Source organism: Archocentrus centrarchus, chromosome 22, assembly GCF_007364275.1.
Source record: "Archocentrus centrarchus isolate MPI-CPG fArcCen1 chromosome 22, fArcCen1, whole genome shotgun sequence".
In the NCBI taxonomy this organism is placed as follows: Eukaryota; Metazoa; Chordata; class Actinopteri; order Cichliformes; family Cichlidae; genus Archocentrus; species Archocentrus centrarchus.
The window spans coordinates 13,461,236-13,583,131 of NC_044367.1; the positions used below are offsets into that span (position 1 = coordinate 13,461,236).

General features: G+C 39.3%; 4 protein-coding genes across 6 annotated transcripts; 1 reads left to right on the top strand and 3 right to left on the bottom strand.

Annotated features, from left to right (window-relative positions):
- Positions 1-15,656: 15,656 nt before the first annotated feature.
- dcdc2c (doublecortin domain containing 2C) lies at positions 15,657-30,033 on the bottom strand. Of its 2 annotated transcripts, none has more exons than XM_030718612.1 (11): positions 29,661-30,033; positions 29,227-29,275; positions 28,911-28,987; positions 28,629-28,760; positions 28,095-28,250; positions 27,924-27,972; positions 24,168-24,291; positions 22,494-22,594; positions 21,793-21,921; positions 16,846-16,903; positions 15,657-15,783 (listed from the first exon to the last, which is right to left on the bottom strand). In XM_030718612.1, the coding sequence occupies exons 1-10, from the start codon at positions 29,960-29,962 to the stop codon at positions 16,892-16,894; spliced, it is 1,131 nt and encodes a 376-aa protein (XP_030574472.1). In that variant the 5' UTR covers positions 29,963-30,033; the 3' UTR covers positions 15,657-15,783; positions 16,846-16,891. The 2 variants fall into 2 exon arrangements, with proteins under 2 accessions (XP_030574472.1, XP_030574473.1); XM_030718613.1 differs by lacking the exon at positions 29,661-30,033 and adding an exon at positions 29,569-29,639.
- Positions 30,034-32,398: 2,365 nt separating this feature from the next.
- Positions 32,399-35,221, bottom strand: colec11 (collectin sub-family member 11). 2 transcript variants are annotated; one of them, XM_030718623.1, is made up of 7 exons: positions 35,105-35,221; positions 34,626-34,791; positions 34,443-34,514; positions 33,861-33,932; positions 33,704-33,757; positions 33,503-33,598; positions 32,399-33,304 (listed from the first exon to the last, which is right to left on the bottom strand). In XM_030718623.1, exons 2-7 carry the CDS (start codon positions 34,759-34,761, stop codon positions 32,913-32,915), a joined length of 822 nt encoding a protein of 273 aa, XP_030574483.1. In that variant the 5' UTR covers positions 34,762-34,791; positions 35,105-35,221; the 3' UTR covers positions 32,399-32,912. The 2 variants fall into 2 exon arrangements, with proteins under 2 accessions (XP_030574483.1, XP_030574482.1); XM_030718622.1 differs by having other exon boundaries at positions 32,399-33,322.
- A 1,602-nt stretch (positions 35,222-36,823) lies between these two features.
- Positions 36,824-77,446, top strand: myo6b (myosin VIb). The gene is made up of 34 exons (XM_030718589.1): positions 36,824-36,981; positions 40,502-40,650; positions 42,464-42,533; positions 42,615-42,688; positions 43,123-43,252; positions 43,477-43,582; positions 44,282-44,337; positions 44,424-44,521; positions 44,624-44,788; positions 45,405-45,485; positions 47,752-47,760; positions 48,632-48,812; positions 51,149-51,293; positions 52,601-52,758; positions 53,050-53,141; positions 53,656-53,728; positions 55,259-55,386; positions 56,159-56,254; positions 57,987-58,157; positions 59,228-59,266; positions 59,497-59,590; positions 60,610-60,740; positions 60,995-61,072; positions 61,274-61,403; positions 62,412-62,502; positions 63,172-63,322; positions 64,614-64,822; positions 65,364-65,442; positions 67,664-67,824; positions 67,953-68,003; positions 70,649-70,752; positions 71,796-71,930; positions 72,972-73,190; positions 76,001-77,446. Exons 2-34 carry the CDS (start codon positions 40,534-40,536, stop codon positions 76,198-76,200), a joined length of 3,822 nt encoding a protein of 1,273 aa, XP_030574449.1. The 5' UTR covers positions 36,824-36,981; positions 40,502-40,533; the 3' UTR covers positions 76,201-77,446.
- A 1,673-nt stretch (positions 77,447-79,119) lies between these two features.
- impg1b (interphotoreceptor matrix proteoglycan 1b) lies at positions 79,120-107,253 on the bottom strand. The gene is made up of 18 exons (XM_030718575.1): positions 106,834-107,253; positions 102,464-102,679; positions 98,611-98,777; positions 98,468-98,490; positions 98,112-98,146; positions 97,834-97,880; positions 97,579-97,725; positions 95,765-95,823; positions 95,380-95,579; positions 94,867-95,292; positions 91,278-91,924; positions 90,547-90,636; positions 84,597-84,816; positions 83,537-83,747; positions 81,451-81,636; positions 81,141-81,324; positions 80,340-80,423; positions 79,120-79,836 (listed from the first exon to the last, which is right to left on the bottom strand). The coding sequence occupies exons 1-18, from the start codon at positions 106,898-106,900 to the stop codon at positions 79,753-79,755; spliced, it is 3,093 nt and encodes a 1,030-aa protein (XP_030574435.1). The 5' UTR covers positions 106,901-107,253; the 3' UTR covers positions 79,120-79,752.
- Positions 107,254-121,896: the final 14,643 nt, after the last annotated feature.

The window sequence follows — 121,896 nt, forward strand, 5'->3', positions numbered from 1 at the left end:
TCATTTTCTCTAAACACTGTTATACTACTTTCATTTTCTATCAGGTGCAGGGGCTCATTCGGTGGAATGGTAAAAGAAGTAAGCATTCTGCAGTGACAAGAGAAGCAAACTTTAAAACATTCTTCAAGAGACACTTGTTTTTTTTTCTGTGCACATAAAAAGTCACCAACTGTGGCAGTTAGGTTGTCTGCATTTATCTATCCATTTTCCTCTCATTATCTTTCCGTTTTCCCCTATTTTACAGTCTGTTAAAAGCAGCTGTGTGACGTGAGATCTGAGTTACAAGCGGTTTTGATCGGCCCATTTTCTAAATATACCCCCAAAGGAATGCTTCAAATGTGTGATTTCAGGTCCTGGGGGAAATAACAGCAGTTGTGAACCACATATTGACAATGTTCCTTGCCCAGGTGTTTTCACTGTCAGATCCAGATCTGCTGGAAAGTACAAGAAAAAACTGATGCTGGAAGGTCACAGAAGAAAAGATCACAGAAGCTGTGAAGGTAAAATAGCTTTATGGTTGTAAAAACCCAGAGTGCTCTGAAAAAGGCAAGTCCATGTGCAGCTTAACTGACTAGATATGATGAATTTATTTTTCATTTTATGCACACTGAAGTAGTGCGGATTGTGGACTGTATACAGTTATGGGGAATTTATTCAGATGTATTTATACTGCCAATATTACATACTGTATGTACTATTGACTCTTTTTGAATGTCTTACCCTAATTCAATCCACTCCTGCCTTTGAGACTTCATTAAGCTGCAGTTGCATCCATCCCGTCCTGCGACTTGATTGGCTTGCATATTTGACTGTTCATTAACTGAACCCTTTTCCAGAGAATATTCAGTAGTAATGTGAGTCAGGTCAGGCAGGACTGCAAAGCCAGGAATTGGGATTCTAATCATGTCGAGGAGGACAACGTGCACCCATACACATTTAATTGGCCTATATACTGATGTTGAGCAGGTGCTGATAACATCCCACATACACTGTTTTCCACAAGTGGGTGGGTCCTCCATCTTTGCCTTCCCTGTGCCCGAGAGAAGTGAAGAGGGTAAGTAAATGGATATTCTGCTTTACATTTTCTTTGAGTAATTTCTCCCTGTATGTTTGAAGCTTTTCAGGGACCCTGTTTAAAGAGCCCTTCCTCCCATCCCTACTCTATGCCTGCACACTATTATATAAAAAACATTATTAATATTCACCAGAATTTACTAAGGAGAGCAAGAGAGGAGTGCTGCAATATCCAGATGGATGCCCCTTAAATCTGTGTTCAATTACTCTCCACTAACTTACATCTTCCAGTTGAATCCTGATTAGCTGATCTGGCAATTTACTCAGCCTCGCTGGAGAGCACTTGGTTCCCCTCCTGAGTGCAACCTCGCTGCTTTTGAGTATTGTGAACCTTTGATCAGTGCCCCCTTATTACCTATAAAAGCCAATACCATTAAATTTACCACTGCCTCATCTCCTTGTACATAGAGCTTTCTTCTCTTCTTCCAAAGATCACAGGCTCATGCAAAAAAAGAAAAAAAAATCCTAGTGTGATCCATAAATGTAAGGCTGAAGATAATATCTTTTAGTTAATATATTTCAAATCTTTCCAGTGTGAATATGAACCTGTGGCCTGTCTTCCTTCTCTGTAACTAGCTGCTACCCTCTTGTGGCCGACCAGGACACAAAGATGCGCTTACTGAGGTCAAGGTGTTCATTTTCCCCCTACTTGCATTTTTTAAAGCAGCATAAAGATAAGAAATGTGTACAATGCAACAACACTCTACAGATATTCATCTTTAGTGCTGGTTGCATGCTCCTCTCCTCACTCCCTCTGCCTCCTCTTGTCTTGTACCTCTGTACAAAGCTAATATAGGGGGAGGTGAAACCTAGCCATTAACATATAGAGTTTTTATTTAAATCCCATTCACTTTACCATCCATTTAGAAGAATGATGCCAGGAGGTTATAGCGATGGCATTGCATGAGGAGCTGATTGAGCTTCCATTTTAACATTTTATTTGATTGTGAGGCAAACAGTAACATGACGGATAAGATCTCATTACAACAGGAATGTGAGAGTTTAATTTCCTGTACATGTTCCATCTTTATTAATGTCACAGGCAGCGGGTCTCCAATTGCCACGCAGGCCGCGGTGCTCTGGCTCAAGCTTGACATAAATGAGGCAGAGGGATTACATTTGGCACCATCCACTTGAGCCAGTTTTAATTTGGCTTTGGTATTAACGCTGCATCTCTTAGAGTGAAATTAAGTTTGTGTAAAAAAGGAATTTAGTGCCATTTTAATCAAACCATGTTGTTGTTATGAGTCCCCTCTTGATGTCTTCGCTGGTTTGGAAACAGTAGCCTTGTTGCATGGCATGAATGAAGCTGCAGAAGACAGTGATTCTCACACCCTGACTTATCTGGTTCGGGGGGGACAAACTTCTATAATAAACCTGTCAACACTCCAATTTGAATACCCAGGAGTCACAACTATCTCAACTCTCCTCCACTGGCAATCATCATGATCACGGACCCTCTTGAGAGACAGCATCTCATCTATCAGTCAGTCTCTCTCTCTCTCACACACTCACACTCACACACACACACACACACACACACACACACACACACACACACACACACACACACACACACACACACACACACACAGCTCCTCATCACACCATCTCTGTTTGTCCCATTATATCCTTAACACAGTGTAAAATACCTCTGCTTCTCCAATAAGGGAATGGTTGAGAGTTAAGGGCCGTTAAAGTCTGTGTGTGCTTGTGCTTATGTGTGTGGCATCAGAGGCTTCATTGTGAGCCACTGCGCCTGCTGCTAAGGTTCTGAGACAGCCCTGTTTTTCTTTCCCCCTCACTGTAATCCTCAGCTGAGGTTTGCCGTGCAGCGCAGAGCCTTAGCTGTGTTACCCACAGGCCTCTGGGAGATAGAGCACCACAGCGTATACTAGGAAAAGAGAAAAAGATGGATACATGAGACCTACACCCACTGCACCTGATCATTACCATGCCAAATTTATATTGATTGCTATAGCTTGAGAGCTAAACTGTGACTTATTCCCATGATGCAGTCCCTGTGTAGAGTCTGTGCTGATGGGCTGTTGGTAATCCAGAGAAACCATGACACATGCGCCATGTTTGGCCACAGATATGGCAGTACACATTATGCTATTGCAGGGAACATTTATGGGAAGCTGGCCATGCCTCGCAGCAGTGATTTTTATTGATGCTTTATTTATGATTGCACAGTTCTTGGATTTTATCCACATCCATATCAACTACATCCAATCCTGGATGCACAGACTCCCAGTGGGGCAGTGTGGGTCCTAAAGGGAGTGAGTCGGGAGTGGACAGGTAGTTGGTACATTTAACACATTTTCTCTGCCCTTGCTCTGCTGAATAAACTTGTGTATTTGTGGTGTCTCTCTTCCCATAGGCACCTTTCATCACACATATGCATATGTGCTTGCCCTTGACATTATCATCAGCAGATTTGTGCAAGGGGCCCCGAGGTAAGGTTGAAATACTGCTGAGGCTTCTGAGTAGAGTGGCCTGCTTTAGAGAGACTGTCCGTGGGCTAAATACGCACCCAGAGACGGAGGCAGAGGAAGGGAAAAAGCTCAGTAACTGAACCTAGCAGAGCGCCCCTCAGGGGACAGCAGTAATTAAACAGTGATTAAATTAAGGGGCAATGCGGGCAAAATGCTGGCTGATTGACACTCTGCTGGTTCCTCTCGCTCTCTGTCTCTCTAAGTCGCTCTCTCACTTGCTCTCTCTGCGGGTTCAGCTCTGTCGTGGGGCATTGCTTTCTATTGACCTCCAATTACTCACCCACTCTGAATTCTTCAAGGTCCAATTTTCGAAAACTATTTTCTTAACTGTGTTAAGAGCATGGATCACTGCACATTTGTTTCTGAGAAGGCTGAGCGGCAGGACTGAAACACAGAAGTCGAGGGGGAAAAAAGATACTTGAATGTATAGTCTCTTTGTGCTTCCAGTGCTATTAATGTTTGCACTCACAAACTGCAGTCGCTCTACCATTGCACCCACTATCAGCTTTTACTGCAGATAGATTCACAAAAAGTACAATCACAAGAACCTGATAGTGATTTAGAAACTGTATGCATGCAGAATCCAAAGTGAGTTTCCTTTTCTTAAGCCTGTAGTCGGGCAGCTTTAGGAGTGCCTCATCAAATACTCTCCTAAGGGGGGAAATACTATAAATTACCTTTGGCGACTCCTTAAAACCCAAAGCAAATAGAGAGACAGAAGAGCCGAGCCACAGCAATAAAACCAGCTTTAACAAAACAATCAGAAAAAAGCAAGACACTGAAATTGCCTTCCTCCAAATCTGAAATTCTCCACACGTTCACGGCTTACCCTTCTTGCCACACTGCCCCAAGTCTCCAGGCCCTTGTATAGATTTTTATAAACCAGGCCTTGTGCTTATGAAAATAGTACTGAGGGTCCTTAAACAATCTGTTAAGTCTTCTGATAGTGAAGAAGGTCCTTAGGTCTCTAATACAAATTCAAATAGCAGTATGGAAATGGATTAAGGGGGAGACAAAGAACAGGAGCCCACTTTAGAGGATGAGATCAAGATGACAGGTATTGATTAAGTGCTCAATGAGAGCACGCCTATGAAAGGCCAGCCACCACAGCTCATGAAAGAATCATATAGCTCATACACAAGGTGCTCAGCAAACATGGAGGAGTGGCATGTAGGTGTGTGTGCACATTGCGGCTTGTCATATCAAGAGCCAAATAGTGGACAACCTGCTCGGGTTTCTGTGATTAAAAATTCATTAAAATTTTATATGAAACTTTTCCCATGTAGATGAAATCCTATTAGTGTCTATTTGTTAACTATTCAAATAAAGACACAGCAGGCAGATAAGAATACTGTTGTGGTTGTGGTTTTGCCCAGAAAAACATAAAAAAAAAATTCCTCATGCCAGAATCCATTAGTGCAGTTCAACACCACACATTCCTTTACTGTTATTAGAAGGAGAAGAGGAAGGATGTTCTCAAAGATTGCATGTGAATTTAATTTCTTGGTGAGACAGAGGAATTGGAGGACTTAGCTCTTTTCAGAGTTTGTGATGACACCATACGAAGACAGCCGTAATCACAACAGCACTGCCAGCCTGACCCACCTCATCATCCTTGACATTTAGCACAGCGCTGTTTCTCTCGCTCTTCCCTTCTTCACTGTAAACAAGTGGTTTAACCCTGATTTGTGTAAGTGTAACCGGAGGACATGCAGTGACACCAAGTGTGGAAACCTTCTGAGAGTAGAGGGAGTAGAAAATAGAAGGAGAAGGCAGGGAAGTGAGTGCAGGGAAAGGAGAACGAAGCAGAACAGACACTAAAGCCTAACGCAAAAAGAGAAAGAGAAAGACAGAGAGAGAGAGAGAGAGCCACCAGGCTGAGCAACTTCACCAAGACTGCCATCACCTAAGAGGGGGGTATCTGAGATTAATCTCTATGGAAAGCTGTTGGGTCTCTGCAGACAATGTTCTGATGGAAACGAGGTAATAAATGCCTCTTAAAGCCATCATAAATGCAGCTTCCTGCTTAACAGTCACTACTCAGACCCGGGTCCAACCTCATTATCCTTCGACTGTGCTGGCTGGTTTGCATGCCAAGTCACAGGCAGGATAACTAAAGCCCTTTCGCTTAAGCCTCGGTGGGATATGTGGCTTATTTACAGGACTTGAAAACAAACTCATCAAATCAAAAGTTGTTTTTTCATAATTTGTGTGTGTGTGTGTGTGTGGGGGGGTCTATGCTTGACTTGCGAGGTGTGCTTAAATTTTGATTGTACATTATGTATGAACCTACATGTGACTCAAAGACAAATCAACATCTCCAGTTAAATAATATATTTCAGAAAGAATTCACAGAAATGTTACCCACATACTTGCTATATGCAGTTTGAAATCCATGACTAGCACTGACAAATGACACATTTGACTTGATTACCTCTTGACATTTACCTCCATGAATGAAGGCAGCAGTAGATAAGGCAATCATGGCACCTACATAGTGTAAATATAAAAATATGCTCATTTGTCTGGTCTCTAGATAAAGACATAAGGTCACATAAACGCATGAATGGGCGACTCTCAGCACACAGCACCTCCCAGCCTGCACGCTTCCCCTGCCTGTCTGTCTGTAGTGGCTGACGGTACAGCAGCGTGCCCTTCATTATCACTGGGTAATGCTCATCACAACGGCCGTGGCTTTTCTCCATAAAAACCCCCAAGTCTCACTCACAATGAGAAATAGGGGAGATAAGGTGCAGGAGACCATTTCTTTTGACATTCACGATGGCAAACTCATCAGTCATGCTGTCAAAGGCACTGGTCTTGGCTAGTTTGGGATTTATGAGAAATAATGATGGTTTGAAAATAGCTGGTAAGGGCTTTGCTTCTACCTTTTGGTTTGGGAGTGTTGTGTATTGAGGCACGCTCTGCATAAAACCCAATTTCTTTTGTCAGTGACCCTTGCACAGATTTCACATCCAATCTCACCATGTTCGGGAGGTTTGGCTGGTCCTGTTTGAGCTGGCACTGACATTTCCGACTCACAAGATAAAAGAGGGAGGCAGCAATAGGTTTTCCTAAAAGAGAGCGCATCGCCACAGGAGCAATGTGGGCACCACTCCCTCTGATTCACTGTGCATTGTTCAAGTATTCAAGGCCTCTGCGCTGTTAATCACACTTAAATTCGTCTTCAGAAAGCTAAACAGCTCTGACTAAAGAATATTCACAGGCAACTCTCTCCTTATGTCCATATCTGAAAACGGGACAATAACAAACAGTAATAGCATGTGTCAAACACTTTGATTTTCCCTTCAAACAAGTGACAGGCAGTGACAGATGCTCCCATTGCAATTCTCTGTAAACATTCTGGGACACAATATATCATTCCGTTGCTGTGACGTATCTCAAGGTCTATTAAACTTAATATAAATTATTCATTTCAAAGTCATTTGAAAGTGGATTTGAACATTGTCGAAAGGGCAACATTGTCGAATTCTATAGAACAACTACACAACTATAGATTATAGTCATAGGACTTTTAATGGACTCCCTATGGGAACACACGGCAGGGATGTCCTCAAGCACCAAATTATTAGTCAATTTCAGATTATCAAGTTTATTAATTACTATTCTTAATATATCTTATGAGAGTGCCAGGAGATATAGCCTAACTACCTAAAGGCTTCAAATGAAATGTTTGACATAAATTTATATTAAATATATTAATGACTAATGACACTAGATTGGCTGGGTGTTTAGCTCGCCTTTTACTTGACGGTTCAGGGACCTGCTGAAATTGTTCAAAATGCAACATTGCTTATAACCTAAGTGTTGTGAAATTGCAGGACAAGAGAGTTTGGGCCAATTTTGTTTCAAGTGTGTCAATGAGACCTCTTAAAGCTCAAGGGTACTTGGATCTGTGTGTGGAAATTAAGCTGTGAGATTGTAGCTAAGGGGACGGTGGATTGACAGCGACATTAGTCCCCTCGGCACCTCTGCCGTTGCACGCTACAGCCGCGTAGAATAGATGGGCAGGAATAGCAAATTAAATCTTCTTAATAGTAGCAAGGGATGTACAGTCAGGTTAGACTGAACTGCAGGACTGTACAAGTGCAGGAGATGAAGGGTGGTCTTTTTAGTGGGATAAAATGAAGTGGCTTTGAAGTGTTTTGGTTAATAAGCCTACTCCAACCAACTTCATACAGAAGGCCCTGTCATCTTTATATCAATTTGAAATTAGCTCCTTCACAATGTTTCATGCCCCTTTCTTGAAACATGTTCATGGGCCATTTCATTCTTTGCCATTAATTTGAGTATATTTATTAAATTCATTACACTGCGGCCTAAAGAGTTACTCAGTAACAACAGAGTGAGCAAACACTCATAGCAGCGGCTCTCAGAGCCCCGAGCAGCTGGCGGTGGCTTTGTTGATGCTTTTCTCAAGAGTTGTTTTTCCTTTCCAGGTTCAGTGACACCACATCGCTTTGCCACAAAGACCAACCTTAATGTAGACAAAGCCAAGTCGGCAAATCTTTGCACAGCATGCACGCACACACTTCTAAAAGCAGGACGTACACAGAGGGAGCAAAGCGTTTTTCAATGCATTTAGATGAGACCTTTGACAAAGGTCCCTAATGCAGATATCAATGAACCAAGGGACTGTGCTATCGGAGCGAAATTGGCTGACGGAGGGATGTCACCCCTGTGCATGAAAAATGATGGATCCCATTTGTAAACTTCTCTCCTCTCTTCTCTCCTGCCCCTCCTCTCTCCATCTACTCTCGAACATGGACGCATGCACACATACACCCCCCCCCCCCCCCCCTCCCCCCAATCATCCCCATTCTCCAACACTGGATATTGAACAAGGAAGCAAACCTATGACTTTACTGTGGTCTGGTAAAATTGGCACTTTACCGACCATTTCATCCTACTGTCAGGGAGCCCAAAAAAGGACCTGTGAGATTTCAGTGATGACAGGATAGATTAACATCACAGACTTTGTTTTCATCTTCCTTTCATTTCCTATACTATTCTCCAAGGAGATCAGCAAAATGAAACCAATATCTATGAAACCGCAAACAAATAACCAGAGCTTTCCAAATATTAAATTTTGTTTGTTGGATTGGACAATCAACTGTTTCTTTTCACTCACTTCATGGTTGGTCTTGACTTGAGAGAGAAAGAAACACCCTAATCCACCTAATAAACAGGAAATGAACAGCTAGGCATACATGACATCATACACTTCTGTGTAGCCTGAAATAAAACAGATCCAGATTTCACATATAAAATTTCATAAATTTTTAAAGTGTAGGGCCTGGGTTTGAAAGCAAACATCAAACCAAATGATACAACACATGCACGCACAATACCCGATAATTTACAGAGCTTGCAAAAAATCATGCTAGGCATATAAAGTGTGATAAGCAACATATTATGCATACTGAGCATTTCTAAGGAAACAATGATATATTGCTAGTTATCCTAGAATGAATTACTGCATTTTTAAGCAGCATGTTGAGTCAAAGGTGGCGAGGTTAATACAGGCAAACAGGCATCTCTGCTGGAAAATGAAAACTTCCCTGTGGAATGTGATGGCCAGCCTAAATGCTGACATTGTGGTTTCAGTGATGGAGTGACTTTGAGAGGGTTTGCGGTCTGGCAGTGTTCAAAGCTGTGCCTTGAGGGTAAGGGGTAAATTTGCTAAGTTAATCACATAATGAGGCCAATTAAACATCGGAGAACCCAGGTGAAATGGGAGCTGCCACTGAGCCTCCAGCAAATGAGGCTCTGCGGCCCAGCCGATTCCCTCTTTGGACCGATGCTGGACAACCCAGTTTCAATAATCTTCTACAAAATTCAGCAACATTGATACACAGGCATATACAGCTTCCGAATAACTGCTACTTGTAAACACAAAGCTAATTTCCAAACTGTAGAGTCATAATCCACACTAGCAACACTACAAATGGCAAGTAGTGTAGACCAAGAACAGTTTTCATAGTAATTTACATTATCACAGTATTTGTCACACAATCTGGTTAAAAAATAAATAAATAAATAAAAACTAAAAACTTTTGCTAAGGCTATTCATAGATGCTTAATATTATTGAGAACAACTTTAAAACCTTGGCTTAAAAGTAAAACACAAAACAAATAATTTTTAAAAAGTGATCTTGAATGGGCTAAGTTTAAATTGTTCAGTTGTTTTTGCACAAGTCTAAATGCACCCTAAAGTTCAGTAAGAGTTTCATGCAGTTGGTCACTCGAACTTTGAACAACACCAAACCCGATTCACCCAAATTAATGCTAGAATGTACCAAATATCTCCTGACATTACACCTCTGTATCACATGAAAGCATAGACAATAGTACCATAGACCATAGTACCCCTTAATTATAATTGCTGGGGTGCGTTGTTGACCAGAGCATCTGAGTATTCGAGAGCCCTTGGAGGGTCTAGAGGAGGATAAATCACTCCAGCAGCACTTAGGCTTTCCTGAGTGCTTGCACCATACCTGTATTTCCACAAGAGCAGCAGGCTTAGGGTCAGAGAATGTAAAGGCTGCAGCTTGAACAAGATGAATAGCGGTAAAACAGTACATTCTTGTGGTATCCTCCAGTACATAAGACTATCTAGAGCTCAATAATCTGGGCATATAGACCCCTTTCAAACCAATTCCATTTCACATATGATTTAAAAGGCTGGAGCATTATAACACTTAGGCTCATGATACAGAAATTCCTGCTTTACCTGTGCTCATCAAATGAGAACTAAGGTCTGTGGGCGTGTTGGTTAATTTTGAATGCAGAACCGAACCAGCCAAGGATGAAATATCTTGCTTGCAAGCTGTAGGGCTCATATAAATGAAAAGCTGTATCACTGTCATGGACACAACACAAGGCAATAAGAAACTGCAGAGAGAGCAGTTCATTAAAACGTGACCACATGGAGACATATATGGACACTGATGAAAGAATATTTCATCACCATCAGGGGTTTATAAAAAGGCCCACCACTCTGCCCACCACGATCCAATAATCTGGATGTAGAGGATTTGCACAGAGTAAGATGGACAAGGGAAATTAAGGCAGGAACATTTTACCAGATCATATTGCAATGATTTGTTAATAAAATGCAAAGCGACAGGCTAGATGTGAGACAGCGACTAAAGCATGGCGGTGATTTAGACTTAATCCGTCATTATCCCGCCTTTGAAGTGACCTCGCTGTGCATGTTCCCACTGTGACCCAGAAGCACACTCACAGCTTCTTCATTAGCTGGGATGAAACAGAACCAGTGCATACACGACTTTGATGTCCTGCTCTCCTCACGCAGACCAGTAGACATGCTGACACACACACATAAATGACACCTACATGCAAACACTCACATCACAGATATTCTTATCACTGACTACACTGAGGCATAAAAAAAACAGGGTTTTTAATCAATTATGGCTCTCACCTTTGGGGCAGCAGATTCATTACATATGATAGGAGCAGCTAAGGGACAATATTCCAATTGTGTGCTGAGATTGAAATGAAAGAAATTGTATGGTTAGAGGGTAGACAAAGACTGCAATTTCACTCAACCGAACATCCTCGGCTGGATTTACATATGTGCACACAAAAGGCCTGCACTGAATGTGATCTCACTGATATCATTTATGTGTACCCAGCAATTTATCATCCTTAGATCACAGTGTGGATATCAAGCAGATAACTTAGAGGTCCACACATGTTGCCTGTAAATGATGGCGATCCATAAAGTTTTCACACAAATAAATCAATCAATAAGACAGTTTACCATTATCTAAACTGGTGCCCAGTACAAAGAGGTAAAGAATTAAGGTGTGGCACTCGCCCAGTCAAAGTCCAGACCTCAACGTGATTGAAATGTGGGCGGCAGCTCAAGAGAGCTGTGCATAAATGCATACCCGCAAACCTCAACTGAAGCAACATTGTAAAGAAGAGTAAGCCAAAATTCCCCCACAACCACATGAGAGACTGATAAAGGTATACAAAAAAGTGGTTCTATAAGCTACTAATCAAATATTAAACCATATACAGTGCAGAAATACATCTTTCCATCAAGCCAGCTCCTTTATGTTGCATTCTTAAGTTTTTATATAAGAACAAATGTGATCTATGAAGAATAAATCTATGTGTGTATCTGGTGCACAGCCTGCGAGGGTCTACCAAAAACAAAAAAAAAGGTGTGAGCACCCATGCAGTTAGCTGCACAACACACGTTTTCTGCACAGTGTATTGGTAGAGTTCTTTCCCCAGGCAATGGCCCGTCAGGCCAGACAAGGAGGCCGGGTGTTAAAGCGTGAGCCGGGTACACAGAGTAACAACAAAGCCATCTGCCCTGGGAATGCACACATCCATCTTACTAAAGACAGCCAGTCAAGGAAAAGACAAAGGGAAAAGAGAAAAGAGAGGGAGAAGAAACGAAAAAGAAGCAGCAGGGAAACTAAAAAAAAAAAAAATAGAAATGGAAAAACAAATTTGTAAACATATGTATGCACACTCTGTCTGTGGTTGCGGGGAGCTGCAAAAAGGTGAATGAGCAGACTACTGGTGTGAAGGAGTCCCGGGAACTATACGCTTGTGTTGCCCTCTCTGCACAGTTCTTTTGGTTTTTCAGCTTGCCTGATTGCACAGCTGCTCAAAGCTGCTTCCCTCATTCACTATGGCCAGTAAGAGCCAGTGGCATATGATTGGCCGTAAACTAAACCCTGCCCTGAATGAATATGCCTGCAACGAAGTAACAGATGAGAGCATATGGTATGGGAGTAGTCTGGAAGTGGGATGTGCCAGAGCTGATGGAGGGACCAAGTTAGTGAGTGAAAGGATGAGAAAAATTAAGCCAACTTCAGACCAGAAATAAAAACATTTACAACCTGATACAAAAAATTATGGATAATTTCCCCTCTCATAAGAGCTGAACAGGGTGGAGAATTCCTATAAATCTCACCTGTTCTGATTGTATTGAGACTTAAAGTTATGCTTTTTCAGGGTCCATAGAAAAGGCTCTAGGCAAACTGTCTAAGTGTGCTAGGAAGTTACTTCAAGTCAACAGGCTTGTAATTTATGGTGTTGCTGCCTGTTGGAGCATTTTTAATGCAATTATCTAACAAATGACAGGGCTTGCATTGAAGACTGTCCAAGAAGTCTCTGCTGCTTTTTTAAATGAAATTTGTTTTTTCAGATTTATATGTTCGCACTAGTCTGCAGGTATATGTGTCTGTAAGATGCACCCAGTCTATGAATGCACCTAGCCGTAAACACAGAACGTCGTGAGAATAAAATCATAGGGATTTTTTTTTAATTAAGATACATAATTCATTAATCTGTTTGCAAAGCATAATGTCATCCTCATTTATTTCATTAAGCGTGACATCAGATGAAAGGACAGCAGTAAGTCTCTCCCCACTGTCGTCCCTGCTTCACAGCCATCTGGATAAGACTCAAAACACTGCCGTCAGCAATCTGGGCTTGGTGATGTCATCTAGCATTTTCCATTTGTTTTGTTTTTTTTATTTTTAGAGCATTTCCTCATCCCTCTATAGTCCAAATATATGGTCCCACTGATACAGCACTCTTAAAATCTCTCTGACTCCATATTATCTTATCAGACTGAGAGCTTTTAGCTGTGTTACCAGCCATTAGCTTCAGACGTTGGGCAAGTAAAGAACAGCATGAGGGAAAAGTGGCTTCCTGATGGCTCTGGGTGATGTCAGCTGTGAAAAGGCCTTTTTATAACACCACCTGTCTGTCATGTCTGCTAGAAGGCTCAATACAGGTCTCAAGGCACATGGAGCCTCTGTATAAAATGACCTTCAGCTATTTTCACATATATTTCAGATACAAATGCTACTAGATACAAATAAAAATGCTGGACAACATCTAATCAAACTCACTATGTGCCCCTGAGTGAGGCACTCAACTTATTAATTGCACAAAGCTTATTGCACAAGACTGTTGTACTAGTAGGACAACTACCATATCCTATATTTACAGTATGTTTCCAAATAAGTTAATTTAGCAGGGTTTAGCAGGCTTTAAAGCAACATATACAGTACTGTGTAAAAGTCTTGAGCCACACCTCACTTCTTTATATTTTGCTTCCAAGAAGAAAACACACAATGGAACACTATCAGTCATGGATTGGCCTCCCCAGAGCCCAGACCTCAACATTATTGAAGCTATGTGGGATCATCTTGACAGAGAACAGAACAAAAGGCAGAAACATCCAAAGAAGAGCTTTGAATGTCCTTCAAGAAGCCTAGAGAACTATTCCTGAAGACTACTTTAAGAAACTACTGTATAAGAAAGCTGCCTAAGAGAGTTCAGACTATGTTTAAGAATAAAGGCGGTCATACCAATTACTGATTTTCAAGCTTGTTAGAATTCTACAAGCAGTTGTTTTTCCCCCCAATATACTGAATTTCCTTGTATGTTTGCATGTTTCAATAAATTGCTGCACGCATTTCCCATTTCCTAGCAAAACATAAAGAAATGTGGGGTGGCTCAAGAATTTTGCACAGTACTGTATTAAGTGTGTAGATACATCATCTGTTACTCTGAATTCTATTAGATTTAATGCAAACACAAACCTATAATTTATAATCACTGCAATTATACGTATCACAGCTAGAAAACAGAACTGGTAAATGCCCATTACTTCCAGACAATCCCGTGGACCTCTGACTGAAACAAACCTGAAACACTTCAAAGCAAGCGTCAAGCATCCGTTAAAAGCAGAATGTGTGATTTACAGTAACATCACACTGAGAACAATTGTTCAGCTCTTTGAGCCAGTCAGAGTGCCCGCCGCGCACGATGACTGACGTGTTATTGGCAGATGGCTAGACTCCTGCCCTCCATGGGAGGCTTCCAAACAAACAGCTCCTGGTTACACTTAGGTGATTTTCACATCAATATCAATCAATTATTCACATATTTGTGCCGTCTCGAGAAAAGCAGCTGGACCGCCTTTCATATGTGCTAGACCAATATTCATTTTGTAGGAGGTAAAAGGAAGGAGCAGAGCCATTTCCTTGCATTTCATCCTACATTTATGGTGAACTAAATTTTGCACTGTCACAGCGTGATATAGAACTGTGATTAAGTGGGTCAGTGATTCTTACTGTCTGCATTACAGCCATTAGCTTTTATAGAAGGATATATCAAGTGCAACAGTTCTATATTTGAGGTAACGTGCAGAGAAGTCTGTTTTACCCATTTTTGAAATGTCTTTTGACATAAAACTGAGGTCAGCCCTTTAACTTTTCTCAATGCAAAATGCATTTGAAGGAGATGCATAACACTTGAGCAATATTGTGTGGGTGTCTAAGCTACAGTACATGCTGGAGAGGAAGACGTGGCTGTTGCAAAGTACTGTAGTTATACAAGCAGCTGTGCCTTGTGGATTTGGCAGTACTTGAGGGTGATCTAGTTTATTATTCCTTGTTTAGTCAGCCTCTCTGGACTTTTTCCTTGAAGTGCTTTATATGAAGTATAAAGTAAAGCACTATGACACTATTTAAAATGAGGTTTGCTTTAGTACATACCATCACACACTTTCCCTCCCTCATGTTACAGAGAAATATTAAAGCTGCGCCCCAAGGTCAACAGCAATAGCCCTCATTCTACCCATCACTGTGCCCTTGTGTTATTCATGGCCAGCACTATGAGAGGCAATGATTCTTTTTTCTTTTTTTTTTTGGCCACTCCAATATCATTAAGTTATTAGTTGATTTCAGTGGATTTAATCAGCATAGTAATTCCTCTCCATGGGAAGATAAGTCCCTCTCAAGAGCAGTTATGCCGTCCACTACGCCTGCTGATTAGACACAAGCCCCCAAAATAATTCATCAGAAAACTGCAAAAAATAATTTATCAAAAGTGCTTCTCACAAAACCCGCTCAGGACCTTTGCTTCTTAATAATTAAACTCTGCAATTAGGCGTCTTACCATGCACCCAGTGTGAGGCTCCATGTAATATTCATAACCATACATAATTATGCAATATATTCACTGAAATAAGAGGCCATATATTCACGCCGGGGCTGTCAAGAGAAAAGACATTTTTATTTGGTTTATAACACTGTTTCATCTTATACATGAGCAGCTGGCTTCTTGAGACAGAAGAGAATGAGGACGTCTGGTCCTTAGCAGTCTGACACTGTGTTCTATGATTCTGAGAAAGAGAGAGGGTTACAAGCAGAGGACAAGAGAGAGAAAAGGCACTGAGTGTTCATGCTCAAATCCCACAAATATCAAAGTCTGTTAACTGGACACAACAAAGACATACCTGAGTGGTATCATGACTGACCACAGTCGATGCAAGATGCAGAAACAAAGAAGAAGCTTTAAATTAAAATGAAGTGGAGACAGGGTGCTGTCTCAGGATGCTCTGCATGATAAATTATACATAATGCAGTATGGTAAAGAACTGTAAAAAAAAAAAAAAAAAAAAAAGTCCAAAAGCCCTTGATCATGCCTGAAGCAAATAAGCAACAGCAGCGGTCTACAGTGGACATACTGTGGACAAGGTTGGCTTTCATCTTGAGACACAGTTCAAAGCTATGGGCTGCGCACAGAACAAACTAGCAATCAAAGCTCATGTGTAACTGGGCAGTGGTGCACTTCACAGAGCCTGTCGTCTCAAGTGCTGCGAAGATCACACGCAGATGCCTCTTTCACATCACAATGGCTGATTTTTTTTTTTAACACAAAGCCTTTGGTACTTCTTATTTTTCACCATGGCAAATTAAAGAAAAAACATATTGCTACTGAGAAGCGCAGCTGCTCGAAGGCCACTCATGACATGTATATGCTGAATAAGAAGAAAAGCATATGTGTAAGTCCAACTTGAAAGAAAGGGCCCTTTATGTCCTTGGTAGTGGATACAGTTTGCTATTGGCTTTAATAAAAACTAAAAGCTAATAAAAAGCAAATGAAGGCTACACTATGTGTTCTGTATTAAGCAGCGTATAAATATGCATTCTAGTGGATTAATATCCATAGAACATAAGATTATTTACTGCCAAAACTCATCAAACTCTTTGTAGAAGAATTTCATAATCACTTCACACCAGGCATTCGTAATGCTCACAAATTGTTATAATTTGTACATGCTGTATGATTAATGAACACTGCTGTGCTCTGTATGGAGCTCGACTACACTGCATTATGTTTTATGCATTTGAGATAAAAGTTCAATCAATGAGATAATTAATGGTATTTCTGTAGTGCATACCTTTGGAATGAATCTCATGCAGATCAAAACAACTAATGTTAAAGTTTCAGTTTTCTTCCTGTAAAAAGAGATTAAAAAAAAAAGTAAACACTCAAGATCTGTACCATCATCTCAAGTTTTACTTCACTTGCTAATAAACAAAGTGTGTGTGTGTGTGTGTGTGTGTGTGTGTGTGTGTGTGTGTGTGTGTGTGTGTGTGTGTGTGTGTGTGTGTGTGCGTGCGTGCACTCCCAATTCTATTCTGTTCCGCAAAACAATGACCTTTTCAAATATGACACAATTTTACTGTGGGCATAATACAGATGTGATTAACATAAATAAGAGTTAAAGTCAAATAGGCGTAAAGGTCGTCACTCAGGACTAGTCTCGGGTCCACGAGGTGATTTACAACAACTTAATTTGACTGTGTGGAGTAATTTATCTGTGACAGAGCAAGCCGCGCAACTCTGCATGCTGCGCGCACATACAGGCAACAATATGCCATGACTGCACACATCTTATATCTACCCAATCAGTCAAGATGCTTTACAACTTCTGCCAGAGGTCCTAACAGTTCTCATAAATTATAAAGCCATTGTACATGGTGCCAATAACTTTTGAAGGAGAATCTCGACCAAACTGAACCCAGTGTCTCTTGCTTTTATACGCAGACATCAAGATGCAATACTCCTGGTAAAGAACATGGAAAAAGCAGGGCAAATACTTCGCTGGTAGATTTGCTCTTAGAAAACAGCCTCCTGCTTTTACTCAACTGCCAAAAAAAAAAAAAAACCCTTCCAGGATAAAAACTCATCCATATATTGACATTTTGATGCAAAGCAGGTGGCAGGCAGGTATGATTCTGTTAGAGATAACTTGCATTTCCTATCACATCCCTCTTCCCTCCACTGAGTCTCCAGTTATGCTGTGCATCTGTGTCATCTGCAGATCCACTGTGACAGCTGGAGAATATGAGGTATGAATGATGCAGAACCATTCATAAACAGCAACAACAACGCAATGTGATAGGGACAGAAAAATGTGGATGTGGGTCTCAAGTCGGCAAGCAATAATATGCTGTGATTTATTTCGAATGCCCCCTGTAGTGCCTGCTGATATTCTGCAGGGAAATCACTCACTGGAGCGCTCGAGGCTGCCTTGCATCCTCTGCTACTATCAATATGAAGATAATTGAAAGAGAATACATGTATATACACAAAAATCAGGTGCAGCTGTATAAGAGAAACATTTAATCTAAACTCCTGTCTGCATATGTGAGTGTACATGTACATGGATGGCAGATGAGTGAGGTAGAAGGCCCGCTGTTAGCACTGGATGCACTGATTTCCTGGACACCAACAGAGCGAACCTCAAACTGAAGGGCAGACAGAGATAACCACCTGAAGGGATTCGCATCCTGCTTCATTTAGTCACCTTCGGAATTTCCTCGAGGGACAGAGAAACCAGTGAATGGTCCTAAAAAAATCAAAGCCAATGTTCTGTAGGCAATTATAATGAAATTGCCTGAACCAACTGCAAGGCACATTCCCCAAGAAAGGAGAATGTCAAGTTTACATCATTGTTTTGGTTAGGGATTAGCTGTTATTGTTCCCCCATAAAAAAAAAAGAAAAAAAAAGAAAAAAAAGGTTATAACACATTTTTTTCATATTTTTTTCCAGATATGTTCTTCTCTAGATTAATCATATAAAAGCCAGCACATGCAAATCCACTTAAAATGCCAAGCAATTATGAAAAACAAAACAAGTATTTCCTAATGGTAACATAAGTACATTTGCCTCTTATTCAGTCTGAGTGGTTCAAAATTGCAAAAAACATGAGAAACCTAAAGAATGGTCCCAGCCCTCAGCGTGGCACACCTCGATGTGCAGGTGCCTTTAATACCAGAATAAGTCATGTGAGATTGGCGAGTAAAGAAACCGCTCAACCACATGGTCTCCATAAAGCATACCGTAAAGCTCTCCCAGATGTTGAGAGGTGGTTGCGGATCCACTGACACGCAATGCGAGGGAGGGACTGGTAATGCAGAGTGTATTAGTGGTCTCTTTATGGGTGCATTAGGTGCTGTGGAGAGGAACATGGGGGGCTGCCACTGATCTACCAGGCTTTATGCTTTGATGAACGTACCCTTGAAAAACAGGGACATCCGCGACCGTATTCTAACGAGCTCGGAAGACGCCTCCCTCTCTTTAGCCTCCTGGAAAACATAAATCAGCTTCTCATATCATCATCTAGTCATATTCAATGCATATGAAGCTCTAATCAGTTAATCTGTCAGCTTTCTCTCCTTTCGGTGATATATCAGATTTGTAATACTCCCTCACATATGCTGTAAATCTCTGACAAAGCCCATGTTTTTGAAATTCAAAGACGGGAAGTGAAGAAGTTCACTTGAGAACAGATACCAGAGAGCGGAGCACTGAAAGCTCCAGTGCACTCCAATGTGTCATCTCTCTCCTTACCACTAAACAGTGGCCTAGACAGGAAGCCAGAATAAATTTCCCTAGTTCATTGTCCCTGCTGAGGACTAGCAGAACATCTCAGTCTGATTAATGGCTGTACACTGTCTAATGAACAGTAATTGAATGGTATAATACAGCAGGTCCTTAAAAGCCCAGAGGAGTCATCTTCCTCCGCCTAGCTCTCTGGGAAAGCAAGGCGGTGACATTGTCTAGAGTTGATTATAGTTGACCTTGCATGTGGAGACTAAGGTCTCTGAAATAGCTAACCTTAGCTTCATGGAACAGGAGCAGGAAAACACACGAAAGACAAATGGAACAGACTCGTACTGGAAAAGAAGAGGAATGGATCAATGCCGTGGTCAATATTGATTTGATTTTTTTATCACAAAATTCTTAAGGAGAGGAAGACAATTGATCAAACATACCTAGCTTAATTGGCATTTCTAACAATATTAATTAAGAAAAAATACTTAGCCGACTGGTTGATAAATCAGCCGATATTGTTAAATCAAAACAAATGATAATTGTGAACACGATAGTACACCGGCGAGTACAAATCTACCCTTGTCCGCATTTCCTCAAAGTGTATGACATCTACAATACAGACAGAGTACGCCGTCATGAAATCAATCAGATCCTTAACAGAGTGCACTCTAAAGGAAAAGCCAACCTTCAGAGAGCCCAACAAAAGTCAGTCGAGTGAGTGTAAGAACAGCTTTGATAAATGTGCATCAAGTTCCAGCCCGCCATCCTTTGCTTTCTAACACCAAGATAGCCTGTGTTCACTCTCAGCGGACATCTCCACTTGGCAGAGATGCTGAATCTCGTTATTCTTTCCTTGGCCTGGACCACACAGGTCAATATCACATGCACACCACCGCCTCACCGCTGTACTGTCTGCAAATGTATTCACTATTTAAATGCAATGCAATAAATCATTTTAAAGCTTCAATTGAAAATGTAATCATGTAATTGAATTTGCTCATCAATATCTACTACATACATGCACGTATACAGAGTACATGGGGCATTTCACCAGCATATATGAGCACAGGAGTGGGAGGAAATCTGCCTGGACTCAGCTGAAAGTATGAGTCATAGCAGTGCAGTTATCCCTCATTATTATTCACAGCCCTCTAAATGATGAGGTTGCTGACAACGAGACAGCGACAGCTTGTTTGGCCTCAGTGGGAAAAAACAAGAGTATGCATGAAAGATGATTAGACTTTAAGTAAGGCGAGTCTCACCTGCAGAACTATTATGTGACAAAGGCATTGGTAAGGCACAAGGTGTGATTAAAAGTGCCGAGACACTTTGTATAATTTTACTGCAAACTACATTTATTTTTGCTTAGGGTCTGCTCTAGAGGGAGGCTGCTTTCGACAACAACAACAAAAAGAACATCTTACGTCATTCTCCATTAGCTGACAAATCAAAAGCTTCTTGGCAAGATGATTATTGCAAACGTAGCTGAGTCCATACAGGATTATTATTATTTTCCATTATCTAATGGTCACTCCATCGAATCCGTAGTAAATCTGAATCAGCAAAATTCATGTATGACTAAAAGTGATAAGTAATGAATTAAGCTATTGATGAGGTCTTTAGCCAGGGTCATAACCGACCCCCAGAAGTCAATAATTATCCCACAAAGAATATCTTTATTGCAAAAGTGCATACCACAGCAAAATCATCACCACACCAAAACATTCCCCTACGGTGTAATTGCCACTGCTTAAAATTATAGTTTTCATTAAAACGAAATGTTCTAGGTTATTGATTGCTTAAATAAGACTCAATATCTTCTCATTTCAAAGCCGAATGAAATTGCGTGGAATAGTAATATCACCCAACTATTGTGTGCATTTATCACAGTTACACAGCTTCATATCGCTGTCCCTCGAGGATTATTAGAGCAAAATAAGTTTATTTAAATGAGCGTAATTTCGGGGAACCACAGATCCATGCAACAACATCTGTATACACAGCTCAGTCCCACTTCATCAATGTTAATGTGCACAATAACCAGAGTAAAGGACAGACATCAAATACAACTGCATATTATTATGGGCCTCTACTTCAACCATGAAACTTGTATGATTCGTGGCTCACAGCACATACTAAAATAAGTTGTAACTGAGGCACAGGTGATGTAAATCCTCTGTCTGTAGTACCAGTATTTTGTTCCATATACTGATCCTCTATGCCCCTTAGAAAGGCTGTGGTAGTAAATACCCAATACACAAAGATAACCATGGAGACAGAAAAAAAGGTTACACGCACATTAAATAAAAGTATGGTTGCTGAAAACAGGTCTACGTGACCCTCTTACAATTATGGAAATTATGATGACCATAATTGCTGGTTAGACTATTTTTTTATGTGACCTAATCCAAAAGCAAATGAGAAAATTATACATAATAATAAAGTAAAAATGAACTGAATGTGAAATACTAACTACATTAAACTAGTAATAAGGGTACTTACATCTTTCCTGGAATCTGTACTGGAAGACCTTTGCATACTGGAGTCATGTGAATCATAGAGGGAGGCCTTGCAGGGACTAGCAGAACAATTCCCATCTTCATACTCCTCTTCGACTATCTTGGCCTCAACCTGCAGGGAGGGAAAAAAAAAAAAACAAGATCCCCCTTGGCTTACACTGTACTGTAGTGCTGTATTGATTTTACAATATTTATATATTTATGTAGCTTGTTCTGCTGAGCATTCATGAGCCCTTATTCAGAGCAGAAAATGGTATTATACTGTTACAGAAGTATATTCTCAATTCTGTTTGATGTTGGGAAACATACAGAAAGGTAAAGCTTAATAGAAAGAACGGGGGGGTACTAAAGCTGCAGGCACGTCTTTCATCTAACCCTTTCATTTTACATCAAATGCAAACAGCTTGTTGTGATGATCAACTTGTATACTTTAGTGTGTCTCCAACGATGAGCTGTAAAAATTATAATAACTGACATATAAAGTGTAATGAAATCAGCATGGAGCCAAGGAGTCTTACATGCTTCTCCGTGTTCGTGTGGGTTATGTTTTTCTCTGGCAACGCTGCGTTTTTACACTCAAATCAGTTCTTATTTCCTGTCTGATATAAGGCCAAGCCGTTAAATAACTGCGTGCTTTAAGACCTCGTCAGCGCTGCGGCGCTACAGTATGGGATTATGTTTTACCTGATCAACTGGCAGATCCACCTTCAACTGGCCGTCTTCCTGCACCTCTGCTGCTCCTGCCATCTCACTTCTTTTGTTTTGTGCATTGAACACGCTGCCCTCTGAGAAAAGTGATTAATCACAATTACCTCATCTGCTGGCAGTCACCATCTCATTCTTCTGCACACTCTCTCTCTCTCTCTCTACTCCTGTTCAACTTCACAAGAGATCAATGTTGCTGTCAAGCCATTTATTTATTTATAGTGGTCCCCCTGACGTAAGGGCCACAGAAAGCCACAGCTGCCCTGCCACAAATATGGCCAGCCAGCGTGAACTTCGGGTCCAGGGTTAGATCCTGACAGTGACAGGCTGCTCTTGATGCATGTGGGGATGTGGCTCATATGGCAACATCACCCTGGTCTTTCCTTGTAAACAAATTCCTTTTTGTCTGCGGCTGCTGGATTTGATATGGGGTGGAAGGTGAATAATGAAACACACTCTTGAACTTAAATCTACTTCAACTGCCCTAAGTAATTTAATTTAAATAAAAAATAACCACACACACAAGATCCATCACTGATAATGCTAAAGGACGATGTATAAAAAAATAAGCTCAAAGAGGCTACAAAAAAGCCTAGCATTACTTTTACATCCATTTCTAGACACACTTCTGTTACAAAAAGGCAAAAGAAAGGAAAGTGTAAATCTCTGATCTTATACCAGATTATGCTTGTGAAAGCTACTCAGAGCTATTGCCCATATGAAGGGTACTAAGACATAAAACATAGCCTTTTAACTCTGCTAATGTGGTTTTTGGGAAGAAACAACACCATAGATATAATCAAAAATGTGTCCTGAGAACTGAGTATCTCAGTCGCAACATATGAAAGCATGACGGGATTCAAACAGTGGCAATTAGCCTGCGAATGCTACCATACCAGGATGTGTTTTTCAAGTCAAGCAACTTTACTACTGTGCACAGATGGCACAGCGGCAACAACTGCGTAACTAGATACAGACACTGTTATTATTAATGACATACTGAGGATCACATTTAAACCACACAAGGAATATTTGTCATTTTATTTACTTTTGTCAGCGCTGCTTAAGATTAATAACCCATTATGATTTTGATTCCCACATCAAGAGAAAATTAGAGCATTTTTGTTTCCCCCTAGATAGTTAACCAGGCTTTCAGGATTCAACAAAATGGCCTGATTGAATTCATCTATGATTTAAGCCCCCTGATAGTGTTTGAAGTCTTGTTCTGTTTAATATTCACAGGAAAGAGCGGCGTTACTTTGAAACAGCACATAGCTCTCTTCTGTTTGGACTTTAAAAAAATAATTTAAAAACAAAAAAAAACAGCCTGAGATTCCAAAGAAATCTCCTTCACCTGCCAAATGGCAGATTTTCTGTATTACCAGCACAGACTACACTTACATCTCTTTACTGACACACACGCAGAGAAACGTCTGCCCAAATGAAGACTTGCGCATGTACATAAACATACTTTACCCAAATGTAAGCATATAGATGGTCTTCAAAAGCCAACAGGTTTCTTTCTATCATCATAGTGAAGAAGAAGGTGTTGAAGAACAAAAAAAAAAAAAGTCTTTGAGGACAGAGCAGCTACAGAGAGAGAGAGAGAGAGAGACAGTAAAGACAATGTTTCTATAGAAGTGCTCTGCTTACCCCCTGTGGGGAAGAGAACTGGGCTCTTGGACACCTGCCCTTGTTGTTTGGTTCTCTCTGCTTTGGCTGCGTGTTCCTTTATCGGGCCCCTGGCTGCGTGCTCAAGGTCTTCTCCAGAGCTTGTCTGAGCAAACCACATGGAGATACGAAAGAGAGGAGAGCAGAGCAGAGAGGCCCAGATTAAGGCATATTTCCTCACATTTTGTCTGTGATTCATCACTGACTTATTGCTTGTTTTGTAAAGAGGAAGAAGCAAAACAACAAAACAAGACAGGGAAGCTTGTTTCTCTCTTTTCACCATTTTTTTTTTACATTTTCTATTGACCTCAATTTTTCATGAGCTGATATGTTTTGTAACTCCCCCCTGACTCCTACTGTATTGAATCCATCTGGTTCCAATACATTGCATGCAGAACCTATCAATCACTGGGGAGTGTGGCAAACTAATCATTTATTGATGAAATAGGGCAGCCATGAATTTCTAACTGCATTTGTCTTATTTATCAAGCCAGATCAAACAATGAAAATCCAAACAAGCTTAAAGGGAAAGGGAGGGAGTCGTAGGGAATAACTTATTCTTCAGCAGTAGACAGCAGAAGGTTATTGATGGAGAGGGGAGGGAAAAAAAAAAAGAGGTCTGGGACTCAGTTGCATGGTGGGAGAGCGAAGGAGTGAGAGAGGAAGAGAAGAAAGAGGGAGAGAGAAAGTGAGAGAGCGAGCAGTGGGGAGAGTTCAGTGATGTTCAGACAGCAGGGTACACATCTGAATTAATGCTTCCACAAAAGGCAATTTTCTCCTCGCAGGCTCCTCATCCCCTCCGTAGGTAGCAAGGTGAGGTATGTCTCCCTCACAGAGAATGAGAGACACAGACACAGAGATCGGGAGAGAGAGCAGACTCAATGTGTCTTTTCAGCTACAGTGCTCTTTACTGTAGGATCCCTGGGCTGGCTCAGGGGATAGTGTAGTGATCTCAGGCTTCCACCAGAATACACTTCTGGCAGTGGTGTTTGCAAGCTCACTAACATGGAGTCCGGGGAATAGCAGCATTGTTTCTGCACTTGTTTGCTTACTTTTAATGCAGAGGCAAAGTCTGTTGATATTCTTTTGAATTTATACAGCCGTTAGTGGGCTGAGGGAGAAAAATAAAAGAACAAAAGAAGAGTGAAGTTTGCCTGCTATATTCAGAGAAGGAGAGTTGAAACAGAGTTCACGTTCTAGCGCGGCGGTGTCCGCGGCCACATGAGATCAAAGACAAAAAAGAGCAGTGGCACCAGCGCAGTGGTAAGCTGTTAATTCAGCTTCGTAACCTCAGTTCATCTGCGAGTGATGTGAAACAACTTCACGGTAAAGTTGAAAATCAAACTCCATCTGGCCAATCAAAAATTGAACAGCTTGTTTTCCATGTTGACACCCTGGTGGTGAGATGTAAATAGATGATATTTAAATAAACAAAGCTGAATCGAGGCTGTCTCGCTCAGGGAGAGTGGCAAGCCGGGAGCAGGAGAGGAGAAAGCAGAGGACGAGGGGTGCTGGGGAGCCGGGAGAGTACAAATACAAGTAGCAGCAGAAGTAGAAACACGGCAGTGGAAAAGCTGAGGTCATACAGTATAGCCTCTCGGTCTGCATTACATATCTACAGTACCAGGTCCTTTGGGAGCAGACAACTGTGTATATCAGGAGGCCCCAGAGAGAGAGAGACAAAGAGAGTGCTAGAGCTAGTGTGAAGGGGACTCAGGGGGGCTGGACAGCAAGTAATCTGTGGCCCTCTCATGTGGCCAAAAACAGGAGTCAACAAGAGGACACTGTGATATGATAGCCAGGGGAAAAAGGGGGTCCTAAACAATTGGACTGACCAGCCTCCAGCCATACTGACTGTGGTATCAGTGGGAGCCACTCCCGGAGCCGAGTACTCAGTGAGGAGACACACTGGCAGCAGCAAGGGGTAAGTTTTCCTCAAGGCACTGATATTTCCCCTAACCAGTGAGCTCATACATGGAAAGCAGGGGAAATGGAGAGCAGCAGCAAATCATCAATGATGTCAGAAAGTGCAGATATTAATGGTTTAGTCAGCCTTTCTGGGCTTTTTACACAGGATTCTTTATGTGAAGCACATATAAAGCACAGCTTAACTACTCATAATGACTACTATAATAACCAAGTGCACTGCGTGATGCACACCGTTGTTCTCTTTTTCACTACGTCTCTTTGTATTCCTCTCTCCCCTATTAATCTTCTCTTTATGCTATGTCTACCTCAAAAGTTTCTACCTCATCATGTCTGTAAAACACTTAACTCAGCATAATGCAGCATGCTTGCTTCCAATGGGAACATGGTGTACTGGAGAGTTTCATTATTACACTCTGCAGAGCTGTCAGTTTAGTCAGTGGTTGCTCCACACCAGATGTCCCATTCAGCAGTGCAGAAACGGTCCACCGCCAGTGCAGACAGGACAGGACAGACACGGCTCCCGTGCAGCACAAGGTTACATTTTACACAGCCTCAGTGGGCATGTTTAAAGGGTCTTTTTTTTACAGGCATTTCAATCCAGACTGCTGTTGTTTTGTGAGGTCAAACTGAAATTAATGATGGACACGACCCTATAAATGTATGTGTAATCAGTAAGCTAAACAGCTGACGGATCAAGACAGATTGGGTAATTTTTGTCACATGCATCTCTCCCCTCTGAAAGGCCCACATTAGCTGGTCAGATCGTGTTTACAAATTCATGAGGGATCAGACACAGAGGCGAGGAAAAGTAAAATGCGGCAGCATCATGTCTGGGGAATGACTAATACTACACTGAGCCGAAGGATGCAAAACACAGCAATAGCTCTGTCTCTGGCTCCACCTCATGGTACCAAGTGAAATGGCAAAAGCTGTGGTTTTTGTGCCTTATTAGCTAATGCATCAGTTAAGCAATGTTGCATAACAATGTCATTTTCATCTATTGCTTTATGCCCGGATGGCTGTTAATATAATGAAGAGATCTTAGAAATGAACCAGCACTGAAATTCATTTTTGTATTTAACTAATAAATATTCATATTATTTCTGAATTCAAAGGTAGCCCAATGCAGATAAAGCTAGAGATACAGCAAGGGCCATTTTTCTATATCTAACAAAAATTGGCATCTGCCACCGCACTGTCATCTTTCATGGTTAGAAAAATCACATGTCAGGCACATTCGTCACAGTGGGGCCCATCTCTACCTAGTCCTGCTGAGTGAGCATGTTCTCGTCTTCATCGTGTGATTTGGTGTTCATCTCAGGCCCACAGCAGCGCAATCCCCGTATGGATTCACAGCATTTCACTGTCAACTTAATCACAATACAAATAGTCCCAGCTCTTGTTTGAATAAGAGATGTTTTTTTTTTTTAGTGAACAAAGTCCCCCTTGTGCATATGATCTGTCTATGAGGCTCACTGCACTTGATCAAGTGGGCCAGCCTGTCTCTGTGGGAATTACCCATCAAACTGGAAAGCAACGGTAACTCAATGCCTCCTGCAGACAGTGATTGATGATAGTGGTGTTTCATAACGAATTGCGCCCCCACAACAAGTCTCACACGTGGGAAATGTTAATTGAAATGCTGTGTGTGCAAAGATACGCTTTTCAACTGTGATTCTAACAAAGTGCTACAACAATGAACCAGAGGGAGTTCAGGAGGGAAAAAAAAAAGGTATCAATTTAGCATGTTATGAGAAAGTGAACAACCAGATGGCAAAGTGCATCAAACTCTGAAGCAACAGCACTCACCGCATTCTTTGCACGTCTTTCCTTTTTGGTAGCAGGCAGAATGTCTTGGCTTCAGGGAAGAAAAGGAAAACCAATATTGACAAACACATTTTTTGCTTTCCTTATCGCAACAGAATAAAACCCAGTATTTATTCTAGACATATAGAAAAAGCCAAAGATCACATCTCATACCGTTCAGTCATGTTATTTTCCCTAACGAAATCCCTCCCGGGGACACACTGGTTATACGGGAGAGCCTTAAACTTTTCTGAACCGACTGCAACATAGTACTGGTTGTTCTCGAGTTCAGTGGGACCGCAGACAGGGCGTCCATTTAACGTGCAAAGCCTGAAAACTCAAATAAAGAAATACAGTACAACAAACGCAGTAATGTTTTTTGCTAGTCTCAACTGTGCTTAATTTAGGTATTTTGGTCAAATGTTAATGAATAATATTTAGCATCTTTTTTAAAATCCATCAAAGCAATCTTTGCCTACGAGTACTTCTGAGTAAATTCTACTGAATACATCACAACCACACACATCCTGATCAGTAATTAATTACAAAGTCCCTCTACTCTCCTTCCCAAGTACCATTTTTCTGCATTTAAATCGACTGTAAAGTGTTCACTAATCATATTACCCTCTAAATAAGAAGGGAAGAGGAAAACTGATGCTGCGCTTAACTAGTTTAAAAATGATGCATGACTAAATGTACTGGCATTACCTGAAAACAGCACCCGTGCGAAGACGCACTTTCTCTGTCACCATGGCTAAAACATTTTCCCAGCTTCTAAGGGTATACTTTGGGATCCGTATTCGAGCCGGAGGAACCAGCAATGCTCCATTGGTGAAGACACTATGAAACAAAACACGACACGCAAAGATCCATGAATAAATAAATGAAATTGTTTCTTTCATTGCACAACCTGGCAGCAAACATTATTCTTTTAACACCATGGTAAAAATAAATAAATAAATATGTATGCAGTTTAAAATCAATACTCACTTTATTGTGCAAGACTCATCAGCAGTTCTCTTCCAGCGAGCAGAAACTACTATCCTGCTGTGAACAACAGGTTGGATCTGAAAATTTCATAAAGGAGGAACTGAGTGGGTTTTTTTTTTTTTTTTTCTTTTTTCAGCATGTCACTCAAAATCCAATGTTATGTGTCTCAGCAGGACTTTTATGAGCAACTTAGGCCTTAAGGACCCCAATCAGTGTTCAGGCATCAGACACAATGGTCAAACGTAATGGCATGACTCATGATGAAAACAATTTAGTTTCACTATAACCGACCACAAACACCAAACAGCAGTCTTACCTGTTCTTTTTTCTTATTCTGTGGCTTCTTGGTTGCTATCTCACAATAACTGGAAGGCATTAAAAATCATGTATGACTCAAATTAGGTTTTAGGTCCATGGAAACTAATACAGCCACTGGAAGTATGTAAGGCTGTGGCATCTTTAGATCTGATAAAACTAAAATAAAATAATTATATATATGTAAAAGCAGCTCAAGGTCAGTATTACGCTGACTAGACTAAAATAAGACTGCATATTAAAGACAGATTAGACTTTACTTCAGATATTTATCTGTAAATGTAGGTTAGTAAGTACTAGGGTTAATGAAGCTGACATATTTTAATGAATATTAAGTACCAACCTAGTCAAATCCCCCATCCAACAAATGAAGCTAAAGAAAATGTCCAGTATATGCATGGAAAGTCAGACAAGACACGCCTTAAACATACTTACTCCAGCTTCTTGAACGCCTCATTTCCGGCTGCAACATACACACTCCCGTGTTTTAGGTCATCCAAATGGTGAACTTTGTGGCCTTGCGTGGGAGTGTAGAGCCTCCTCACTGCGCCAAAAGGTGCTTCAATTCCTTTGGTCAGATATGTCAAGAAGTTGTCAAAGTCTGACATGTACCGCGGATTCACTACTACTTTTCTACCGGGAAAGAAGGCATCTCCGTTCCTGTACACAATGATTGTTTTTGTCGGTGGCAGGTCACCTCTCCCTAATATGCCGGGCATACCTAGGTTAGCTAACATGAACGGTTTTTAAAACAGCAAATAGTGGTGTGGCGTTTGGTGTCAGAAGTTAATGTGTCGCTTGAGGCTCTGGAGACGTAACTGGAGATACCCTCTCAGTTCTTCCACATGAGAGGTGTAGTATTAGGAAACGTATCCACCGTCTCTGGTGTGCCTTCTATTGTGTGGCTGAGGTTAATTTAGTGCTTTATTCCTAACCTCCAGTACCTCCGGCAACCAGTGGGGTGACGACACCCCCAATTTGTTTACATATGTGGCTAGTCCGGATATAGGCCTGAATAGGAGCAACAAAATAAGTGTTTACTTTTAGACTTTAAACTCTTCTCAGTGTTTATTTGGCTCATAATATATGTAAATGTTGATGAGAATTAAATTCACAGATATTCTGACTAACAAAGCCAACTGAAGGTCACCACAGGGCTACTGTACACCTTTCCTCAATCTCTTTGTCCATGCCATACAGTTTATGGTCCATGCCCTGCTCTAGACTCTGTTCTAAGTGTATTTAGAGTATATTATCAGTGCTGTTGAATTCAATAGGAAGCCAAAGAGGTTTATCCGTATATTTTTTATAGATTTTTTCTTGAAAACTTGTATCCCAGCCTTCCAGATTTTTGACAACATTGTCCTAGATTACGCCTACAACAGAGTCGCCGCAGCCCGTTCACTTTTAAAGAGAGCTGTCCTGTTTACCACAAAGGTAACCAGAGATTGCTCCAACAATGGCACCTAATTGGTTTATGCCAGACAACTCCTGGTCAATTAAATACATAATTCATCTCAGCATTAATTATTCATTTCTTAAGGGACTGGTGTTCTGCTTTATTAGGAGAAATGCATCATGCATATTCAAATTCCTCTTAGAGGGATGCAATAGGATATCATCTCAGCTGGGACGCCCATCCTAAAACAATAGCTGCCAGGGCTGCAAGACAACTTCGATTAATCACACAACTAAACCACGGGAGGGTTTCAAAGATGAAAATGTCAAACTAATCTAAGGTATGTAATGTCTTGTTTTTGTCATTCAGCAAACATTATGCTGTCATATTATTGCCAAGTGTAATCTGTTATTTTTATTTTAAACACTCTTGTGTTTAACTCAACTCAATTTTATTTATAAAGCACTTTAAAATCAATGCCATTGGCCAAAGTGCTGTAAACAAGTAAGAGCAAACAGGTTTAAAATACATGTATAAAAACTAAAACCACAATTAAAACAATAAACAATAAGATCCAACATCTCAGAGTGAGTTAAAAGCCAAAGAGAAGAAATGTGTTTTAAGAGAGCATTTAAAAGCAGAGAGTGAGTCAGCCTGCATGATATGCAGAGGGATATCATTCCACAGTTTTGGGGCAGCGACTGAAAAAGCACAGTCACCTCTCATCTTCCTCTTTGGGATAACCAACAGTGACAGATCAGCTGACCTGAGGGAGTGTGCAGGGACGTATAGGTGGAGAAGGTCAGACAGATATGGTGGGGCAAGGCCGTGAAGACATTTAAAAACAAATAAAAGAATTTTAAAATTAATCCTAAAATGAACTGGGAGCCAGTGAAGTGAGGCTAAAATCGGTGTAATGTGTTCACATTTTTTTGACACCAACTAAAAGTCGAGCAGCAGCATTTTGTACCATCTGTAGTCGGGTGAGTAGTGTCTGGTTCAGCCCAACATAAAGTGCATTGCAATAGTCTAAACGGGTAGTGATAGAAACACGGATTAAAATCTCAAAGTGGTGCCGTGAAAGAAATCGCTTCACCTTGGCCAGTTGTCTTAATTGATAAAAGCTGGACTTGACTACTGACTTAATTTGAGCATCAAGTTTAAGATTACTGTCCAGTTTAAAATAAAAAGGCTATTTTTGACAGTATTAATTTAATACTGTATAAATCAAATATAGGTCAGTGTGTTTAGGTTTTAGTCACTGTATTAAATGGTTTTCAAAAATTTGATGCAAAGTCATAATGATATAGCAAATTCTCCAGTTGGAAAATTAACTATGACACAAATTGCAGTTAGGCAAAGTGTGATATCTTGTGTCAAGAATCAAGGAGAAGCAGCGGGTGAGTTTCCTTTGGCACTCTTGAAGATTAGTGCCATCCACTTTAAAACTCCCATTTATTAGAGCAGGGAATTTTATAACGATGTAAGGTGGCTTGGATGTAATTGCACTGCACGCTGTATAATACATGAGAAACTGGCTTTGATCACTCATAAGGATCTTTGCATACTTCACAGAGACATTGCCGCAATTCTTTGACTGTCATATACAGTAATTCACATGTAACACATTTAGCAGATGCGAAGCATTTACGTAGTGCTACAAAACAGCTTCAAAACTGAACTTTTTTTTTTTTTTTTGCTGCAGTAAATAAGCGCAACCGACTCTAGAGCAAAAAATAATGTCCAAACATTCTTTTTTTCAAACCATCTGTAAATGTTTATTGTACAGCGACCAGCACACTATTTATTATATGAATATAAATGTGGAAGGCTTGCTGTATTCTGTTCCTCTGATTAAATGCACTCAACTGGAACCAGAATCTGTCTTTTAATTGTATATTTTTCTACACAATCCACAGCTCTCTCTATTTGCTTATTTGCGCTGTTTGTCAATGGTGCGTCTACAAATATTGCTTAGTGGATGTCTGAATAACATAAAAACTCACTACACTTCCTGGTGTGCCTTTGGAAACACTAATCAATCTCAGAGTATGAGAAAAGGATGTAAAAAAAAGTCCTACAAAAATCAGGATGTTTTGTATGTTCAGAAAATAAATAGCTTATGAGCTCATAAGCAAAAAAGAAAGTAGAAAGTATACTAGTTTGCACAATTTGTATATCCTTTTGTCATCATATTTACAGCTAGAAGATACAGCTCAAACAATACAAGTACAATTTTTGCTCCATTATATTTGTCCATTCTGCAGTCTGTTTAACATAGACTGGACTCAGATACTGTCCTTGTCAAATTCACAAACAAAATACATGGTGGGATGGCACGCCACATCAGTCCACTCCCCAGAGGCCACCATCTCAGCGCAGTCCTCATCATCATAGGCGTTGTTGGGCTCTCCTTTTCTCCATTTGCTGAAAGTGGTCATGGGAGAGCGATCCACGTAGGTGAAAACGCCTTCTCCGTCGAGGTCATGAATGCCAATGTAAACTCTGCTCAGGCCAGCTTCGGTTATGTACGCCGCAATGGCCGCGTTGGCTCCCTCGTCCTTCGGCATGGCCAGGTGCCCTCCCCTCGTCTGACAGTAGACCTCAGCCTCGGTGTAGCGCTTCTCCTCCTTCACCAACAGATAGACCTTACTATCGGTCTCTTTTATGCCAGCAACAGCTGCAGGGGAGGGCAGTGCTGAAAAATGACCACTTGTATTTCTATAAATTTCACATTGACATGCCCACCATTCGCAATCCTATATTACAAGAAATAGCGAAAGCATGCATGACCAAAACTGATGATAAAAGTTGAATGTAAAAAATGTTTTCAAAATACAAAAGCATTTTTTTTTTTTAAAGACTGCTAATATTTTACCATTTTTAATGAATTTCAGTTCTGAGGAGAGCTGAGTCACAAGAATGTCCATTTCACCAATCATCTTCCTCATTGGTGTACACTCACAGGGAACACCTGATAAGGCAAAAATTGTCACACAGTGGACTTCCTTCATTTAGAAATGTGTCTGTCCAATCCTGCAATAACCTATCTGACAAAACAGATGGTTAAATAATTCACCTGGCTCTCCGTTAGGGCCCCTTGGACCGGGGTCACCTGGATCTCCCTTGGACCCTGCGACAGAAAAGGAAATCATACCATATCAACCATAAAAACATACTAATGAATGCATTCCCAAACAAGTGTGCATACAGTACATCTCTGCTAGTTGTAGCACCTTTCATTCCACTTGGGCCAACTTTCCCATAACGTCCCATAATGCCTTTGTGTCCTTTAACCCCAGGTGGGCCTGAAAAGAGTGCAATGTGAGTAAACTGTTCATACACGTACAGATAAAACTTTTTGCAATTTAAAGGACCACAAATTAAAGCAAAACAAAATATAAAACAACAAATCTCTGCTTCCACTGAAGGTGCATTAATTAAAATGATGAATATGCTTCAGAGAACACCCTTCACTCCTCATTAAGGTCTTCCATAAACACTTGTCCACAGCGCTGGATTCCACAAACCATTTCTCCTCTGACCTCTCACCCAAATGTAAACACTTGACCATCTCTGCGTGGCCTGGTAGTGATGTAACAACACATTATCAGCCCAAGAAATGTGATCTTTACCCCACTTCTTCTTGTAGTAGTGGCAGTGATGAGAAAATGAGGAGATATGTAAATGCAGGCTTGTGGAAATTGTACTCTCAGTATATTAGTAATAAAGACTTACATTTTATGACTATGATTTTTGCTCACAAAATAAACAAACAAAATAAAAACAACATAAATTGAAAGTGTATAAAAAAATACCGATCTCCCCCGGAGGGCCAACTCTTCCCGGTCTCCCAGGTGCTCCTTTTTGCCCTTTATCTCCTGGTTCTCCTTTTGCAGCAGAAAAAAAAAAAATTATCAGACAGATTCTGTTTTTGGTTGTTTTCTTTTTAGTGTGTTTGGTATGCATTTGTTTGCAAGAAAGCACATAGAGCTACATGCCTTTGAGTCCAGGGACAAGGATCTGAACAGTGCAAGACTCCTCTGGCAAGTGTTGTCCATATGATGTCTGCATTGGTAATAAACTCATCATTGCAGACATTAGTATCATTGGTAGTAACAGTTTCTCACCTGTCATTCTTCTACATGGGATGATTAGGAGACTATGCTGGAGAAACAGGGCAATTTAAGGAAAATCTAATGATTAAGAATCATTCATTTAAAAAAAAAACAAACAAGGCTTATCTTAATAAACATCTCTCTATTTCAGAACTTAAATAGTGGAATTAGGAGTGAGAAGTTATTTCTACAAAACAGTAATGCAAAACTAACTCACACATGCACTTAGATGAAAAAGAGACACAAAAGCCACAACTAGATTTGCATTTGCATAAAGCAAGCATAGGCACGGCTTTTAAGTAACTCTAACAAAGCATCTTTAGTTGAAAACTGTACAGTAGTTCAGGATCAGAATTGCCTACCTGCAGACGTATTTCCCAGAGAGAAATGAAAAAGTATTGCCAGTGCGCAAAGGTTTGCGGGCGCTTTGAGCACTGGTGGTCCTACAGAAGCATTTCATGTTCCTCCACACAGGCACCACAGAATGTGTGTGATAGGACATTTATAAACAGTTCACAGATAAAGGCCAAAGCAGTTGAGGCCCCACAGATAATTAGCTGGGAAAGCAGTCGAGTGATTGACAGCAGAGGGGCCTGATAAATATACTGACTTAACTTTATAATGCTATCAGATAATTGGAAGAGTTAAATATACAAAGCCTTTCACAGAGCTAGAATTCACATTCATTTATAGTAACAAGGTAACACTTATTATTGTAGTAAATCACTATAGAGTTAGTTCACCTAAGTTTCACTTTGTTTTGAGTTACAAGGATTACAAGGAAAGGTGCTTTTTGAGTTATTTGTACCTGTTATTTCTATCATATCATGTTATTTATTTATTTAACATTAAAGATTCATATAACTTAAATAAATAAAAAAAATATGAGTTCATAAAGAAGAAATACATCAATATAAAAATAAAAATAATAGCACTGATTTTTATTCAGAAAATGTTGTGTCCTAAACTTCTAATAAACCTGCTTGTGACTTCATGGGGGATATTTCACTTTATGCCATGCTTTCTTCCTGTTCACCATTCACCACACATTCACTATAAGTATATGCGTTTGAAATGATGAGTGTAGGTTTTGCTTAATTCTGTGCTCATTTGTACAGTATTTGTGCACTTTGCGTTTCCATATGCCACATGGCCACATGATGGAGACATTGTCCTTACAAGCAAAGCAGTGGCATCCACAGATCCAGACCATTTTATTGCCAGCCATCAGTCAGTATAACATTAACTCACATTACACATGAAAGTGGTCAATGTCTGACATGGTCGAGTGGTGTTGGGGGTGGGGGGTTAGAGTGTGTTTGTAGCCATTACTAATTTGGACTTTTGAAGAAAAAAAAAAAAAAGTCACGTTATTGCTTGCTGTCATCTACTGTCAGTAATCAGATACGGTCCAGTACAGGAGTATCAGCTGTCCTAATTAGATTTACAAACCCAGTGGCAGCCTGTGTTTCAATTGTGGATTGGATATCTCCTTCAAAAATCCCCCCAAAAGTTTCAGATTACCTGCCTCTCAAATATTCATGAATCGCAAGGCAACATTTGCAGTCTTTTTTTCGCAGCCGTGTGCTCTCTGCTTATCCTCTGTCATTTTTAAAAGGATGACAGACAAATACCAGTTAGTGAAATAAGATAGCCCACATTCAAACACTGCATATTTAAATTTCTCAAACCCCCATGTGGTGACATGGTTGAAACCTGTAACTCTAACTTTTTTCATCTCAGTCACACGTTTCAACACATTGATGGCAAAACTTTAAAAATATAAGCGTATTAAGTAATCTAACTGAAATAGCTTATATTTTGATATGTTCTCCATATTTTGATTTGTTCTTTTCCAATGTTGGGGATTAGAATAAAACATACCCCCCCCCCCCCCCACACACACACACACACACACACACACACACACACACACACATACACACACATACACACACAAAACAAAACAAAAAAAAAAAAACCTGCTGGACACAGGATGATACGAGCGACACTTTAACGCACCTTCAGTGGTTCACAGCGAGAGTGACGTCAGCGGTGTTCACCGGAGCGCGAGGGTAGCCTGTCACCCAGACAGCCTGCTGCTACCTCATCCGTCCTGTCCCGCTGCAGGAAGAAACACTGAGAAGAAACAGTGTTACAGACGTACACCCGTGTGAGGAGCATAAAACTTATTACTGTCGCCGTGAACGTAATTCTGACTGCCTGAAAGACTTCAGTTGTAAGTGGCTGTTTTGTCTACCTGTTACATTTTTTTCCCCAATGTCACAATTATCTTGAAGTACTTCGTCTAATTTTAACAGTAACTGTGTTTTCTGTGGCCTTCTCTCTACACCTATACTTTTGACTTACTTGCATGGGTGTAGTGTTTGGTGTTTTGTGCAGTAGTCGTGGCTTATTGTAAAGTGCTTAGTTCCAAGAACTTATTTGGGTTCATCTTAATTATGAAAACCTTATTATAAGTTTGTGTCGACTAATCATGACATCTGACACTTTAGCACACTGCCTCTTTTCTGCTAGACTGATATCAGGAAATTTTGCCCTATAAGTTTCTCCTGGACATGATGAGTGTCCTCACAGGATTCTTTCTTTTCATTTATTAATTTTTACAGTTTCTTTCTCTAACATGCCATTTTTTTCAGCGAAATTTAGACACACCAATTAACCTAAATTGCTTTTCTTGTAACCTCTGTTAGTGTGTGCATCTTTCATCCTGTTGCTCGGTAATCATCGTCCAATGCTTTTTCCATACCTCCCTTCCCTGAGAGAAAACCGGAAACAGGAGGCAGGAAACACGAGGAGTGTTTCAGTGCTTGCTGCTTTAGCTCTCAAACAGTGGCCATTTGTGTGGGAGTGTAAATATGTGTATGTGTGGGTTCATATTTCCTCCTCTCTGCACTGTATGGATCTCTGTGTTTAACTGGACATGCGACACCCTTCTGATTTCTGATTTGCGTTGTCTCAAACCTGTTCGCTGACTTTTATTTGTGAGGTTTAGATCTCACTTCAAGCGTCTCACCTCTCTGTCTGGATTAGGGTCAGATACTAAGAGGATTTAAGGCTGCAGAGTCAAAGTTACTCGTGAGGAACTGGTCTCAGTTTTGTTGAGAGCAGCCAAGGATGCAGACAGTTTGGAGGGTTATTTTGAAAATAGCACAAGAACTTTAGTACACTATGCAGTGCTGGATGTTAAGAAGTCAGATGTCTAGTGAATGGAACTTGATTTGTAGCTAGCATAGATGGCTGGGACAAACAACAGTTCGTTTTATTGTGATTTTGCAGTATCCAAATTATTTCCATTATAGCCTAATGTGTGTAATTGTTTAAGCTTTTGGTGGTCATGTAGCATTCAACTGAGTTTATTTCCTGTGCGAACAAACTGGAATTCAGCTTGAAGTGAAGTAGGGCAGTGTGGGATAGTTATGTGGTTATCAGTCATCTAACAAAAACAGTCTTGAGGATCACTCCATAGCCTTGATCTCACACTTGAAGGTTAGAGATAATAGACTGGGAATGTCATGGCATCATCCTTTCTTCTGCTGCATTTTTCCCCTGCTTATGTTAGAATGTGATTGATAAGAGGAATTGATAAGCAGGCAGTTGTTGCTGCAAATTAGTATGTGGTAGTGAGTGCTACAGTATAGATACTGCCTAAGTTTCTGAAAGTCAGGGCCTTCTCACTTGTTGCACCCAGCAAGCTCAGTGTTTTGAGGTTTTTGCATTTGTATATACTGTACCTCCAGTGACTTTCTTTCAAATAATGTGCTGTACCAATAGCTCCTGAGAGAGTGCATCTATCTATCTATCTATCTATCTATCTATCTATCTATCTATCTATCTATCTATCTATCTATCTATCTATCTATCTATCTCGTTTGTAAACCTTCCTCTATGCACCCCTGTGCTGTTATGAATCCAGACGATTACATTTAGGAGTAGCCATGAAGTTTGCCTCAGTGGGTTGTTTGAGTTCTTTTTGCTCCAGTTTTGGCCTTGATGACATGTTTCTCCTTTGATATGTAGACTCTTTCCCTTGCTTGTCTGATGGCCTACTTGGGGCACAGACAGCTATTGTAGCTAGTCGAGTATTGCTCTATAAATAGATCGGCCACATAACAGTAAATTCAGATAAAAACATACATTTGTCTTCACTGGCTTTCACTTTCTTTGGCAGCAAATTATTAAAAAAAAATATATAGAGAAATATACACTCTATTAGACATAGCCAGACAGTGAGTTTCTGTGTATTTTAGTATCATTTGAACCATGTATTACAAAACGTACCTTCCCCACCACTGCAGCTGTGTTTAGAAGTTGATGTCATCCACCTCCCAGATGTAGGTGTACTGACCTGATGGGACGCTTGGTAATAAAGGAGTAAATGTAAATGATTATAGCAATGAAAGAGCAAATACTTTCATTGCTATAATCATTTAAGAAGGAGTAACTAAACAGACACAAAGACATCACTAGTTTCAGTAACTGTTATCTGGGACATGGAAGTAATGGAAGTGTCAGAAATGTTCACATTATCACATGAAAAGGGTTTAATAATGCAAGAATATTGCTGATGATTTCTTTCTATAGGTCTAAACAAGACAGAAAAGAAAAAGCGATTGATACTTAGGTTGGATCGATCTTAATGCTGAGTTTATTTACCTGCTGAACTTTGAGTCGTTGACGGCTGTATCAGCAGTTTCATTAAGCTATCGTCTTTGACATTTGACCACACACCCTGAAGCTTATTGGATGCTCAAGCGTAATGTCGGCACTTTTGCTTTGAGGAACTCTGGTTGTAGGATTAACTCAGGTGAACGATGGATTATTTTCATTTGAGTGAAGATGCATTAATTGTGTCAACAGATTCAGACAGAAGTTATCCACTTGGTGATAGTCTGAATCTGCCAGGGTCTAAGTGCTGTTATTTATTACAGGATAACCTTACTCAGCTTCATGCATAAAGCAATTTTGGCAAATCTAATGGTTCTTAAAATAACCAGTCAGCAGAACATTCAAATTGTTGTTGAAAAATAAAGTACTGCACTTTACACCCCACAAGCTATTAACCAGTGGCTATAGTGGCTATTTAGCTTCTTAACTGGGACACCACTGAACCCTAGCACACTTCCAAACTGGGTCATTTCCCCTGATGGACACGTGGGGTCACATAGGGTAGTGTTGTCTTCACTAATGATTGCAGGAGACAACTCCTTAGAAATCCTCTCTCACAAGATCAGGTGGAGGAATAACAGGGTAATGAAGAGAGGAGCAGGCACCAGCAAATGGTCAGGTCCCTGTCACATAATACAAGTGGCTGAAGAATGCCACTAGATCAGTTTGATCATGAATTCATGCTTGGAAATTTTTTTATTTTTTCATACAGTTGGTATGCCTAGCTGCTCTCTACCTTATACAGTCTTCATGTCAAGTAAAAGCTAGTGTTTATAATAAAATGGCGATGCTGGCAAATTCCATGCAAATAAAGCTTCGACGGTAAACAAAAATGTCACGGCAATACTGAGAACCTACCCACACAGGTGAGTTAAGTTCTGTCATAATATTAGCGATAGGGATATCAACTTCTGTTTTACAGTTGTGTGGACTATGTGTAGTACATTTTATGTGGCCATAAACCTAGAGTCAGACTCTGTTTGCTTAAAGTAAAATGCAAAACAGTGCTTTACATATTTATTTTAATTTACACATGTTCTTCTTCCTCTTTTTGCTTCTCTCCTTTGCAGAGTTGTGTGCCTGTGCTGACTGGAAGTAAGCCATGGAGGATGGGAAGCCAGTGTGGGCACCCCATCCCACTGACGGGTTCCAGCTGGGCACAATCATTGACATAGGAGCCGACGCGCTCACCATAGAGCCACTGAACCAAAAGGGCAAGGTCGGTCGTCACACAAGTTACATATGAAAACACACGAGCACAAACCATTATTTTTAATTTGTAAAATGATTCCAAGTGAATGCTTAATAAGGAATTTTAAAGTAGTGTGTTAAAAATGAAAAATTCTGTAATTTTATTTATGAGTGTGATTTCAGGCGTTAGCACAACAATGTGTAGAATGTGAGAAACATGAGAGACCACATGTACATGAGACATGAATAAATAAAGGGCAGCGGCAGGTGTGCTGATAGTGTTGCTAGGAGGGAGAGCTGCTCATTAAGAGGTAAAGGCCACCTGCTACACCTGAGACATCATGTATCCCCGGCAAGCCGGCCTCTACTGTTTACAGCAGACCTGTACAGTAGCAGCTGCTTCTGCCCTTGTTTTAAGTTACTGTGTAGCCCAGTCATGCTATGAGACATGGGTTGTGATAGCAGGCAGAGGTCTATCAAACAGCAGTTATGATGGTTAGGAAGTTAGTCAACAAGTGTCCTCAGGATCATTTGCATGTTTGCAAAAGTAGAGGTGTTATTGCTAACAAGAATATTAGCTGTGTTCTATATCCCATGCCAAAGTCGTGACACTGTGATTGTCATCGTGTTTAAAACCAAAAGTCCTTTTTTATTAATTGTTTGTTGTTTATTTATTTTTTTTGTCTTGAGATAAAGCATCTCAATTTTGTGTCCTAAAGATAAAACCATGTTTGTAAATCTCTCACAAGTTTTTTTTTTTTCTTCCATGCAAATTGAGTATCTGGATATTATAAATGTGCCGTGTCATATTCTGCATAGCCAACTGCCATTAGAGGTGATAACAATAACAAAAATGCACTAGAAGGTCAAAACTTTATGATCAGCATCAGTTTATGCCTTCTTACAAGACTTTAACTCCCTTGCACAGAGTAAAAGAAAGACCAATTGACTGTTGTTTTTTTTTTGTTGTTGTTTTTTTACTGCTCTGCTGAACTCATTAGAGCCTCAGCTTTCTGCAGGGACCGCTGCCTATTTTTCTCTGTCAGTTTTATTGGTTAGACACTTTTCACGTGGTTTTTATTGTGGATGACCAGTTTGTGCCAAGTTCTGTTAGCGGGCACACAAAGTACATTCTCGTTACGCTTGCTGGCAATTATTGGCAATAAACCATGCATCATAGCACAAGACGGAGCACTCTCACACTGACAAGCAGTTGTATTTATATAGTCAGTGTGTAGTGGACATTAAGTGCATATAAAGAAAAAGATAGATTTGATGTATACTGAATGGAATAGAAACACATTTTTGATGCCAGCCTAATTTTTGCATCAGTAAATGATGGTGGTGAGTTCATTGGTTACTGCAAAGAGATCTACCATCATCTCTGCCAGCTGCACCCCACTCACTTACCCAGTCAGGTGTTCAGATCCTGTTGCTCTCCCACCAAATTATTCATTATCCTACCATGTCTCCCCTTGTTTCTCTCACAGCCGACTTGTTCCATTGAATTTATTTCCATGAACTCAGACTCATAAACAATAGAGTGAGAATATCAGTAACTAATTTAGCCTGAGAACATGTCACACCAAACATCATTACTGTGATCTTTAAGCATGGTAAATGTTTCATGTTTATTCATGCTTGCTTAGCTGTTTATGATGTTTAAGGATTCTAGTAAACATTTGTTTTGTGTCATAAGCTCTCCAAACAGCAAGAAGTAAACAACAATTAATCTAGTGTGTAATGTTGGCAGGAATAAGTAAAGACAGTGCCACATGCCTGTCTGTCCTGGAAATGACATTATGTAAATGTCGCAATAAGTGAAACTGTTCATGTTTTAGACTTTTCTCGCTCCGATGAACCAAGTCTTCCCTGCTGAGGATGATGTCAACAAGCATGTAGATGACAACTGTAAGTCTGTACTGGAATAATGTCTGTTCATCATATTGTTACAAATAAAATGTTAATTATGTTTAACCGATCTGTTTGCAGGTTCCCTAATGTACTTGAATGAAGCCACTCTTCTCAACAATGTTAGAGTGCGGTACAATAAAGACCACATCTATGTATGTTCTTATTACCATCTATACTAAGCTGCCCTAGCACAAGTAATAATACAGCTGTCTTTTATGTGACATATGTTGCATCACAAGGAGATAGAGTGACAGGGTTGAGTGTAAAAAAAAAGAAAGGATCAATTTTCTTGTTTCCCAAAGGGGAATAGCACCAGGTGGAAAAGAGTGAAGGGAAGCTAGAAAATGGACAGACAGGCAAGCCCAATCCTGACCTCAGTCACTAACTTAGGAAATAAGGGACAGCTGGTAGATGAGAAAAATAAGAAAATAAGAATGGAAACAATATAAAGTGTATTTCAGCAGCCTTCAGTGGGGTGTCACCTCTTTTTTCTTTTATTGGTTAATAATATACATTTATTTTTAATGTCTAGTAACTCATTCAAATGCAGAGACCTTAATCATGCTTGTATTTCTTTCTTTCACAGACTTATGTGGCGAATATCTTGATAGCCGTTAATCCCTACTTTGACATACCAAAACTGTACGGCCCAGATGCGATCAAGTCATACCAGGGGAAGTCGCTGGGCACTCTGCCACCTCATGTCTATGCTATAGGTGAGGGCTCACACCTGCTTATCAGTGTTAAATAAGGGGGAAACATCATATATAAGTAATTAAAATGCACACAGTATAATAATGACGTGCACTCAAATTTTCAACCACTTTAAACTTGAAAGCTACACTTTAAGTTATTGTCTTTCATTATGCCATGATTTTGCCATTATTTTATTTACTTGTTTATTTATGTGTGTATATGTTTGGTTTATGTATTGCTCTAGCGGACAAAGCCTACAGAGACATGAAGGTTTTAAAGATGAGCCAGTCCATCATAGTTTCAGGTGAATCTGGTGCAGGAAAGACTGAAAACACCAAGTTTGTTCTCAGGTACGAGTCCATATGAATAATTTTATATCCTATCCCAATCTTTCCTTCACCTTTGAACCTTTCCTCTCTGGTTTGGGTGAATTTAAGATTCAAGAATTACTTTAGTTTAGTTCAAAATACTTCAGTAATCCATCAAGGGGTATTTTCACCCAGTGAGTCTGAAAGAAATGAATACACACTCAAAAATATTTTAAAATATACGTCTATGAAAAATGATAAAACACACAAGGGACTAGTTAAAATACCCCGAGCGCTATACCACATATTTGTTTATCGTCACACTACAACACTGTCACTGTTCAGTGGCTTCTGTATTAAATTCAAATGTAGCGCCATTGGTAATATCTTCCACATCTCCCACAGATGAACAGTGCCAGATTAATCTTGATGCAATCTGCCACTGGCAAAAGTATATCTACTCACACTTGCAGAACTTCCTTTCTGTATCCTGTTGGGAATGACTTCACTTGACCCACTCATTGTTGCTTAGTGGCAGTCAAGATGGGGTGCTTTATTGTTGTTACTGCAGCCGTAGATTTGGCATCCATAGCTGATTGGTAACACTAACTATCAATTTGCCATTTCTTATTGATGTTATTTTATAAAGTGTTACCAGCAGCTTTAAAGGGAAAGCTGCTGCTTTAATTCTTAAACTATGTCAATTATGTTTATTGTTTTGTTGTCTTTTAAACTTTACAGATATTTGACCACATCATATGGAAGCGGTCAAGACATTGATGAGAGAATTGTAGAAGGTAATATATGAACAAATTAAAAACGTATCAACTTTTTAGTAGATAGGGTGATCTTGAGTATATTTTTCCTCATTTACAAACCTCAGCAAATCCCCTTCTCGAGGCCTTTGGAAATGCAAAAACAGTCCGAAACAATAACAGCAGTCGATTTGGGAAGTTCGTAGAAATCCACTTCAACAGCAAGGTAAGGAATGTGACTGATTAAGCTCTAGTTTGTTCTATTCATTTGCGTTTCATGAATTTTAAAACTTGCACTGAAGATTAGATTCTTCCCTTGTGCCACCAGAATGCAGTTGTGGGTGGATTCGTCTCCCATTACTTGTTAGAGAAGTCAAGGATTTGCATGCAAAGTAATGACGAGAGGAACTACCACATCTTCTACAGGCTATGTGCCGGAGCATCTGAAGACCTAAAGAAGAAATTACATCTTGACTCTCCAGACAGTTTCAGGGTCAGTGAGTCAAGACAGGTTAAATTAATATGAAATTAGTTGCATTTACCAACTGAAAACTTGTGTTATTATTATTATTATTTAATTAAATTGACTTTATGATCATTTTGGTGATATTTCACATGGGTTGGCATTTCTGTGGAAGTCCGTTAGATGTCACATGAGGGTATTTTAGCGTTGTCTTTTTCCAAATCCAAGATATCCTTCCAAGTGAGATCAAAAGCCCCACAATAACATAATGCAATTATCAGCTCAGTAGGGGCTACTGTAAGTCAGAGAGTATCGAAGTGTTTACCATGGCTTTTATTTTGCTCTGAATACTCTACAAAACAATGCTTAACAGAACAACAAGCATCTCAAGCTGTTTCCTTAGATGTTTATCATTATATCAAGTCCCTGAGGCAACACTCGCATCAACAGAAGCAATTACTTCATACAATCCACTACTAGTCAGCTGTGGAGCAATACTTGGAGACAGCAGAGTAAATCTTTTCAGTGATGAAAATCAATATAAACATCCTCAGTAGATTTGCCACCAGGAGTAAATTGAATTTACCAAAGTACTAATTATGTTAAAATGTTTCTAAGTTGTTTTTTTTTTTTTTTTTTGTCGCAGTACCTGAACCGAGGATGCACCAGATATTTTGCCAGTAAGGACTCTGACAAACAAATCATGCAGAATCGCAAGAGTCCAGAGGTAATGTCCTGTCCTGTCCTGGCTTAATCCTTCTAGCCCAAAACATTTTTTTTAACTTAAGCTTAAAGTACTTTTATGATAAGAAACAAACATCAGCATACAACATATTTTAATGGAACACCTTTGAGATTTTTCTTTATAGATAGATATATATTGTGTTTCTACAATGATGAGAAATGCTAAAAACAAATCCTAGATTGTATCCAAGAAAGTAACCTGCCAGGGCAAAATGATATGCAGGAATTGGTTCATAGCAATATTTTATGCCAAGATATGTGAATTTTATGAATTATAAATAACATGAAAAAAGATCTCATTGTTGAAGAGATACTAATTTATATCATGGAAGAATTAGAGGTGTGACATGCTGGTCTCTTAGGGACTAATTATACATGTTCATTTCACTTCTTGTTTAGTAGGATGAAATGCTATTTATGATATTCAAAATGAGACAGTAATATACAAAAGCTTAATGAGAAAATGTATAGTTTTTAAATAACATTTCATTGAAATCACACTAAATCTTTTATTTAAAGGCTTTTATATGTTATTAGATTAGTGCAAAAGTCTCCAGCCACCTCTCATTTCTTTATACTTTGCTTTACTTTTTTTTTTATTTTGGGAAATGGATCAAGTGATTTATTGATACGTGCTAATATAAATAGAAAAGCTATATATAAGGCAAAAACAGATTTCAGTTCTGTTACAATGCATTTCTAACAAGCTTGAAAGTCGATATGACTGTCTTCATTCTTCACCTGAACTCTCTGAGGCAGCTTTCTTGTTTTTAAGTAGTCTTCAGGAATAATTCTTCTTGAAGGACATCCAGAAGCTCTTCTTTGGATATTGGCTGCCTTTTGTTCTGTTCTCTATCGAGTTGATCCCACACTGCTTCAGTAACGTTGAGGACCGGGCTCTGTGGAGGCCAATCCATGACTGATAGTGTTCCATTGTATGTTCTTCTATCCAGGCGTGCTTTTACTGCATTGGCAGTGTGTTGTCATGCTGAAAAATTTAACTGCTGCCAATCAGACACTTTTAAATTATGTGATGGTACTTTTCTGCATTCATAATTCTGTCAATTTTGATCACATCAGCAGGACCGCTGGCTGAAATGCAGCCCCAAACTACAACAGAGCCTCCACCATGTTTTACAGATGGCTGTAGACACTCACTGTGGTATCTCTCTCCTGACCTCCTCCATGCATATTGATAACATTTGAAAATAAACTGTTTCAACTTTGGATGCATCACTCCATATGGCCTGCTGCCACTGATTTTCAGTCCAGTTCTTGTGTACTTTGGCATATCTCAGCCTTTTCTTCCTGTTTCCCTTCCTTAACAATATGTTCTTGACAGCCACCCTTCCACTGAGACCATTTCTGATGAGGCTTCACTGAACAGTAGATGAATCAACTGAAGGGCCAGTTCCATCTCTCAGGTCCTGTGTCAGGTCTTTGCTGGAATTTTTCCTATTTCTAAAGGACATGACTTTCAGATATTGTTCATCTGCTGCAGATAGATGCAGCAGATCCAGAGCCCTCAATTTTTTTTTTTAAGGACATAATGCACGCTGTGCCAAGATATGCCAAATCTTTGGCTAACATCTCTTTGGGAATCACCTTGTTGGTGCAAAAATTCTGTTTGATGTCTGCCAGTCTGTGTTATCTTTGGTATTTTGTACAGGTTCAACTGAAGAAATGTGAACAAACTATGTGTTTTTGCAACAAGCTGCTAGTAACAAAGTGCTTAAATATACAATTTAAAATAGATTTTTTTGATAAGTTGTCTGTTATGTGTAGACACAATTCTGGTTCATCCCTTGAGTTATGTGCCTTTTTTCATGCTTGAATGATTTATTGGTTAGTAATACGTGGCATAATAACAAAAAAACATCCCCCTGACAAGGGTCAGGTACAAGGACTAAACTGAAAATGAGTGAAAAGCAGCAAAGAAAAAATACAAACTCTGAAAGACCTTCAGAAAATCTGGAGAACTATTTCTCAACACCAATTTAGAAAATTACAAAAAAGTAAGGCTCCTTGGAAACTAAATAGAAAGAAATGAGGGGTGGCTCCAAACTTGTGCAGTAATATGTTATTTACATGTTTGCAGTAGTTTGTACAAAATCTGCAATGTTACTATTTGAATGATGAAAGTCGAGTGAGCTCTGTGGTTGTAAGGAAAAGTTTGTGTCACTAATATGTTGCTAATTAAATCATTGTATATTTGTTTGTTCCCACCACATGTCTCTGTATGATTGTAGGACAATAAGGTGATGTTTCTTTTCTGTTCAGGGATGTGTGCTTCCTGCTCTTTTTCCTATAGGTTTCCTAAACTGACACTGTCTGGTTTTACATGCTGCTGTCTGTAGTTCCAACAGGAAACATGAGTGCATGCTTCCTCTTCTCTGCACGTGCATGCCTGTTTTGGATTTGCTTTGGTGCAGGTGGTGCTTAAATAGAAGCAAATAAACACTTCTGCCAGTCATACAGTGCAGGGCAGCATAATTACTGTATGTTTTCCAAAGTAGTACAATCAAGATTTTATTTTGAAGGATTTTTAAAATTAATCTTAATAAAACGTGAAAAATGAAAAACATTCTGTTCCCACCACTCAGCCTGTGTTTCTTATATTATACAGTATAATCAGGACTCCAAATTTAGTCATAACTGTGCAGCCTTTGTTAATTATTACTTTGCAAATAATCTCCAGTTTTTATTCTTAGTGATTTCTAATAAGTTCTACTTCACGAATGTTTCACACTGTATTCCTGGGTTTTCTGCTTTATTCAGTTGTTAAAACATGAGACAAACCTACTGTAGCACAGCAGCCCTGGTTTCAAAGGATGGTCTGCTTCCTGTGTGCTGCTGGTGAAGGGTCTTTTAACATACTATTCTAAAATGCTTTGGTTTGGTCTGTATCACCTCACACATGTCTGACTTTCCATTTAGTGGGGGCTCTTGGGTCTAGTTCAGTTCTAAATCAGATTTACTCATTGCATAACAATAATTTAATGAAACTTCTAGAACATAGATTCCATTCACAAATTATTATGTCATTATGTCTGAGTAAATCTTGATTTGAACTGATGTTTTAAACATTGCCTGTCAGTTTATGGTTTCTAACTCTTGTGTCTTTTGCAGCATGTAAAGATGGGTGCTCTGAAGGACCCTCTTCTTGATGACCACGGTGACTTTAACAGGATGTGCGAGGCCATGAAGAAGATTGGTTTGAATGACACTGAGAAGCTGGACCTGTTCAGGGTTGTCTCTGGTGTTCTGCATCTGGGCAACATTGGTTTTGAAGAAACAGGGAGCTCTTCAGGTTAGATACAGTTTATTTATTTATTTTTTCAGGATTTGTCATTTTGATGATGCAACATCTTTTTAGCTGTAGCTTTTTTTTGTTTGTTTAATGTTCTTGTTTATCTTGTCAGTCACAGTAGCTCTCACTGTTCACGCAAACCACCAGCATCATCCATTTTTTTAATGCTTTTCTATTTCCTCTACTTCACAGGATTTTTTACATTTCAAAATATGCCATTAACTTAATAAGCAGCCCATAGTAATGAGCAAAACAAATCAATATCAATTTACTTTTTCATTAAATTGTAGCACATGGAATCCAATAGTTTTCTTATTAAATGTGGAGTTTTAAGAAAAGTATCACCACAGATTAGTCTGAAGTGTTGATGAAAAAGACCATCTGTTACCTCAGTAACTACAAGCTCTCGTTTTATTTATTTTTTGCTCATTCCTTCTCCTTCTGTGTCTATAATTAAAGTCTCTGTGGAGTAAGTAAGTATACTGTCAAACTCTTCTGGAGGCCCAGTTTCTCCCTCACCGCATTATAGTTCTCACTAACACAAACTGCTTGTTAGACCACTTATTCATGCAAGGTGCTACTATAAACCAAATACCAAAAAAGTTGGGATGCTGTGTAAAATGTAAATAAAAACAGAATGCAATGATTTGCAAATCTCATAAAGCCATATTTTATTCACAGTAAAAGAAGTAAATATGTTTAAATTCAGACGTTTTACTATTTCATGAAAAATATGAGTTCATTTAGAACTTGATGGCAGCAATACATTTCAAAAAAGGGCCATGTTTACCGCTGTGCAGCAGCTGCTCTTCATTTAACAACAGTCCATAAACATGTGAGAACTGAGGAGAGCAGCTGCTGGACTTTTGGGAGAGGAATGTTGTCTCATTTTTGTCTGATAGAGGATTCTAGCTGCTCAGCAGTTCTGGGTCTTCATTTTTTTTTTTTCATGATGAGCCAAATGGTTTTAATTGGTGAAAGATCTGGACTGCAGATCTCTCCTCTTTAGACCAGAAGATGCAGTGTCCATGTTTTCCAAAAATAATTTCAAATTTTAATTTGTCTGACCACAGAACAGTTTTCTACTTACCTCAGTCCATTTTAAATGAACTTTGGCACAGAGAAAATAGCAGCATTTCTGGATCATGTTCACATGTGGCTTTTTCTTTGGATAACAGAGCTTTAACCTTCATTTGTGGATGGCACAAAGAACTGTGTTCACAGACTGTGATTTCTGTGTGTGTTCCTGAGTCCAAGCAATGACTGAATCAGGCCTATTTTTTAATCCAGTGCTCCCTGAGGGCCTGAAGATCATGGGCATCCAGTATTGCTTTTTGGCCTTGTCCCTTGTGCACAGAGATTTCTCCAGATTCTCTGAATATTTTGATAATATAATGTTTATACATGATGAGATAGTTAAATTCTTTGCAATTTAAGGTTGAGGAACATCCATCCATCCATTTTCTTCCGCTTATCCCGGGCTGGGTGGCAGGGGCAGCAGCCTAAGCAGAGAAGCCCAGGCCTCCCTCTCTCCAGCCACCTCCACCAGCTCATCTGGAGGGACCCTCAAGGCCTTCCCAGGCCAGCCAAGAGATATAATCTCTCCAGCTTGTCCTGAGTCTGCCCCGGGGCCTTCTCACAGTAGGACATGCCCAGAACACCTCACACAAGAGGCGCCCAGGAGGCATCCTAGTCAAATGCCCGAACCACCTCAACTGGCTCGTTTTCCATGTGGAGGAGCAGCGGCTCTACATTGAGCCCCTCCCGAATGGCTGCGCTCCTCACTGTATCTGCTGGAACATTATTTTGAAATAGTTCCATAATTTTTAGATGCAGTTTTTTGCAGACTGGTGAACCTCTGCCCATCTTTACTTTGGAGGAACCTAATTAGTTATAAAATGTTTCTTTTTAATTCTGCGTACTTTTCCAGCCTTTTGTTACTGTCTCAACTTTTTTGAGACGTGTTTCTAAATGAACTGATATTTTTCTCAGAATGGTACATTGCCTCAGTTTAAACATTTGATATGTTTTATTGTGAATAAAATATGCCCTGAGATTTGCATATCATTGCATTCTGTTTTTGCATATGCTTTGCACAGGGTCCCAATTTCTTTGGAATTGAGTTTATACTACCTGACTTAGTTTGGTTCCAAAAACTTGACTGTATGTATTCAGCTGTACTAAAAAATGAACAAAACCTCTGATAAATCTCTGAAATTTAAGTCTTAATATTTCCAGTTAGCAGGGAGTATGGTGACATAGAGAAGAAGTGTCTTGCAGCAGAACCACAGCTTGCTGTGCTTTTTAATGCTTATGTGTGCTGTTATTTGCTTTAGGTGGTTGTGTCCTAAAGAATCAGTCAAACCAGACTCTTCAGTATTGCGCTGATCTGTTGGGCCTGGATCAGGATGACCTGCGCGTCAGCCTCACAACAAGGATCATGCTCACTACAGCAGGGGGCGCCAAAGGAACAGTTATCAAGTAAGAAGAACGGGACAGCTTTGATCTTCTTTTGAAAATGTTTGTTTCGAGATAACGCTCGTTTTTTCTAGGAAACCACAGTCACTGTTAACTGTCAAACAGCCAGTCTGACCTCACTGAACTTACTGAAGACATATACTGCAGAAAAAATAATCTTGGTCAGAGTATACTACCAGACTAGAATTTAAATAAGACATGGACAGTGGTTAGGCAGATTTTGCTCTACTTAATCCTGGCACTGAACAAAGCTTGTTGTAATTAATATAACTACTAAGTCAGTTACATCTTATGCATCTTCTCTATTTGATTATAAGAGTGACACAAATGTATTTTATCTATTTAAACTACTTCTGCATGATTTGTGATTTCTGTCAGGTCAAAGAGAGCATGTTCAGAGTAGAATATGGCATTGGCCCTACTTTTGTGTAATTTTTGTGATGATGTGGTGTTGGAGTGGTGGGGCCAGGTTTGGTAGATTAATATTTCAGGAGGGCCAGATGCTGGCCTGGCCTGGAAGTATTTTCTCCACATAAATAATGCAGTCTGTATCTGAGGAGGCAGGGAGGGGAGCATGGCTGCAGTACAGTACAAGCCTGGGTGTCAAGGGAGCAGGTGGAGATAAGGGGGTAGGGAGGGGGCTTTGTCATTAAGCCTCAGACAAATCCACCCTGCCTCTGTGAGGTTGAGGATAACAGAGGGGGCGGCGAATGCACTGGTGTGTGCATGAAACATTGCACCAGATAAAAATGCCTGTCACTGAGATAAATTGTAAGGATCTCATGTATTTTTACTGCATTTAAGTTCCTGGCACTCTGGCTGAATAGCCTACCTTAGTATAGGTGGGCTATTACTGTTTGTAATGGACCAGGGCTTTTTGGAGGGCTTGGTGTGCTGAATATCAAAAGAAAATAGTGGGCAAAGATACAGCAAAAGTGAGACCTCTTTATTTTAAATTAATCTTCTTTCCAGCTGGGACTGCCGAGTTGAACTCCTGGCCACTGTGGAGCTGCACTTTGTCATCAGTCACCTGTTTAAATATTTAAAGCAAAAGTTTAAGTTCAAGGTTCAGGTTTTAATTTTAATACTTTGTCTTTGGCCCAGAAACCCTCATTTTTTAAGAATAAGGTGAAACAGAAGCTGGAATGGAACTGTGCAGCAAAAAGTGTCACATCACCACCACAAAACTTTTTCTGCCACATGATAACTGGGTTTAATTATCAAAAAATAAAAGAGGGAGGTTTAATAAGACACAAGTATGTCCCAGTTTTGGACTGTGTGTCAATGCCCCACTTTGTGTCTCTCTCCAGGGTGCCTCTAAAGGTGGAGCAAGCAAACAATGCCCGCGATGCTCTGGCCAAGGCAGTGTACAGCCGTCTGTTCGATCACGTGGTCAAACGAGTGAACCAGTGCTTCCCTTTTGAGACCTCCTCTAACTTCATTGGAGTGTTGGACATTGCTGGTTTTGGTAATATTTACAGATAGTGTTCAATACAAAGTTTATCCAAAAAAATTCAAAATTTAATGTAATTTGCTCCTGTCTAGGTTTCCTTTTTTCTGATGACTGTCTTTATCTGTGCAGCAGTTTCAATTGAAATACTATATTCACACACACACACACACACACACACACCAGGGCCTTTTCTTTTGCCACTCGACATAAACAAATTACGATTAAAACAAGCTTTACAATTTTTTTTTTTCTTAATTAATTAATTAAAAGCTATGTTTTCTGTTTCTTCTGTTTATTTCTTCTCAGAGTATTTTGAGCATAACAGCTTCGAGCAGTTCTGTATCAATTACTGCAATGAGAAGCTGCAGCAATTCTTCAATGAGCGTATTCTCAAGGAGGTGGGTGAGCCCTGGGTGAATTAAGGTGATTTGGGCTGGTTTACTTCTTTATCCTGGGAAACCTGCCATATCATGTCACTGATAAGCCAAACTTACTGACTCTTTCATGAGGCAGGTGGAAGTTGTTGGCATGCTAAGCTTTTCTTTTGTTTCGTTCTCTGTTTTCTCACTTTTATCCTCCCCCCAAATCTCTCTAATGCAGTCTCTCATTAGAATACTAATTTCTCAAGGGACTCGATAAGGCGTGTTTCTCTCCTGTGATCTCTTAACGTTGTTCTCTTCCAAGGTCTCCAATTAATGTGCCACAATTCTGGCCTCTTTCTCATTACTTGAATCGCATGTTGTTGGTTTGATGTTTCTATTTGTTGTTGGGTTTTTTGGGGGGTTGGAGTGTGTGTGTGGGTGGGGGGGTGGCGTGGACAATGTTATAAGGCCACTCAAAAAATCTAAATGAAATTTTATAAAATAGTTTCAAGTGTTGTTTTCAATCAAATATCGGGTCATGTTTTTACAGGAGCAAGAGCTCTATCAAAAGGAAGGGCTGGGCGTGAATGAAGTGCATTATGTTGACAACCAGGACTGCATAGGTAAGTCTATGCCAGTTTCTTTCCTTTGAGCACATCTCCTCATGAAACTGATAAAATGGCTGACTTCAGCTGCTTTCAAATGACCAAAATCAAACCTATATGTGTGTAAGTGGATGTGTAACAATATCTACAGACCAGCAAGGAAAAACTTGAAAGCTCAACCCCTACTGTGAAGGGACATGGTGGCTCTGTTAAGCTGTGGGGACATTTTGATGACAGGTTTTAGATCCATTTGTTCCCTTACAGGAAAGGGTGACTGCCAGAAACAGTACAAAGATGTTGTTGCAAGGTGAACTTTATCCTATGATGAAGCATTTCTAACAACAACACCAAATGAGGGAATATTTTTTGGAAGAATGGTGTACCGTCCCTCCAGTGACTCGCAGAATCAATGCCAAGAAGCAAACCTTACTAAGACACTTTATGTTGTTTTTTTTTCCCCTTTAATTTGTCACCTGGTGTGTACCTTGGATGGTGATCGTAAGTGAAAAGAGGTCGATGGACTGACACTCTGGGGCATCATAACTGTAAAGTCTTGCCTTTGAGAACTTGCGCTGCAAAATGCAAAATGTACCGAGATTGATGTGACTGTCTGTAGAGCCCACACACCACAAATGTACCGAGGTTAGTTCAAGTGTAACATCGGCTCACCCACATGACATTAATTTGGGTCATTCCTCTGGGCTTCACGTCAGGGCAGCAAAAATACACCTGTCACGGGGACAAAAATACCGACTTCTCATTATCCTCAGAGCTGGCACATCCGTGTGTCTGAAGGGAGCGAGCGCGATGAGTATTTGTGGGTTTCATGGCCTCTATTGTGCTATGAGAAGCCGGCGAAATGATAGCCCCCTTGTTGTTGTTGTTGCTCGAATGAACGTCCTCCGACGAATCCTCGAATTAATGGGATGAAGTAGTCAGTGTATCAATGTGAAGAGTTTGATTTGTATTTCAAAGGCTGTGATTATTCAGGGGCGAGGTTAACTGACAGCCGTGAATAACATTTATGACTTGCAAATGACCGTTTGGGTTGGCCATTAATTCACTCATCAATCTTCAGGATTTATGCACAGGTGCTTGTTCATGCAAATTTTTTTTTTCAGAGGTCCTTGGCCATTAGATTATTTTCCAAACACAGGATGTCAAATGAATAATTCAGATATCTGGCTAAATGAGTATCCTGACGAACATATTTTGTGCTTTGAATATTCATCTCTAGAAATGAAAAGCAGTGGAAATTTCCAATAAATCTAGATTGAAAAACAGAACATTTAGTGATTTTCTAACTTGTATCATAATGTCTTTTGTGAGTCCCAAGTTATTCTGAGTGAATGGTCTTTATTGCTTCTAAAAGCATTTGAAACTCATGGATGAATGGATACTTGCTTTGAGGTGTTAAGACAAATTATTTTCAGTGCTTGTAAGGATATTAGAAATTCAGGGATTATTATTTACAAAATTCCTCTGTAGAGCAGGGCTTAATATTAATCACAATACTGTGGCTGATGAGTAGATATCTGGCTTTTCCAGATCTAGTGGAAGCAAAGCTGATGGGAATCCTGGACATTTTGGATGAGGAGAACCGTCTTCCGCAGCCCAGCGACCAACACTTTGCAGTGGCTGTTCACAGCAAGCATAAAGACCACTTCAGACTGACGGTCAGACTTCTCCCTCCATCCCCATCCTTTCCCTGTTTATTATTCTCTTTTGCCTTCTTTCTTTGCTTTTTCTCCGTTATTCTGCTATTTCTTTGTGTATTCCATTCTTTGTTACACTAGGAACATGTAACTGCGCATTGGTTTTATCATTGTGATCATTCTTATGCTTCCTGTTTGTTACAGCAGTTTGTGAATGACGCACAATCCTACTCCCTCCCTCTGTCGCTGTCTTTGCCGCAATTGTTTGTCACTACGCCTTCATTTCTGCAAGCATGAAATCCTTTTAAAAATGTAGCCTTGACACCAATTCAGGCTTAAGATAAGAGGAGGCTGGTTGTGGCCACGCTCTACAGAGGGGAGAGTTACTACTCAATTAAAAGACTGTTCTATACATTTAATAGAGTGAAGAAGTTAATCTAAATGCTTGAATATTTATGTTCTACAGTGTTCATGGGCTCTTTAAATAACGTTCATTTATTAATCCAATGCAAGTTAGTCCTTTTTTGAAGAAAAATTTATTTTTCGAGGCCTGTAAAGCTAAACAGAAATTTGGCATTTAAAAATCTCTCATCTAAGCCGTGTTACATAATGATAAAGATAAAGAAGATAAGAGCGAAAGTTTCAGTCTCCAGACTAGCTCTGAACACTCTGTACAGTAGTGGTGTGGACAAATAAAATTGTACTTTAGACATAAGGATGGATGGGCTTAGAGTGAAATCAATATATATGCGTTTTAGCACTGTGTGATTTGCTTTCATCCTCTCCATCTTAGGTTCCCAGAAAGTCAAAGTTGACCATTCACAGGAATCTCCGGGATGACGAGGGCTTTATCATCAGGCACTTTGCTGGAGCTGTCTGCTATGAAACAGTAATTGTTTAAACTTATTATTACATAAAGCTACTGGGGCTGAGATGTATTGACAAAATCCAATATTAAAATATTTTTCACCTCTATTTATACATAAGGTCCATAAGTATGTGGAAATTTACACTTTTTTTTTTGTAATTTTATCTCTTTGCACCACCATAGTGGATTTTAAATCCAGCAATCAAGATGTGATTGAAGTGCAGACTTTCATCTCTAATTCAAGGGATTTATCAGAAGTATTGCAGCAACTGCTTAGGAATTTCAGCTATTTTGATACACAGTTCCCCTTTTTCAGAGGCTCAAAAGTAATTGATGAGACCTGTTCCCTTGTTATTCCATAGCAAAATATACAGATAAAAGACCTGGAGGCAATTCCAAGTGTTGAACGTGCATTTGTTAGCTATTCAAATATGAGGTCCAAAAGAGATGTCTGTGCAAGTGCCGAGGCCATCACTAAGCCAAACCAGAATATACCTATCAGAGAGATAGTGGCCAAATCAACAGTCTGGTACATTCTGAAAGAAAAGGAACGCACTGCCCATTGAACAATACCAAAAGGCCTGAAAGACCACAGAGGACAACTAAAGTGCATGATGGCTGAATTATTTCCATGGTTAAGAAAAACAACGTCACAGCATCTAACCAAGTCAAGAACACTAAAGAAAGTCAAAGGTCTACAAACAAGTGACACTTTCATGAATGGAAATACAGAGGGTTTACAACAAGGTGCAAACCACTGTTTACACTCAAGAACAGGAAGGCCAGATTAGACTTTCCCAGAAAACATCTAAAAGAACCTGCACAGTTCTGGAAAATTCTTTGAACAGATGATCAACTTGCACCAGAATGATGGGAAGAGAAACATACGGAGAAGGAAAGGAAGCACTCATGATCTGAAGCATACCACATTATCTGTCAAACTTGCTCGAGGCAGTGTTATGTGGCATGGGCATTCATGGCTGCCAGTAGAACTCGGTCACTATAATTTAGTGATGATGTGACTGCTGATAGAAGCAGCAGGATGAATTGTGATGTGTACAGGGCTGTCCTCTCTGCTCAGTTTCAACTAAATGTTGCAAAACTGATTAAACAGCACTTCACAGTTCACATGGATAGTGACCTAAAACAAGCTGCAAAAGAAACTCAAGAGTTTCTCAAGGCAAATAAGTTATATGTTCTTCGGTGAGCAACCCAACAGGGCAATCATTTTCATTTACTGAAGACAAAACTGAAGACACCAACAAACAAGCAGCAGCTAAACGTGGATGCTGTAAAGGCCTGGCAGAACAGCTCAAGGGAGGAAACAACATTTGGTGATGTCAGTGGGTTCAAGACTTCAAAGGATAAAAAAGTCATTGTATTTCAAGATATGCTAGTTTGCATTTTGAGCTTCCAAACATTTGGGGCAAAAAAACAAAAAAAAAACAACAAAAAAAGGCTATAATTTCTAAACAGTTAATGTAATACTTTTGCTGCACCCCTTGAATTAAAACTGAAAGTCTGCACTTCAATCACCTCCTGACTGATTTAAAATTCAGTGTGGTGGGACACAGAGGCTAAACTACAACGATCACAGTGATTTGATAACACAATTTTGTCCTATTAAAAAAGTTACAACAATAAGTTAATTCAATTTCATTGACACATTCTTTATTTGGTTTTGGAATCTGTTAATATGTATAAAGGGCTCCCGTGAATGTACATGTATGGATTTGTCTGTGTGTGCTCTCAGACTCGGTTTGTGGAGAAGAATAATGATGCCCTCCACATGTCCTTGGAAAGCTTAGTTTGTGAATCAAAAGACAAATTTGTTCGAGAGCTGTTTGAGAACTCCAGCACCACCAAGGACTCCAAACAGAAGGCGGGCAAGCTCAGCTTCATCAGCGTTGGGAACAAGTTCAAGGTCAGAGTGACTGTTAAAGGTAGTCTTTGATTGTTAGAAGTCGTCCCTGGACACACGCTAAACACTAAGATGCTACAATATTTTGTGTATTGTACAGTATGTGGTTCAAATGAAAGATCAAACATCTTAATTTTGACGTTTGCGTGTCCAGGAATTTTTCCACAGTTCCACTGTGTAGGTTTACAATTTGAATCTTATTTTCTTGCTTTAACATATGTGCTGTTTAAAAGTTTAAAAGTGAAAATGCAATTATCACTATCTATTCAACCAACTCTAATATCCAGGCCTTTCCTGTGGCTTTTCTCCTTTCCACTCTTTTTCCCATCCCTGTTTCCTTTCCTTTATTTAGGGTCCCCCTCTTAGATTTCCTCCAGTCTTCCAATTCTTTCCTCTGAGAAATCCTTCCTTGGTGGATAAAGCTGGATAAAGTCAGCTTGAGGTATACTAGAGAGGAGTTAGAAAGCAGGGAAAGAAATAAAAGAAAGAAAGAAGAGATGAGACACTCAGGCTTTCACACAGAAGTGAAAGTACACAACTTTCAAGTGCATTTCTTACGTATCACAGAGACCAAAGTAATACAAGGCTGCTCATGATTTATCTCCCAGCTCCATGTGTTGGGATGTCTTTTTCAATGAATAAAAAGTGTTTGTGCACCATTTCAAACCTTTACATCATCACACCATCTTTTCAAAGTCTCTGAGTTTCTGTATTACTAATATAGCTTTTTTTGTCATCACCGCTTTTTCACCAGACATGGATTCATGCACAGGGACTGTGTGTGTGTCTGTGTGTGAGTGTTACAAAGAGATAAACAGCTAGAATGTATTATGTGGAGAGAAAATGTGTTATTAACATTTTAGAAAGATGTTGTAGATAAATTGTATTTGTCATAATAATTGGTCTCTTTACATGAAAGAGATATACAATATTTAGTGTGTTTTTGTGCTTGCATGACTAACTATAACTGCTCCCCACCCTTTATGTGTTCTCCAGGACTTTTTTTGCCTACCTTTACCACAAATATTCAAATTAAAAAATAAACATTTCATTTTGTCTGCTTAAATACACAGACCCAACTGAACCTGCTGCTGGAGAAGCTGCGTAGCACTGTAAGTAAAATTGACATCTCAATTTCACTGCATATTTTCTAGAAACCTTTTCAAGCTTCTTTCTCAGAATCAAAAAATGCATCACCTTTTAGGAAAAGAAAAAAAGAATTATAACAGAACTACTGTACACACAAAGTGCATGTGTTTTTAGTTGCCAATTACAAAGATGGCATATTGTAGTACCATGCTGAGTCAGATCAGATTTTCCTGATTAAGCTTTGTTTGAACAGGGTTCAAGTTTCATCCGCTGTGTAAAACCAAATCTGAAGATGGTCAGCCACCAGTTTGAGGGGGCTCTAATTCTCTCACAGCTGCAGTGCTCAGGTAAAACCAAAAGTTTGGGTTTTTTTTAACATGGTCACAATTTATAATCTTTAGAATGCAGAGAATGCAGGCAGGGTGGAATGGATGACAGAACAATTGATTTTTGGAGATGGTACTGAAGAAAAGAGGCCAAGCTGGAGGTGGCAGAGTTGAAGGTTTTCAGGATTAGAAATGACTATATCAGAGACGCACCTGAGGTTGAGTGGTTTGGAGATGAGGACAGAGAGGAAATGCTGAGATGGTTTGGACATGTGCAGAGGAGGGATAATAGATACACTGGACAAAGGATGTTGAAGATGGAGCTGCCAGGCAGGAAGAAACGAGGAAGACCACAGAGGAGGTCCATAGATGTAGTGAAGGAGCACATGGAGAGGGTTGGTATGAACCAAAGAAGATGTTAGGGATAGGGTGAGATGGACGCAGATGATCTGCTGTGGTGACCCATGAAGAGAGCAGCTGAAAGAAGAGCCTCACTTTCTCCTATTGCAGCTTATTAATTAAAAACAAAAAAACATCTCATTGTATGTTTTAATATATGAACACAATATGCCCAAGAACCAGGTGAAAGAAAATACCACAATATTGATATTTATTCCCACTGCTTTGCACAAAGCTAGACTTAATTGAATTTTTGATTACTCTGTGTTTTATTGCAGTTGTCCCTTGTCTATGATACTGTGCAGTAACCCATCATGATTTTTTGAGGCAGTAGATACTGCACTTTCACTTGGGGCACTAGCAATAAGACTCATTCAGAAGGCAGGTTTTTTTTTTAATGTGTCAGTGCATCCTGCTATTGCAGTACTGCCGCAATAATGCAGATGCTAATATAATTCTGCAACAACCTCAGTGACTGTGAACATTAAAGTAGATGGAGTTTTTTTGTTATTGTGCCCCTCTTGGGTAAACAGGGAACTATTCTCAGATATACATGTGCATAGCAGACATCGATACAGTACCTGCCAGGGATGATGTGTTTTTCTGATTGCTTCCTCTCTTTCTGTGTTTCTCTTGATTAGGAATGGTGTCAGTGTTGGACCTGATGCAGGGGGGGTTCCCCTCCAGGGCCCCTTTCCATGAGCTTTACAACATGTATCAGCAGTATATGCCGGATAAGCTTACACGGCTGAATCCTCGGCTTTTCTGCAAGGTGGGCTTAAGTTGAATAGTTTTCTGTTTCACTGAAGAAATCTAGTGTGTACTGTGGAGTTTAAATAACAAGATAATCTGTATAAAGTAAAGCCTAATTAGTTGTGTAATTTGCAATGCAAAAAAAAAAAAAAAAAAGCCTAAAGCCACTCTGACCCATTTGGGAAATGCTTAACAATAAACAGTTTAGCACCCTAAAATCTTGCACATATACAATATTGCTGAGTCACTGAATGTGCTTCTGTTATTTTGTAGGCTTTGTTCAAAGCTCTAGGACTAAATGATAATGACTTCAAGTTTGGACTGACTCGAGTATTCTTCCGCCCCGGAAAGGTAAAAATATTAATGTTGTAGATGGTTACATATGAATCTATTAACCATATTATCTCCATGAAGTTGACTGAATTTGATTAGACACGCCATAGCTTTACGTTTGGGTGTGTGTGTGTGTGTGTGTGTGTGTGTGTGTGTGTGTGTGTGTGTGTGTGTGTGTGTGTGTGTGTGTGTGTGTGTGTGTGTGTGTGTGTGCATCAGTCTGCTGAGTTTGACCAGATCATGAAGTCTGATCCAGACCACCTCGCAGAGCTGCTGCAGAAAGTCAACAAGTGGCTGGTGTGCAGCCTCTGGAAGAAGGTCCAGTGGTGCTGCTTGTCTGTCATCAAACGTAGGTTCCATTCATCAAGTAGTTCAAGCACTCAAACATACCAGCAATATTATAAAGTAGTTGAAATAATTTAGATTTTCTTCCTGTTCTGTCAGTCCTCTGTTGGACATTATTTGTTTGACTTTGCTGTAGTTTAGTTGAAATAATTTACAACCTTATATGGAGGCTGAACAAACTTGTAATTACTATCTAACATTAGCCACCTCTATCTAGGTTAAATATTGAGTCTTTCTGCCATACACCTCCTGGCCTGGGTTTGTTCTTTCATACTGATATTATTTTTTTTTTGTTTCAGAACATTAAATGTCGCAGCCTCCAGCAAAATGGAAAAGTGTTCTAGAAGTAATTCCTTGTACCATTACACTCAGTGCCAAGCTATTGATTTCTACATTTAACAAAGTGCAGAGTGGCTTCTGCGTGTATGTATAAAAGCATAAAATGAAATTACATTGGAGTTATACAGTAACAGAACGCTGCCTCCGTTTGACCACATACTCTTTTCATAACTGGCCTGAGTGAATTTATGTCGTTGGTCCTGGACACTTGTTATTTCCTTGCTATGATTTGAGTTATTCATCTTATTATCACTGCTTTGTTTGTGTGGGCGAACAGGTGAAAGAAAGCCTTTTATATTCTGCTGCTGTTTGTTTTGTTCAGGTCTGATTAATAATACTCATTATAGTAGTTTATGCTTGATTTATTAACAGTTGTATCAAGATTTCAACTTTACTTTTTCAGCTCTGTCATTCTCAAGGTTTTCTGATGTTTATCTTCTACTATGTTTTACTAGTGTGTTTCATATTTTTATTCTTTGCTGGAACTTGCAAAACCTGTCCTTGCATAACCTATTAGCAGAGGAGGATTATTATTTCACTGAGTACAAAGACTTACATAAATGATGTAGGATTTAAGGTATGCAATCATTAAAAGTAGGACAGATGTGTTTCTGTCCTTCTAGAAAAAGTATTTTTGTATATCTTTGCTTTTTACTTTTCCTCCCAACAACAGTTAAGAACAAAATGAGTTACAGAGCTTTGGCCTGCATCAAGATTCAAAAGGCTGTCCGCATGTGGTTGTGTAAGAAGAAACATAAGCCACGGTGAGTCTCCTGCTCCTGGTACCCAACCTATATACAAGCACACAAACGCATGCATCATCATTTCTGAGGGGTTTTTTTTGTGCCATTTGCTGTCCTTTTGTTCACCTTGCACTCTCAGTGTGCTTTTTATTGAAACTGATTCACACTTGGTAGGTTTGGCTTTCCTATATCAAGAATTTACAAGTTTAAATCAATCTAAAAGGACATCTGTTGACTGTGGAGAAATAGAGTGTCTCTCTGTGGGAAGTGCCAAGTGTCTCGCTGTACATGATTTTTCAGATAGTTCTTTGCAATGAGATTTTGATTGTGAGTGGCAATATGTGCACAGGAAATGTTTGTGCTGGCATTCACACATTTACATCTCCACTTCCACAAATGTTGGGTTGATGGGTAAAATGCAAATAAAGGGAATCCAGTGATCCTGAAATCATTCAATAATGCTTTAAATCCTTTCAAATGCTGAAATGCAAATAAAAAAAATATCTGATGTTGAAAAGTAGAACTTGTTGAATTAAAATGTTGATATAAAAACTAAAATGCATTTGCAGTTGGACTAAAATGGGTCTTTAACAGGGTTATTTTATTAGTGGCCATTGGAATGAAACTCTTATGCTCTCAATTGTTAGAAAATATTGATTCATAAATCTGCATTGTTCTCCTTGCTCACAGAATTGATGGTATGGTGAAGGTTCAAAACCTGAAGAAACACATGGAAAAGTTTAATGAGGTGGTGAATGGGCTGAAGGAGGGAAAACAGGAGATGGCCAGTCAAGTTCATGGGCTGGCTGTCGCCATAGATACTCTGTTAGCAAAGATAAAGGTGAGAACAGAACCTTCAGATTTTGGTATAAAACCGTGCCAGTGATTTTTCACATGCTTTGAGCATAATATTTTGTTCTTCTGATTTATATATTTTGATCGAAGGAAGAGTTTTCAGAGCACATACATTGCTTTAAGCCTGACTGCCTCATATTTATGTGGTTACCTGCATTCTTACCTGTAGCTCAATGGCACAAAGAGTCTTCTTATAAAAGAAAACCTCATTCTTGAGTTGTACACTATAGACGGTCCTGCAGTGCCCATTTTGATTCTTTCACCCAGAATCAATATTTTCACTCACCTGAGGATAAAAAGAAGAGCTAGCAGGACAAGATTCTTCTTCTCTCCAATAATTTAATTTAGTGAGGCTGTTTTTCTAAATGATCGGACTTGGCTATTGAAATCCCAGCCCTCCCTGTGCAATAAGCACCCATCTTATTGGACCCTCTAGGCACAGCAAATCATCCAGATAGCTGGGCACTGTATTCTCCAGTAGTTTTGATTTTCTTTTAGTACTCTGGTAGTTGCCTGTATCTAATTAACAAGTTAAGAGTGCTCATAGGTTCCCAGAAGTATCCTGACTGACACTAAAGAACCACTGACTCCTGGCTCTTTTCACCCTTCTATCCCAATAAGCCACTCCACCTCCCCAATGTCGATTTGTTAGCCTATTAACATCCTCACTGTTGGCACTTATGGTTTTCTAAGTATGTGGAAGTTCTGGAAGGCCTCTTTGTGTGAATAATGCATGAGATGCCAGTGCCTGTCAATCAGACCTCTCTGTACAATGGGGACAAGACCTTGTCATCTTCCCTCCCTCCCTGTTAGTGGCTCATTCTTATGAATCTTCACAATATGGTGACCTCTTCTCCCCCTGCTGATTGTCTGACAAGTGCATGGAGAAGTGGGTATTGTGACTCTGGCACTCAAGTGACACATACACACAGTGTCAGTCAGTGTCTATCTTGTAGCTACATGGGATGGTTGTGCTATGGAATCAGAAAAGTGTGGCAAGTTAGGGTAACTGTGACTCTTCTTTATGATTTCTGTAAATTGAAGTCAGTACAGGGCATAGTTTCATTCTAGGACACTCAAAAGAGCCTGCCAGCATCCTGTGGGCATTTAATCAGTTTTTACTACTGACAAATACATTGCGAAAATCATGTTTGAACTCCACTGAGGTTTGAGGCCCAAATTCTGATGGTTGGATAGCTGGGCAGTTAGATAAAGAAATGTATTTCTATCTTTCTTTGCAATAATGACCTGCCATTCTTATTTTTTCGGACGACTAGTCCACGACGATGACCAGGAAGGAGATTGACACAGAGTATCACGGACTGGTGAAACGTTCAGAGCAGCTGCTCACTTCCATGCAAAAGAAGAAGCAGGAGGAGGAAGAGAGAGAGCGGCTGAAATGCATCGAGGAGGAGATGGAGAAAGAGAGAAAGAGGAGAGAGCAGGAAGAGCAGCAACGCAAACAGGAGGAAGAAGAGCGACGACTGTAAGTGTTGAGTGCATTAATACCAGCGTATGTGCTTGTGTATACTGTACAGTGAATCCCCTATAATTGCCTTGGGGGAAAGCAGCCTTTACCCCCTACTCCACACAAAAAAAGTCTAATTTATGTGCACTCATTTCATACAGAGTGGAGTACAAAGAAGAACTGATGGGTAAAGTGTGTAGACAATATTTCAACTGGCCAAAAAAAAAGTTGCTTTTCTGTAAGTGCAGTAAAAGCTCTAACAGCTCTAACAGCTCTCCTGAGAAGCACAGGTAAAACATTGCAAGGTTAGATGCAAAATAAATAAATATGTTCAATTCTATTCAATCTTTTATCAGCCAAACTATTATTATTAAACTCAGTTTTTATTTCTATGAAACAACTAAGTGAATGAAAAGACAATAAAAAGTGTGGGGCTGGTGCATCACTGATGTGGCACACTGGCCTTCAGAGCAGTCAACCTAGAAGGAAAAATTCTTGACACTGTCGAAACTGTCATTTTTAGTAACTATTCTGCTTCCTTTTTCTCTCAACACTTTAGAAAAGCAGAGATGGAGCTGAAAAGAAAGCAGGAGGAGGAGGACAGAAAAAAGAGAAAAGAAGAGGAGAAGGTTATGCAGGTTTGCATCTATTTAAAATGGAATATTTTCCCATTGAGTACTTTCATACTCTTCTGTTGAAACCCTTGCTGTTTTATTTAAGCTTCTTATAAATGACATGCACTCCACTGCAGTGACTGACCATTTAAATCCTTGGATTAAAATTAAAGCCAGTAGTTTACAGGTTTTACACAAACAATCATGTGACACTCTTCACAGGATGTCCTCATTCCTGTGAAAAATGAAGTACACCTTATGATTTAGTTGCTTGTAGAATAACTTTAATAAGCCATTTTCAGGATGACTTTACCAGTTGTTCACATCAGTTAGCAGGTATTAGTTTATGCACACCTCTCTTACGGTCCCACCACAGCACTCCAATCTGAAATCTGGAGTTTGACTGGACCACCTTGATTCGTTTTCAACCATTTTGTTGTAGATTTGCTGCTGTGCATGGGATCGTTGTCCTGTTGCATGACCCAAGTTAGCCAAAGCTTTAACCCAAGCCCAAATTGTCTCCTCTCTTACCCTTTTAATTCCTATAGATGCATTGGTGGGGTTACTTAGGTTGTCAAAGCACTGCATAAAGTCCTGTGAAAACTTTCTTTTTCTCATGACTATATAATAAACAGAGCAATATAATGGGTTCATCACAGAACCCTGTTTTTAATTATTTGATTTTGAGTATAAGTGTTTCCCCTTGCTGGCAAACTCCTGCAGGTGCAACATTTATTTGCTCTTTGGTGTCCCACGGCAGCAGCTGGGTCATGACATTGGTTGAACTCCCAGTAGATTACCCACAGGGTCTTGATTGATGACTCCACTTCCTGCCTGGTTTTTCCTAAGTAAACTGGTTTATCCCACCTTGCACTATCTAGTGTTTTATTATCATGCCTCTTAATCTCATCTCAACTTTGCCGCCTTTTTCCAGCTCTACCTGCTCACTCACTTTGGTTTCAGTATTATTTCTGCTGTCACTGTATATCTTTTCTCTCCTCTGACCTTGCTGGTGCACCAGTTCTTTTCCTCCTCAGTTCTATTTTTGCATCTCACCTTTCTTTAATTTTTATTATATTTATATCCCTACTGCCTTCCTTAATTTTTATAATCTAAACCTCCCTACCCCCACCACCATTTTTATTTACCTTAGACCAGTTGGACATTTGCATGCTGTTTTTTCTTGTAGTGACACCAGGCTGTCATACACCACATGTCTCAAAACACTGTTTGCAAAGTGTCTACTGTGACTTTCATGGGATTTGTCTTTATATTTCTATATTTTTAGTCATAACAAAGGTTACTGTGGCACCATATTCCAGATTTTAATTCTGCAGTGCTTATTTTCTTGAGGGAACACTATTCAGCCAAAAGCTTCCTGTGTTCACTGCTGTATAATGAATAGTTTTCAACACGAACAACTTTGGTAACTTCAGCAGCTGTTTTTTTTTTTTTTTTTAACTTGGAGCCTCTTGTGAAATGTGAATGAGGGTGTCAGTTAAGGGCCTCATTTCACAAACAATGCATACAGTTTGTTATATTCAGGAAGGACTGTCAAAATCCCAAGGACAGTACCAAAGAGAGAATATTTTGGGTGTTCTCCAGTGGAGTTTCAGTCCTCATGCTTCACTCTGGTCATGTAACACAGCTGCCACCCTACAATATGAATAATGCAGTATATTCTCACCTGGTGAGGTATTCATATTTAAAGCTCCTCAGAGAAAAGTATGCAATGAGGACTTCATTAGAGGCTTTCTATAACAAGACACAGAAGAAGGAAGCATGCTATGCAGCCTATGTACATAAATATTTATTGATCTGTTGCTTTGTGTTATTGCCTTCTCTTGGCTAGTTAAAATGTTAAAAAATGAACATGTTAAAACCTGGACTTGGAATTTGGGTCAAGTCTATAAAAATCTTCCAGTTGTTGAATGTTTCTCAGTTGTTTGCCTTGTTGTGTCTAGACAAATTACCACTAAAGCTTTATTAGCATCCAAAAAGTGGATAAATAAGTCTAATCAGGCTTGGGCACACTGGGCACTAATTGTTGTGTACTGTCTGGCACATAATGCAGTATTAGTATTTTGACTGGAGCTAGGTTATGTAAACAGACAGTTGCATTAAGTGCTGTGTGTGTGTGTGTGTGTGTGTGTGTGTGTGTGTGTGTGTGTGTGTGTGTGTGTGTGTGTGTGTGTGTGTGTGTGTGTGTGTGTGTGTGTGTGTGCGTGTGTGTGTGTGTGTGCAGGCAAAGCTTGAAATCCAGTTGGCTCTGGAACGTGAGGAGCAGGCCCAGCATGCTGCCGTCCTCGAGCAGGAGAGAAGAGACAGGGAGTTAGCCATGAGAATCGCCCAGAATGAGGCCGAGCTCATCACTGAGGAAAGCCAGATGGATGCAGCCCTGCGCAGGTAATGTATATGTAAAACACAGTGCACACATTTGCATACAAATGTATGCAGTGCACACTAAATGAGCACTATTGACGTCAGCTTGCATGTGTAACTGCCTTTTCTCCTGTTGCTGTGTTTTCTCCCAGTGATGAGTTTTTTTCAGATCTTCCTATCTCTGCATCCTCAGCCAGAGCCATGTAAGATATCAGTGCAGCTGTCTGTAACTGCCCATGCCCAAGTGTACCTAACACCAACAGTAGTGATTCACTCACTAACTCCCTCACTCGCTTAATCCCTGTCGTAGTCCTGAATTGCTAAATTGCTTAAAATATTTGCAAGATTATACTAACAATGTAGAAAACAACATACAAATCTGTAATCCTCGTCCTCAAAACATCTCCAATCAAATTTTTCATGATCTGAAAAATTGTGTTCGTGTGCTTATGCAAAAGCAAATTTTAACACGTTATTCAGAGGATGATTATTTATATGTAATCATAATTACCTACAAATTAAGATGGTACGCTAAATCATGAATGTCAGATGAGAATGTGCATTATCTGATGTTTTTGCTTCTCTGATCATAACTGGTTCTACATGAGTCTGCAGGGGTTAAACCTTGTCTGCACTATGCTGGTGCACCACTCAGACTCAACATATTCTCCTAAAATGAATATACACTGCTCAAGAAAATTAAAGGAACACTTTTCAGTGAGAATGTAGCATCAAGTCAGTTAAACCTCTGGAATATTGATCTGCTCAGTTAAGTAGCAGAGGGGGTTATTAATGAGTTTCAGCTGCTTTGGTGTTAATGAAATTAACAACAGGTGCACTAGAGGGGCAACAATGAGACAACACATGAACAGTAATGGTTTTACAGGTGGAGGACACTGGTATTGGTTGGTTGATAATTTTCACATTACCCAGTCAATATCAGTATAGATATTGATGTTATGATGTATAGATGTTTTTTCCCATTGAGATCTGATGTGTTTTCAAAGTGTTTCTTTAATTTTTTGACTTGATAAATCCATAGTTTAAAATTTCAGTTCATGACAGTATTACTTACTCTACTGTCCCTCTATATTTGAACCGGTGATGTCAGGGGGGCCTAATTAAAAATATAATAATTATAGGTGAAAAGTCACAGATTTTTTTTTCTCACAGCAACTCACAAATTTACAAAGATTACAAAAATTGAACAGTATTTGGGTTCAGGTAGAGAAGTTTAACCAAAACATGATTCATCCTTCCCAAAGTGTTTCATTTAAAGTACTTTTAGAAGCCTTGAAGCAGAATAACACTCTTTTTATACAGTTACACTTATTAACTTTGTGCAAATATAAAACAGTTCACTGCATTTTGAGATTATTCACAAAAAGTACTGCACACATGCCACATAAATATACAGCATTGTGCCACTAATAGGGAAATGATTGGAGTAATAAACAGATCCATTTACATAAATTGCTGAATGTTTAACACTTCTCATCTAGATCTGCCCTCCTCATACCGCTAAACCCTGTCCTAATTTGAGTTCAGGTGTTTTAGATATAATATGTAGCACTGTATCCCTACAGCTACAGCCTATACAAGCTTTATCTGTAGGCTTCAGTGAGCACAAATTGCATTGGATCCAAAAGCCTCTTATGTCAGTTTTGGCTCCAGAGTCCATGTTGTAGGTGTCTCTAACTATTCCTGTAAGTCAGGTGACCCCTGGCAGCCAACAAGAGAAAGAGGGACACATGTTTTGCATGTGCCTAGCACAGAGATCAGGCAGATTTTGTGCAGTAGAAGTAAACACGCTGCCTGGCATGGCTGCCTTAGTCGTTAAAGAACGTCTGAAAGATCCCAGCCTCCTTCTATCTTCCTTTTCCTGAATGGGGAATGGGATTCATTTCACATTTACATTCTGCCAAAAGCAAGGCCCTGGGCATCACATCGCTTCCACTTCTTTTTCTTTTTTTTCTCTGCAACAGAAGTAAAGCCTTTTTTTTTTCTCTGGTTGAGCACCATTACACACTGGCATGTGTCTCAGCCAGCATGGATGATCATCCCAAATCAGTTGAATCTTTGCAGTCTATATGAATTTTAAATGGTAATGGTAATTTAGCTAATGATTCATAGATCAGCAATTCTCTACCCAGATACATTAACAGTTGTGCCAACTGTAAGTTGAGGAGACAGATCCTTTGTATTATTGAATTAGTAGTCTATACTCAGCAGGGAAGCTGGAGACATGAACTAAGAGCTCTGCAGTAATCTGTTAAGTAGCTGAAACGCCATCAATTGCCATTAGTTGACTTGTATATTAAAGCACTGCATGGTTACACCTTGTTTTTCAGTTATGTCTCATTTCTGGTAATACAAGCTTGAATACACACAAAGTGGAAGTATTTGGTAAGTTTTGGAAGTAGTTTAAGTGGAGTTTAAGCAGGCCGCACAGATGTGGACAAACTCTGTTCTTCAGCTCCCCTGCTGTCTGGCTTTTAATGTGAATTTTATCAGCTGAGACAATGAGGAGAGTTTATAAGAAGTGAGGCGATTGTTTCCTTGCTTCACTAAAGTTGATATACTTAATAAATGTTTGTTGCTAATATTTGTTCATTCTGTCCGCCACTAAAATGTTACATCTTATGCTTCTAGATGTTTTATCAAGTAAGGTTAACAGTAGCTGTTTCTATTCTGACACGTCACTGAAATGTGAAACTTGAATCATATTTGAAAGTAACAGCTCTCAATCCCTTGATACTCCCACCTTGTCACACTTACCTGTCTTCACACTCACCTTCTTTTCCTTTTTTTTTCCCTCTCGCCCCCGCTCATCTGTTCCTTGCAATAGGGGTCCTCAGGTGCAGGCAACCAAAGCTGCTGCTGGTGTGAAAAAGTATGACCTTAGCAAGTGGAAGTATGCTGAGTTGCGAGATGTCATCAACACATCCTGTGGTGAGAAATCCTGAACCCACCCAGTTTCACCTCACTCAAAAGAACACAGTGTCTGCACATTGACTAAACCATTAGGTGCACATTTAGGCATTAAAGCCTTCATTGAAAGTCACTTTTTTTTTAAGTAGGCTTCATCACAAACGTATTTACAGTTTTCAGCCCCCACATTAAATAATTCTGCATCAGCTCATGTTTTGGCCACTCTGATACACAAAACCATGGGGTACCATCTCTCAGTGCACATGCTTTTCATCTGCACTCTCTCAGTCATTTCTCGAGTTGCCAAAGTGGTTGTTAAAAAACTAAAACTGCAGCTGTACAGACTGAGAACACAAAATGTCGTCCCTGCAAAATCAAAAAGACCAATATGAGGATGTTCCCACAGCTGCTGTGGCTCATCGGCTTGTGTTTTAGTGGTAGAGAGGGGAAATTATCATCATTACGGAGGATGGCTGACTTGTATTCTTCCTAGTCATTCCCAGCCAATCTTCTTCTCAGTCAGCATGAAAAGCAGATGTCTTTCTGCTTGCTCCCTTGCCAGTGTCTTTATAATTGCCACTGTATACAGTACTCTGATCAGTGTTAGGCACTCTGATATCCCCGTTGGGATTCCAAGGACATCTGGCTAATTTGCTTTGATGATGCTTTGAAAAGAACTGTGCTTTAAGACTGACTGATTATAGCCTTATTTTAACTAAAGGCGCTGTATGTTTTGGATGTTTTCTTCACTGGGATGGCATTCTACACCCTAAAACACACACACACACACACACACACATACACACAGTTTTCTGTTGGCATTATAAAACTAATGCCAGACAAGTAGTTGTTGTACCTCTTTACCAATTTGTAAACTATATAAATATGTAACTTATCTGTTCCATATTTGTATAGCATGTGTAGCATGTATTAAACCAGCCTGTGTTATGTAGAAATGAGAGCTCATAGTCTTCTAGCACATTCATTTGCCATGGCGCTCCCAATTTGTGATTTTTTTTTTTTTTATTTCTTGACTGCTTACCGATGTCATGTTGTATGGACAGACATTGAGCTGCTGGCAGCCTGCAGAGAGGAGTTTCACCGTCGTCTAAAGGTCTATCACGCATGGAAGTCCAAGAACAAGAGACGAAATGACGACGGGAGCGATCTGAGGGCTCCTAAATGTGTCACTGACTATGGTTAGTAAACAGTATTATTCCCTGTATTCTGTTGCTTATTAATTCTTTACTGCACCTCTGAGTGCAAACAAATCCCTTCAGGGTTGCATCAGGAAGGACATCTTGCATAAAAATTGGCCAAATCAAATATGCAGAGCTACCTGTTGTGGAGACCCTTTGTGAATAAGGAAGCAGCTGAAAGTAGCTTTAAGTATGAGCATAAATCTGCATTCTCCCATATACTGTATACAAATACTGTAATAAACAGTCACTAACCTGCATACTGCGGGTTATTTTCTCCACCTCAGCCCTTCATTTTTATTGGCAGGGACCTGCCTGTGTGACCTGCACACAGATAACCTGCCTGTGTTTTCCAGCATTCAGTTAACAGATGAAATGCCAAGGCCTAAACATTCAGCCACCTTCTGTCTGACTCTGTCAAAAATAGTTGTTCTAATTAGAAAGTAACTGCCAGCCATGCCTTGTTAGGTTCAATGGTTGATAGTATGACAGCTTGCTTTCCTTCTCAATTCAACCAAGCATGGTCTGTGCCACAAGACACACACAAGTATTACTTGGCTCCTTGAAAGCTCAACAGCATACTGCATTTCTCTTCTTTTTCAATTTAATAACAAGTATTAGGTTGGCTGGGCAATGGGAACATTAGATGTTGCTTCTAATTTTACAATGTTTTCTTGGTTTTCTTTTTTGATATGATAGCTCTTGAAAGCTGTACTTTGTTTCCTTATATTTGGATGCTGATTTTGGCCTTTGCAGATTTAGCAGGGGTCTTATTTAAGGCCACTTCATAAGAGGCTAAAAGCTGCTTTACCTGCTTTTCCATGTGGTGTTTAAATGTGTCATTCCTGGTCCTTTTTGATCTTGCATGTTTTGAAAGCTTTATTCTTTGTTTTCCTGTCCCACTCAGTTTGGTCTTTGCTTTCCCCAAAGCTGTTATAAGACCAAATAACAGATGCTTTGTTGGGAATACTTCAAAATACAAAACCATCTCTTCTCCTGGTAAAAATAAAATTTTTTAATGATTGCGCTGTCCCGCTGCAGCTGAACAGAACCCAGCTCCTCCGATGACGGCCCAGCATCAGGAGGTGGCCATGAACCGCCAGCAGCGTTATTTCCGCATTCCTTTTATCCGACCTGCTGACCAGTACAAGGATCCCCAGAATAAGAAGAAGGGCTGGTGGTATGCTCACTTTGATGGGCCTTGGATTGCCAGACAAATGGAACTGCATCCAGACAAACGACCCATCGTGCTGGTCGCAGGTGAGTCAACAGTTAACACATATTTGTTCATTTATTTATTTATTTTAGGGCAACAATTGTGTAATTCAACCCAGAGGTTTCCAACATATTTGTCTTTTGACACATCTGCACAGTTACAAAAAGGCTGTTTATTTATTTTCATTTTCTTACTCTTTTAGACTAATTCAGCAATTGTTTGACAATTGGCTCATTATATGCAATTTGGAGAACTGAGAGTTCAAACGTTTGACAGATAGGTTCACTGGGTTTTCTTTATGGCTCTAAAGGTTGTGCTTGAACAATTACCAGATTGGTGTTTCTACCAGACTAATGAGAAAAGAGAGAAAACTGTTGCAGTATTTGGATCAATCGTTAAATTTAAAAGGAGGATTTGTGTTTAGAAATGACAGCGTCCATTGAAATTTGGTAATGGAAGTCGGTTACCACTTATTGTTGAGATGTATGTAATTACAAAAATGCTCCCACAAAGATATCTAAAAGTTATAAATTGATTTGCATGCCATTGAGTGAAATAAGCATTTGATCCCCAAGCACAATTAAATGACTTAGTACTTGGTGGAGAAGCCCCTGTTGGCAAGCACAGCAATCAGATGTTTCTTGTCGTTGGTCACCATCTCAGGAGGTTTTTTGGCCCTCTCCTGTTTACAGAAACTTTCTAAATCCTTTAGGTTTCTTGGCTGCACTTTGCAACTCATAGATTGAGCTCTCTCCACAGATTTTCTATAAGACTGAGGTCTTGAGACTGGCTAGGCAACTCCATGACTTTAATGTTTCTTCTTTAGCCATTCCTTTGTTGCCTTGGTGGTGTGTTTTGGGTCATTGTCGTGCTGGAAGACCAATCCACAAAAAATCTTCAGTGTTCTAGCTGAAGGAAGGAGGTTCTTGTCCAAGATTTTATGTTTTGCATGGCAGTGAAGTCCTCTTGTACCCTTAGCAGAAAAACAGCCCCAAATCACATTTCCACCTCCATGCTTGACTGGTGGGATGGTGTTCTCTCGGTCATACTCAGCATTTCTCTTCCTTCAAAAACGACGGGTCGAGTTGATGCCAAAGAGCTCGATTTTGGTTTCATCTGACCACAGCACATTCTCCCAAAGCTTCTCTCGATCATTTAGATGTTCACTGGCAAACTTAAGACAAACTTGTACATGTGCCTTCTTGAGTAGGGGGACCTTGCAAGCGCTGCAAGATTTCAATCCATTACGGCGTAGTGTAAATGGTAAATGGACTGGTTCTTTTCTACTCTACTTGACCTCTCAAAGTGTTTTATACAACATACCTCAACTCATTCACCCATTCACACAAGCACTTTTTTCCATGCCTAAGTGTTTCTCTATCTAACATTCACACACATTCACACTCCAATGAACGCATCTTGCCCAAGGATACTTTGACATGTAGACTGGAGCAGACAGGGATCACACCACCAACCTTTCAATTAGTATGTGACCTGCTCTACCTCCTGAGCTACGGCCATCCCATTCTTGTTACCAGTGTTACCAATGGTGTTCTTGGTGACTGTGGTCCCAGTTGCTTTCAGATCATTAACAAGCTTTTACCGTGTAGTTTTGGGCTCATCCACCACCATTCTCAGGATCATCCTCAGCTCATAAGGCAAGATCTTGCATGGAGCTACAGACCGAGGGATGTTGGTGGTCATTTTATATTTCTTCCATTTCTGATACTTGTCACCTTCACACCAAGCTTGTTGCTGATGGTCTTGTTGCCCTCTTCTTTGGAGAAGTTGAAATGGAAGAAACTGATTCTGTGGACGTGTGGTTTATACACATAACAAGTTTAGATCAAGAGTATCTGTAATTGATTGACTGATTGTAATCTGTGTGCCACATGGGCACCCAGCCAATCTGTGGGAGTCAGAATTCTGGCTGGGTATCAAAAACTTCTTTCACTCAGTGACATGAAAATCAATTTGTAACTTTTATGTAATGTGTTTTTTTCTGAATTTTTTATTGATATTCATCTTGTGAGGATTCCAAAGCTTCTGGATATTTAGGCAATGCTTGTTTAGTCTACAAATTGTCAGAAAGGAGTAAAAAATGCAGTTTTTCCAAGCTCAAAGTAAAACATGCTGTTTTTCTTTACAAAAAGTACCACTTAATTCTTTAAGATATAAATCAAATCAAAGGGAAGCAGAATAGTTCATACGCTTAGTCATCAGTCACATAAGTGTTTTAGCTCTTCATGATCTTATTACAAGACATGAAATCTCCGTCTGTATTTTTGTTTATTTCTTTAGCCGCTAAATCCTCCTACATAATCAGGAGTTGAGCAACCAACTTTGGCACACAGATACTTGCCTAGCAAGCAGCTAGCAACAGACTAAAATGATCCTATAACATCTTATAAAAGCATCATATCAGTTTTATTTCACTGCAGTATCATCTAACACAAAACTGCCATCAGCTTGCCTGGCAACCATATCAACAGACTAAATTGACTTGTTTTTGCCTTATGCACCTACAACACCTTCCGAAAACATCCTATCATTTTAATTTCAGACAGAAATATCTCATTTATATCCACAAAAGCTAAATTATACATGATGTATTTAAGTCATCATGTTGCCTAGCAGCCACCTAGCAATTAGTTAAAATGACCCATTCTTTTGCATTTATGCACCTGCAACAACTTATAAAAGCACTTCATCATTTTCAGTTCACTGCCAGCAGTAAAAACAAGCCAAACAAAACTGTGGCATGGGAATGCACTGGTGTAATAAATGGCTAAATGATGGCTAAAACTGTGTATTGCTAGTAAATCCCTGTCCTTATTCCCCTATTGCTGCTCAGGCAAAGACGACATGGAGATGTGTGAGCTGAGCCTGGAGGAGACCGGTTTGACCCGGAAGAGAGGGGCGGAGATCCTGCCCAGGCAGTTTGAAGAAATCTGGGAACGCTGTGATGGAATTCAGTACCTGAAGAAAGCCATTGAGAACAAGCAGGCCCGCCCAACATACGCTACCGCCATGCTTCAGAATCTCCTCAAGTGAAGCACAAGATAAGGGAAAAGTCAAAAGTTTGGTCTGCATCCTGAAACGCAACACTACACACACACACACACACACACACACACACACACACATATGCACATACAGGTATATAAGATGCGCATTCAGGAGCAGTGCACGGTACCCACAGTAAACACAGGCAAAGATGCACGCACTCTTTCTGTAGGCACTCAGACATGTTCTTTATAATTTACTTTTTGTTGTTTATTTTCAGGCTTTTAACCTTTCTTTGCAGCTTGCAGTGTAACACCTCCATGATGTAGCATAAGGATTTGTGTTTTCCTCAATCAATGCTTGAATGGAATATTCCACTGTGAGGCCTTATATTGCAATAACATTACATCACTGAAGCCTTAATTGGTGCATAGCCTTTTTAAGCTATAAACCTGGAACCTTAATGGTCTGCAAAAACGACAGTATATTAGACAGAATCATGAAAACCTCTGCAGACATGCTTTTAAGGGTCTATAACTGTCTTGTAATGCTTTATGCTTTTTCTGAATATTACAACCATAATTGCCATTTAGTATCTATAAATATATCTGATGTGACTATGAATAATTGCCCATGTACTAGCAGCTCGTAGGAGATGACAGTAATGAAAAAGACTGGATTTATTTTTCAGATTTGCGTACTTAAATGTGACAGTCAAGAATACAAGGCCATACAACCAGGAGACAGATTAAATTCACTTTGTATGCATTATATACACATGAAATAATCTAAAAAAAATTCAAAGGTCATATATATAAAAGACTGTAATGTTACAAGTCATCCTCACAACTGCTCACAAAATAACTACATGAAGTAGGATATATTTTTTCTGGCAGAATAACAATAAGATGTTTTAATTATTAACCAGCTCTGTCAACTCCTGAATTTCATGAAAAAAAGGAAACTTTTTTTGTACTGTTGCTCATTTGTTATCTGAGAGGGAATTATTTTCATGTTTGCGGTTTTATGGGTTTGGGGTTGTTTTACAGACAGGCACTGTGTGTGTCTTATGTGTGTTTATGTGACATTTTCTTAAGTTGATTACTTGACTTCTTAATTGGTTAGGCCAGGAATATCATCTTATTCAACTGTCAGTCTTTGTGTACACTCACACTTATGTAGTGAAAAATGTTGTAGTCAACAGTAATGTAATGACTGAGTCACTGTCAAGTGTTTTCCTTTGGATTTTTCTTGTATTTTGGTCCTGAAACTGGAAGATTGTAGAAAATAAACATTTTCCTGGGTTGGTTTTTTTTGTTTTTCTTTTGAAGTTACTCTACACAACTGACACACAAATATTCACAAACAAGCTCTTAGTGGTCAGTGCTCAGATGTATCTGACATCCTGATGATAATACTTGATAATAAGATTAGCATGTAGGTTAATTAAACAACACTGAGCCGATGCTTGTTTGGCCAATTATGTGATCAACAGGATTAAAATTCAAGGCTGATCATCTGTTTTCAGTGTACAGTACTTTGCACCTATTTTTCTTATTTTGCTAAGAAAATGTGGATTAGGTGCAGTGATTTATTGAAGAAATACAGTCTGTAAGGCACAAACAGTGTTTGTACAATTCTAACAAGCTTGAAAGTCAATATTTTGTTTGACCAGATATTTATCCTTTATTCTTAAATGCAGCCTGAACTCTCTGAGGCAGATTTCTTTTCATTTCTCTAAGTAGTCTTCAGGAACAATTCTTCAGGCTTCTTGAAGGACATTCAAAGCTCTTCTTTTGGTGTTGGCTGCCTTTTGTTTCATTTTCTGCCAAGATGATCACACACTGCTTCAATAATGTTGAGGTGCACTTTGGGGAGGCCAATCCATGATAGTGTTCCATTGTGTGTTTTTCTATCCAGATATGCTTTTACTGCATTAGCAGTGTGTTTAGGATCACTTTCATGCTGAAAAACGAGGCTACAGGTGCGCCTGAAGCAATCAGGTGCTTTCCAGGTGGTACTGGATCAAAATCTGACTATACTTTTCTGAATTCCTAATTCCATCAATTTTGACAACATCCCCAACACCACTGGCTGAAGTGCAGCCCCACACCATTCATCACTCCATCAAACCTGCTGCCACTGATTTTCAGGCAAATTCTTGTGTAATTTGACATACCTCAGCCTTTTCTTCCCATTGGCTTCTTGACAGCCACTGAGACCATCTCCGATGAGAGTTCAGCAAACAATTGATAGATCAACCGAATAGCCAGTTGTATCTCTCAGGTCCTGTGTCAGGTCATTGCTGTTTTGTTTGTTTTGTTTTTTTGATATTTCTCAAGGACTTTCAAATACTGCCCAGTTTTTTTAGGCCGGTCACTTCTTTTGTCCTTGATTTGTCCAGTTTCCTTGAACTTTTTAAGGACACACTGCACACCATGCCAAGATATGCCAAGTTTGGGAATCACCTTGTTTGTGCAAAAATTATATTTTACGTCTGTCAAACTGTGTTATCTTTGGTAATTTCACTGATTCAACTAAAAGCATGGTTTTGCAACAGGCTGGTAACAGCAAAATGTCTAAAGATATCATTTAAAATTGGTTCTTTGCTAAATTGTGTTATGTGTAGCCACAACACTGGTTCATCCCTTGAAAAGCAGCCAGTATTGCCAATTATTGCTCAAGACCACTTTAAAAAAATTACAAGAAAATCTGGCTCTTTGGAAGCAAAAAAATAAAGAAATGAGGCGTGTCTCAATATTTCTGCACAGTACTGTATGATCTAGTTATATTTAATTAATACCAACATAAAGCAATAGATGTTTAGAAAATAAATAACCATTTGTACATGTGACCTGACTGTAAGTACATGTAGGTTATTCAGCTATAACAGCAATGAGAACTGAAAAAACAATAAGTGGACATTACCTTGCTTTTATTGCAAAAACCAAGGCTGTCAGGCTTTAAACTCGTTCTTTATTCATTTTCTTTTTCTTCTTACATATGATTAAATTATACAGACCTAACACATTCTGAGTTGCCAAAAACAAAGAAAACATTTTTGTTAATTCAAAAACATTTTATTCTTTTGTTTTTATTCTTTTTGTGTAAAAAAAATAAAAAATGCCCTGGTCTTAGTGGACAAATGATTAGTGGTGAAGGTTGGAAATGGTACAGACAGACCAAATACTTTACGCATTCAGTCTCTTTTTGGAACACAAAAATGTTAAAAGATGGCATTGCAATAAACAATATTATAAAGTCTAAAAAGATACCACCTTGTGTATCAGTTTGTAAATAATAAATACCTCATTGTGAGGAAATAAAATCCTTTGCCAAGGCTATACAGGAAATGTTCCTACCATTCAATTTATAAAATAAATATTTGGTTCCAGTTGAACACAGCCTAAGTGCACCGCAATATCCATAGCTCTCTGTCTAACAAGACACTTTCATCACTATGAACAATTAAACTCAATCACTGCTTTATGGTGTATCTGCATCTGCACATGCCACCCATATACAGTTAGACAACAACAACAGTTTTTTTTTTCCTTGTTTCACACTGCGTTGACAGATCTTCAAACGAACGAGGAGCCATCAGAGAACTGTTACTTCGAAACATTCATTATCCGCTGCCCTTAAAACATGACACGTCCTGTATTCATTTGACAGTCGCCACATCTGGAACAGACAAGAGGAAGAATAAAAACGGACTCATTTCTGGTGGAATTATACATGACAAAATCCCCTGTGAAGCTACAAGTTGCTTGCGCTGCTTAAATCATGAGGTACATGACAAAAAGAACATTGCAGAAGCACTGATCAGCATAATCTTATCTTGAAACTAGTCATTAAAGGTTATAGCATACGCTTTCTAGACTTTATTTTGAGGGTGTTAATGCAATAAATGTCAACAATGATTTTGGTTTGTGAGTAAAAAAAATGTAAGCAGTTGCACACACGGATGTTTTACCTTTGCAAACGTCATATAGCTGGAAAATATGTAGGGTTTAAAGTTATTAAATATTGGAATTTAATCTAAATTGCAATCAGTGGCTTTTACTTTAAATATATTGTACATCTTACATTACTTCAATTTTATGATGTACATTTCCAAAATATGAGTTAAATCCCTTCTGGGGTTTTTTTTTTCAGTTTTGTGGTTTTAAAACTTTCATTTTTACCTCATTGTGTGGTATACAATGATGAAAGTCCACCATTTCTGAGACTAATCTTTCTGATCTTGTTGTGTAGAGTTGTCTGGGGATCTGTGGAAACAGGGAGTAGACGAGCTATCTATTTACAGTGCACTTCAATAATGTATTATTAAAACAGAGCTACTTGAACCAGACAAGTATATACAATGCAAATGAAAGCAAACACTGTACTGTTCAAGGGTCTGGCAGATCTACTCTAGGAGACTGTACCTACAGCAACTACCACACAGTTCACTGTTAAAACTATACACAGTGGTTGGATTTATACAAAGCAGTTGTGGATTATGTGTGCCGTAACAGTTCTTAACTGTTTGATTCTGTGGATCAAGATGCCATTGAGCATCTACTGAATATACCAGAGGATGCTCAGTCCCAGTGAACAGTTTCATCTCCATCCATCCATCCATCCATCCATCCATCCATCCATCCATCCATCCATTTTCTTCTGCTCATCCAACTGAGAGTCACGAAGCCTAACACAGCTATCATGGGGTGAGAGGGTGAGTACACCCTGGGCAGGTTGCCAGTCCATTACAGATCATATTATCATATTAAAAGATATTTTGAAGCTACTTCAAAGCACTTTTAAATGCAAATGAAATGTCAGCCTAGATTAAATGCATGGAAGGATGGAAGATCAACTCAAGCGTTGCACCAAGTTTAAAAAAAAAAAACAAGTTGGTTAGAGTATTTTAGGTATTAGTAGCTGAAGGTCTGAGGTTAGTAGTTTAATCGATTTAGTCTTCTGTGCGGCACAGCACCGTGTACCTCGATGCTCAGATGTATATTTTCAATTGAGGCAAAATGTTCTTGCTCAGAGTGTTGGGACTGGGATGAGGCAGAACTCGACGGACATGGTAACGTGGACACATGATTTAAGACACCATCATCATTCTCAAATACTGGGTTCTCCCTCAAACTATTCTCAAAGGCATAAGGGGCAAGGGTATGCCTACAATGTAAAGGAGATTAGGTGGTGATTATGAATGCTTTTGAAACAGCAGGAAACACCCTTCAATTGGCAAAATAGTCATATATTTATATAAAAACTGTACAAAAAAAGGGGGCTCATACTTACACCAGTGTTACAGCCTTTCTGGTTTTTATACATTTCTTGTTGATGAATATTAAAATGCCAAGGACGGCGCAAACAAGGCAGAGACTTCCCACAAAGCAGGTTACAATTAGTGAAGGGTCTACTGGCACTGACACCAGCTCATTGCAGCGTTCGCCATGATAGTGCCAGTATTTACCCACAGGGCATCTAAAAAAGATCAGAAAAATGCATGCAGTTATTATAATATTATGGTAATATTAGAATGTATATAATATTTGGACACTAACTCAGTGTTTGTTAGGATAGTCAAATTTTTATAAGGGACATGAGGAAACTGGACAAGTGACTCAAGGGCTTTTTAATGGGCAGGTGTGGGCTTTTCCTTTCTTATTTCATTATTGGTTTAGCAGAAAAAAAAAGTTTGTGACGTTTCATTTGAAAGCTGTTACTGTGAACCCAGAATGTGAGAGAGCTTTCGATCCAGATGGATTATATATGTCGCAAAAACAAAACAAGTCCAAGAAACAAGAGAATGAGCAGGAATATAAGAATGGCCAAATCAATGCTGAGCTTGGTCGATTACAAATGGCTGGTCAGCCACTGAAGCCAACAGTGGTGGATGATCATTGGATCCTTTCCTTGATGAAGAAAACCCCTTCAGAATCTCACCTCAAGTGAAAAACACTCTCCAGCAGATGGACATCATTAAACAAGTCTTCCACAAAGACAAGACTTCATATGAGCTTCACTACATACTGCAAACCATTCATCAACCTCAAGACTAGAAAGGCTATTTCAGCAAAGTGTATAGCCTTTCAAAGATGACAGATGAAATTCAAATCAACGTGTAACAGAATGATGCAGAGAAAAAAGCATGGAAGCAGACCACAATGGTTTATCATCCACAGCATCTGTGAAACATGCATGGCCATGCATTCCAGTGGGATTGAGTCACTATTGTTTACTGATGATATCATGGGCAAAGCCAGATAAATCCTACGCTTATTACTCTGCATAGCTTATTGCATGGAACGTCACAGGACAGTGACCTAAAACTAAATACTGCAAAAGCAACCCAGGTAAAGAAGGTAAAGAAGCAGAATATTCTGAAAAGGCTCAGTGATATCCATGAGCTCCTAACTTCAGGTAATAATTCTTAATAAATGATTCATAATACACTGTTGACAACACAGTCCACGAATTTCCAGAAAGTTTTAAATGATATGTTTGGTCAAACTGGGGGGATTAAAGAAAGTCTATATTTAAAAGACATATTTGTCAATTAATTTCAAATCTATTGCGATGAAACACGGAGCTGATATTCCGAGAACTGTGCCACTGTTTGCAGACCTAACTGGAAGCTATAAAGAAGCACCTGTTAATGTAACCACATTTTTCATAGCAGAAAATGAAAAATTATTTTTCTTTTCCCTGAGAAATGTGGGAAAGAGCCCATTATTGCTTTCACTTTCCTGCGTCTCAATAAATACTTTATGGTGTAGATTATAAATATGCATAAAAATGCCATTAGGCTACAGCTTTTATCACAGCTTTGTTTTCAAAATTCTCGGCTTTTTATTTAAAAGAAACCCAATGTTCTAGATAAATGACTGAAAGATCCTTGCATTATGTCACACCCTGTAATAACATTCAATTTTAACATAAATTCCTGATCAATTCAAAAAGCCTTTAAGAGTTGGATGCTACAATGACACAAAACTACGATAATAATTGTGGGAGAAAATGAGTAAATATACATTTTCCTCTCGACTGCACTGATTCCTGATTCCATGTCTTTAAATTTTATTAAACAGAATTGCAAAATTCAACATTTTTCAGCAGTCAGCTTTCAAGTCTTGGATGACCTTGAGTAAACTGCAAAGCAAGGGTTTAAAAAAAAATCCCTGCTCATGGTTAAACCAGCCTTGCAATTCAAGATAAAGTCAAAAAGAAGAAAAATAAAAACAAACATGATGGATTTCCAACTTCAAGGCTCTGCAAGTGACATCACGGAAACAAATGCAAAGACAGCCAGTCAAAAAGAAGTTAGCAAAAACTTTAAGGTCATTTTGTTTGTGCTGCCTTTCATTTATCAGCTTGGGTGTACCTGCAGGTGGCTCCATGGCCTGGGATTATTTCACACATGCCTCCATTCAGGCAGTAGTTTGGCTGCAGTGTGCAGGTGCTCTGACAAGGCAAGCCGTCCACAGTGCTGTAGCCCGGATCACACAGACACTCTGCCTCATCAGTCCAACTGTTTATCACACAGCGTGAAAACTCATTGCAGGCCAGGAACTTGCAGGGATCTGCCTGGTCAGCTAAAGGCAACAGAAACGGGAGAGAGGTGAAGGAAATGTAGACCAGAGAGGTGAATGCTCACCAGCACTAATGCAGTCACTCCCTGTTTACAGATTCAGAGGGGAAATAAAAGGACATTCTGACTGACATGAGTCTGCTTTCAGCATAGTGTGTTTATAATGAGGTCCCAATCATAAACTCATCTCATCAGAAAGATGCACAACACCTTATTTACAGTCTATAAACAGACAGCAGATAAGAAGTCCGGCCTTGTGGCATGGATGAGTATACAGTAATTCACTGCAAGTGCAGACTATGGATTTTTGTTCTCTATGCATACTTTACTCACACAACAGGGGAATGAACTGTGACTAACTTTGCTTGGAGACACACAAATTTAAAGGTACAGTGTGTAAAATCTCACCACTAGATGTCAGTAGTTTGCAGATTGCAGTCAACTAAATTCTGTTTTCTTACCCCTACCAAGTCAAATGCAGAATCCTAGCTACAGTGGCCTCTGTGGGACAAACAATTCTGCCCACCGTTCATCTGTAGTGACCATAGCCTATCAGTCGGCTGTTTACCTCAGCTCGCAATATGACTGTGGTGTCATTATGCTTGGTGTCCGCAGGCATCAGTGGTTGGAAGACATAATTACACACTAGTCAATGTATATTTATGAGCACGAAATTATTTTTTCTCATAAATAACCTAAAAAGAATACTTACTGCACCTTTAATTTCTCTTTAATTTCCCTGACGGAACCCTCCCAAAGGGATTAATAAAGTTTAATCTAATCTAATCTAAAGTTGTTCAGCACAAGTTGAACAGAAACAAATCAGAGCAGTGGCCACGCGAGGGCCTCTCACCTGGTTCAATGTCCAAGGAGCGACTGTCAATCTCAATATCAAGCCGTTTGGAAGCTGCGTTACAGAAGTCTTCAAGCACACAGTGCACTGCTTCTGTTACATTATAGGGTACGGGCTTGTCCAGTTTCATCCTGCTGTTAACCACGACACTTCCATTCCTGAAGTTAAGAATCTCCAGCTGCTTAAATCCAGTCAAGTTGGACTGTAAATATGGCAAAAGCTGTGGAGAATGAGAGGAAAAGAGTATTATTTCCTGAGAAACCCCTATTTATTCACTTTATTTAGCTGCTCTCTTTTAATGTTTAGTTCTTAGACATTAGTGAAGTTAGATTAGTGAAAAAATGCACGAAAAACACCATGAATTTCTTTCTTGACTTAAGAAAAAGACTTTCAATTTCAGTTTAATTAAACTATGCAAGACTCATACCACTCTGTGTCAGTAAAGACCTGCATCCTCCGAAGATGAAGACCGAGAGGAGGAGACTGTGTTTAATCCTGGGGTTTCTCTACCACTATGATTAAACTGCTTTTTTTTTTTTTTTTCTATTCAGGTCACTTTTAACAGTGTAAATGCTATGAATAGTTCATAATTAAATTTTGATGTGAGCATGAAATCCTGGTATCACTGCTCTGACTGTGTAATTAGATCCAGAATAAAATTAGGCCTGTGTTTATAGGCATTAGTATAAGAACATAGAGCCTGCTAACTCTAGTCGCAAAAGAGTCCAAAAACACAGGGAAAAAAGGATGCACTTAAAAAAGACTTACATGTCAACAAAGCTGTCTCAAATCTATCTACAGCATATACTGTACTGCTTGGTAAAAGATTTAATCTGAAGTGCATCAAAGTAACACAACGGCAGGCAGTAAACACTTATTGCCAGTATCTCTGCGTCATTTAACCTTAGTTACGCTGCTCTACAAAGCCAAAGTGCAGGAGCAACAGTCAAGACTGATTGGAGACCAGTATCCTTTTTATCCAATCTTTTTTTTTTAATCATTATTTCACAGAAAATATGAGTGTTTGGGGGGAAAATAGAGGTTATAAGTAAACTATTGTGCTTTAGCTGGGGCGACAGCCTTACCAGAGCTTTTTTTCCTTTTAGATTTTTTTTAAATGTTTTAGCATCCAATTCCGATCTAATCATAATGGGCAGAAAAATCTAAATTACATAAAGTCCCTCTTAGCTCATTTATATTTATAGTAACTGCAGGGTCATTTCTATGTGCCCAGGGTCCTATTTTGGCCCCCAGTTATGTCTGATTTTTTTTTTTCCCTGTTGATATTGTTCATAAGACACTATAACATTGCTTCAGCATCATCAACTGACCACTCATGTTGTTGTGTTGTCATTAATTAAAGAAAAGGGGGGACGGGGGGGTACCAAACCACAACTCATCTACTATGAGAAGAAGTACCAAAAGGAATTAAGTCCATGTATGCATGCAATTGTCATGAGTGAATGGATCAACACAGATTGTGATATGGATCTTGTGTGAAGTCAACAAGTCTCCAGCCTCTTCAAGAATTTGGTCACAGTCAGGTTTAAGAAAAGATCACGGTTGCAGTGGCAACCATATGATCGAAAGCTAGGCAGAAACAACTGATGGCAAACTTTTGCAACAAGTAGTATTTCTCTAAGTCACAAAACTGGATTGATTGTCCCAGAAAAGCATTATAATGATGCAGGAACAACACTATGCTGTCAGGTTGTTCTTCACATTTGTACATAATAGGAACATGACAAAGGAATATGAAATGCATAAAAAGGGTCCTGTGCTCTCCAGTTCTACATAGATGTGCTGCATTTATTTACTGCTATTCTAGTCTTATCAACCATTCAAAGTGCTTTACACTTTAAGCTATATTGATCCATTCACACGCATTCATTCAAACAGACTTACACACTGATTAGTGGACAATCTTGGCCTTGATCCCCAGATTTATACTGTATAGCACATAATCAGAAAGGGCCCTATGTTCCAAGGATATAATGTCAGCATGTAAAGCACATCAGAACCTTAAACATGCTCTATATTTGCTTGCATTATATAACACAGGTAAGGTGATAGTGTTGACACAAACACAATAGGAGGATGTTAGTTAGGCCCTGAGAGGAAAGGACCCCGGGAGGTAATGGTCCGTTAACAGCTATTTCTGCATCATCTGACACTAGTGGGATTTATACAATTTAAGCTGGTTAAGTTGATTGTAAAGGTGTTAAATTATAAATAAATAAAGTAAACTAACTCATCAGGTCCAATCGCCAAACAAGCTCAAGACTCAAGAACACATTCACTTCACTGCTTCTGTATTCTGTCTTTAAAAGGCAGTAGAGAGCACAGGACCAACAACGCCCGCTGTGCTTTAACTTCAAGTTATCTTTAACTTCTCACATTGATGTTTTTAAAATAATCGCACATACTCAGACCTGTAGTGAGAAGCCATTTTTTTTTGTGACTTTGGACTGATGGTGGTGGGGCTATTTAGGCAGGAAGGAAGTCAACCAGCTCAAGTAATGGGCCTACATCAATGTCCATCGATCTGAACCACTCTCCTTCAAGCCATTCCATGTTCACTACAGATGAGGCAAACATCAAACCACCACAGTGTGAGGGAGAGAGATTACGATGCTTTAGCAGGCCTGGCTGTTGAGAGGGAGATAAGAGGCCTTAAGGAGCTCTGCTCTGATCTGGTTATTTCACTTATCATTGACAGGCAGTTTACTCTCAGCTAGCTCCCTACAGTTAGCAGTCTTGCAGAGAAGACAGGAGCTTCTAGAGGGTCTGTCATCCAGAACAAATGGGCCACAGCTTGCAGTATAAGTACACACACAACCTGGTGTTTGGTCATCCATTTATATCCATGCAGAAAACTACTGAGTTATACTCGCCCACTTTAGATGACAAATGTAGCTCTGTTGACTTTCACACAAGGTCAAAGTTGATTTCTTCACAACAAACCTCACTAGAGTATGTACTATGACTCAAGAGATACTGCAGATTGCTATGTTGTGTAAATACGCTAAACCTTTGTAGAACGCATGGCACAAACATAGTTATAATTTCATATATTGACACAATCACATTTACTTGTCTGTGGTTACACATGTATCTACTGGTTCTTGCTTTGCAAAACCCAAATGAAACATCCCTTCACCTGCGTAAAAGATCCCAAGGAATATTATGCTTCCATAGAATATTTTTTCTGATTTGCTCTGATTTCCTTCCAACCTCCATATCCAGTTTTATTGGTTGCTTCACAAACCAGTAGGTACAGGAGTAATGGGGGGAGTGTGGCAAAAGAAAACAAGGGAAGGTATCAAGGAACTGTGGGCTAATTGTTTATATATATTTGTGCAAAACAAACAAAACACTATATCCATTTAAATGGGCTGCATAATATACATATTTGGCATTTCTTAGCTATTTCTTCTAGTTTTCAGCAATTTATAAACCAGCTTGGATAAGCTGGGGCCTTTATTTAAATAGCCCATTTAAAGGAAGATATATTGAGAAATCCAAATGGGTTCTGACAATATAAAGTATTGATACTTACCAGTTCAAACATCTGAAAACATTAGTTTTGCCAGTAAGCTAAATACATTAATTAATAAGGAGAACTGTAGAAAACACGGTTTGGGCAACCATTAAAGATTGGAGATGGAGTGTTGTTTCTATTATTGTTGTAGGACTTTGTAATATATATATATATATATATATATATATATATATATATATATATATATATATATATATATATATATATATATATATATATATATATATTATGTACAAAATATTTCTTTATGCAGTTTGTGTGTTACTACTGTACTTCCCACCTCACAATCTAGCCTCTGACCCAGTAGTGGGATAAGTATTGAAAAAAGTATCTATTCTAAACCTATAGCTTTTTATATTCTTGCATGCTATTTAAAAACAACTATTTAAAAAATAATCCCAATACATTATTTTCCACTTATTATTTTCTACTTGCTACCATATTCCCACCTGCCCCAGTAGCTTACATTCCCTATGCTCTCTGGCATTACAGCAAACACACAATCCAATTTGTATTGATGCAGTTTGATGCTAAGGCCTTTACATAACAGAACGCAGGGCTCTTCTGAGCGAGCCTAAAAATACCTAGGGGTAAGCCTTGAAACTAAACAGAGATGTCAAGTGATGCTTCTTTCTTTGATGTATGCTAACAGGTGCAGGTTTAAAGAGACATCCTCCTCATGTACGGTACATACATGCTAGCAGCTAATGCACATTTAAAAGCCATACAGAAAAAGATAAATATTTTTCCTTGAAAATGAAACAAATGTCACTTTTAAACATTCCCTTATGCACTTCATACACTCAGATATTTAAAACAAAATAACATCATCCAGCTTTTGATATGCTTTATTTCATTTTCCTGTTGCCAATAGTCATACATACTTGAAGTATGCCTATTATACCATTCAGTAATATTGTAGCAACATCCATGCAGATGTCCATGTAAACCTGACTGACATCACACTAAGCAGATGGAAACCATTAATAGCACAATGTGTGTGGTGCTGGAACTGACTAGAATTACCTAAAGCTGCTTACCTCAGGTCACAAATCAATGACTAAGGCAGACCAAAGTCCCATGATTCACACGACCCTGGGCTAGCTTGCTTTCTAGCTTATACAAAATTCATAAACCTGTATGACATTTCTACTATATTTGCTAGGCCTGCTATCATCTGTATTCATTTATTTACCCATTCACTCTCCAGGTTAATCTTTAAGGCCCCAAACAAGTAAAAATTACACAGGCTGATAAATGAGTGACAGTGCAAAAATAAACTCCAGGTATTGTAGTAAATAACTAACTACAGGAGACTTACGCTGCATACTGTATTAACCTGAAGAGGCTTACACTGTAGACATAAATATAAATTCACAGCCCAACATATATTTCACAAAGCAATTTTAGCTAATAGCACATTTACAGTACTTCCCACAGACCTTGTGAGCACAAAGAAATAGACTTTGCTTATAAAGTTCTTATTTAAAGGAATAGATCACAAATGTAGCTTTCTGTGAGTTATATGCTACTCTCGCTCTTTTATGTGAAGCAACAAAAGCAACAACCAGAATAGAGATGGTTAGCTTAACTTAGCGTAAAAAATGAAATCCTTAAAGCTCATTAAGGAAAAGTACAGTTGGACTGGTTTATTAACTTTTAGAGAAATTCATGGCTACCCTCTGTTCAGCGACATGACGGTGGCTCTCTTTTAGCTTGGAAACATCACTGTGGTAAGTTATGCTGCTTGTAACAGTTTTTTGTCAGATGATATTCCCCATGAGTGATATAAATTCTCACTCTAGAGAATCCTATGTTATACGAAACCTGTGAGCTGTAGGTTAGTTATTCCACCAAGTGAAACTATGCCATACAGCTACAGTAGCTACAAACTGTCTGCATGGCACCAAAGAATTTTACATGCATTCAGCCAGTTAGGCCTGAATGCATGTCTTTATGCCTGGTTTTGATTTTCTTGATTTACACACCTAGACGTTTTTAGGAAAAAGTCTAGGTGTGTTTTGCAAAAATCAAAAGAAAAAAAAAAATCGCTATATCCAATTTGCTTCATAGTACAGCTCAGTGTAAAAGAAAACTGTAGTACAAATCAAAAGATTAAGGCAAAATGCTCAAGCCCACCCAAAATCAGAACCAGACTCACAGATAAAACCTTTAGATATTAACAGCTATAGCAGAAGAGTAGATGGTCTACTACGAGGTTGAAAGTAAAGCTGCGATTTAAAGCTGAATAATTTAGAACTGTTAGAAATATTAAATGCTTTCATGATTTTTAGATACTGCATTTGGAAAAGGTTAGTTAGGAAACAAAGATTGTGCTTTCTCTGAAGCATTAGAGAAAGATTGCAGTTCCAATATGGAAAAAAATACCGGTATGGAGGCTAAAGTTGTCTGTCTCCTAAGACCAGATTTACTGGAAGCTCCAGGGTTTGGTGAATTTCTGGACCCAGAGTGCTGTGTCTGAGTGAAACAGAATCATTTTACCAGCTTTTCACTTATACTGCTGCCACAATGGCTCATCTGAAATGAAAGCATTACTATACTGCAATTTTGACCAAGAGTTTGGCGATTGTTTAAAGCCTTATTTCACTTTATAAAATATTTGTGAAAATAACATTTAATAATGAAAAATATATCCTTTTATAATTCACTACACTCATTTTTAGGATTAAAAGCAGTTGTGAGGATAAGGCTTATTGCACAGTGCTTCCTCACTAGTACAGAATAACAAAACACAGATTAAGAAACAACTTGGCGCAAACAACCCCATTTCCAAAAAAGTTGGAATATCTTTTTTAAGGTAGATAAAAAGTGAACACATTCTTTCAAAGACAAAAGAATCCTGAATTAAACATTTGATATTTTCTCTTTCGCATAGGGTTTAAGTGATTGGTAAATTATTCAGTTGTGTTTTTATTAGCATTTTACACAGTGACCCAGTGTTTTTGGAAAATGGGTTATGCTTTAAATTTGATCTACAACCAAAATAAATATTGCACAAATGATGTACGATCCCAGATTTCAGCTTTGGGCTACAGAAGAAAGTATGAGAATGAAACATGGAGAAGCATGATATCAAGCACAAAAGCTTGTGTACCTACCAGTTCAAGAAATGTATTCTCCAGTGTCTTATACTCAGGAGAGCTCTTGTTGAACAGGCCATCAGAAAACATCATGTTAGTGACCCTCAAGCTAAAGAAAACCACTAACTCTTTGCTCTTATCCACTGCTGTTGTCAGAGGTGTGCTGGCTTGTCTAATGATTGGTGCAGCAGTGGATTCGTATGGGCGTTCATCAGATTCTGAGGCGAATCCACTACCACTCTCCTCTTCCTGGGGCTTGGACATTTCAGATTCTGTACCATTCTGACTCGGTCCTTCTTCCTCTTGAATATTTGAACTCTCAGCAGTAAGATCCACTGAGACCGGGGCTACTCCACTGTGCCCTCCACTTGACTCACTGGCATCCTCAGGGGTTTCACTGCTCTCCACAGGGGATGGCAGAAAGTTCACATCTGTTTCTGGTTCACTGCCTTGGAATGTGCCCTCAAGCAATGATGGGGTGGAAACTGGGGCTGCTGTTTCTGTGATAGACATCTCCAAAACTGTGGGATGTGTAGGCAGTGGTAGGTCAAGGCTAACCTCAGCATCAGTCACAGCTTCTTCAGGTTGGCGGTTTATAGTTGTTACAGAAAAATCCTCATCCTTTTGCTCTGGATGCTTATTCCCCCCATCAGCTCGTCCGGGTTCTTGTAAAGTAAGACACAACAGGAAAAGGACCAAGGTATTTGTATTTACATACATACATTTGGACTTATTTTTATGTACAACAAGGACTGCAATACGTGCAGAGCCAGGTTGAAGCAAGGAGCAATCCGCATAGTGGCCAGAGGTGCTACCTTCTGGGAACTAGAGTTACATTAGTAACTATATTTTTCTTTGAGAACTTTTTTTGGTGGAACCGTTTGTAGCAGTTATTCCCACAAGGACATCTTATGACCTTGATCAACTTATATAAAAAAATACTACATCAAGTATATTATATATAATGTTTTGTGGTGTACTTTTACATTGATTTGTTGCACAGACGACAAAATGACTCATTGTCTAGCTCGACTAATGTGCAGGCCACTTATGCATCATAGCATGATGTTTCAGCCAAATCTTGTTATCTCCCTGCTTTGATCATTTGACTGCATGTTTGAGGCCATGCCAGTTTATTCTGTACCCTGATTTTTGCTGCTGTTGCTGTTAGCCAAGCCACTTCAGTCATTGTAATATTCACTCCATGTTATAACTTATTGACACACCACTTTTTTTTGTTTTTGTCATTTTATTTTGATTTTAGAACCAGTGTAAAGAACCAGTTAGCCTTGCTTAGCTTACAAACTGGAAGTAGAGTGGAAGAGACTCTTGCTAGAATGCTAAGTCTTACTTGTTTAATCAATACATTAACAAAAATGTAAAAACACTGATTTGTGGGTTTTTATGCGGTATACTTACTTCAAATGTGGTCATTAGATTTGTTGTATCAGAATCAGCTACAGTCATGTGAATACAGTTATGTGAAAAACCAAGTGCAACCTTACTTCTTCCATAGGAATTAAGAGAGTAAATAGCAGCCAGGTGTTGCTAATTAAATGCAGTTGATTAGTTGTTCATCAGCAATCAGTCTGGTGCATTCAGGTGTGTGTTAACACAATACCAAGGAGGCAAGACATCAGGAATTGTTGTAGAGAAGCAATTGTTGCTGCCCATCAATGTGGGAAGGGTTATAAAGTCATTTCTAAACAATCTGAAATCTGTCATTTTATAGTGAAAATAGTTACTCCCAAGTAGAAAACATTCAAGACAGTTGCCAGCAAATTCACCAAGGTCAGACCATGCAATGCTCAGAAAAATACCCCCCCAAAAAAAACAAACGGTGCATCTCAGACTCTATAGGCTAGTTAGCATATTAAATGTTAAAATTTGTGACAGTGCAATTAGAAACAAATGTGGGTTTTTAGGAAGGGTTGCCAGGGGACAGTCTCTTTTTTCTGAAAAGAATGTAATAACATGGCTTAGCTTTGCAAAGTTGCATCTGAACAAACCACAACACTTCTGGAAACTAAAAAAAAAACTGTCATGCAGCAGGACAATGACCTAAAGCACAGCAACAAATCTACAACAGAATGGCTGAAAAAGAAAAGAATGAAAATCTTGCAGTGGCCCAGTCAAAGTCCAGACCTCATCCTGATTGAAATACTGTGATGGGACCTTATGAGAGCTGTGCATAAATGAATGCCAACAAACATCAATGAACTGAAGTAACACTATAAAGAAAAGTGGGCCAAAGCACCTCTGCAACAAAGTGAGAGACTGATAAAGTCATACAGAAAACAACTGCTTCAAGTTACTGCTGTTAAAGGTGGTTCTAAAAGCTACTGAATCATGGGATGCAGTTAGTTTTTCACATCTTTTTCACATGACTGTAACTCCAGGACAGTTAAGTAATGTATTTCTTAGACATGTTAAACTATTCCTCTCAGTAGCTTTAGGGCTGGTAAAATAATCACATTTCAAACCATGTGATGGTACCACAAAATGGTCTTTATCAACTTGTTCCAATGCTTTGAAGCTGCATAATGTTCACACTGTGTAAAATATTCAAACCCAAAACTCCATGTGTATGACTGCACCATTCCATTAAATAAAAAATACTGCAGATGTGTTGCGCATGATTTTATATACACATTTCTCCTAAAGCCTGAGGACATGCCTGACATATTGTGTATCCTTGGAAACTCCTCTAGAATTTAAAATGAAGTTGTTACTGGTTTAAGTTTGCCTACACAGCATGAGAATGTAATGACTTGACCAGTGGCAGGTTGCTACTTATTAATGGGTTTTAATATGACATATCACCTCAGCAGGAAAGATTTCCATGTGCAAAATTGAACCACCAAATCTAATTGTACTGACATTCCCATTTCCTCTGAAATAGGAATGTCAGTACAAATACATTTGTAGAAAAAAAAATAAATTATTTATCAGGTGTGTTCTACTGCATGTTAAGATTTAAGTGATTTTTATATGATTTGCAATTGTTTAAAATCAACATGACAGATATATTACCATATTAGCTATTTCCGGTACCTTGTATTACCTAGTTCAAGTTACTTTCAGGCTCAGTTATAAGTAATAAGGTCACATAAGCACCCAATAACTGTGGATTACAACTCGACTCATTACATAAAGAGTTGTCACCCTTACTTCTATAATTGTAAATTTTCATACTACTCAAAACCTTTTAAATGGCTTTGATATGCAAAATAGGGGTTAAGCATTCTTTTTATTTGTCTTTTCTGTTACTTTTTGGATATTTATTGATAAATATTTGGTATTGTAAACTGCTTACCTCGCCTGAGGTTCTGTTGTTTGATTTACCCACTTAAGCTGTTTGTGCATCTAAGCATCCAGCCCTTAACAGGAGGTCATCCTCCAGCAGCTTTACCACCATTAAGAGTAACAAGATATAGAAAACCAATAATGATGGCAAAGTTGTTGAGTTGTTCTGAGGTTCTTCCTGTTGTCTGTCAATACCTTTTAATGGAATGCCCACCACACAGACCGGTGGGTTAATCAATAAAGCTTTGACTTCTTGAAACATCCTGCTTTATAAACAACACTTAACCTGAAGAAGCCTTACCTTCTGTCACCTCTTCCACCGATTCACCCTCACCTCCGTCTTCATGTTCAGTTGATGCTGTCTCCTCCACCTCCATCTCTGCTTCCTCCACCTGCTCTGTGATAGTCTCCACTTTTGTTCCTGGTGTTATAATGACTTGCTCTGCAGCATCTTCTGTGGACTCCTCTTCTACTGCTGCCATTAAAGGGTTCTCCACTGTGACAGCGGAAGTGACTTCTGGGAGGATGTTGGGAATGAAAGGCACGAAGGTGTGTGTTTCTGGCTTGACAGTAGAATCTTCTAATGAGGTCTCAATCACTCCCAAGGTGGGAAAGAAACTTTGGGTGAGAGTGTTGAGCTCTGTGGATGCCTCTGTGGTGTCGTCCTCAGCTATTACAGTCTCAACAGGGTTTATGCTGAGCTCCGCAACTGGATAAACTGTGGTTACTGAAAAGGAAGTGTTAAAATACTCCCATGCTGCAACACTAAGCTAATACTTAATTCAGGAAAATGTGAGTATGATATTTTGCTTACCAGCCTCAAAGCTGAGTGTTTGTATGTCCAGTGGTAGTGATGTTTCCTGTTTTAAGGCTTTTACAACGATGTGCTTCAGTTTAGGAGCATTTACATCTTCGTCGGCAGCTGCGCCTGGCTCCCCATAAGCCTCAGGTTCCTCACTGAGCTCCGTTTCTCCATTAAAGACCACAGCGTAGCGCACAGACACATCCTCCGACCTGAGCAGCAAGCCATATCATCTCAGGAACCCGTACGGCACACAGACGTCAGTGGTAATGGATATCAGCAATGAAATCTTTCAATAAAAGCTTTTTCAGGAGAAGACTAAACAAAATTTTACTACAATAAATTTAGTTTTAAAACATTTTTACTAAAAACCTTAATTAAAACTCATTCAACTCACCGAAATCCAAGAACACTAATCTCTTTGAATCCTGGAACTTTTTCAAACACATGAAGCATCTGCATTAAAAGAAAGAAAAGAAAGAAAACAACATCAAAATAAAATACATGAATTTTCTATTCTTTACTGCTCAAAAAATGAGGGGAACACCTGAGGAATGTTTAACTTGAATCCACCCTGGAAGCTATGGAATGGATAAATATGGTAATCATAAGGCATATTTTATGACAACATTATTATTATAATAAAATACATTAACATTAATATCTACAACATTATTCAAACATCTTAGGCCTTAAAAGCTATCTGTATAGGTAAACAATGCACGACACTATTACAGAAAGTTTTTCTTGTATCACAATTTTGATATTTGATTGATTGATATGATATTTTATTGGACTGTTTTTATAGAGTTGCTTATGAAAGCATTGTTGCTGCTCCCTTCACCACACATGTGCTGCTCTAAAAACTGGGTCCTGTGAAAACTCTGTTCAGCCCCACGCAGAGAAGCATGTATATAAAAAGATACACAACACATCTACAGTCTTTTTATTGAATGAAATGCTGCAGTCATGCACATGGGGTTTTGGGTTTGAATATTTTACACAGTGTGAACATCATGCAGCTTCAAGTTGATATGGAACATGTATGGTGTTGTCAGCTAGTTTGAAATGTGATTATTTTACCAGCCCTCAAGCTACTGAAAGAAATAGTTTATCATGTCTAAGAAATGTATGACTTCACTGTCCTGGAGTTAAAGTCATGTAAAAAAGCTCTTGATGCAGTCCTGTGAAATACTAACTACACCCCATGATTCAGTAGCTTGCATAACCACCATTAGCAGCAATAACTTGAAGTAATCATTTTCTGTATGACTTTATCAGCATCACATAATTGTGTAGGGACTCTTCTTTATAGCATTGCTTCAGTTCACTGAAGTTTGCGGGCATTCACTGATGCACCGCTCATCTGAATCTGGTGGAGGCCTGGACTTTGACTGGGCCATTACACCACCTAGAACCTTTTCTTTCTCTGGCATTCTGTTGGAGATTTGTTTCTGTGCTTGGGATCACTGTCCTGTAGATTATGGGCAGACATCTCCACTTTGGTCTCATCAGTCCAAAGGACATTGCTCCAGAAGTCTTGTGGTTTGTTCAGATTCAGTTTTATGAACCTAAGCCATGCTGCCGTGTTCCTTGTAGAGAGAGGAGGCTTTATTCTGGCAACCCTTCCAAACAAGCCATACTTTTTCAGTCTTTTTCTAATAATACTGTCATGATCTTTAACATTCAATGTGATAATTTTTTTTTCCCCCCAATTTCTCTGAGCATTGTACCATATGACCTTGGGTTGAGTTTTCTGGGACAGCAGCTCTTGGGAACATTGTGACACTCCAGACCAGCAAACAGCTAAGAATTCTGCTTTCGCAGAGGTGCTCACACATGCTGATGACCTGGCTGCTATTTACCCTCTTAATTCCTGTAGAAGCAGTAAGTCTACTTAGTTTCTCACAGAACTGCAGAGTCCCATTAAAACGTTCTTTTTCACATGACAGCACACATGTTTCTTTAAAGAAAGTCTATGTTAGTAGCTGTTTGAGCTGTGGTGCGAATCTGTCACTGCTCACGCTCATTTAGAAGTCTTAAGTCCTTCAGTTGGACTTAAAGCTGTTAAATCAATCAGGGTGTGTGTCAGACCTTACACTACAATGTTGCTACGTAACACTGTCATCAAGAAGGTGCTTTTGTTTTTATTAGGAAAATAAAAGGAGATACAAAGGACGATTTTGTTTAAGAACAGATGTGTAAACTCACTTTATCTTTGAGCTCTCGGGCGATGTCGTACCGTGGAGCTTCAGGGTCACTGAGCAGTTCGCTGTATGTCGGGTCCACAACGGTGATACTGAACTTAACAATGTACTCCTCATAGTTTTCTTTTATCATGTTGGGGTTCTCTTTAACCTGGCAAACCAAAAGCCGTACAGCATGTTTTGTTTTTTTTAAACTCCCAATTTAAAAACGGTGAAACTTGACAATGAATTAAGGTCACAACTGTTATAGTTAACCTACCACATCAGCTTCAGTTGGAAGCAGAATCACTGGGGGAGTCCAAGTGCCTGATACAAAACGGCATCATACAAGTTAAATTCTGATATCATTATGAAATTTTTAATGACAACCAAAGAGTTCATTAAGGCCTCAGTTACACAACCACTAGTCAATGAGTCAAGGAATGCATATTTTTCCCTAGCGACCAATGGTTGTCAGAGGGTTGCCAACCAATCTCCCGGCCTGTGTGGCTGGGACTTAAGTCATCTATCTTTCTTGAACATTAATATCAAACTCACAATCACTTCCTGGCTCTGGGGTCCCAGCTTCAATTCTGAAAATGGAAGAAAAATACAGGTTAGGAATCTCATTTCTCCTTTTTCTGCAGAACTTCTACAATTCAGTTTTACTGTACGCTCAAGGGGACATGGAGCAGATGGCACAAGTATTTGCTGTAATGTTTAAGGAATTGTCACCTTGACATCTAAATCCCCAATATTATTGTATTTGTAATGACGTGTGAGAGGTGTTAAAAATGCTGGCAATTACTGGACACTTTACATGGTTACAGAACAGGAAAAAGGGTGTTTCCTTACTTGAGTGCATTCTTAAAGGAATGACTGCACACACAGAAAGCACAGATGTTTGCACCTACCCTTCATTTTCCTCAGCAACTCTCTGGAAAAAAAAATAAATAAATAAAAGATATCAGTTATTACAGCATTACACCGAGCAAACAAGCATAGAGCATAAATGTGCTGTTATGTAAAAGTGGACTTGAGGTGATTCCACACTCACTCTGGCGACCATGTCCAGGTGCTCCTGAGAGCTGCTGAAATTCGTAGCCAAGTCGTCCATGCAGAGGTTTTCATGCTGGCAGGTGTAAACCCAGGCTCTGTACTCCTCTGAGTCTGGCACTCTGTCCAAGAAGATCCGAAAAGCTTCCCAGATCGCTTCCTGACAAACTGAAAATAAATCACAAACAGATGACATAAACAGACAGGAGGCGAATTACAGTACAAAAAAAAAAATCAAATAACTCAGGTTTGTTGACATTGATTTAGAGATTAGAGTTGGCTTATTACTACCTTCAGGAGGAAGTTTTACATATGAACGCACATGCAACAATACCTCATAAACGTATTAAATCACAAAACAGATTTAATGTGAAATAATGGGGACTGGAAGAAAGGGTGTTACCTGTTGATTCATAAATGTCAAACTGCATATTTAGGAGTTATTGTGTATCCATGACATTTTGTGAATATTAAAATTATAAGTGCAAAGATATCCCAAAGCTACATTATTTTTTTTATCTGCATCTGTGGCTGAAACAAGCGCCATATTGTCCAATAACTTGATGCCTGTGGGAAATTTATTCTCTCATAAAGTCATTTCTATAATGATATGAGGACTTCTCATAAACCAAATTAATCCTCTTCATTTTAAAATCATATGCCACCACAGCTGTTTTGGGACAGTTAAACAATGAGTAGTAATGGCAAAGGCGGCAATCAAATCAGTGATAACCCATCTCTCTTAGACAAGGGATTGTTGCAGTGTAGCAAGCCTCTAAACAATTAAATAAATGTCAACTTGTATGCGGGAGTATTCAGTGAAATTCATCAAGATTTTGTCATGGTCCTGGGCCGTCTGCCCAGCGTTTTGTGTTTAGCTTTATTTTCCCTGAGTTTTTATTTCCCAGTTTGTTTTGATGCTCTTGTTCCCTTCGTCCCTCTCTCCCCTGCTTCCATGGTCTTGTCTGTTTTGTCATTTTGTCTTGACCCTGACCTCCTGTGTTTTCTTATTGAGTTTTATTCCTAGTGTTGTGACTAGTCTGCGTCTGTCCCGTGTCTGTGTGGCAGTCCCCCGTATTTAGTCTGCGTGTACCTTGGTTAGTCACTTCCTGTTTTATTTTGCCAGTCTTGTGTTCCCTGTGCTTTTTATTTAGTTTTGCTTCCCCTATCTTATTAGTTTCATTTGCTTCACCTGTTTCCTCTTGCCCTAATTACCTGCTGTGTATTTAAACCCTCAGTTTTCGTCTGATCATTGTTGCGTCATTGTCTGCGTTTCTCCTCCCTGTTGTGTGTTTCCCAGTTCACATATTCCCTAGTTCTCCCAGGCTTGTTTTTTGTGGTTTTGCCTAGGTTGAGATTTTGTTGTTTTGTTTATTTTCTCTTGTGAGCCGCAGCATAATAAAGCTGTCTAAGTTTAGCTCAGTGTTATGCGTCCTGCATTTGGGTCCTACCCTTCACCCACACAGCCAACCATGACAGATTTAGAGCCATAGCGCATACAGTTAGGTCCATAAGTTTTTGGACAATGATCTTTTTTTTTTTGTAGTTTTGCCTCTGTACATCCATACAGTGGATGTTATATTATCCAATCAAAATTTAACTGAGGTTCAGACTGTCAGCTTTAACATATGGAGTTTAGTAAAACTATTGCATTAACTATTTATACACATTCCCCTATTTTCAGAGGCTCAAAAGTAATTGACAATTGACTGACAAGCAGTTTTATGGCCAGGTGTTGCCTGGTCTCTTGTTATTCCATAAGAAATGGAGCACAGAAAGATGTGGAGTTGATTTCAAGCACTGAACTTGTATTTGTTAGCTGTTCACTAGAACTGTAAACCTTAGGTCCAAAGAGATGTTGATGCAAATGAAGAGAATATCATTACAATAAAAAAAAAACTACAAAAAAAAATTATACTCCGAGAGATAGCAAGGACTTTACCAGTGGTCAAATCAACAATTGATTACATTTGTAAAAAGAAGAAATGTAATGATTACCAAAATTTATTTTGGTTAAGAAAACCCCTTCACAAGGTAGGCATGTCACTATCAAGATCAACAATCAAGAGACACCTTCATGAATACAGAGGGTTTACAACAAAGTGCAAACCATTGGTTACACTAGGCTAGATTCGACTTTGCCAGGAAACAACTAAAAGAATTATGTGCAGTTCTGAAGAACGAATCTTTAGACAGATGAAACCAAGATGAACATGTACCAGGTACAGTTAACAAACACTCTGACCTTGACTACTCACATTGAAGCTCTGGTTAAAGAAGCCCAGCAGCGCATGCTCTTCCTGAGATGGATGAAAAGAGCACACCTCCCCCCTCCGATTCTTACCACCATAGAGAGCGTGCTGTCTCCCACCCTTACAACGGACTGTTTTCGTTACTGGCCTCTGGAAAGAGGCTCCGGAGTCTTAGATGCAGAACAGCCAGATTCAGAAACAGCTTTTTTCCATATGCCATAAGATTGCTGAATACCAGATAAGACGCTGCTCATTCCTCTTAACTACCTCATGCTACTTGCTGCTACTGTATATATTGTCTATATACTTTATATTTTATTGCTAAATTTTTGTACTATATTTTACACACAACATTAACACTAAATTTTAGAATTTTAGACTATGTCAAGCCATAGCAACGAAATCTTGTTCTTATGCACACTGTACTGTGTAAATTTGAGTGACAATAAAGTTTGTTTAAGTCATGACTGAAGATAATGAAAGGAAAGCTCATGGTCCAAAGCATACCTCATTATCTGTCAAACATGGTGGAGGCATGTTATGGTATGGCCATGTATGGCTGACAGTGGAGCCAGATCACTAGCATTTATTGATAATGTGACTGCTGGTAGAAGAAGCAGGATGAATTCTGAAGTGTACAGGGCTGTACTCTCTCCTCCAGTTCAGCCAAATGCTGTAAAACTGATCAGACAGTGCTTCACAGTGCAAATGGATAATGACAAAAGCAAAAGCATCTCAAGAGTTTCTCAAGGGAAAAAAATGGGATATTCTTCAATGGCCAGGCTAAGCCTGATCTCAACCCAACAGACCATGCTTTTCAGTTACTAAAGACAAAACTGAAGACACAAAGACCCATAAGCAAGCAGGAGCTAAAGATCGATGCAGTAAAGGCCCAGCAGAGAGGAAACGCAGCATTTGGTGATGTCAGGCAGTCATTGACTGCGAAGGATCGTTATCCAAGTATTCCAAACAGTCCTCATATTTAAAGTTCTGCTAGTTGATTCAAATTACGTTTGAGCCTCGGAAAATGGGGGACTTGTATAAAAATTGCTACCATTCCTAAACAGTTAATGGAATACTTTTGTTAAACCTCTTGAATTAAATTTCGATCACATATTGTTTGTTTGATTTAAAATCTACTGTGGCAAATTTCATAGAGGCAAAGTTGCAAAACAAATGTCAAAATACAGTTCAGTTCAACTCAGTTCAGTTTGGTTTTATTCATATAGTGTCAAATCACAACAACAGTTGCCTCAAATCACTTTATATTGTAAGATGAAGACCCTACAATAATAATGTCATTAGGTCCATATGCCCAAAAGCCTATGGGCCTAACTGTATTAAGGATTTCTTTTTTTAATTTATCATCTTTGCAAAATGTTCTGACTGCTTAAAACATCAAAGCAGTCAACAGTTTATTCAACTGCTAAGACATAACTGTTTGATCACATCCTTTATTCTCATTTGACACAGAGTAAATGTCTCAGGACAGGCTTATTGTACTAATACACCCAGTAATGATTATGCATAAAGTAAATGTTTAAAAAGTGCATTTACAGCACAAGCTCACATTAAAGTCTAACACTGGTTATTTCAGCTCACCTCTGAGTTTGTAATAGGCCCGATGGCTGCCGATGACTGCTTTCACACTCTCCTGGGGACACACTTTGACACCCGTAGTGAAGATCGCTGACCTCTTTACCCGATGTCCACCCTGCTCTGCTCTGACATTGGCTGCATGACGGACTGACCTGGAAGCTTCCAGAAAGTGTCGGTACTTTACATCCCTAAGTCCAGAAAAACCGTGGTCATGAAGGTCTGAAAGAGCCACCAAGGAGAAATTATTAAGTCAGACAGAAATGTTTTTACCGGCAACATGAATAATCAAACACTTCATGATAAGTGGCTGTAATTTTGTGGACTGTCAGGTTGGTGTGAGATTCCTCACTCAGCAGTACAAGTGTTTGTGTGGATGATTGGTATAATTAACAACTGATGGGTGACAACACAAAGGTAAAATTGCACACCCTGTACTAAATGCTCTGTAGTGAGTCACATACTGTGCATAAATTAGGCTGAATGGTTTGCATTAAACAAAAACGTGTTTCTTTGTTATTTGCATTTTTAACAGGTTCATTATTTCTTGCCAACTAATCCGACATAAGCGTATATTTGTTTTTGAAGTAGACATTAATTTCCTGTTTAATATCACAGTGAATTACAGACCTTGTTAAACAGGTTCGTCAGCCTTCTCTGGTGTTACGAGATAAACACTGACAGCATAAAAATTAATGGATTTTCTGCTTCTGCAAAGTGAAGCCGCTGCACAAGTGCCTTAAACCTGCAATGTTTTTAATGGTCACCAGGGAGTGACCCTTCTGGTTGCAAAAGACTTCTGGTTGTATAGAAGTCTTATTGATTAACAACTTGTCCACCGCATGTCATTAGCTAATAAGCATGCAGGTTCACAGTCACAGTGGCAAAAAACACTCAGACCGAGGCTTTGTAACCGGACTTCACAAACCAATGAGGACATCTCTGCATCTCTATTTTTTAGACCGTCTATAGTGATAATGCCCCAGCTCTATCCTTTCATCCAAATATGGTCTCATCTAGGTTTAAAAAAAAAAAAATTAAGACGGAGACAGACAAAATACATTCCACATATAACATCACACGTTTTAAAAGGTGACTCACAATACATACATCCAGATTTATGGAAATGCAATACTGAAATACTGGAGTGCCCTTTCAAGTAACCCTCGTTAATCTTGTAATATGAGGAAATGGGCAGTCAACATTCACTATCTCTAGAGAGAATTTAATTTGACAGGTAGTTTATTCAGCAAGGTGGCATCTTTTCAGTTGTCCTACGGTATGTTTGCTGCTGCTTGCATTACCACCGCTTATAAACAGCATTTGTAGTGAAGAGAAAATCAGACATGGAGTGCATGTATTTTAGAACCATGTAGTCCAAAGACAGCCTCTCTATGTGTGATTATTTTTTAAGGTCACTGACTGGTTCAAGCTTCTAGGTTCACTATGGAATGAAAACACCTGGAGACTAAATCTTAGAGGTGTTGGTTTGTGACTGGAAAAATGCAAAGATGTAGAGAAAGTCTTTCTAAGGCACAGTTCAAATGCCCTTGTGCGGCTTAAGCCACGTTGCGTCACTGAGACTGGCCGGTGACCAAAAGAGTAAATGATGAGTTCGTACTGGGCCACGTCCAAGTGTGAATGAGCAGAAATGCGTGCTGTGGATTACCACGGAATAAGAGTGTGCATGTACAGCAAACCTTAAAGAGATTAAAATTAGCTACAGTGGTTAGAACAAAGGCAATCCTATCAAATGAAAGCATTCAAGAAATGTTACTGATTTCCCTATTTCCATGAATATACTGCTCAGATACTGCACACAGGATGAGAGCTGCTCTAATTTTCCCAATCACTTTAATGAAATAATCTTCACAAGGATCAGTAGCACTGGTGACTTACAGGAAGGTAATTCTGCGCCATTACAAAAGCCAGTGTGCCAGTCAATGCTCTCCAGCACAGTTACCCCATTGAATAAAGCTATTTTAGAAGAAAGGATTCATTGTGGTGCCAGGTGGCAAACCTCAGAGGACTTCTTAAGAGAATAAGCTGGGATTTATGAGCCCCAAAACAGAGTCTGGAGGTCATTGAACCCAAATAGGAAATTGTGCCTCTTCAGGATTAGGAAATAAAATGAAGAACAGAGACAAATAGAAACAGCAAGTGAGTGCTGTTGCAATTGTGTTCGACTCAGAGCTTATCACTGAAGATGGCACATTTCTGGGAAGATACACAAGCTGGACAATCTGTACTTGAATTCTGCATATCTATGAAAGCAAACTGAGCTGTTCTGCATGACGAACCAATGCAGTGTGGATCATAAACCTCACATGTGACAGTTTCAAGAGGGAGCATGCTGTCAGCTGTGAGTGTGCATATGAACATATACAGTGGGTGGACACAGCTTCTGAATGTCTGTCATTGTGCAATGTTATAAATTATTTTTATTGCAAAGCTGTTACATTTGTGGAGTATGTGTTTCAATTAAGCAGCTGGGAATGCTTCTGTACAAACTATCTTAGTCAACTGTATTATTTTAAGCTTATTTAATTAATACCAGACTGTACACAAAAGATGGACTTAGCCTCCCTATCTGTATAATCTTAATCAGCGGCCTTATAATTGACAAGTTGCTACTGTATCACTTTGTCAGTCTCATCCATCCCTCACTCATCATGTCTTGTTTAAAAGAACTCAAATGGTGACAGAAAAATGCTTCACTTGAAGCTTCAAAACAGAAGTCCACAAATTAACAGTCCCAGACTGAAACCCAGTTTGTTTAGTGCCATAACAATTTTGGATCAAGTAAATAAGGACCCGGTCACATATGTCTAGGGACTGGTCCTTGAGCAACTGGCAACCACCAGTCGTGAGGGAAAAATGAGTGTTACCTGATCGGTTGCAAATGGTTGCTGAACAGGCAGTCGGTAGGAAAATAACTGCTAAAGTCACAGGCTTACCCGTCACAAGGAAAAAGTTGTATTCCCCAACCAGCTGGCAAAAATCTCTTTGTTTTTGCTTTGGTTGCGAGCATATTACTGTGGTTGTGGTTTGATGAGAAGTCTGCAAATACCATACAGCTACCATACAGAGATGGTGATGCTTTGGTTACTAGTAGATTGATGCAGTAGCCTGTAGTTTTTCCATGTTTGTCTGCAAATACTCGCTAACAAGTAGCCTTCAAAGTAAAAGTTGCACCCTTTGAAACAAGTTGGCTGCAGTGCTGGGGCACAACCTTTACTTTGAATGTTAGTTGTTAGTGAACATTTGCAGACATACACAGTACCATTCATATGAATGGGTAAGCATGTCCAAACTTTTTACTGGTACTATACTGTACATGAAATACTAGAGACAACCATGTACAACCATGGCTGCTAACAACCAAAGCAACTAATAGGATGTTTTTTGTTTGTTTGTTTTGTCCAGCATCATGTGCAGCTGATTTGACTGATGAAAAACTTTACAATGGGCAACACTGTTAAATCCAGATTTAGCATAACACCAAGAAAATGCAAAGAATGCTGAGGTATTTACATTGTAATCTGGGGGACATAGCCTCCAGTTTAGAGACTGTCAGGCAGACCCATTCAACAAACAGTTTCCAAACATTTCAGGAAGTTAAGCTACCAAATCATGTCTTTTTTCCTAAGATTCACAGCACAACATTTGAACTGGTTTTGCTTGAAGCCTGACTTGCACATGCATAGACACGAGGGCCTGGGCGAAAGGAGGGAGTGTTGGCACGGGCCTTAATGCCCAGTGCATCCGCAAAAAGGCCCCACAGCAGAATTACAAGCCAGAAAAGATTAACGTCCTGCGACACTGGGAACAGAATGGCTTTTGTTTCCTTCAGGATAATGAGCTCACCCGGGCACATCACACCGAACAAGACAACCAGCGTGGATGCAAATGTTATCCCTGTTGAAACTTTGCTATCTTTCTCAGTGAACACCTATTAGATGTCGCTACCAGTTTAATTCAGATTGAATATTCATGACCTTAAAAGTGGCTCGCTATCTGCTTGACATTTGCTTGACATCTAAAAATCAAAGATCTTTCTGAGGGTGAGGTGGCATTTTGTAGCTTGCAGGGAGACTACTTTAGGGAACAGAATCTCATGCACATAAAACAGGAATATCCTGTTGCACCTGAAGTGTTTCACCTCTAAGTTTCTGCTTTTGCAGTAGAATTTATTTGCCAAATTTTAGTATACTATGAATCAGATGCTTACTGTTTTAGTGACTTGAAATAAGTGCCATCTTAAAGACTAACTGGAGATAGATTGTTGTCCAGCGCTCAATGAAATGTGCTTCATAGTGTGTATATTTTTTAAAAAATGTCAGTTCATAATGCCCATCTTTTGACATGATTCTTACCTTTGATTTGACTTGCATGGAGGGTAAAGAGACACAAAGTTAAGAATAGTCCCGACTTCAAAAGCATGATGGGCTAATTTTTGAAGCCTGATGTTATCATTTGTAAAGAGACTGTGGCAATCAGTAATAAAATCCAGGATCTCTTTATCTCAAGTCCTTTAGCAGAATGCATAAAAGTCTCCTCATCAGTGCGGACAAGCTCTTGGCGGGCACCAAAACTCAGTTTCTCCAGTTGTTAGTTCCTGGATGCTGTACGATCCCAGTACACAATAGAGGTGACTGCATGAATGGATGAGCAGCAGGAGCAAGGGAGGGAGGAGAGGTAGAAGAAGAGAATGCAGGAATGGATGGTATTTTGGCTCAGGAGTTTCCTTCCATGCTGTCAGTGTAACAACAGTGACGAGGTTAAAAAAGCAGGCTCTGCTTTGAGTGTAATCTCTTTACCTTCTTCTCGCTGCTTGTAATCCTTGAGGGGGGGGCCACGTGGCTTCATGGCCTCATCCTGTTAGTCACCTTCTGGACCCTCGTCTGTCAGCTGAACAAAAGTGGGGATCTGCCAACCAGCCAAGACCAGATAACTACTCCCCACAGTTGCTGGGGCTTGATCACACACAATCAGCCTCTTTGTGTGTTCTTGTCCGCCTCTACATGTAACTGTCAAACTGTCCAAGTCTTCCTCTTTTCTTTGTCAGCATGGATTCCTTAACCTCTGGGTGCCCACAGTATGTTTGTTCTTCTCGGGCCAAAAATTTAGATGTCGAGAGAGGTCAGGACTGCAGTTTTGTTTTGTCATGTGCACCGAGCTGCCAGGCAAACAATGTGCTTTGTTATTGTTCTTTCTGTACAGGCAAATTGATCCTTTAAGCCCTTTCCTCTAGATGCAAAGACTGTCTCACTACTTATTTCCAGTGTTTGGCTGCTAGAGATGAATGTTACTGATCTTCCTTCCCATTATGAGTTTGGTTATCTGAGTAATTTACCTGAGAGCATTTCCTACGGTGTCTTTTTGTTCCTCAGTTGTAATCTGTGACTAGTTCTTCTCATCTCCCATCCCAAGATGTTGTAACACTGACAGCTATGAAATAAGCAGTATCCTCAAGATGTGATGGCTGCACTGAAGTCAGCAGGCCTCTCCTGTTTTGGTGTACCAGTGTGGAAAGGCTCTGTGTTGTTAGTCTCCACCCCCCCCTACCCACATCTTTCAGTGAAGAGGATTAGCAGCTCTTGTTAGTTAGATTTTTTTTTTTCTTTTTTTGCAAAAATAAGCCTGTTCACTGTATGCATAATCCATCTGTGCAGTTTTTGTACATACTAATCTAATCAAATGATTCTTCCTGAACCTTAGGGTTCATTTCAAAACAAAATTCCGCTATTATATATATATATATATATATATATATATATATATATATATATATATATATATATATATATATATATAGCATCAACACCAGTGCTTGGTGAGAGAGCAGTCATAGGGGAAGTACTGCCTTCTACAGTTGTTAGAAAATGAGAGCAAAGCTCTGTAGAGCCACTATCAGGCGGGGCATCAATGTGAATGTAATATAAGCCGCAAGATACTCCCAGTTAAATATATTCTTCTTTCTTTTTTTTCTGTAAAATGCTATTTCCACATGGTAAATAAAAGATTAACTGTACAACAAAAAAACACACATATGAGTCCTCTGCATGCATTGCATGCGTTGTACAACACATGTCAAACCTGACTGTTCCAGTATGTCTTTCCAGTTTGTGACCTTGACCTAAATCCTCCAGGATTACAGCAAAGGTAAAGTCAGAGATCATAGGTTCAAGGTGAGGATTAAGAAGAATTTTTTTTTCCGTCTTAGATGAAGTTAAAATAAACTGGAACTACTGCAAAAACACTGTTGAAATGAAGCATTATTTATGTATTAAAGCAGCTAATCTTGGAGCTGAGACTTGTATATTAATAATTTATTTTAGCTCTGTTTTCACGAGTTACTTTGATATTGTTCCCAAGATAAACAAAGTTTTGTCGATCTCAACTAAGATTTGATTCAGACAGGCTTGACCTTCTCTCACTGGCTGATGACTTGAATCATTGTCCAATTAGATAGGTCAGTTTAAATTATGCAATGGAGGGAAAGTGCTACTTGCCATCTGTCAGAAGGGGTTATTTCATTAGGGACAGAGCCTCGGTATCTCTGACTGGCACAGTCTGGCACAGCAGAGGAGACACCTGCTGTTAAATTCATCATTTGTCCAGCGGCAGACTGAAAGAATATTTCAGGCTGAGAAGTTGACTCCAGTTTCAGTGACTATTTGTTAATGGATCAGGTACCAGCCAATTATGCTAATCTAGGAAGAAAGTTGCCCAGACTGACTAGTAGCCTGAGTACTGAGTTTTTGAAGTGTGCTTAGGCTATGGGGTGCACTCTCAAAAAAACTCACAAGACTAGAAATCCAAAATAATTAGCCTGCACTATCAACTTATTCCTGTTTTATATCACTGCTCACGCTGACCATTCAAGATGGGCCAAAATTCCCCTCAGGCCACCAGCCAACGTGCTCTGGAGGGCCTGTCTGCATGTGTTTGTAGCTATTACACTATATAATAATTTAAAATTATATAAATGCCCCTTACACCAGCTCTATGTGTGTATTAGACTCTCTGCACATGCACTGCTACATCTCACTGACATTACTTTGGTTGTACTTGAAGTTTTTAAAAAAATGAGTGATTATGACTTTAAAAGACATTATGAAATTAAACATAGAAACTGCTGATCTGCTGGGATTTCCCTACACATTCATCTCTAGGGTTTACAGAGAATGGTTCGAAAAGGAGAAAATATCCAGTTCTCTGAGCCAAAATGCCTTGTTGATCTCAGAGGTCAAAGGAGAATGGCCAGACTGCTTTGAGCTGATAAGAAGGCAACAGTAACTCAAATAACCAACAAAGCCACCCAGAAGAGCATCTCTGAATGTATAACACATCGAAAATTGAAGCAGATGGCTACAGCAGCTGAAGACCACTCCTGTAAGCTAAGGCTGTAATTTGCGTAAGCGCACAAAAATTGGACAACAAAAGATTGGAAAAATGTTGCCTGGTCTGACGACTCTCAATATCTGCTGCGACATTTGTCAAAATTTGGTATAAACGATATGAAAGCATGGATCCAGCCTGCCTTGTATTTAACAGTTCACGCTGCTGTTGGTGGTGGTGTAGTGGTGTATGGGATATTTTCTTGGCACCCCTTTGGCCCAGTAGTACCAACTGAACTTTGTTTAAAAGCCACAGTCTACCTGAGTATTGTTGCTGACAATCTCCATCCCTTTATGACCACAGTGTACCCATCTTCTGATGGCTGTTTGCAGCAGGATAAAGTGTCATGTCCCAAAGCTCAGATCATCTCAAACTGGTTTCTTGAACATGACAATGAGTTTGTCAGTAATCATCCCAAACAGCTATAAAACAAATACATCCAAGAGGAAGATTTTTAATCAGTTTTAACAGTTTGCAGTTACTACTTTAAGAATCACTAAATTATTACAACACATCATCTAAAAAACTGTGATCTCGCTCAGCTGAGGTTCCATCTTTAAACCTTCCCTTAGAGAGCAGAGAAGATGAGTCCCTCGGGGCTGGCTGTCTAATATTAGAGTCATGTTTGTCGTAACACTCCTCTTTGAGAAAATCCACTCTGGGCTGATTATCAGTGTGATCCACTCTACTAGCCCCGCAGCAGTGAAAGTGCCATTGTTGCTAGTGCCATCATCAGCTCTGTGACTTCCCACCAGAGTTCACAAGTGAGCACGTTCTTTAATAATCTTTCATGAAGATGGGTTTGTAAGTGCAGCAAACTGAACTTGTGATTTTTTTTTTTGAGCCTGTTAATGCATGTAAACACATAGTAAGAGGTGTGAATGGTAAAGGTTAGGTTGTGCTCATGGATAACCATCAGAGCATTCAGTAGCAACACTGGTGTTTCAAATTTGAGTTGTGGGAATCAAAATAATGTTTGTCTGTAGGACTATTTGTGAAGTCTGCTCTCTCACTTTAATGGGCGAGTAGTTATTTTGACACATTAATCATGTACTTAAATCCTCATGTGGAGGCACAGAGCTAAAATACAGGAGCCGCTCCAGGCCTTCTCTGAGAATCTGGGGGCTTTAGCACCCTTGGGGGAACTGATTAACTACACTAATACACTAATTAGTTAGTGAAGTAACACAAATTAATACTCACACAGTAAATATGGAAGTCAAATTAAAGCAATGCGAGTTAACCAAAGAGTTGCACACATGATGGACGTGCAAACATCAAGACAGAAAACATGTGGCACTCAATACAGAGATAGAAAAGATCATGATAAATGTAAAAATGAAACAAAAAAGGAAGAATATAGGTAAACATTTATCTATAAATATTCTGTGTTTGGGGCTTGGACTAATGACTCTAGTAACATCTACTGAAAGATGCAGTCTTGTACTGCTCTTCATATTATTATGCACCCACAACCACCAACAGAGGGCAGCACGCTAAACAGTCCAATCAGGAGGCAAAACTTGAACTGTTTGAAGTCAGTGAAAAGGAAAAGTATGTTCATGCGCGTACTTTTCCAGGTGCCCCAGAAATAAACCTCCAGAAATAAACCTCTTGTTGCTCAAGTTACCTTTGCCAAAAACTCATGACCCACTCTATTTCTAAGCAGTTGATGCAGGAAATATTTTAGAATAATGTGGAAAAATCAAATTCTTCTGCTCACCGGCCAAAAATAAAAGGGAGGTTTGGGCGGGGGGGTATTTGAAGATAACATGCTGTAAGAGCATACTAAAATCATTAGGAACCTGAAGAAATGCATTTCAGCATTTCTTTCTCATGATGGCCTTATGGTGCTCAAACTAATTTGTTCATTCGGTCTGATCATAGTTGCTCCTATGAAGGGGACCCAAATGCAGGGCATCATTAGGCAGAATAAAAGTCCAGTATTCCAAATACTTAATCCAGACAGACAGAGGTCTCACACACGGAGAGGCAGCGAGTGGAAAAAAAAAAAAAAAAAGTTAAAAAACTGTTGCTTCATGCAGGTCATATGAATGAGAACCACCAGTGACAAATATAACTTCAATAAAAAGCTTGAAATTTAAAAGAAAAAAAAGAACATATAGCACATAAAACTAAATAAATCTGGAGAGTGATCCTATGTAACTCCTTTCCTCCTTGTTTAGGATTTATGTGACCAAAGTAAAAGTCCCTCCATCCATCACTTTTTGCAGCTGCTCCAAAATAAAAATGAATTCATAATAATCCTAAAGGCTGCCAATGCAACAGCAGACATAACTGAACTGTAGCAAACCTTTAATGAACTTTGATCTATATCTCATCAGCTCATGATTTGGACTGAAACAGCTTTCCAGGTGCTCTTCAAAACCTGGACAAGAAGCAGATTTTATTACAGTATCATGTTTATAGTCCACCTGTGCGTTTAGCAGCCTGTTGTTGAAAACTCAAAATGGGAAATCACATTTTTTATTAACATTCACCTGATCTGTGCCACTTTATCAGTTCTCTTGGTTGTTTTCATAAATTTCTGAATGCTTTTGCAGTTGAACACAGAAATAGGTCTAAAGGGGCATGAAAGGGGTGGTAGAATGAGGATCATAAAGAAAACAGGTGGTGTTTGGAAGAGAAACTGAAGGTGAACAATGAAATTATGATACAACTACAGTCATATTTAAAACCTGAATCTTCTTGGTTCAGCTTACGGAGACAGCGACAGCATGTGAGAGATGAATATCATGTTCTCACTTTTTGGTTTTACTATACTACAACATAAGGCTGTAGCACTAGGTTATGTCTGCCTTATGACTAGAATAAAAGATTGACTATAATCTTATATTCAATCTTCTGGATGAGTAGTAGCAATTGTTGTTCCTTCTGACTATTTTAGTGAAGGTGCAATGACTTTAGGGTGTCCAAAGACATCATCAGAATCAGTGGCCTCAGCTGCAGAAACAGAATAGCTGAATAAGATGCTGTTTGAGGTGTTGGTTTCTTTAAACATTCATAAAGACTCAAATTACAGGATAAGACATTTTGATCTGAGAATATTTACACCTAACACAACTACGTAGGTCTTCTTCATATGAAGACATGCTGCAGTGTAAACTTACTGCTCCATAAAAGATTTGGTAGTGAAAAATAATAAATAAATAAATAAAAGTATGAGCTGGGCAGTTTTTATTGTATGGATTCCAAGTCAGTTTGGGTTTGTCTCACTCAATGCTAATTTAATCAAAATGAATCTGAAAACCAATCACAACCACCTGAGGCTTTAGCGTGTTTGGTATATGGTAATGATGCACAAGGATAATTTATTTCAGAAGACAATGATTTCAAACACTGATTGCTTCCACCACTGGAGACGATGATTGTATCAACTCATACACCAGGGAACTCACTCTCAAGTTAGCAGTCATTAAGTTATCTATGACATGTGACAAAATTAACATCATCAATGACCCATTCAATAGCTCATGTGTAATGAGAGCTTTTAAAGGCTCATGGCTTCTTGAGGGAGTTTGTTGACAGGTGGAAGTATAAAGATTAATTCCTCTTGTCTTTGTTCTTGGTAAGAGGTGCCAATTTAGATTCCCGTGAGGTTTATTTCATGCTGTCTTAGCTGGAGCGCAGTGAAAAGGCTACACTCCCGTGTTCAGAGAAGGAAGATGGAACTGTGACTCCTGGTATCCAGTAAAATGGAGCCAGTTTATCATGTTCCCGGTGGGCAGGGAATAGACAGTGATGGGGAGGCAGATGGCAAAAAAGGAATAAAAGGGGAAGTGGAAGAAGAGAAAGGGGTAGAAGCAGAAAACATAAGGTATGATAAAAGGGGGAAAACAGATTTACGTGGAGAAGTGCAGGAGAACAATAAAGGGAAAAGAGAAAGAAGATGAGAAGGAGGTCAGGTCAAGCAACAGCCCATCAGGGCTAAATCTCTGTCCCAGCATATTAATCCACACCAATTTAGAGCCCACAGCAGCATGACACCAGCAACACAGAAACCATGACTAAACCAACCTCAGAATATAAACTTGTCAAAGCTTCATGAGCCACAGGCCAAAACAGACATAGCTGTTGCGCTGTGGTTTTTGATGGGCTTGATTACAGCAGAGTTAAGACTGAAAAGTGGTGAAAACATGAAACGAACACAGAGACTGATGTGACACTCTCCGAATTTTACAGCCATCAAAGTAGATGTTACAGAAGTACACGGCTAATCCAAGAATGCCACAAAGATGATCTGCGGTTCGCATGTGCATCTGCTCATTTATTTACGTTTTTGTGTCTCCTCCAAAATTAAATGGATCAGACATTTTTAATCATGTCAGAGGAGCTTTACAAGAGAGCTCACGATTTATCTGAAGACGCTTTGCTTTCTCGGTGCATTTGAATTCTGTGTGGTGAAAGACCTAATATGGCATTTGTGCATATTTTCACATGAGTAAGAATACACGTTTAAAATGAGGCTGACCAAAATGTTAACCTCTAACTGAACATGGACAGTTTATCACAGCATGCTAATTTTTTACACTTTGTGACAAAAAAAGACCTTTTTAAAATAAGCTTTTGACGAAATTGACCTTTAGATCTCAGCCACGCACCTTTTTTGGTTGTCAAAGCTGTGACTTTACTGGTTAATCTATGTAACAACCTGGATCTGGCAGCCATGAGATTTGGATAATGACCTGAATCATTCGGTAAGGTAGCAAAGAGGGAGCACTAAAAGCATATGCAACATTACTTTCATTTGATTTTTTTCCCCCATTGGACTGCATGTTTCTTCTACTTAAGTCATTTCAAATCAATTATCTACTTACTCATCATAGTCATGAAATGTGTTAAGGAGAAGCACCAGGGTTCCAGTCAGGTTTTCTAATGGGGCTGTTGCCACGTCCTACCCCTCTGGACACAGACCACTTAAAATTGTGCTGAAATCTTTTTTTTCTTTTTTTTTTTTCCCCTCCACAGAGGCAGGCCATCATCAAAACGGGAAGGTCCTGCAGCTTCAAACCGAAGCACACTTTAAGATTGTTTAGCGTGTGGTAAAGATGAATTTGTGGTCTGAGATAAGAGTGACCTGAAAAAGCAGCTACAAATGGACACTTGGTAAATAAAATGCATTGCATTCGCATCCTACGCTGGGGCATGATTTATTTCTATTACAGTGAATACAGGAGGTGTAGCACATAAGGCTGCATAGGTGTCTAGTGGGTGTAGGTCAAGTCTTGGGTTCAGCCTCAGTCACCACAGTTTTAACTCCATTTTAACCATTCAGTAGACCAAATTCAAAAATATAACCACCTACTAAAAATGTAGCTCCTATGTATAAACAAGATGTTATAAAATGATTTTCATAACATTAACACAGGGCTATTGTTCTTCTTACTTATAATACCTCAAATTAGAGAACATGATGGAATTGTTAAAATAATATGATAACGGTAATCAGAGGTCATCAGTAAACTAATTGAGAAGTGGTAGATTTTTAAGTCTAGCACTCCATTGATAATTAAAATCTACTTTTAGCTTCTCCCTTGTTTACCCACCACAGTGGGTTGCGACACATGTTTGATTTGGCAGATTTTTACATCAGCTTCCGTTTCTCACACAACTCTCAAGGGATTTGTGCTTCTGCCTGGAAATGAGCCAGAGATTTCTTACTTGTTAGGCAAACCTGTAAACCACTACATGATGGAGCCGCTAGCACTGTATGTAATGATGATCCGCTTCGTGAAAGTTGTAGAAGCAGACGTTGCACATATATGAATAAATGGGCACGTGCAGGTGGTCAGAAAGGAGTTTCAAGGAAGTGATCTAAACACAGGAACAGAGCTGGAAGTCACTGAGAGGTGCATAAGGAAATAACTTATTGAAGAGATCTGTTAAGCTGAAATCAAGTGTGTTTTTTTGCTTTTTATGGGCATAGCTGAGGAACCTGATTGCACTTTTTACATATGTTTCATTTCTCAGGATGATAGCAAAAGATTGCTTTGAAAAGGTCAACTTCTCCTCCCCCAGAATATTGAAAAGAAAAATAAAGTCCCAGTTCCTCTTCCCTACAAGGATTTGTGTTGAAGCTTCACAGCAGACTTGGTATCCCATTCTGCCCTTTCAGTAAAGTCAAGAAAGAAAACAAAAGGTCAGTGGCAGATGCTTACAGTTGTGGTCAGAAGTTTGCATCCACTCATCATGGGCATTAATGTCATGTTAATTTTGGGCTTTAAAGATTTCTATGAACTGTTCTTTTTCCAGGGTGGAATGATTGTACAGCATACATCTTTAATGATGGTGCTGAAGGTTCTTCAGTGTCTTTTTACTTGACATGACTCAGGCCCGATAATTTCTCATTAGCGATCATGATTGACTACAACTGGTAGTTTCTCTTTGCAGCATAAAAAGGATTTTTTTGACAGCACTTGTTGGACTGACCAATACTCAGAAGAGTGGAAAAATCCAAGGAATTCAAGGAAGATCTAAGTGGAAGATCTAAGGAGATCTTGTCCCAAATCATTTCTAAACAAAGATCATCAGTCCAAACAATTGTATGTATGTACGATTTATTCACATGTGTCACCACTTTGCCAAGGAATGAAAGAAGACCTAAACTGTGACCCTCAGATGAGAGGAAACTAGTTAGGATGTTCAGGAGCAACCAAGGACCCACCTAGGCTCAAATCTGCCATAAACTGGAAACTTCTGGAACACCAGCATCACTGTCCACCATGAAGTGAGTTTTACATTGCCATAGGCTGAGAGAGTGAAGACCAAGAATGAAGCCCCTGCTCCAAAATCGACACCTTTAAGCACCACTGAAATTTGCAGCTACCTACATGGACAAGCCAAATGTCTTCTGGAAAAAATGTTTATAGTCAGATGAGACAAAGATTGAACTTTTTGGTCACAATGACAAGAGGTATGTTTGGAGGTGTAAAGGTGAGGCTTTCAAACCTGAGAACACTGTATCAGCTGTCAAGCACGGTGGTGGTAGCGTCGTGCTCTGGGGCTGTTTTGCTGCCAGTGGTAGTGGTACATTACACAAAGTGGATTGAATAATGAAGAAGGAGGACTACCTCTAAATTTTTCAACTTCTCCTTAAATCAATAGCTAAAGACAGCTGAACCTTGGACACCATTGGGTGTTGTAAGAGGGCAGTGATTCCAAACACACATCAAAACTGCACCTGGCATGGATAGAGCAGGCTAACACTGAGTTTCTGTAATGGCCTTCCCAAAGCCCCGACCTCAACCCTACTGAAAATTTGTGGACTACGCTTAATAGCCGGGTCCCTGCCGGGAAATCAGCCAATTTAAATTAACTATACTAATTATGCCATAATTATGTCAGAAGCTTGTTGATAGCTACCAAAAGCATCTGGTTGAGGTACAATTTGCTAAGGGACATTTAACCAAATATTAGTGTGGGTATATATTTGAGTCTGCATGATCCTGTGTAGATTAAAGAAAATTACTTGTGCACCCAAGTCTTATTTTTTTTAAGTCTTTAAAGATGTATGCTGTATAATCATTCCACCTTGGGAAAAGAACAGTTCAAAGAAATCATTAAAAGCCCCAAATTACCATGACAGTCATGCCCATGATGAGTGTATGGAAACTTCAGACCACAACTGTAACATTAATGTAGCTCATTCAAAATAAACTATTCCAAATACAGTATTTAAATACCAAACCAGTGTTTAAGTGTTTAACATGAGCAGGGAGCTTGACTTGAACGTTTCTGTGAAGAGGAGGCTTTTATTAGAGTGACAGATGCTTGGGGGTTTGTAGATGAGTGAGAAAAAAAAAAAAAAAAAGGAGCTGAATTAGGTTGTGTCAGGCAAATTTCATGCTAATAGCTTCAGTGACATTTTGTGTTATTATTGCTTATGAAAATGGAAAATTACAAACATGCTACTCAAGTTTCCATCTCAATGCAACTTCTCATGCTTAATATCAAAAGGTTAATAGGCAATATGTAAATTATGCCAGAAGCAAAGGGGAAACCCTCATTTATATTCTTCAAAGCTCTCAGTGAAACTGAAATCCATATGTGTGTGATGGGTGTATTCATCATTGTGTTGGAGAATATATGATTTGTCCAGCCAAATAGCTATAAGACAAAAAGGTTACTTGCCTTATTTATAGTCTTATACAAGCCTCTCATAGCAAACTAATGCAAATATAATTGAGATTTTGTGCTGTAGAATGAAAGGGAGCGATAAAAGAGAGATAAAAATGACCTTTTAAGTTGAACTGCCACCTTCGTTGTTGTAGCAGTCTCTGCTCTCTGCCTCTTAACGAGGACTGAATAAAGTTTAGCGAGCTTGACCTCTGAGCAGGGCCATTTCAAGTTCAGCACAAATGTCAACTGAGAACAAGACATCTAACTCCCACCAGTTCTTTTTTACACAACAGTTTACTTCCCCGCTTACTTTTAACTTTGTGTGCCCTGAAAGCCTCAATAAACAGAAAAAACAGGCTGGAGTAGTGGCAGTGAACTAAGCCCATATAGAGCTGTTAATTCCTAAAAGCAACAACACATCCTAAATCACATATCGAAACAATAATTATCAACAGTCACTTCTATATCTTTTAGCATTCAGCATTTCCCCCACCACCATCACCACAAGGGATGTTGGGCAAAGTTTCCTACTGGAGTGTATGTAATTTCCTTTCTTTCATATCATATCTATGCTATATGGACAAATGTATTGGGCCATACTTCTTAACCTTTAAATTCAGGTGTTTGCAGTCCCATTTCCACAGGTGTATAAAATCAAGCACCTAGCCATGCAGTCTGTCTTTACAAACATTTGTGAAAGAATGGGTCATTCTACAGAACCACTGTTGCAGCAACTCTGTTTGTGAAATTTCTTCACTCCTAGATATCAAGTATAAGTGGTATTATTGCAGGGTGAAAGCGTCTAGGAACCACAGCAACTCAGACCACATGAAGTTACAGAGCAGGGTTGCCAAGTTCTGAGGTGTACAGCGTGTAAAAGTTGCCGATGCTCTGCTGACTCAGTAACTTTAGAGTTCCAAACCTTCTCTGGCATTAACATAGGTACGAAAACTGTGAGCCAGGAGTTTCATGGCACGGATTTCCATGTCGAAGCAGCTCTTGGAGGTGTAATGTACAGGTGGACCAGTGGACAGAAGTACTGGGGTAAAGTTAGGGTGACAGCTCACCTGTTAACCTTACTGCTTCTCCCTGTTTACATCCAGCAGCAGCTTAGGTTGGTTAAGTGAGAAGTTGGAGAAGTGGCTGCACCTGAGAGGTGGAGTCCCAAAGGTACAAAACCTGCTCTTTCACTCTACGCTCTCTCTCTCGCTGGGCAGCTTCTCCTTCTCCGTGCTTGTTTCTTAGGTTATTTTAGTTCCTGCATCCTTGTCCAACAAATGCATGCATTTATCATCATCCATACACACCATGCACCCAACACTTTCACACCCCACTACATGTTTAGTTAAATAAATTGATTGAAAAATTGGACAGTGCAGACTCTCCTTTGTTTGTTGCCAGCCTGAGCCAAGCTGGTAACAATATGGTGCATATTTCACACAGGGGGAAAAAAAAAATGTTACAGCTGGAAATTTGTACAGCTGATGTTTGTTTGAACATTTATGAGGCTGCATGCTGGAATCAACCAAGAATTTTCTCTATAGAGGGAGAACGCTGTAGCGCCAATGTGTCAGCTTTTTAGGAAATTGTATGATGAAACTCAGTTTAGCAGAGTTTAAATTATGCAGAAAGCTATTAAGACTTCTTTATTAACAATTAAAAAAAATGTAATACTCTGAGTTATGAGATGTTTCAAATGGGAATATGAAACTAAACAAAGGTCACGCTGTTACTAGGTGATAACGGAGCAGCCAGTGATGTGCACACAGTGCAGATGGATGGTTCATAAAGCAACCAAATTCTCAGCAGTACGTGAACCCCTTCTCTCTCTCTCTGGCTAATTTGGTGATGTACTGCTTGTCAGGTAAAAGCTTATATTAAATGTGATAGATAGTCCTACAAGTGTAAACACGGGCAGTTAGTTGGATCAGTTTTCTTAATACAAAGTGCTCCTGACCTTTAAACTAACCCACTATGTTGTAAGACAGAGAAGCTGCTTGTGAAGCAAGAAAAGAACACACATCAGTGAAGACTATGATTTGATACATGCGCACACACGTGATAACTATAGGCAATAACATGCAGTGCATCAGCGATACCTTGATCCATCATGAACTGAGATCTGTTTAACATTTGTGGGTATTTAGCTCAATATTTTGTTGTCATCTCCAGGAATTGATGTTGGAGCGCAGATTTATGGCCCTGTCAGGTGGTTTCACTCACAACTAATCTGACATGATGGATTTTAAACAACTGTGGCAGCGCAATTAGCATGGGTACAGCGGGTTAACCATACATGAATATTCCACAGAGTGCTAAAAACTGCAATTAAGTGGTCCACGTTTGAAAAACAGCATATGCAAAAGAGCAAAAGACACATTTCAAACAGTACATTTTTACAGGTAAGCCACACTGCTTTCCAGCAAACTGTTAAGAGTAGATGTTAATGAAAAAATGTCACATTTGTAATGTCAGTCAGTGATTCAGAATAAGGATTACTGAACACTAAGAACCCACGTCAAGTTTTTATTCACCATCAATCTCCTTTCCATTTTGTGCCACTGCATAGATGGCTCGCACAGATGATTTGTTTTCCTTCCTGCCAAGGTCAATCATTATCACCTCGGTGAGATAATTTATTAATAGCAGACTGCCCTTTGTGCCTCCCTTTTTTTAGGTGATGAATGCTGCAAACCTTTTCCAGTCAGAAAGGGTGAAACAATGAAGCTGCTAACCAAAACCAAATATTTTATAGGTTCATCATCCATGTGTTCAGCCTAACTAGCTGTTACAACAGCGGTGTCCTTCACAGCAGACCTGTGGCAGATCGGTAATGGAAATAGAAATAAGGGGGGGGGGGGGGGGGGGTGTATAATTAATGTATTTGCTTGCACAGTGCAGTCATAGCATGTGAACCACAAATGCGTACTGCTCTGCAGCTGGAGCTGCATTGGCACCTTAAGTATATGTGTCATGCATTACTTGTTTGGCTATGCAAAATGATCAACTTGTAAAAGCTTTTTAAAACATCAACAACCATCTGCAAGACAGATTCATGAGGTGCATTATGAATCCACTCTACTCTGTATCATCCTGCCCCTCCATTCAGCACCGTATAATGTCTACAGTATGTTCCTCTGTGCTACAGCGCACAATGACATGGAGAAAAAAAACATTTAAGCTCTGTTTTTATTTTAATGCAGCTCAATTGTGTGTACGCACCAAAGTCTTTTTTACAATAATGCATATGTGACAAATGTTGCATAAATCCCTTTGAAGGGATTGATGAAAGTCCGAATTGCATCAAGGGATGCCACCTGAGTCAGCATGATAGACACTGAAAACAAAAAACCAAAACTCAGTGGCATTGTGTAGTACCAGACTTCTGTAACCTGCTGCTAATCTCTGCTTTAGAGTGTCCAATACCAATCTGGACTTGTGGACTTGTGGACTTTGAGACGCGCTCCTGCTGAGACACCGAGGGCTTAGGGATGTCAGTTCATCAGGTGCATGAGGGCTCTGTGAGCCATTAACGGTATGAGCCCCTTATGCACACACATAAATCAGCATCTACAGACTTTGTCTGATGGAAGCAGCCACAGTTCACAACACTGTGAAGTTAAACATGGAGTTAACATGAAGCCAAAAAGGCAGTAAAAATGGTAATTAAATATGCATAGAAGGAGCAAACCAACTCCAACGTTACATGAAAAAGGAAGAATGCATGTGCATGCCAAGTGTATCAGTCAACCAAAAATTTTAACTTTTGCTTAATGATGTTTTGACAAAAAGAAGTGAAATTATGATTTAGCAAGTTACTGTATGTCTTTTCCCACTCTGTAAGGCAAGTTAGGCAGCTGGCCCTTAAGTTGTTTGATCATTAAGAAAGTGTAAAA

What these genes read in the sequence shown, in the direction of transcription:
- myo6b (XM_030718589.1), top strand. Translation starts at nt 40,534, where the DNA reads ATGGAGGATGGGAAGCCAGTGTGGGCACCCCATCCCACTGACGGGTTC. An exon ending in AACACCAAGTTTGTTCTCAG is followed by an intron (nt 43,583 to 44,281) that starts GTACGAGTCCAT and finishes TAAACTTTACAG; the next exon opens with ATATTTGACCACATCATATG. An exon ending in TGGAGAAGCTGCGTAGCACT is followed by an intron (nt 59,267 to 59,496) that starts GTAAGTAAAATT and finishes TTGTTTGAACAG; the next exon opens with GGTTCAAGTTTCATCCGCTG.
- impg1b (XM_030718575.1), bottom strand. Translation starts at nt 106,900, where the DNA reads ATGCTTTTGAAGTCGGGACTATTCTTAACTTTGTGTCTCTTTACCCTC. An exon ending in ACCTGGACATGGTCGCCAGA is followed by an intron (nt 98,491 to 98,610) that starts GTGAGTGTGGAA and finishes TTTTTTTTCCAG; the next exon opens with AGAGTTGCTGAGGAAAATGA. An exon ending in CAACTTTAGCCTCCATACCG is followed by an intron (nt 84,817 to 90,546) that starts GTATTTTTTTCC and finishes CATTCTCCACAG; the next exon opens with CTTTTGCCATATTTACAGTC.
- colec11 (XM_030718622.1), bottom strand. Translation starts at nt 34,761, where the DNA reads ATGACAGGTGAGAAACTGTTACTACCAATGATACTAATGTCTGCAATG. An exon ending in CCTTGTCCCTGGACTCAAAG is followed by an intron (nt 34,515 to 34,625) that starts GCATGTAGCTCT and finishes CTGCTGCAAAAG; the next exon opens with GAGAACCAGGAGATAAAGGG. An exon ending in TGGCCCAAGTGGAATGAAAG is followed by an intron (nt 33,758 to 33,860) that starts GTGCTACAACTA and finishes TTTCTGTCGCAG; the next exon opens with GGTCCAAGGGAGATCCAGGT.
- dcdc2c (XM_030718612.1), bottom strand. Translation starts at nt 29,962, where the DNA reads ATGTTAGCTAACCTAGGTATGCCCGGCATATTAGGGAGAGGTGACCTG. An exon ending in GATGAGTCTTGCACAATAAA is followed by an intron (nt 28,761 to 28,910) that starts GTGAGTATTGAT and finishes TTTGTTTCATAG; the next exon opens with TGTCTTCACCAATGGAGCAT. An exon ending in AGTTCTCTTCCCCACAGGGG is followed by an intron (nt 22,595 to 24,167) that starts GTAAGCAGAGCA and finishes CACTTTTCTCAG; the next exon opens with AGGGCAGCGTGTTCAATGCA.